Genomic DNA, 144179 nt, shown 5'->3' on the forward strand with positions numbered 1-144179 from the left:
AGACTCACAAGGGAGAAGGAAAAATCAGAGAGGGGGCGTGTGTGTCTAGGTGATGTTGCTCAGCAACAAGGTGGGGTGTTTCTAGGTCAGAAAACTCCGAAAGGCAACAGAGTTTTGGCATCTTTTATAGCTACAGGCTTTGTCTTATCTATGGTGAGCAGATGTTGGGTGCAGTTTCATGGAGTATATAAGTAGGTAGCCTCTGAATGGCTAAAAATATGTTTATTTGGACTATACTTAATGGATGTGAGGGAATTTGAGTGTGCTGTTGGTGGACTTTTGGCTAATGGTTCCAGCCTACTGTGTATTAGCGTAGAATGGTCCCAATGTTACTACTTCCTCACAGGGAAGGGCATACTCCTTCAGATCAATGCCATTTGCTTTGGCTTCAGCTATTGACTTTGCAGTTTTTCATTGATAATGAGAGTCTATGTATGAATTTGTCTATTCAAACCTGGACTAAACCAACTGTTTTTCTTGTGCTGGCCATAGTCAAACCTTGTCTTTTGGTCTGTGGTTAAGGCTGCTCCTTAAAGAAATAACCATCTCGGTCACAGGGCTTTTGCTGAAGAAGTACTTTCATCTCGCATGGTAATTTCTGTCTATTGCTATTGATGATAAATGTGACATGGTGTTCCTCTTCTGGTTTATGCCCTAAACACAGCCTTCATTTTCCAGCTATAAGAAATTCTGCCCTCTGAAATGTTACCTTGGTCACCTTTGGATGATAGGATTATGAGCAGCGAGATTATTTGCTACTTTAACCCACTTTATATTGTCTTTATGCTTTGCTATGTTTCATTTTATAATTAAGAAAAGATTAAGCTATAAATAGAAAATACTCAGATTCAAATGATGTCATCAGTTACTCTCTGGTTTCTCTTTCTTTACTGCTGGAATCTGCTTTATTTATACTGATCTTATTCTAAGACTTACATTCTTTTCACTTATACAAGATGGCTGCCAACTGCCCTTGGGGTTACAGTTTTCCTGGCTCATGCCCAGCTGGAAAATGTGAAAATATTAGTTATAGCATTCTTATTAAAAATCCTGAAATTTACTTTTTTGGACCAGGTTAGGTCATGAGTTTATTTGAACCAATCATTATGGTCATGAAATGTGATGTATTGATTGGCTTAGGCCTGCAACTAACCCCTAGGGCCAGGAGAGAGCCTCACCTCATCCTGACAACAAGAACTGAGCAAGGGGGTGGGATGCAACACTAGTCAGCAATTATTCATGAAGCAAACAGCAAATGTCCATTCTGTGTTTTTGGTCATTAGTCAGAAATTATCTATGAAGCAAAAAACAAATGTCCACTCTGTGTTTCTGGTCTCTAGTCAGAAATTATCCAGAGAAGCAAACAACAAATGTCTACTCTGGGTTTCTGGCCACCTTCATGTGAAGTGACCAAGTGAATAGTTACTAACACTGCAATGTTGGTAGTCATCTTACGACTCTCTCTACACATACCTGAGTTACTTTTTCTGTGTTGGTGGCTATGATTTTTGTCATAAAGAATTTTAAAAGATATTTCATTTTCATTTTTCAGAAGTTCCATATAGTTTCATGTATAGCACCTTGAGTTCCAGTTATTCTGGAACAAAATATATTAGTACACATAAAGTTTTGTAAATTATGTAGACCTGCTAAGTCAACTGTTGATAGATCTGCAGTGGGAGACTGAATATACAAACAGGCAATAGCCAGGGTGTGTTTAAAAATAGAACTCTGGCCCACAGTGTGCAGCAACCAGTCCAGGAAACTAACTCATTATCTGCAATAACCAGCATGAAAGCCAGTCTGCTGTAATTCAGATTTGTAGGAAGTAAGACCACCATCTCTAGCAATTGATCACCGAAGCCAAACAATAACCTTTGCAACAATTGAACCCTTAACTAATCATGCGAAATATCCCACTTTTAGTCTGCCTACAGCTTCCCAATGCTAACAACTTCCAATCAGGGCATATCTAAAGGGTTGCTTTTTTTTTTTTTTTTTTTTTTTTTAAACTTTACTATGAAGCTTTCTTATTCTTCTGTCTGCCTGTGAATATTTGCCAAGTGAATATTTGCTACATTATAGCAAGCCCTGAATAAAGAGCCTTTGTTTGTTCTCTTATCAATGATCTGTATTTATTTCCATAATAGTTACTTGAGAAATCACCTAATCAATTAAAGCATGTACCCTATACTCTTTTGTATGCATGCAAAGAAATCTGTAATTCTCTTCACTAAAATGTTATTTTCCAGTTACATAGTATCAGATATTTAAAAAATATTAATTCTAGCAGGGTCCTCACACTAGTATCTCTGTTTTACAAGTGAAATGACATAAAACCACTAAATTGAGTTACTTATAATGAATAAAAGGCAGAGTTAGAATTTGAATTTGACAGTTTTGTTTCACAACTTATCTTTAAGCAGACAAATAATAGAAAATATAAGAGAAAAATAGGGCTAAAATTAGATTTTTTATATCAATGTCTGAAGAAAGAAAAGATTGAAGTTTAAAAAATAAAGAAATGTATCTATACTATGGATATCCTCTGATATTTGAAAGGCAACGTTAATATAAATGAAATAAATTCCTATTTTATTTGGATGATATAAACCATATTTCTTAGTCGCTGTGTTCTTTGGACTGGTAAAGGATAATAGAAAAGTGGTGTAATTGTGTAGTTAAGCAAAATCCATCTACTTACTTCCCAGGATTGATTATATCCATCTTAGAAATCATGGACAAACCACTTTACCTCTCTGGACCTCAATTTCCTCATCTTCTAAAATGAGGTAATGAGGTTTGTAACCTCTATCTGCCAAACTATTGCAGGGATTAAATGAGATAATATGTGAGAATATCCTCAGTAACTGACATTTCATACATACTAGTTCCTTTTCCCTCTCTGTTCAGGATGTTGTCACTATCAGAATCATAGCTGTACATTGATGGCATAGTATCATTACTGATTTGCCAGTCATTCTCTCTCCAGATTGAATTTCTCCAGAATAAGAATGGAAACTTAGCTATCTCTGTATAATTAGTGTCTGCTAAGACATAAGCACTCTGCAAATGCTCACTAATGTAGATAATCTTGGACTTCAGGAAGCACATACCCCAAAAGAATAACATGTGTGAGGTGATAAAGGAATGACACAAGAGAGCAAAAACTAAAGTGGTAAAATGGGAGGCACTGAATAAATGAAAAAAAAAAAAAAAAAAAAAAAAAAGAGTAGGTGATGTTGGGAAAAACATCACTGGAGATGGATGAGCCTTGAGGTAGACCTTAGCAAGGGAGAGGATTTTGCTACCAGAATAAAAGGTACAAAATGTAGTGCAAGAAGAATGTATAAAGACATAGAGGTAGAAATAGACATGAATGTCTTGGAGGGATGGTGAAAATATAAGCTTAACTAGCAGAAAATTTATCTGGTGATGAAAAAGAAAAAGAAGATTGAATAGCTGTAGTCACTAATGTAGACAATCTTGGAATTCAGGAAGCACGTACTCCACAGAAAAGAATAACACATGTGACGTAATAAAGGAATGACACAAGATAGCAAAAACCAAAGTGATAAAATGTGAAGCCCTGTGTTTATGTCCTGTCAGGCACTAGTGATACAGAGATAACCAAGTTTCCATTCCTATCCTGGATAAATTCAATCTGGAGAGAGAATGACTGGCAAATCAATAATGATGATATTATGCCATCAATGTACAGCTATGATTCTATTTAGTCTGTTAAATGGGGTCTTAAGTTTGTCAACAGGTGTGTCTGAGTACCTAATAAGGCCTATGCTTGCAATAGCCTACATCCTCTGCTAAACAAACAAAAGAAAGTCATTAACATGAAAACAGACCATTCAAAGCCTTGAGTCAAAGTCCTCACAGGGGCTCCCAAAAGCCCTGTTGATCTGATCCTCCATGGTGCTGCCTGGCTGCCTCTCCTTCCACTATCCTCCTGGCCCATCCACTCCACTCACACTGGCCTCCTGTCTCTGGACCATTCGAGGCAACGATCCAGTCTTTGCCTTTGTGGTTTCCTCTGCCTGGAATGCTCTTTCTTTCTGGCATTTCTCTCACATCCTTCAGGTTTGTGCTCCTCTCTCACCTCCAGATCAGCTTGCTCTCTACCTTTAATACAGTGCTCCTCCACCCCAGCCTACTCTCTTAATTCTTTCCTACCCTGCTCCACATGTTCTTCTTCTCAGAGCACCAATCACCTCCTTACCTACCATAGATGTACTTATTTGTTATGCTTATCATTTTATACCACCACCCTAGTCTTCATGAGTGAAAAGTCTTACTTTTGTTCACTGAGGTATACAAAGTACCTGGCACACCGTAGGCTTCAACAAGCAACCATTCAGTGAATACATCAAGGAATAGAAAACATCCACTTTTACCAAAATGAAAATAAGAGTGACGTTCCAGATTCAAGTAAACCCTCTCTCTAGTAGTCAGTGTTAGGATTTTTAGCGTTTTAAGACTCTGACCATTTTGGTAGTACATACTCAAACCTATACAGAATCTGGACTTTTTTCACTCATTTACTCCTCCGAAAGTCACTTGAACTTTATAGAAGTTGGAGAATAAAAGAGAAATTAATAGATGGAGGGCCACAGATTTCACATTGACATTAGCTGAAGCCAAGGAGACAAATGCAGAACAGAAAGCCCTTAATCAATGAACTTGGTTTCAAATGTGTATTAAGAAAGCCTGAAGTCTTAATTCCTTTTCTCAGAAATATAGAAAGGTCAGGAACCTTGGTGACAGAATTTTGTTTGATCTTTCAGCCGACGTGTCCAAGCGTTTTTCAGATATTTAAATGTGGATAAAAGGTCAAACATCTTGAACTAAAAGTAACGACTAGGCTATAAAACTTAGTGCGTTAAACAGTTACACAAACTAAATCATCGTTCATCAGGGAGCAAGAGTAACTTAGAAACAAAAGGTATGGCACTTACACATTGTCAGCACAAATGGTAATTTGGCAATCAGCTTAATTCTGGGCAAGAAAACTTCTTTTCCCAATGGGGATAATGGTTTTAAGTATAATGAGAATGTTGTGCCAAATGGAAGACAGTAATTTAGTCATACACTAAAAATTCAAAGAGAAGTTTCTTATTAGGATGAATAATATTATTACTCATGACACTCCAGTCATGCGCCTTTGGTACTTTAGGCAGGAACTAAAAACTGAAACACAGGCATCATCTTAACTTTTGTTTTTTTATTTCTTAATACACTATATTCTATTAATCAATCATCAGAGTAATAAAGTTTTCTTTTTGAATAGAGTGGGCTGGGTCAAGCAGCTCCCTCTCCACCTCCATGTCATTACCATCTCTGTTCCCGTCCTCAGCTGCCACTGCCAGGGACCATTTGCTGGGTCCCCACAAAGTGACTGGGGAAATCAGACCCTCCCAGATTTTCCTTTTGAAAATTTGCTAGTACTTATACCTGTTTTTTGGCCTGGGCAGTTGGTGGGGTCTGAATACCTGAGATCAGTCATACGTCACTGCATCCATACATGACTTCAATAGACTAAATGTTCTATGTGTAGAAACTTAATTCCTAAGGTGATATTATTTGGAAGTGGGGCCTTTTGAGGTGATTTGGTCATGCTAGTGGAGCCCTCATGAATAGGATTAGTGCCCTTATATAAAAGAAACCCCAGATAACTCCCTTGCCCCTTTCTGCCATTAAGGTTAGAGTGAGAAGGTACTGTCTATGAAGATACTATGAACCAGGAAATGAGCTTTCTCCAGATACTGAATCTACTAGTCCCCTAATCTTGACCTTCCCAACCCCCTGAACTGTGAGAAATAAATTTCTGTTGTTTGTAAGTGCTATGGTTTGGATATGGTTTGTCCCTACCGAAAGACATGTTGAAGTTTAATTGCCAGTGTAGCAGTGTTGGGAGGTAGATTTTAGTGGGAGGTGTTTGGGTCATGGGGGCAGATTCCTCATGAATAGATTATTTTCTATTAATCTTTGAAGTAAGCGAGTGAGTTCTCACTCTTTCAGGAATTGGTTAGTTCTCTCAAGAATGAGTTTTTATCAAGTCACTTGTTTTGTCTCTCTTTGTACATTCCACTTGCCTTTCTGCTTACTCACTACATCTTGATGCAACACATGGCCATCACCAAAAGCTGAGCAGAGGCTGGCACCATGCACTTGAACTTTCCAGCCACCACAATCATGAGCTTAAAAAAAAACTATTTTAAAAAAATTACCTGGCCTTAGATATTCTGTTATAACAACACAAAATGGACTAAGACAATTATCCACTCAGTTTATGGCTACTTGTTATAGCAGCCTAAACAGACTAAGACAATGAATGGCCCCCAGTGAAAACCCTGAACCCAAGACTCAGTTGAGTTGCTTGTTTGACTACACTTCATATATGTTGTCATCCATTGTTGCTGGGAGAATTAAGTGTGTCTCTGTGCAACTCCATTAGGAGGGGACACCTGCAAGCTTGTGCCTAGTGTTTCCTGAACTTTGCCCCGTATCTTTTCTTCCTTTGTTGATCTTTCGCTGTATCTTCTCATTGTAATAAATCATAATTATGAGTATATTAGTTTTTTTGACTCTTGATACAGATGGGTATGCATGCAAACCAAAAAATTATTTTTTAAAAAGTAATCACATAGATTTCCAATATAATCTTTTCAGTCAAATTTATGTTTATTACATTATAAACTATTTTCATCATCTATTATTAGCTTAATTCCATAGTTTTCATCTAATTTAAACGATTGTCAGGAGATCAAAAGTGAAAACATTAGAAAGTGACATGTGCTTTGAGCATTATTCTCAAAACTACAACCAGCTGGGACATATCCAAGTCCTTAGTAGGCTATGCTCTGTTCCATACAGGCAGCCTCTTTAGGCTAATGGGGCAATGTCAGTGGCTCATATCAACCCTATTAATATGAAGTGAGTTTCTTGGTTGGTAAAAATGTTTTGTAGAAGGCAATGAGGGTTATAATGTATTCAATGAGTCAATGAAAAGAGTTAATGGCAAAGGCATCAGGTGTCAAAGGTGGGTAGGGAAAGCAAATCCCAATTCAGAATACTTATCTATTCCCATAAGGACAAACTGCTCTACCCTCTATGATGAAAAGAATCTAAAGTGATCAACTTGTCAGCTGAAAGCTGTCATTTTCCAGCCAGTCTTATGCTCTAGTTACTTTGGGGTCTTTGTGGCTCCCCACATGTATCACACTATTTCACATCTCGGGGTGTTTGTGCATACTCTCCTCTCTGCCTGGAATACCTATCCATTGCTTCTCCACATGGGTAACTGCTACTCTGATGTTTTGTAGTTTTGTTTTTTTTAATTTTCATGCTTAGCAGAGTGGAAACACAGTGAATGTTCATTGGATTGGATGGAAGATGATCTTACCAAAAGAAAACAGAGTGAGAATAAAACCGGAAGAAAGACCTTGGTGAATACTTAAATTTACGCCCTATGATATATAATTTTTTATCCAAGGTCTAAATAGATATATGATTAGATATATATTTATGATATGAATATTATATAGATATATTAATATATTGATATATCATATATTGATATAAATATATATGATGATATATGATATATATCATCATATATATGATATATATATTATGGGGATAATGGGGAGATATATATTATATATTGATATAAATATATATCACTATATACATAAAAATATATCAATATACAATATATATCATATAGTTTATATATTTTGATGTATATAATGATATATATTTATATCAATATGTCATATATAATATATATCATTATACTATTATGTATAATAAAATAGATTATATTATGTATATTATTATATATCATATGTATAACATATTGTTATATATATATCTCCAATACTGTAACTATATTTGGCTATATATATGATGCGAAGTGGAAGAAGAGAAGGTCTCAGGAAGGAGAGTTGATTGACTATCAGTTATTGCAAAGACGTCAAGGGACCTAATTGGATCTCATTCTCCAGACTCCTCATTGGATTTTATTCTCAGACTGACTCTCCATATGGTGGTCACTTTCAATTCAGTGTTTATATCTTCCTGTTTATGAACTCTAGTGAAAAACTTCTGCCACAGGCCTAAGTCTAATGCTCACTGACTCTGATGAACCAGTCACTGGCCAGAGGGACATGGTGCTCTGCTGGGCCAATCGTGATTCAAGTGGCTATTGGGATGGGGTCAGCTCCATTTGAATTTCTTCAGTGGATTTTCCCTAGAGAAAGTGCAGGTGGGTGAGGTGCGGTGGCTCATGCCTGTAATCCCAGTACTCTGGGAGGCTGAGGGAGGAGGATCATTTGAGCCTAGGAATTCAAGACCAGCCTGGGCAACGTAGGGAAACCCTATCACTACAAAGAATAAAAAATAAATTAGTTGAGCATAGTGGTACACACCTATGGTTTCAGATCTTTGGGAAGCTGAAGTGGGAGGATCACTTGGGCCTGGGAGTTTGAGGCTGCAGTGACCCATGAGGGTGCCACTGCACTCCAGCCTGGGTGACAGAACAAGAACCTGTCTCAAAAAAATTTTTTAAATAAATTTAAAGATAGGAAAGTGCAGGTGCTGTCACTAGACAAAGGTGAATGAGTGTTACTCAGGCAAAAACAATAGAAATCTACTCTAGCAGTACTTGAAGTAGCATAATTCTCAGTGTGATTAGTAAAATACTCTACCAACATGTAGTTAGTTCATAAGAGGAACTAAAGAAAGGAAAATTAGTTTTTAAAATTCTGTAAACATTTGAATCTATCCCTCTCTTTCTGTGTGGCATGGCAAAATGAGTAAGTCAGCCCTTTCTGAATTGTAGATGGCAGAGAGCAGACAGTGCCTCTGGAGTGATTGGAGGAGACCTGTGTGAATGCTCACCTAGAGTTCTGGTTTTGAGGCAACAAATTCAGGACATATGTGTCTGTATGTATGAGTGTGTATGTGTTTTACACACTATCCCTTAAAACTGGCTACAATATACATTTCAAAGTAATAGAAATTAAATTCACTATTTTTTCTTTCATTAGTTACATTTTTATTTAAGCTTGAAATGTTGGTTAGAAGAGGGCACAACAAAACCATATTTCTATCTGTGTTATTATTGCCCACATCTGGCTATATCCATGACGCATTATTTCAAATAATAAAATCTAGTCAGAGCACTTCCTGTTAGTAAATCCAGCTCCTCATATCAGCATTACAAAGGCATTCTACTATCAATATAACATGAATTTTAGAGTAGTAAGGGACGACAATTCTGCACTGATCATCTAGCTGAGACTGGTCATTTTACAAATGATAAACTGAAGGCCAGAGAACTGAGTAACTTGCCCAAGATATACTGATGGCAGAGCCAGGTCTAGAGCAGGAAAACTGGGACTAGAATTGTCCTTTTGTTATTATATCCCAATGCTCTCAGATCCTAATGGAAATATTCATAAACATTTAAATACATGTTGCATTTTGATATATGTGGCCCAGTCAAGAATTCTGATCTTTATTTGAGTTTGTCTCAAAATTTGAAGGATGAGATACTTCAAAAGTAAACAGGAACTCATCTTAAATCATCTTCCTCCTCTTCTACTGTTTAGCCTGAAATTCCTAGGAGATTCTCAGTCTTTTATTCAAGATCTCTCTCTCTCTCTGTCTCTCTTTCTCCCTCTGGCTCTCTCACTATCTCTGATCCTGAACCTTCACCATCCATTATCCTAATCTTCCAGTTATCTGTTTATTCCATGCTACCTTTACATGACACATTCTCCTGCCGCTCACAACTATCTAGGGATTATTGTTCTTTCTTCTGCTTTGACTTTTTTTTAATTCATAAAGAGAATCCATGTAGATGTGCCTGTTTTTCTCTAGGAGCAAGGATGAGGTAGAGAAAGTACCAGAAGCTAAAAAGGGGAGTGTGAGGGAAGGTGTACATCTGTGGAAGTGTAGAGTAATGATACTGAAGAGCATAACCTAACAGTTCAAATCTGGGCTTTCTCTGTCAATAAGCAGAACTGCAGCTCACCCTTGCTTAGGACATATTTGTTCTCATAAGAAACGATGGTGTGGATTTGCCACCAGTCAAGAAGGAATGCCCCATTTAAACAGGGTTTGGTTCCACCATTAGGTTGCTTCTGCTTCATGTATCAAGCTCTTCTCCAATCTGCAGTTGCTAAAGTGACAGAGTTGTTTTACTTGAAACTGGAGGCATATCTCATGCCAGCTCTTGAAGGAAGGAGGATAAAACACACTTAATAGACTCTCCCTAAAAAGTGGCTGTATATCCTACAGGCCTTTAGGTCTTCATAGACTTTTGTAACATGACAAGCACACTCCTCCTTCCTTACCCTACAGGTTGTGCAGTGAGCTTAACTATAAATAAATATTCAAAACTACAGTGCATACCCAGTGTGATTCCACGTGTGGCTAAGGTAATGGTTTCTGTCCTGTTCTAGTTGGCTGCTCTTCTTGTATTGAACTAGCTTATTGATTTTTTTTTTTTCTGAGTCCCACACTGTTCAGGTTCTCTATAGTCTCTATGTTATGAGATCACCTCTTCATACCAGAGCTATTATTGTCAGTTCCGGAGCATGGGCAGCCTTTCCATCAGTATTTGCTTTTTGATGAGCTGTATTTCTCCCTGACAACATGTTCAGCAAAATGCCTGCTGTCACTGCTTGTTTTCCTAGGAGTGGAGTTTTTATACCTGTGCACTGTTCTCTGCTCCTTACCTTGTCTCCCTGTACTCTGTACCCTCTCTGCTTCAGGGCAGTGCTGTGGGAAGCACTTTGCAAACCATTCTCCATTTCCGAGATAAAGAAATAGAATTAGACCAAAACAAATTCCTACACTGTATAGAATGTATGGAGTTTATGATGCTTTGTGGAGTCTCAGGGTTTTACAGTTTAACCACTTCATACCCATTTTAAAAGTAGATGATAGTTAAACCAAACATGGAATATGCATGCATTTTCCTAGTTCAAGTTTATCAAAATAAATGTTTTGTTTTTTTTGTATCACAGGATGATTATGTGATTTTTCTCTTTTGATCTATTAATAAATTTTCTACTATCAAATTAACCTTGCATTTCGGAAATTAATTTACAAGGTCATTCTCTAGCATTTAAAAATATTTAAAGTAATTGAGCTTATCTTTTGTTTAGGAGTTTTGAGTCAGTTCTTTTAAGGGTGATTGTTCTGAAGTTTGTGCTTTCTTTGTTAGATGGATGCTGACTTCATATAAAGAATAGAGAGAGTTTCTTTCTTTATCTGTGTTCTGGACCAGTTTATATAGCATAGAAACAATTTGTTCCTGGAAAGTTTGAAATAATTCATCTGTAAAACCATCTGGGTCCTGCACATTTCTGAGGAGTAGTTCTGTGACAACTTTATTTTTTCCATGAAAATTGATTTATTTAGGTTTTCTACCTCTTCAAGGGCCAATTTTGGTAATTTATATTTTCTTAGACTACTGTTCATTTCTTTAAGATTTTATTAATATAGAGTTGTGCAAAGTATTTTCTTGGAGTTCTTTTAATAGTCTCTTGGTTCTCTTTTCATTTCTAACTTTGTGTATAGGGCACTTCTGACAGCATAATTGGTTCTTGTACAATAGTTAGAAGTCAAGTCATGCTTAGGCAAGTTCTTTTATCCTATTTATACAATCTTACAAATTAGAGTTCTGATTCTGTTCATAATACAAAAATACCAATGTTAATCATAGAAGCAAATGCAAGGAAAATACAAAATATACTTGTTAACTAGAAACAAATATTTATAAATACATAAAACAAATATTTGGAATAAAATATAAATTTCAAATATTGCAAATACTACATTTGAAGGATTTTTCTCTGTGGAATTACACTAGGTAAGCTTTTTCAAAATGAATTTAGAAGGTTTGGATTGAGGGTTTTTTTTTAAACTTTTTTTCTTTTGCTTAAAAGATACCTTGAGGCACACAGAGGTACTCTTCATTAATCCAGTGAAGATCTGCCTTGAGAATTTTCACTGTGCAAAGTTATTGAATGGTAAATTCTGGAGGATGGGTTTATTTTTGTAATTCTATATGGCTGATCAGAGGATGACTAGGTAGAGGTGAATCTAGAGACAGAGGCAGGGAGCAGAGAACAATATATCATGCATATTATATACTATACATAGAATTTGGGGCCAGATCTTGTAGATAGTGGGAGGCTATTGAAGAGTTTTAAACATTTGTGTATTAGGTTGGTGCAAAAGGAATTGTGGTTTTGCAATTACTTTTGCACCAACCCATTTTGCATTTTATAAATACAACTCTCACAGCAATGTGAGGCACAGATTAGAAAGGAGAAAGCATGAAGGCAGGGATACCAGTCATAAAAGAAGGGAAATAAGTTAGAGGTCAGAAGAGTCATATCCAAATAATATGGTATAAAGACGAGACTTAGAGACCAATTGCATGTGAGAAGTAAGGGGAGAAGAAACATTTAGATTGGTTTACAGATCACCCATGGCCTGAATAATTGAATGAATTATGGTAATAATTCAATTACTTAAGGTAATTCAGAGAGGCCACTGCATTTTAGGATTATTTTCTAACTTTTTTTTTTAAATCTAAAACTGCCACTCCCTCTGTCTAGTGGGTTTCAAGTGGAGTACAAAGTGATGCCTAGTGCCTGCATGCGCATTCTCAGCTCAGAGACTCTCACCCTAGTGGCCTCTTATGCCTTCCCAGCCATCTTCTCTGTGTACTAAGCTTGTCAGATGGTTACCAGCATAGCATGACCAGATGACTTGCTTTTCCATTTCTTTGGGTACTCTGTAGACTCCCAGTGAATGTTGACAATGTTAGTGAATGCAATCCTTGGTTCTCTTGGGCAGTTTAAAGAAGTAAAATTATTGTGTATGTGCTTCTTAGAAAATCACTTTCTGATTTAGAATTTCTTCACATACCAATCTGTATTCAAAAAGTATTTTCACAATATTGATGAAAGCAGGTGAAATTCTGGATAGAACACTTTGAGGCAAAAGACACTTTACTGTTTTTTCCATAATCCCTCTCTCATCACCAGTCCCAAAATACTTCTAGCCTTTTTCTCCATTTGTCTTAGTCTGTTTATTGCTGCTACAATAGAATATCTAAAACTGGGTAATATATAATGAAAAGAAATTTATTGGCTCACAGCTCTGGAGGCTGAGAAGTCCAATATCAAGGTGCTAGCATCTGGTGAGGACCTTCTTGCTGTGTCATCTTATGATGGAAGGAAGAAGGGACAAGAGAGTGCTGAAGTCATCCTGTGATAATGGTACCAATCGCATCTATAAGGGTCGAGTCCTCATGGTTTAATCACCTCTTAAGAGTCTCACCTCAGGCTGGGCACGGTGGCTCACGCCTGTAATCCTAGCACTTTGAGAGGCCGAGGTGGGTGGATCACCTGAGGTCAGGAGTTCAAGACCAGCCTGGCCATCATGGTGAAACCCCATCTTTAAAAAAAAAAAAAAAGAGTCTCACCTCCTAGTACTAATTACAATAGCAGTTATATTTCAGCATGAGTTTTGCAGGGGACAAAATTCAAACCACAGCACCTCTGCATGCTTTTGTTCATGCTACTGCCTTTGTTGGGAAATCCTAGAAATTGTACCTATTTTTTTTTTTTTTAACTCAGTTCAATATGCCATCTCCTTCAAGGAGCTTGTCCTAGTGGCAATCTTGTCTTATTTTATGCTGCCATAGAATTTTATTCATGATACTTTTAAACCCTCTTCTTGTGGGTTACTTACACACATGGATTATGTCCTTGGCTTAATAGTGAGGTCCTTGTTAGTCTTTATTTCTCCCTCAACATTTAGCGTAGTGCCTTTCACATAATAAATCATCAATACAAATTTGTTGAGTTAAATTTGAGTTAAATTTCTAAATGAAAAGGAATGGTAAAATATTACAATAAGGTTATAATATTATAATAAGGTTTATGTGTTATAAATTATGATAAGCTTTAGGTATTTTAAACCAATGAGAGGCCTTGACTTGAGACTAGGGATGTGTGTTTGTGTATATGTGTGTGTGTACACATATATATTTCATACGATATAAATTGATATCTCATTTCCTTCAGCATTTCTATGAATTATTGTGCCCACTATTTGGACTTAATTTGTGTATAAATTTGAAAAGGGTCTAAAGGCCCATCTGGGACAACCAAGGAATTTGCGTGATCGCAAGTTATGACACACATCTAGTGTTTAATCCGGATAGCAAGTGGAAGTTTATACTAATTATTCAGGTCTGATTACAAATTAATAAACCCTTAGCAGTTGAATGTGAAAATTTGAACATTGAAAGTGATAGCAAATATTATAAGAAAGAGTAAGAAAGAATTTTCAACACTTTAGCTCCTACTTTAATTTTAAAAGTGTATTAGCATTTTGCTATCTCAAAATATTTGCTAGATACCTGGAATAGTGTCTACTTTGGAAGTGAGATAAATCATATAATTATTTAGAACAAGTACACATTGATTAATTATATTTTACTAACAATATAATATACATCTTCCATTCAAAGATATTAATATCAATTATTTGATATTTGAGATTTTTTTTTCAGCTATAGCATTCCAAGTAACAGAACCATCTCTTTCCATAAACAGGGATCTGTGCTAACTTTACACTAATTCCTAAGATGAATAATTGATATATTGGATGCAATGATTTTAAAAAACTGAATCTTGTTTGTTGCTTGAAGTAACAAGTCCCAAGCCATGAGTTAATCAAGAAAACTATATATTGGTCTTCATTAACATATCAAGAATCAGCCCACCAGTAACAGAATCACTGAACATGTACATTTAATGTGGAAAATTCAATTACACTTAACTCAACCTGAAAATATCAGTGTCTTAATAATCTCTTGTGTTGATATAGACTAGAACTTTTCCTGTGGAGAGAGCATAGTTCTTTTGCACATTTTCTTTGATTAACCACGTTTAAGAGCACATACCATTATCCACACTTGACAAAATACCAAAAAGGTGAAGTAATTCAGCCAAGGTCACACTGCCAGAGAGAGACCTAAATCAGCTCTAGACATCTTGGCTGCAATTAGCACTCTCCTGAATCCAGAAATAAGTATGAAAAAATATGTTTTTATGCTTGGACAATTCCAAGTTATTGTAAGGTCCCAGATGATGCTGTCACCAACCTCTGCTTCCCTCCTAATGCTAATAAGGGTGAAAAGTGATGGAGGAGATGCCTAACAAGAGTTTTCCTGGAAAAGGATATAGATGAGAATCTGAGACACAGCTATGTGTCCAACTATTATGAGCTGTAGCTTGGCAACAAACATTTCATAGTATGGTTTAAGTTTGCTGTAACATGGTCATTCATGAGTGTGAAATGAGTCACAAAGCACACAAAGCACCCAAGGGCAATATGTGTCCCTTTGAATATGCTGGGGAACAAAAGTTGCCAAGGATGTGTTCTGGGGAGCCCCTGGTGCTGGTTAATGATAAAACAAGAGGTAGGAGAAGTTTGAAGGTAAGGTGAAGTTGGTAAAGGTGTCCTAGGCTCTTGGTATAATCCTTCCTCAGATTTAATTTTGGTGCCTAGTTGATACTTGTATTTATCAAGTATCTGAACTATGAAGACTGATCATGTTCAGAGGGTGCCAAACAATAGGGAAAAGAAAAAGAAAGGAAAGAAAAGAGAAAAGTAAAGAAGAACATGGTTGGTATTAGATCTGGATTAGAAAATAAAAGGCACATCTACTTACATTTCTCTTTCCTATGACACTGAAAGTGAAACCTATTTGTCACCAAGGACTAGATGCTCTTTAGAAATCCATCTTAGTTGTATCATTATTTTATTGCACTTAAGTATGGAGATTTTGAAAATTATAGAACAATAAAAATTTATTCCCCAAATGCCTTATTCTTATTAATTGCCCTCTGTGAATGCACAGAAGTGTGGTTGTTTTTTTTTTTTTTTAAACAGATAACTTTGGCAAGTAAGGTATTACAAGGTCTTATTGACAGCAAAAGGTAAAAGAGCAAGATGTCCTTTATTTAAATATAAAAACAGCAAAGCTCAAAGAGAATGTGAACTTACTGATTCAACGTGTTTTCAGAAGATGAAGGTCTATTAGAGTCCTGAAGAAAACAAGGCTGAGAAAACTTTGCCCATAAATCAGCAATTACTGGTAGTTAGTCAATATCACAGGTTTGATAAAGTGCCAGAGCCCACTAATGATATGAGAACATTAAGTCTTTGGTCACAAAGTCACAGCAAGCCCTTGCTCAGATTTACTTTGGAGCTGTCTGGACTTGGAGCTGTTGCTATGAATAATAAATCTGATGTTTTTCTTATGCCCTCATTTCTGTAGCATTGTGCTGCACTCAAAGTTGGTGAAAACAAAGGCAGGCTGAAATGCAACAGCAGCTGGAGACGTGATGTTACTAGTTTAGAATTTTTACATATAGAAAGTTAAACTGATCAAGCTCATATATTCTTGGTACATGCCAACACGCTGTCTCCCAAATTCTGCTGATATTGGTTACTGGGCTGCTCAATTACTTGCAAGATGGGCCAGGTATATAGTCTTCTGAAATGAAAGGGATGCCCACTTGTGCCATCACCTCCTAGGTTTTTATGTTGCACCTGCCTTTACAGTAAAATGAAAATAGAATACCTCTCCCCATTCCCAAGGAAATCCAAAAACTGTCTAAAGGAGTCAATTGTTTACTTGCTTTGCTCATGTCTTCAGCTAAAGTTAAGGCATTGCTTTGTAATTTTAGTACCTGTTCATGATCAGTCTTCATAGTTCAGATAAAATATTCTGCAAGTGAAATGGCCTACACTTCCTAAGCAGGGTGTAGTTCTGTGTTCTGAGACATCTATATCACCTGGGAGCTTGTTATTAATTCAGAACTTGGGCCCTGCCCAGAATCCAAATCTGCATTTTAACATGGTCTCCAGAAGATTCATAAGCATTGGCCTATAGGACTTTTACTGCAAATGGTATTTATCAGGCATTTTATGTAAAAGAATGCCTGCTTAGATATGTATCTACAGCAGTTGGAGGCACAGACAAATTGGAATCGAATATAATACCCAACAAATTCTGTGTAACATCTAACTTTTAGTTTAAGTAAACATAAATTCTTATTAGTGAGTGAATAAAATACTAACTCTGTTACTACCAAAAAAATGACCTCTCCTACTATCAAAATGCTGCCTTCATTTGCTCATTTTGAAAGTACCTCAAAACTCTACTCTTCTGAGTTTGAAATATTTGTGTTAGTCCCCTAAAGAGTTTTTTTTTTTTTTAAGTGACTGCATTAGGATTCCCTTCTAGCTGCACTAATGGCTATGGAGGAATATTCATTATTAGGGAAATACAACATACAAATATGAAATTAGCTTAAGACCTCTCATCCTATAAAGTGGTCCAACACTATATGAATAGCAATCTACTTAGTAAATAGTAAATAAAGTGCTTGGTTCCATAATGGATCCATTACAACTGACCATCATTAAATCTTGTCTGATCCATCTCCCAGTTGTTTATACTGTCCTGGCAGCCACAGGCATTCCCAAAGGGAAAGAGGCCAGGAGCCAGGTGGAAGGAAAAATGCTGCCTGTAGCCCCTCCTGGATTATCATTGTCTTCTATTCCTAGTGGCTTGCTTTGTGAGTCATCTGTTTTGGAGGAAAACACCCCTACTCTAAAGCAATTCAATCTCTCACCATTAAAAGATGAATGATAAGCAAGAAAAAAGTAGTAAGAGAATGATGTATTATAAGGAGCTTTAACCTTGGTCACATTTTTGATCAGCACATTAAAGAGGCAAAGGCAGTTGCTCCTCAAAATTCTAGAGATCTTGTACCAATTTATAACCAGAAGAAAAAAAGGGAAAGCCTATTTTAAAAATAATTTTCCTTATTTCTTTTTAAATGACTCTGTAACAGAGGAATTTTTCCCAACAAGGCACCGAAGAATCTGACCAGGAAACCCCATAAAACAGTTACAGTATCACAGAGGATGATATTTAAAGATGCACTTTTAGGGAGCTTCTTGTCAGATTACCTTTGTCTTTCACAAACTATTCAGGAGGGATACAGGGCTGCCAGATGAAGGAAATGCATTATTGACAGGTACTGGGTTTGGAAAAAACTTTATAATAAAGTCTCATTAGTTATTATAATTATTTAATTTTGAAGTACACAAATTATTCTTGAATCATTTGTATTTACTATATAAATTATATTACTTATATTAAGTATAAGGGGAAATAAAAATATGGCTCAATAACAAAAACAGGATATACTTTTGTATGTTTCAAAGGAGATGGGTAATCCAGGAAAGCGTTATCTTTTTTTTTTTTTTAAAATACATAGGTTGTGTTTATATGGGGAAGGAACATTAACATTGTGCAAGGGCATGTATAAATGGGTGAACACAGAGTTTATCTGGATAATCTAGTCCCCTCAAATCTTCCACAGAGGACAAAATGATTGCAACAAGTTGAAGACCTTGAATTATATGGAACATTCATATTGAAAGTCTCAGATAATCAATTGTCACTTTTGAGTTACCTATAGGGCCAGAAAAAGTCTTTTTTTCCTATAGATCACCATGTCACCATATGAATAGACCACAGCAACCTGCCTAATACAGATACACAGGAGCTCTTTTAAAAGGAGGAAATTAGGAAGGAAAGGAATTGTGGCCTCAGTTGAGCTTACCAGGGCCCTAGCCATGAGCTTCATTTTCCTAGCTGTTGGTAGGGGTAAAGTTGCCTCAGGAAGAGGGCTCTTTGGTCCTTTGTCTCTGGGTAGTATTTCCTCTGCATTACTCCCGACCATTGACAATCTTGATTAATGCTAAGTTTTTATGTATATAACCCACCTACAGAAAAAGGGGGACAAGTCAAATCAAAACAGCACAAACAGAACAAGTTAGAGAGGGTTTTATTTTTAAAATGTATTTCAAGATACTGCTTGTAGGCCTCTGTAATTTCAGTTTTAAGTTTTATCATATTATTTTAAATGATCTTGTAATTGGAATTCACTTATTCAGGATATTAGAAATTGTTCATTGGAAGCTGCAAGTTAAGAGACCTACATTCAAGTCTTTGCTTTGGAAGCAACTTGTCACAAATCTTTGGGTAAGTCATCCAGTCTTTCTAGGCTTTTCTGTCTTCTGGTGACAATTAAAAGGATTAGACTACAATGAACTTGAAGGTTCTATTCTGACATTTTGTGTTAGAAAGGTTCAATTACTGATCTTTCACATGATTTAATAAATATTAATAAAATTCACACATTTGCATACTACCTTATAGCTCACAAAGTACTTTCGTATATGTGATCTCTTTCAAGTCTCTCCAGTACCTGTGAGTTAGGAACATTTCATAAAAGTGAGAAAACTCAGAAGTTGCAACTTACCTAGGATCACAGAACTACTAAAATGGCAGAGCTGGATAGCAGGTCTTCCTACTTCCAAGTTCATTTTTTCCTTCTATTATATTCAGCTACTTCAAGGTCATGGTAATATGGGAGCATATTTAGTTAAGTTTATTGAAGTGTGAAGAAATATGCTATCATTTTAAAAACCCAAATTTCTGGATTTAAAGTCGTAGAGCTAGGTTTCATTGACAGCTCTGCCACTCTGATTTGGGGAATTTATTTTGTCTCTCTAAGCTTCAGTTTCCTCATCTATAAAAGAGCATTTGGACTCCATGGATTTGGGCTTCTTATTTAAAATTCTAGTTTTCAGGCCAGGTGTGGTGGCTCACACCTGTAATCCCATCCCTTTGGGAGGCTGAGGCAGGCAGATTACTTGAGGCCAGGAGTTTCAGACCTGCCTGGCCAACATGGTGAAACCCGTCTCTGATGAAAATACAAAACTTAGCAAAGTGTGGTAGTGCACGCCTGTAATCCCAGCTACTTGGGAGGCTGAGGCATGAGAATCGTTTGAACCCAGAAGGCAGAGGCTGCAGTGAACTGAGATCCTGCTACTGCCTCTAGCCTGGGTAACAGAGTGAGACTGTCTCAAAAATAAATAAATAGGCTGGGCAGGGGGGCTCATGCCTGTAATCCCAGCACTTTGGGAGGCTGAGGTGGGTGGGTCACTTGAGGTCAAGAGTTCAAGACCAGCCAGGCCACATGGTGAAACCCCGTCTCTACTAAAAATACAAAAAATTAGCTGGGCATGGTGGTGCATGCCTGTAATCCCAGTTACTTGGGAGGCTCAGACAGGAGAATTGCTTGAACCTGAGAGGCAGAGGCTGCAGTAAGCCAAGATCATGCCATTGCACTCCAGCCTGGGCAACAGAACAAGCTTTTATATCAAAATAAATAAGTAAATAAAATAAAATTCTAGTTTCTTTCTTATTAACTGTGACTGTTTCTAGATTAATATTGTGGCAGGTTAATATTAAGTGAAACCTTTTTATGGAATATAAGAGGTTAAAGAAAAGTAGACTCCAAAATTACTCCTGCTGGCTACTACTCATGCTCTTTGGCCACTGGGATATTGAAAATCTTGAACTAATATTATTGACTGAACTCTACTTTCTAACAAACTAGTTAACCTAAGATTTCACAGGAGGGTAAATTATTTTAGCTGAGTTATGTAGAAAATGTATGGGGTTGCATTTTTTGAGAGGTCTTCATTGGAGAGATGAACTTTCTTAGAAACCAATGATAGAAAACCAAAGGGAACTTATCGTGAAGACATCTTTGGCCCTCTGCAGAGTTCTGATTCTCTACCCTCTGACCTTGTCATGCATACTTATAGTCCTGAAAGTTGATAATTGGTAGACATTTCATTTTAAGATAAAGAAAAATTACTTGAAAATAATAGAGTATGATGGTGAGTGTTTCAAGAGTTAGGGACAAAGAAGAGTTTTGAACCTGCTGCTTTTTTTGCCCGCCTCCCCATCTGAGTAGAACATTGCAACTTTTGAAGCTCACATAGAATAGATCATAACCAGCTTGCTGAGTTGGTGACTTTATGGACAATTAAGCCTTGTTGGGACTTTCTTTATTTGTAATAGTGCTGTTACAGCGTGGGATGCTATTCATTTCCAAACAACATTCCATTTAATAACTAGGCATTAGTTCACCCATTAAATCAGGGCCATCACTAACTGATAACCATCGTCTTTTTTTTTTTTTTTTTGCCTCGCTTGGGTCTCTTGCCCAGGAAACAAAGCATGGCCCTTGATATGTGAAGGCTGGCAGAAGGACAGATTGAGCAATGATTGAGCAATGATGACCAAAATTCCACCTAGTCACAGAAATCAGACATTCTCCTAGGCTTTTATCTTCTTTAAATAAGAACTTATATATTTCTAAGCAGTACTTAAAGTACCATGACAAACAAAGCTAAACAAAAAAACTAAATAAATAATAGCACCAACTTCCACATCTCTTAAACATTGAAGAGATTAAAATGTATGGAGGGAAATGCAACAGATATGCACCCAAAAGATAAGAACAAGAATGTTAATAGCAGCATTGCTTATAATAATCAAAATGAAAAACAGTTCAATGTCTATGAAGAGTAGAATAGATAAATAATTCTTGTATATCTATATAATAGAAACTCAAGAAACTCTCACTACACTTGACAACATGAATAACTCTCACAGAGCTAATGTTGTGAGAAAAAAGCCAGACTCAAAAGAGTGTGTAATATATGATCCCATCTACCTAAAGGTCAAAACTTAGGAAAATTAATCTCTGGTGTTAGAATTCAGGACAATGGCTACCTTTGGGCAGGAGTAAGGGGAAGAGATTTAGGAGAGAATGTGAGAGGTTTCTGAGTACTGGTGATTATCTACTTTTTTATATGAATGGTGAATACAAGGGTATGTGCACTCATCTTTTGTGTTCTTTTCTGAATACATTTTATACTTAAAAACTTATGGGCCGGGCGCGGTGGCTCAAGCCTGTAATCCCAGCACTTTGGGAGGCCGAGGTGGGTGGATCACGAGGTCAAGAGATCCAGACCATCCTGGTCAACATGGTGAAACCCCGTCTCTACCAAAAATAAAAAAAATTATCTGGGCATGGTAGCATGTGCCTGTAATCCCAGCCACTCAGGAGGCTGAGGCAGGAGAATTGCCTGAACCCAGGAGGCAGAGGTTGCGGTGAGCCGAGATCGTGCCATTGCACTCCAGCCTGGGTAACAAGAGCGAAACTCCGTCTTAAAAACAAACAAACAAACAAACAACAACAAAAAAACTTATTTGGAAGTTATCTAGGATTAAGAAACTGCTATTAGACTGAATTTGAGCATTGAGTTGATGCTTATCAACTCAATGAAGTCTCACCAGCAACCATAAACAAATCAGTCTTATTTACGTATTATATTAATTTATTTTTAATCTAGTTTTAATTTTATAATAGATTTACAGAAAAGTTGTAATTAATAGATTGACTAAAAATACAAAAATACAAAATTATTGAAGGGTTGCAATGACAATACAGAGTTCCCATATATCCCTAATTTAGTTTCCCCTTATTGTTAAGAGCTTGTTAGAATAGGACATTTATTACAACTAAGAAAACAGCATTGGTATATTATTATTAAATAAATTCTACTCATCATTCGAATTTCACTAGTTTTTCTACTAATGTCCTTTTTCTGTTCCAGGATCCCATTCAAAATATCATATTAGATTTTTTGAAAAGATAAGCAAAATCAACAAACCTTTAGCTAAACTAAGAAAAAAAGAAATGACTCAAATAAATAAAATCAGAGATTTTAAAAAAGGAGACGTTACAACTGATACTAGAGAAATATAAAGATCATAAGAAACCATTAGGAACAATGATATGCCAACAAATTTGGTAACCCAGATGAAATAGAGAAACTTCTGGACACATACAAACTACCAATACTGAATCATGAAGCTACAGAAAATGTGAACACATCAATGTTATATGTGACAAGATTGAATTAGTAATGAAAGGTCTCCTATTAAAGCAAAGCCCAGGACATATGCCTTTACTTCTACCAAACATTTAAATAACAAATTCTAATTCTTCTTAAACTCTTCCAAAAAATTGAAGGCAGGAAGCACTTCCAAGGTCATTCTATGAGGCCAGCATTTCCCTAATAGCAAAATCAGGCAAGGACACAACAAAAAAAGAAAACTTATAGGCCAATATCCCTGATGAAAATAAACGCAAAAATCTTCAACAAAAGAGATCACTAACCATGGTCAAGTAGGATTCACAGCAGAGATGCAAGAATGATTCAACATAAGGCAAATTAATAAATATGATACATCACTTTAACAGAATGAAGGACAAAAAGCATTTCGATCATTTCAATAGATGCAGAAAAACATTTGACAAAATTCAATATTTTTCTCTGATAAAAGCTCGATGAATTAGGTATAAAAGGAATTTACTTTAATACAATAAAGGCCATATATGACAAACCCACAACAGTTAATATACTGAATAGACAAAAGTTGAATACTTTTCTTCTAAGAGCTGGAACAAGACAAGAATGCCCACTTCCTCACTTCTATTCAACATAGTACTGGCAGTCCTAGCCAGAGTGGTTAGATAAGAAAAAAAAAATAAGGCATCCAAATTGTAGAGAAGTTTGCAGATGACATAATCTTATGTACAGAAAAACCTCAAAGAGGCCGGGTGCGGTGGCTCAAGCCTGTAATCCCAGCACTTTGGGAGGCCGAGGCGGGTGGATCATGAGGTCAAGAGACTGAGACCATCCTGGTCAACATGGTGAAACCCCGTCTCTATTAAAAATACAAAAAATGAGCTGGGCATGGTGGCACGTGGCTGTAATCCCAGCTACTCAGGAGGCTGAGGCAGGAGAATTGTCTGAACCCAGGAGGCGGAGGATGCGGTGAGCTGAGATTGCACCATTGCACTCCAGCCTGGGTAACAAAAGCGAAACTCCATCTCAAAAAAAAAAAAAAAAAAAGAAAAAGAAAGAAAAAGAAAACTCCAAAGACTCTACTAAAAAACTGTTATAACTAATAATTTAGTAAGTTTTCAGGATATAAAATCAACATACAAAAATCAGTAGCATTTCTATTTACAAAAGCAAACTATTTGAAAAAGACATTAAGAAAACAATTCCATTTACAATAGCTACAAAAGAAAAACCCTAAAATAAATACTTAGAAATAAATTTAACCAAGGAGGTGAAAGGTGAGTATACTCAAACTATAAAACCTTGATGAAAGAAATTAAAGAAGACACAAAAAATGGAAAGATATTCTGTGTTTATGGATTGGAGGAATAGTTAAAATGTCCATACCTACCCAAAGCAATCTACATAGTCAATGTAATCCCTAACAATATATTATGTTCTTCACAGAAATAGAAAAAAAATCCTAAAATTGCTATAGAACCACAAAAAATTCTGGATAGACAAAACAATGTTGAGCAAAAGGAACAAAGCTGAAGTCATCACAACACCTCACTTCAAAATATACTACAAAGCTATACTAATTGAAACACCATGGTACCGGCATAAAAACATACACATTAACCAATGGAATAGAATATAGAGGCCAGAAATAAACCCACACAGCTATGGACAATTGCCTTTTTATAAAAGGTTCCAAGAACACAGAATGGAGAAAGGACAGTCTGTCAATAAGTAAGTAGTGTCGGGAAAAACTGTATGTCCATATGCAGAAAAATGAAAGTAGAACCTTATTTTTCACCATATAGAAAAGTCAACTCAAATTGGATTAAAGTCTTAAATTTAAGACCCCAAACTATGAAAGCCTCTAGAGGAAAGCATAGGGAAAAGACTTCATGGCATAAGTCTGGGCAAGATCTTATCTTTTTGGTTAAGATATCAAACACATAGGCAACAAAAGTGAAAATAGACAAATGGGATTACATCAAGCTAAAAAACTTCTGCATAGCAAAGGAAAGCACCAATAAAGTGAAGAGACAACCCAAAGAATGGGAGAAAATATTTGCAAATTATTTATTTAACAAGGGATTAATAATGAGAATATATAAGGAGCTCAAACAACTCAATAGGAAAGCAAAAACAAAAATAATCCAATTAAAAAATGGGCAAAAGATCTGAACAGGCATTTCTCAAAAGAAGACATACAAATGGCCAACAGGTATATGAAAAAATGCTCTGTATCACTAATCATCAGTTAAATGTAAATTAAAACAATGAGATATCTCACTCCAGTGAGTTTTTTTTTTTTCCCCCCAAAAAAACAGGGAACAAGAGATGCTGGTGAGAATGTGGAGAAAGGGGAATCCATGTACACTGTTGGTGGGAATGCATATTACTAGAGCCACTGTGAAAAACTGTGTGAAGATTCTTCAAAAAGCTAAAAATAGAACTACTATGAGATCCCACAATTCCACTACTGGATATAGATCCAACAGAAAGGAAATACATATATTGAAAAAATATCTGCACTTCTATGTTTATTGCAGCACTATTTGCAATAGTCAAGATTTAGAATTGACCTAAGTATCTATGCAACAGATGAATGGATAAAGAAAATGTGGTACATGTACACAATGGAAAACTACTCAGCCATAAAACTCTCCACAAAATCCTGTTACTTGCAGCAACATGGATAGAACTGGAGGTCATTATGAAGAGTGAAATGAGCCAAGCACAGAAAGACAAATAATGCATGTTCTCGCTCATATGTGGGAGCTCAGAAAGTGGATCTCAGAGACTGAGAAGTATTTGGGAGGGGGCATGGGAGAATGAGGGGAGATAAAGAGAGGTTGATTAATGGGCACAAAGAGAAACTTAGAAGAAATAAGACCTGGTGTTCCATAGATCAGTAGGGTGATTATGGTTAACGTTAATCAATAGTATGTGTCAAAATAGCTAGAAGAGAATAATTTGAATATTCCTAGCACAAAGAAAAGATAAATATTTAAGGGGACAAGTAATCCAGTTATGTGGGTTTGGTTACAGAAATGAATCAAATTATCATGTGTACCATGAAAATATGTACAGCTATTATGCATGAATAAAAATAAAATTTTAAAGTTGAAGAAAATAAAAATTTTTCTTTTTGTATACAAGATATATTGCATATTGTATATTGATTCTGTTCATATATAAGTAAATATCTTTACTGTTTTGCCTCATTAGGAACAGACAGCAAATAATATTTTCCATCTTAGTGGATATTTTGTAAGAAGATAAATATGATGCAAACTAAAAAAAGTGCCTTACGGAATCTACCAAAAATAAATCAAAATGAGTGAGAGACTGCCAGACCATCTTCTTCATCAGAGGTAATGGTCAGACGCTTCTGAACGTTGGAAATGGGTCTGTAGGCAGGATTTGTATGCAGGGCAGAAGTTTGTAAACTAGAGGAATAACACCTTCAGAGCGCATATAATGTATATTATACTCTTCCTCTAAGTATGCGTACCATTCCTATTACCTATGCATCACCTGATTTCACCAAGTCTGGACCGAGGAAGTCCTAGCAGGACTATACTACAGAAGGCGAGCCGGTATTTGGAGGGGATTATTCCGCAGAGGATTTGCAGCCACTGCTCGCTGCGGTTACCTCTTTACACGGCCACTAATGGAATGGGGAAGCCAGCAGGAAGCTCCCGCCCCTGGCCTGGGAGGGGGCTGTCCCTATGGCCCAGAGCACCTCCCACGGGAGGAACGCCAGGCTTCCTTCCCGGCTGCACTCCACTTCCCACCAGGCCCCGCCCCACCTCGGCCCCGCCCCGCCTCCCCGGCCCCGCTCCGCCTCCCCGGCCCCGCCCCGCCACCCCGGCCCCGCCCCGCCACCTCGGCCGCGCCCCGCCTCCCCGGCCCTGCCCCGCCTCCCCGGCCCCTTCCGCGTCTTCCTTCCGGGTCGCGCCGGGCGGGCTTGCAGCCGCTGTGCCGCAGCCAGAGAGTCGGGGAGCCGCCCCCACGTCCAGGCCTTTTCGCGCCGCCTGGTCGCGGGTGAAGCCCGCGGCGCGCGCCTCTCCCGGACCCTGCAGGGTACGGCCCTTCCTTTACTTCTCCCTCCCATGGGTCTCTGTCTTTTTCCTTCGGGGCGGGGCCAGGGCCGAGGCGGCGCGCAACTCTGCGCTTTGGGGAATCTGGACGCCTGGCACAGGCCCCCGCTGCCCTCCCCTCCCAGTCCGCGCCCCAGCGCCCCCGCGTCCCCGCTTCGCGCTTGCGGGGCTTGCTAGGGCCCCTGAGAACTGCTGACGTGCCTCTGGCTGTTTCTCCGCCACACTCTGCTCGCAGGCTGTGGGCATCGTCCGGAAGTGTGCTTGGCTCAGGGTTGTTTACACCGCGGAGGACTGCGGGTCGCCCACACCCGCCCTCCGTGCTGCCTCGGCAGCCACGCGTCGGCCACATGCCCGCCTGTGCTTGTGATTCCTGTACCTGCTGCCTTGATTTCCTTCTGACATCCGATGGTTTTTGCCTAACCAGGCCTATGTTTTCTTTCTTCAGGACTGCCACAAGGTGCCCAGCTACAACCTTGTTTCTGTGTTTAGGTTTGGGGTGCCCCTTCAGTGTGAGGTCAACATATTTATAACGGGTGGTTGGATTTCCTTGGTTTCCTAGTGATTGTTGCCACAAAGCTTCGAGATGCATTCACAGATTGAAATACAGTATACAAATAACTGTTATAGAAGATGAGGATGGTATAAGCCTGTGGTCAGGTAGTTGTGTTGGCAGGATGCCCATCTGGCTTTGTGCCCCGGAGGGCTCACTACCACTAGGTGCAGGATCTTTGCTTGCTTTGGTCTGTTCGCAGACAAGTTGCCTTTTCTGCTTCTTGCGTGTACCCCTTGGTTAAGTTCGGGTATAGGTATACATTTTTTTTCTTTCAGGCTAACTTCCTGCCTCCATTATCCTGTACCTCATACTGTACCTATTGGTTGAGTAGAGATTCATCCAGAGTCATCAACGCTCCTATAATCTTTAATCAGATTAAGTACTTGGGGGAAATGTGGATCATGATGTAGTAGGCTCTCTAAAAGTTCCTTCAATTGGATTCTTCTTTCTATACTTCTGTTCTGAGTACTAACTTTTTTTTTAACGTCTGTCCCAAACGTTGACTTTTCTGAACTCTGTATTTTCAAACTCTTCCCTTCTGTTACTGACTTGAAAATCAGAGAAATCAGTTCATTGTAACATGGATAATTTCTTTACTCACACCATGATGAAATAATGCAATTATAGTACTCTGTACAATGGTACATATGGTCAGTTAACAAAAACTGCCCCTTCTTTCTTTACTGTACTAGTCTCATCCTCTTAATTTTGCTGTGGTTAACGTTCTCTATCTTAAGTTTGCAGATCTAACTTCAGTGTCCTTTTAAAAAGGCCTTTATCCACATGAATTGTATATCCACCTCATTTTTTCTAGTATTGTTAATTATCTTATTAATATTTTAGTGTGAAATAGGAAGGCTCCAACTTTGTATTTTGTTAGTGACTCCATTGTCATTTGTTGAATTCTATTTTTTGCTACTGATAAGTACTATAAATACCGTAGATCCTAAATTCCCGTATATTCTTGGGGCTTTCTGAACTGTTGTGCAGTGCTCTTTGGCTTCCTGTGGTGATCCTGGCTTCTGTGATGTTCTTATTGCTCTAGGTTTATAATGTGTTTTAATGCCTAGGGATTTGAACGATGCCTGACATATTGTAGACATCACTAAATATTTTTGAAATGAACACATTTAGTGGAGGCAAGTTGATTCCCTTTCTTTACCTCTTGCCTCCCTCCCCTCTTTAAAAGTTTCTTGCCAGTTATTGAGATTCATTTATTTTAGCTTGCTTTTTCTATGGTCAGTTGAATCATGAACTGTTAATAAATAAATCCCTTGTGTTGCTCACTCAGAACTTAATACTAGAGTTGCTCCTACAGTTACATAGAGAAGCAGCCTGATTAAATATCTGCATGCCTTTTGACTTTGCACTGTATCATATAACTGTAGTGTGTCTCTCCCCATCACCTATGATTTAGGATGTTCTGTACCTGGTTTCTAAAAGAAAATGGTTATCTAAGAGATAAATGGCTGTAGAAGTGTTCCCTTCGGACATCCAAATATCCATTTGTATTTTACCATCCCAGTTGGATATCCCAAATATACATTTTAAGATGTTGTTGTAATGGACACCTAAAAACCTTATTAGATCATGAAATAAATATAGGCATTCTTGAAAAAAGATCAAGCGATACAGAAATACTCAAAGGAGGAAGTGAAAGTGCTGTGTGCCCACCTACCCAGTAACCTTGTTCCATAGAGATTACCACTGCTTGCAGATTTTAAAAATAAATGTGTAAGTCTACTTTTGTTTCATACATGGCATTGTACCGTGTATAATTTTCTGTAGCTTCCACTTAATAATAATTGATGAACATCCTTCTGTGGCAGTGCATATAATAGTGTCTTGTCTTTTTTGTAAGTCTTTTTGGTATTTCATTGTAGGAATAACCCAAAAGTTATTTAGCCAATTCCCTGCTGGCATTTAGGTTATTCCAAATTTATTACAAACAGAACTGTAGGGATCATTTTTGTGTTTATATTCTGTATACTGTCATATTTGCATGTTCATTTATTTTCTTAGATATGAAATTGCTAGGCCACCTAAGTGTTAAATTATGAGAGATTCTATCAAAGTGCTCCTCAAAAGTTGTTGGTAAGAGTAAATTTATACAATTTGTTAAAATGCTGCTTTTGCCATATCACATTGCCAAGAATTGTCAAGGGTCTGAGATCATACCCTATTTGCAAGCTAACAGTTTCATGGAAACTGGCAGAAAATATGAGACTCCTGACTCAGAGTCAAAGCACCACAGTATTGATAGCCAGAGGATCATCTCATGCTGATTTGCTGGAGCCCTGATTTCCACAGGTTGATGTGACAGGAGCCCAGTGACACTAGCATGTGAAGTAGGTTGTGTTACAGGAGAGGAATCCTTAGTTTAGGAAACCTGAGTCTTTCATAGTGGCCTGCAAATAAACCTGTCTGATCTTCACCAGAGAGGGAGACATTATCTTTATTGTCCTGAATGGTAAAAACCTGCCCTCCATACCAGAGGGAGACATGTCTTTATCTGCCGTATAAACACCATTGAAAAGATAAAAAATAAGACCATCAGTGCCTCTTACATGACATGCAGAAACTTGAGAGACCTGCTAAGATGAAATGATTATTTTTTATATTTAGTCATTTCGTGGATGAAAAATGCTATTTTATTATTGTTTTAGTATTGCATTTCTTTGCTTATTGATGGAATTGACTGCATGTTTGTTGGTCATTTGTATTCTTTTGTTACTTACATGATCATATCCTTTGCTTAGGTTTCTGTTGAAATGTTCCTCTTTTCTAATTGATTTGTAATAGCTCTTTACATATTGTGGCTATTAATGATTTGGTTCCCCATTTGCTAGTATTTTCTCATTGTCTATTCTTTAATGTTTCTTGGGGCTTTTGCTGTATAACAATCTTTACTATTTATGTTGCCAGTTCTGCTGTTGTTTTCCTTTATGCCCTTTGGGTTTCTATCCCAAGATTATTAAAATACTCTTTGTATACATTCTATTAGCATAGATTTGGATTTTAAAAATGGTTGCTATGGCCTACTATTATATATTTATTTTTCCAGATTTCTGGACATTTTTCTAAAACATTTATCTTGATAAACTGTCCTTTCCCTGTTATTTGATTTGACACATTTATTTAAGATACTATATCCTCAATTTGTTGTTTTCTCAAAGCTGACAAATCAGTAAGCAAGGTATACTAGATATTTACTGTGATTATGATTTTGGTTAAATTCAGCCTTAAAGATAATATGTGTAATTGTTCTTAGTGGATTTTATCTTAAAAAATTTAAAGTATCTTTTTTGCCCTGTTTAATGACTTTTTGCCTGGGAGTCTACATTGCCTTATAGGACTCTTGCCTGTCTATCAGTTTTGTGTCATTTTACACCATTTTGCTTTACTTGCCTTTCATAAACATCTAAACATTCATATAACTGAGCTGGACTTTTATTTCTCCCTGAAATCTTCCCCCTTCCCAATTTGTTTGGAAGTCTATCTGTCACCCAAACTGGACTGCAGTGGTGTAATTTTGGCTCATTGCAACCTCTATCTCTTGGACTCAAGTGATCCTCCTGCCTCAGCCTCCCAAGCAGCTGGGACTGCAGGTGCACGCCACCATCCCTGGCTAATTTTTGTGTTTTTTGTAGTGATGAGGCTTCACCATGTTGCCCAGGCCAGTCTCAAACTCCTGAGCTCAAAAACCTGCCTTGGCCTCCCAAAGTGCTGGGGTTACACGTATGAGCCACTGTGCCTGGCCTGGAAGTTTGTCCTTTTTTTTGTTTTGTTTTACATTTTTAAAAAGATCATTGTAGATTCATATACAGTTGTAAGAAGTAATGCAGGGAGATCTAGATCCTGTGTACATTCACCCAGTTTCCATCTATGGTAAAACCTTGCAGAATTATAGTACAATATTATACTCAGGAAATTGACATTGATACAATCTATAGGCCTTATTCATACTTCACCAGTTTTACACGCACCCATTCCTGTGCCTGTTTAGTCATAAGTAATTTTATATAGATTGCTGTGAATACCACCAGAGTCAAAATATGTAACAGTCCTATCACAAGGTTACCTTGTACAAAATTGGGTTTATATCTTAATAGGACAATTTAACCTAGTCGTAATAACGTTTTTTTTTTCCTCTCCTGCAGGTTTGGAAATTCTGAAACCATCTATAGCTGACTCTTTTTGTCCTCATTCTTCCCATTAATAAGTTGAGATCTTGATCTCTTGCCTTCTTTACATTCTTGGTTTTATTGATTTGATTTCTTTTCTACAGTTGTGTTAGTGTGTTCTCACATTGCTTAAAGAAATGCCTGAGACTGGGTAATTAATAAAGTAAAGAGGTTTAATTGACTCACAGTTCCAGAGGCTGTATAGGAAGCATGATGCTGGCATCTGCTAGGCTTATGTGGAAGCCTCAGGAAACGGACAGTCATTGTGGCAGCCAAAGCAGGAGCAAGGGTCTTATGTGGCAGGAGCAGGAGGAAGAGAGAGATGGGGGATGCACTATGTACTTTGAAACAACCAGATCTATTCATAACTCTTAGGAGAACAGCACTAGAGGCATGGTGCTGAACATTGGAGACCACCTCCATGATCCAATCACCTCCCACCAGACCCTGCCTCCAGCACTGGGGATTACATTTCAGTGTGAGTGAGATTTGAGTGGAGACAGATCCGAACCATACCAGTAGTTCTTCTGTTTTTATTTTTGTTTTTTTTTTCCTAAGCATTACTTTAAATTTTACCAGTATTATATCTGTAATTACTTAGATTTAACTGTAAGGTCACTGGTTGCTGGAGTAGTATGTCTTCCCCATTTTTGAAGTATTTATTTTGATTCTTTTTTTTTTTTTAACTAGGATACATTTTTAAGTAATACAGGAAGAGTTACGGTAAGTATACTTGCATATCCAGAATATTTTTCATTTTATTTTGTTTTTCTATGTGTATAAGAGGTTGAGCCATTTTTTTGTCCTTTAGAATTTCCTTGAATTTAAGTCAGCTTCAGTCTTCTTCTTATATAGATATTAGGTTTCTTATCTATGTGCTCTATGTCATTTGTTTTCCTCAATTTAATTTTCAATTTATTTCAGTCACACCTTTTAATTTCTAAGAATTTAAGTTAGTTTGTACTTATTTTATTGATCCTGTAACCTATTAATTGACACCAAACAATGATTTTTTAAAAAACTCTTGTCCTAATTTTGGCATTAACTTTTATTGAATGCCATTTGCTGTAATTGCTTAACTTGTTTCCCTGTCTTTAAAATAGTTAATTCTACACAGACATATAAATGCAGATCTGTGTTGACTGTCTTGTTCATGGTCTGAAATATTTTGTAAGTCGTGAAGGTCACTGTTCTCTTTTCTAGACAGGTAGTTTCCTAAGGCAAGATGAGTGGTTGGGGCTGTGTGAGTAGGCTTTGCCCTGGGCAAAATAAATGGGCAGAACATGCCAACTAGTACATATCTTAAAAGAGAACAGACACATAAGCTAGCATGCACATAACCAAGTCAAGACTAGGGTGTCAAATTTAGAGCTTGCTTATTTTGATTGAAAACAAAAACTGAAAACAAAAGCACACAGAACAGTTACATCTTTCTAAAAATTCCTTTGTATGACCCCTTTGTAGTTACTGTAGTCAACTCCTCTTTCTTCCCTTAAGCCTGGGCCATCACTGATCTATTTGCATTTCCTGTTTGCCTTTTCCAAAGTATCACATAAATGAAATCATACAAATGTAGCTTTTGCATCAGACTTTTATCACTTAGCAAAATGCATTTTAAGATTCATCTATATTATTGCCTGGATCAGCAATTGTTTCTTTTACTGAGTAGTAATTCATTGTATGGATGTAACACTGTCCATTCATTCATCTGTCAAGGACATCTTAGATGTTTTCAAGTTGGAACAGTTATGAATAAACTGCTATAAACATTTATGTACAGGTTTTTGGTTGATTATAGATTTTTCAGTACACTTGAGTAAATAACCTTGGAATGAGATTGTTGGATGATTTGGTAAGAGTGGGTGGAACTTTACAGTAAACTGCCAAACTATTTTTCTTTTTTCTTTTTTTTTTTTAATTGCATTTTAGGTTTTGGGGTACATGTGAAGAACATGCAAGATTGTTGCATAGGTACACACATGGCAGTGTGATTTGCTGCCTTCCTCCCCTTCATCTATATCTAGCATTTCTCCCCATGCTATCTCTCCCCACCTCTCCACCCCCTTATCCCTCCCTCATTTCCCCCCAACAGACCCCAGTGTGTAGTGCTCCCCTCCCTGTGTCCATGTGTTCTCATTGTTCAACACCCTCCTATGAGTGAGAACATGCAGTGTTTGATTTTCTGCTCTTGTGTCAGTTTGCTGAGAATGATGGTTTCCAGGTTCATCCATGTCCCTACAAAGGACATGAACTCATCGTTTTTGATGGCTGCATAATATTCCATGGTGTATATGTACCACATTTTCCCTATCCAGTCTATCATCGATGGGCATTTGGGTTGGTTCCAGGTCTTTGCTATTGTAAACAATGCTGCAATGAACATTCGTGTCCATGTGTCCTTATAGTAGAATGATTTATAATCCTTTGGATATATACCCAGTAATGGGATTGCTGGGTCAAATGGAATTTCTATTTCTAGGTCCTTGAGGAATTGCCACACTGTCTTCCACAATGGTTGAACTAATTTACACTCCCACCAACAGTGTAAAAGTGTCCCTATTTCTCCACATCCTCTCCAGCATCTGTTGTCTCCCGATTTTTTAATGATCGCCATTCGAACTGGCGTGAGATGGTATCTCAATGTAGTTTTGATTTGCATTTCTCTAATGACCAGTGATGATCAGCATTTTTTCATATGTTTGTTGGCCTCCTGTATGTCTTCTTTTGTAAAGTGTCTGTTCATATACCTTGCCTACTTTTGAATGGGCTTGCTTGTTTTTTTCTTGTAGATCTGTTTTAGTTCTTTGTAAATTCTGGATATCAGCCCCTTGTCAGATGGGTAGACTGCAAAAACTTTTTCCCATTCTGCTGGTTGCCGATTCACTCTAATGACTGTTTCTTTTGCCGTGCAGAAGCTGTGTAGTTTGATTAGGTCCCATTTGTCTATTTTGGCTTTTGTTGCCAATGCTTTTGGTGTTTTGGTCATGAAGTCCTTGCCTACGCCTATGTCCTAAATGGTTATGCCTAGACTTTCTTCTAGGGTTTTTATGGTGTTAGGTCTTATGTTTAAGTCTTTAATCCATCTGGAGTTAATTTTAGTGTAAGGTGTCAGGAAGGGGTCCAGTTTCTGCTTTCTAAACATGGCTAGCCAGTTTTCCCAACACCATTTATTAAACAGGGAATCCTTTCCCCATTGCTTGTTTTTGTCAGGTTTGTCAAAGATTGGATGGTTGTAGATATGTTGTGTTTCCTCCGAGGCCTCTGTTCTGTTCCATTGGTCTGTATCTCTGTTTTGGTACCAGTACCATGCTGTTTTGATTCCTGTAGCTTTGTAGTATAGTTTGAAGTCCGGTAGCGTGATGCCTCCTGCTTTGTTCTTTTTGCTTAGAATTGACTTGGCTGTGCGGGCTCTCTTTTGGTTCCATATGAAGTTTAAGGTGTTTTTTTCCAGTTCTGTAAAGAAGGTCATCGGTAGCTTGATGGGAATAGCGTAGAATCTGTAAATTACTTTGGGCAGTATGGCCATTTTCACGATATTGATTCTTCCTGACCATGAACATGGAATGTTTCTCCATCTGTTTGAGTCCTCTCTTATTTCGTTGAGCAGTGGTAGTTCGTTTGTAGTTCTCCTTGAAGAGGTCCTATACGTTCCTTGTTAGTTGTATTCCTAGGTATTTTATTCTCTTTGTAGCAATTGTGAATGGCAGTTCATTCTTAATTTGGCTCTCTTTGAGTTTGTTATTGGTATATAGGAATGCTTGTGATTTCTGCACATTGATTTTGTATCCTGAGACTTTGCTGAAGTTGCTTATCAGTTTCAGGAGATTTTGGGCTGAGACGATGGGGTCTTCTAGATACACAATCATGTCGTCTGCAAATAGAGGCAATTTGATTTCCTCCTTTCCTATTTGAATACCCTTTATTTCTTTTTCTTGCCTGATTGCTCTGGCTAGAACTTGCACAAACTATTTTTCAAAGTAGCTATATGATTTTGCATTCCCAGTAGAAGTGTTTGCAGAATCTAATTGGGTATCATCTTAAAATTTGATTAATCTGTAATAACTCTTTACAGGTCTTCCCCTTAGAGTAAATGCTTCCAAGGTCTAAGATTAAATACTTGCTTGGGGTTTACTCTTTTGAAACTATACTTGATATTGCCCTTCAGTAATATGTTTGCTAGAACATGTACAAATATACCATAAGAGAAAAAAATGATAAATTGGACTTAAAAATTCAAAACTTCTCTTTAAAAGATATTATCACGTAGATGAAAAGGCAAGCACACACTGGGAGAAAACATTTGCAAAATGTCTGTCTAACAAAGAATTTGTATCCAGTGTTTATAAAGAACTATTACAACTCCACAATGAGAAAACAACAACAACAAAAAAAATGGATTGCACTAAAGCAGATACAAATGGCAAATAAGAACATGAAAAGATGTTCCATGTCGTTAATCAACTGAGAAATTCAAATTAAAGCCACATGGTATCACTGCCCCACCCTCTGGAATAGATGAAGACTGACAATATTGACTGTGATAAAGATGTGGAGCAACCGGATCCCTCATCTCTTGATGTCAAAATGTAAAATGCTACAGCGACTTTAGAAATAGTTTGGTACTAGAAACAACCCAAATGTTTACGACAACTGAATTTATATACCTATTTGGTTGACTGTTAAACAACATGGGTTTGAGCTGTGAAGGTGTGCTTTTATGCCATTTTTTTTTCAATAAATTAGAAAAATTTTGGAGATTTGCACCAATTTGAAAAAACTTGCAGATTGCATAGCCTAGAAATATTTAAAAAAAGTTATGTCACAAATACATAAAATATATGTAGATAGTAGTCTGTTTTATAATTTAGTGCCATGAATAGTACACAAATATATTATAAAAAGTTAAAGTTTATCAAAAGGTATTCACACACTTACAGAATGTACATGCTGCCATTTGCAGTTGAGAGAAATGTAAACAAATGTAAATTCAGTATTAAATCATAACTGCATAAAATTAGCTGTAGTACATACTGTACTATAATAATTTCATAATTGCCTCCAGTTGCTATTGCAATGAGCTCAAGTATTGCAGGTATCAGCTTGCAGTGCTGTGTGAAGCTAATCATCTATATGTGAGCAGTTTGTCTCTAGTAAATTGTGTATCACAGTAAAAAGTGATCTCTTGTGATTCTCACATATTTTTCATTGTGCTTAGTGTAATACCATAAACTTCGAATAACACCATGGGACCCTTAGAAAGTGCCTCTAGTAATGCTGCAGGTATTTCCAAGAAGCAGAGAGAAATCATGACATTATAAGCACAAGTTGAATTGCTTGTTATGCACCGTCGATTAAAGTTTGCAGCTTTGGTCACCTGTCATTTCAAGATAAATGAATACAGCAAAAGGACCACTGTAAAGAAGGAGAATTTATGAAGCTGTTGCTACAGCTATACCAGCAGGCAACAAAACCTTGCACATTTTGTGAAATACCCTCTTTATCTCATATTGAAAATGCAGCTCTTATGTGGGTACAGGATTACTATAACAAGAAAACCAGGACAATGATCATTATTTTTCTTGATCGATTTCATTAATGTTTTGTCCCTGAAGTCGGGAAGTGTTAATACCTTGCTATAAGGGACTAACTTTTAAAATTCTTTTGATATCAGACAATGTCCCTGGCCACCCAGAACCCACGAGTTTAACACTGAAGATGTTGAAGTATTCCTCTTGTCCCCAGATGCAATGTCCCTAATTCAGTCTCCAGATCAGGAGGTAGTAAGGAACTTTAAGGCTTATTATACATGGTACTGTATCGAAAGAACTGTCAACTGTATGAATGAGAACCTCAACAGAGAGAACCTGTTAAGTTTGGCAGGATTACACCATTGAGTATGCCATTGTTACAGAAAAAACTGTTAAGGCCATCGAGCCTGAAACAATAAATTCCTGCTGAAGAAAACTACATGACTTCACAGTATATATGACAGAAGCAATTAAGGAAATCATGAAAGAGATTGTAGATATGGCAAAAAAAAAGGTGCAGGGGGAGGAGGATGAAGGTTTGATCTTAGAGAAATTCAAGAGCGAATAGACTCCACACCAGATAAGTTAACAGAAAATGACTTGGTAGAGATGGTGTTTCTGAATTAGTGCCAGATGACGAGGAAGAGGGATAAAAGAAGCAATGCCAGGAAACAAATTGAACGTTAGACAATCTGGCAGAAAGGTTCCTATTCTGGATAGTTTTGACTTCTTTTACAACATGGACCCTTCTATGAGATGGACACTGAAACTAAAGCAAATGGTAGACGAAGGATTGGTACTGTACAGAAATATTTTTGGAGAAATGAAATAGCAAAAAGTAAGGTTAAAATTTTAGTATATTTTAGTAAATTTACACTGAATGTGCCTGCCTCCCCTGCCTCTTTTTACACCTCCTCCATCACTTTGACTTCTAGCCTGAAAGGGCAACGTCCACCCCTCTTTTTCCTCCCTCCTCAGTCTACTCAATGTGAAGATCAGATTGAAGACCTTTGTGATGATTCACTTTCACTTAATGAGTAGTCATATTTTCTCTTCCTTATGATTTTCCTAACAATACTTCTTTTTCTCTAGCTTACTTTATTGTAAGAACACATTATATAACTTACAAAATATGTTAATCAACTGTTTATGTTATTGGTAAGCCTTCTGGGCCACGGTAGTCTATTAGTAAAGTTTTGGGTGAGTCAAAAGTTACATTCAGTTTTTTTTGTTTTTGTTTTTTTGTTTGTTTTTTTGAGATGAAGTCTTGCTCTGTCATGCAGGCTGGAGTGCGGTGGCACAATCTCAGCTTACTGCAAACTCTGCCTCCCAGGTTCCAGTGATTCTCCTGCCTTAGCCTCCTGAGTAGCTGGGATTACAGGTGTGTGCCACCATGCCTGGCTAATTTTTGTATTTTTAGGAGAGATGGGGTTTTTCCATGTTGGCCAGGCTGGTCTCAAACTCCTGACTCTGGTGGTCCACCTGCCTCAGCCTCCCAAAGTGCTGGCATTACAGATGTGAGCCATTATGCCAGCCTATATTCAGATGTTTTTATTGCACAGGAGGTCAGTGCCCCAATCCCCCACATTGTTCAAGGGTCAACTGTATAATGGGATTTGATTGAGAATAAAAAGGAACTGAACTACTCATATACCTAGCATCATGGGTAAATCTCAATGATGTGCTGAACAAAATAAGCTAGAAACAAAAGAATACAGTTGATCCTCAAACAGCATGAAGGTGAGGGGTGCCAATCCTCCATGCAGTTGAAAATCCAGCTGTAATTTTTTTACTCCCCGTAAGCTTAACTACCACCTAATAGCCTATAGTTGACTAGAAGCCTTACTGATAACATACACAGTTGGTTAATATATATTTTGTGTGTTGTATGTATTGTATACTATATTCTTACAATGAAGTAGGCTAAAGAAAGAAAATCCTAAGAAAATCATAAGAAAGAGAAATATATTTACCCTTCATTAAGTGGAAATGGGTCATCATAAAGGTCTTTATCCTCATCGTCTTCACGTTGAATAGGATGAGGAGGAAGAGGATGGGTCAGTTTTGCTGTCTCAGAGGTCGCAGAGACAGAAGAAAAGGCACATATAAGTTGACCTGCACAGTTCAAACGTGTGTTGTTCAAACGTCAGCTATACATACCATCTTATTTCACTTTCATATAACTCTGGGTAAAGTACAATATGGTTTGTAATGACAGAAAGCAGATCAGTTATTGCCTGGTATAGGTTGTGCATGAGTGATTGACCAGGGAACCTTTTAGTCTAGTGGTAATATTCTGTATCTTGATTTTGGTGGTGGTTACATTGGTTTCTGTAATTGTCAAAACTCAAACTATATGCTTAAAATGGGGGTACATTTTGTGCTAAAGTTAATTTAACAGTATTACACCATTTTAGTTAGTTGCTTGTTATTTTAGCTATAATGACAAGCTATGACAGGCGTACTGTCCTTGGATTTTTGTTAGGCAGCATGTAAATCCACTGTATTTTTTCTGGTTAAAATGTTCTCTGTTAATATACAAAAATATATGGCTAGTATTTGGCTAAAATGAATTTATATAATTAATATGACTTTAATAGACAAAATACCATTTTTTCTTTCTTCAGTAAGTCCCTTAAAATTATCTCCAACCAGAAAACTCCAATTTTTAATATTTTAGTTAAATATGCATTTCATATCTGCTGAATATTTAGGGTTATTCCAAATTTACGGTTCTTCTCATTCAGATGGCTTTTTACCCATCATTAAACATGGAAGAAAAAGGTAATATATAGGTAATATAACAGTGGAATCTATTTCTAAGTTACGTTGTATCATCATACCTGTGTAATTAGAAACATATCCTTTCTGGTCACTTTGTGAGATAGTATCTTGAGCAGGAAGAGGATTTCCAGATCCATCATAACAGAAAAAGAAATGATTCATTCTATTCATTTTTCTGCTTTTCTTGCTACTGAAGATTGATTATGAAATATTTCAAAAGTTTAGATATGCTTGTTAAAGAAAGTCTAAGAAAGAAAGAACATATTCTACAGAACTACCTTTATCAATTCCCAGTTTAAATTGGTTCTAAATCTTACCTCTTGTTTTCTGATAGATTCTTTCCTAGTCTGACTTTTGGGTGCCTCTTGTTTAGTTCCTGCCATTTATTCATTAACTCAGCAGAGGTTTTTGCAGAGTCTACTGTGTTCCAGACATTTTGCATCATTTCCTTGCATTTTTGAGATCTACATTGATTCCTTGAAGAGAGTGGTATGTTTTACCTCTGGTTTTCAAGATTTTTGCTCTACTTTTAGATTTTTCTTCCTGGGCTGGTTCCCTTACCTTCCCCATTTGCTTGGATTTTGAAGAAGCTTTGAAGCTGAATAGGAATCTGTAGCCTTCCTCATGATCCATATGTTTCAGTTAAGAACTCCACCTATGTATTATACATTGGGGCCTTATTGATTAAAAATACAAGCATAATAAAAATGTTTTAACTGGAGAAGAATTTACTTAGAGGAAGAGAGAGGCACATAAAGCCTTAAGATACCATCCCCAGTAGTTTCCATGCTTAGACTGTTAACATTTTTTCAGTGTTAGTTTTTAAAGTATCTAGTACAATTACATTATCAATAATGATGAAGAAAAGGGGGAGCTTTTTCTAATGCTTGACTTTTGCTCCTTTATATCACATCCAATACCAGAACAATATTAAGCTGTCTTGTTACCTTTCCTCTTATATTATCACCTCTCTTGCCCTGTCTCTTCTCTCAATTCTTAGGTTATGTCTTTATTTTAAGAACTTATTTTTCATCCATAGTTTTTCCAGTTCTCCATAATCAACATACTGTTTTAACATAGATTTGGAATGCAAAAAAAAAAAAAAAAAAAAAAAATCATTGTATTTGAGGAAATAGCTTTCTTTTACTTCTCCAATCATCTCTTTCATGAATCTTTCTTTAATTTCAATCAGAGTTTCTTTGTGACCAGAGTCAGGACTCTTTTATATATTCAGAAGCTGCTTTTGTACTTACAGAAGTTACCACTTTTTTCATTCTCTTTGAACAGTAAAATTTCGATATATGTACTATTCCTTCTTGGATGGCTTCAAAGAAGTTCATACATTTGATTCTTACCTATTGTGTTTTATTTTTTACTACCCATTTCCTCTCTCTCTTTCTCTGTATCAAGATATGGAACATTTTTTTGCATCATTTTTTGGTTTACATGTGCCTTATTAAGAGTCACTGGTTTCATTTCTGTATTTGCTTTAAAGTTATTTATTTTAATTCTCTTATGCCATTTACTCTTCCGATCTTCATAAAACAACACATGTTTATTGAGCATATATTGGCATGTGCTAGGCCTTAAGGGTATAGTTATAATTAAGGCATGTTCTCCAAACTTGGGGAATTCATAGTATATTTGGGTAGAGAAATATTTCAGCATGTAAGAAATAGCAAATAATAGGAACATATAAGAGTAGAGGAAGGTACATGGTAGATGAAGTATGAACCTGACTTTGAAGGGTAAGTGAGAGAGTGCCAAGCAGAGGAAGAGAGGGGGCATTCCAGAGCCATCCAGTTAGGGAGCACTACACACTGGGGTCTGTTGGGGGGAAATGGGGGAGGGACGGGTGGGGTCGGGAGGTGGGAAGAGATAGCATGGGGAGAAATGACAGATACAGGTGAGGGGAAGGAAGGCAGCAAATCACACTGCCATGTGTGTACCTATGCAACAATCTTGCATGTTCTTCACATGTACCCCAAAACCTAAAATGCAATAAAAAAAAAACAACAACAAGATTTCAGGATGCTGAGGCATGAAAGCAGTAGGGCTGCGGAGGGCATGGTGGAGGTTCTGGTGACTCTACAGCAAGGGTGGTGTGTGCGGACATGGAAGGGGAAGGCAGGCTCAAAGTTAGATTGAATTTTCTTGTATATCATGTTATCAAAAAGACAGCCTTCCTTTATTGGTACCTCTGTGTTTATAAGAATTAGGAAGAAGAAAGCCTGGGAGGAGACTGAGAAGTTAGAGGCAAGAGGGGGCATAAGAGCACTAATTGGTGTAAAAGCTAGAGGGGGCCAGCCAGGAAAGAGAGCTGATGAGAATTTCAGGTGCTACATCAAATTCACATATCATTCCCTTCTTTTCTCCATTGATGCTTTCTTTCATTCCCCTGTTTTGATTTCTAGATTCAACCAGAAAAATCCTTCCTCAAAATAGTATGTCTTGATCAGTTTTGGCAGGATTCAGAAATAATAAGCATTTAAGGTTTGGCCTTTTTTCTTGATTTATTACCACATTGAGCATTGTAATTACATTTTGGTACTATGTAGCAAAGCTGTCTAAACTTTTCTTTTTCTATGACTTCATTGATACTTCTCTTTGGGCTCTTTTGAAAGTAAATACTGTGTTACAATTTGCTTTCTATATATGCCTGTGCCTATTGCCCTATCCTTTTTTTTTTTTTTTTTTTTTTATCTTTTTCCATGTTTTTTTAACTTTAGTATAAGTTGATAATCCTCTTTTGAGTTTTAAACTTGTTTTCAGGTTCTTTCACCTCACTATGAAAGTAGCCTTTACACTGTCCTGGCTCTAGTTCATTCTGATTGCTCCCTTTGGTTATTTTATGAAAAGTCCTTTTCCTTCCTCTTTTTCCCTTCGAAGTACAAGCCGCCTTCTCGGCAGCTCCTGCCATCCTGCTTCTCTCCGCCTCATCGATTCCCCATCTCACTTCAAATCTCAGTAGTAAACATATGTTCTCCCTTGTCTGTACTTCTTAATTTCTCTTTTCCACTGTTACTGCTTTCTTTGTAATTGTATTATTTAACTTTGTTAAGCATTTTATAATATGGAAGATGTCGTTGAAAATAAAGTTGTATCATAATAAAATCATGTTGTATAAAAGCAAGTTGTTTCCCAAGGAGTATGAAAATCTCATGACACAAGTTAAAATGGCTGTTGTTTTGGTATTCCTTGATTGTGCTAGTGTAAATGTTGCCTCAGTATAGAGAATTTCTCCCTTCATAGTCATTGTTGATAAGTGATTGAATTAGGCAACAAATGATGTGAAGGCCACCCTAATTCTGACTTATTTTCAATGGAAAATAATATTTTTATATGTTGTGAGTCTTTAAAATCACGTTTTGAATGAACAATATAAGAAAATGTCTCCCAGAAGGTACATTTTATAATCACTCTTTTGGTACATTTTATAATCACACTTCCTGACTAATATTTATTAATTTGCACCAGGTGGGAAAAATCATTTTATCTTTGAATCCTATTCTCTTCATAAAATAGAGTTATTGTATCTTTTACACTTGGTTCATTGCCCATTGGGATATTCACTGGTTACCACAAATTGCCTCCATGCCTTGGCAGAAGTCCAGATAGTGCCTGGACAATTTGGACTTCGGCATTGGTCGTTGCTCCCCACGTGAGTCCTGAGATGACGGCTCCATTCCCTTTTTCAGCTTCATTTCCCAGGGAAAAGTAGAGCGAGCTATCCTTTCTTTTCCATATGTTCTTCCCCATCCCTAAAACACTTTTATGTGTCATTTCAGTGGATTGGAAAGGAGTTTAGAATCAATGAAAGAGGTTAGCAATGGGTTTGTACATTTCTCTTTTTTATTTCTATGCCTTGCTTATTTTCAAAAACAGGTTTTAACTTCTACAACATTTTCTGAATAGCACTGGTGGAAAAAGAATATTTACTTTTTTAGTGTATCATATACTGCTTTTCCTTCCTTTAAAAATTTCTTTTGCCATTTTTAACTTTATTTCATGAAAAAATTAGCATTAAATATTATTTTTATCCATAGCTGGAAAAAACTAAAGTATCCATTTTACATTTCTATATTGAAGAAGTTTGAACATATAACACATATATTTACAGTTTATAACTCACTTTTACATATGTTGCCTCAATGCAAAATTTTGCTTAACTTTAAGATAGCTTAAACATAATATTGCCCATATGACAGTCTTGCTGCCTTTGATATTATCTTATAATCTACAATGGTAAAAGCTGGGAAACAGTTTAAAAGTTTGTGGCTTGGTATGTCAAACAGATTTTGACTTTCACAATTTGTGTCAAATCTTTTTGCCAAGAATGCTTGTGAAAATTCACATGAGTGATGATACCTTATTTTGCAGGTATTTCTTTGGTTTTAAAAAACTTTTGCATTTTGATTAAACACAGTTTTATAAAGAAAGTGGGAGGAGCTTAGTTTAAACAATTTATAGACTGTGGAGTGAGAAGTGATGTCCACAGATTAAGCAGTCAGCTTATTCATCCACTGTGGCAGATGGTTTTCTGTCCTTCCCTTGATGGTTTCCAGGAATAAAACATGCATAGTCTTCCAGATTAGCTGATTTGTCAGTTGATTTGAATGCTTGTTATACATTGTTCTTTATTTCCCAAATTTTATTTTTGCAGTTTAACTTCTTTGTCAATTCTTTTTCTTTTTGAAAAGAGGAGACTCAAATAACTTATTTGGAAAATGATTTTTAATTTACTTGCAGGACTATTTGGAAGTAAAGTGTGTATGGTAAAAGAAAGATCTGTACCATTTCAAATTTTTGTGTTAAGGATTGAGACTTGAGTTGCAGAAAGTTGTTTGTTTGTGTGACAGGGTCTTGCTCTGTGACCCAGACTGGAGTGCAGTGACATGATCATGGCTCACTTCAGCCTTGCACTTCTGGGCTCAAGTGATCCTTCAGCTTCAGACTTAAATATATGTATTTTTAAATTTGACAGATTTACACTGTGGTAGGTGAAATGTTTGAATAAAGAAGTAATATAACAGGTAGTTATTTTTCCCCCAATTATAACTTCGTATTATATGTCCTGAGGTGAATCTTATTCGTTGACTCATGAATACACTCATGAATAAATGTGTGCAACAGAAACACCTTATTTATTTATTTGAGACAAAGTCTGGCTCTGTCACCCAGGTTGGAGTGCAGTGGTGCAGTCTTGGCTCACTGCAGCTTCTGCCCCGCTGGACTGAAGCGGTCCTCCCACTTTGGCCTCCCAAAGTGCTGGGGTTACAGGCATGAGCCACCGTGCTAATATATGCTTTGTTGCCCTTCTTTGGAAAGTCTTATTTTGGTTATCCTGTTATTTCTTATTCTCATGCTGCAAATCCATCCCCATTTGGTGAGTACACTGACTGTTTCTCTCATCATGGTTCATTTTCCATTATGGTCTATAGCTTTTTACCGTGATGTCTCATTAATAAAGATTTCTGTTCTGTGTTTTGGAAGCATCCCTGCAAAGTGTTTTCACATTTGCTCCTACCAGGTCCTAAAGTTTTACCAGTTGAGGACTACTTTTCTTTTTTCATTTTTTGGCACGAGGATAGGGTGGGATTCTAAACTATGAAGGTTGTGTGAATTTAGGCCCATACTCTATGCATGGATCATGCCTAATATGGTTCTGATTTCCTCTGGTGACTGTCCCCTGCCTTGCTTCAGTTGATGTCATGCCTGCTTGGGCTTCCTGGCCAGTGAGCTAAGTTTTTCTAGTCCTGGTTTTATGGATAGGGTGATCCTTTCAGAGTTTTGGTTTTATGAAGGTCCTTTCAACTGTGACCTGTGTCTTGAAATAATGTCTCTGAATGGGTGTTGGGGAGTCCCCTTGTAACATTATGGTTTGTAACTTGTTCCATGAGACATGTTAGCTTCAGCTCCTGACCTCTGCTGGTTGACTTTTCTCTTAGTTTCTTACAACTGTGGATTCTCTGCACTTGTTTCAAGTTTGGTTCTCTAAGTAGTGTTTCAGTGCTTGTATTTTTAAGCATTTCAGTGTGTTTTGATGTGGCTGGGTTTGAGAGGCAAAGGGATTCTGTTATACAATTTAAGATTATTTTAGATTTTTATAATTTGCTCATCACCTTTCTATCACCATGTCAAATATTTTGTGCCTATTTTGTACTGTGTACTTTGAGAAATAAAGATCTTTGGCTGGATTTCCTCCTTCAAGAAACCTATTCCTAATATAAACCTTAGTGGAGCTAAGGTACATATCTCATAAAAATGCAGTTCCAGTAGGTGTCAGAAAGTCAGGCTACTGATGTGGAAAAAAGTGGTTGGAAAAGAAATGATAGAGGAAGTGGTATTTAACGTAAAATATGAAGAGTGGTTAGAACTTGATTGGGTTTACTGTGTTAGACAAGAAGAGATTGGTCCAGCTTGAAGAGAGCCTTCAAACAATAAACCAAAGAATTTATATTATATCTTGTAGATAAGAAAAAGGCATTGGAGGTTTTTGAGTGGTAGGGACATTTAGTGCAAATAATGTTTTATAATATTAGTGCTACAGTTTTGGAAGACTAGTGCATTGCTCAATTAAAGAAAAGGGCCTGGCGTGGTGGCTCATGCCTGTAATCCCAGCACTTTGGGAAGCTGAGATGGGTGGGTCATCTGAGGTCAGGAGTTCGAGACCAGCCTGGCCAGCATGGTGAAACCCCGTCTTTACTAAAAATACAAAAAATTAGCTGGGCATGGTGGCATATGTCTGTGGTCCCAGCTACTCAAGAAGCTGAGTCACAAGAATCACTTGAACCCGGGAGGTGGAGGTTGCAGTGAACCAAGATCACACCACAGCACTCCAGGCTGGGCAACAGAATGAGACTCTGTCTCAAAAAAAAAAAAAAAAAAAAAAAAAAAAGGAAAGAAAAGTTGGTATATCTCCCTTAGAAGTTAAACTCAAGACTTTACAGGTACAAATATAAGTTTGTTTTATAGTTCCTTGTTTTTGTCAACAAAAGTTTATCTGCTCAGTGAGGATGGGCCCCAACCTATGTTGTAAATGAGTGGAACTGTCTGGGAACAAGAGTGGCTACCTGGAGAGCTCATGCCTTTTGGGGTCCTCTTGATTGTTAAATGTTACAAACTAGGTCAAATTTCTAAAAACATTGTTTGGCCTCAGTAAAGTATGTATGCAAGCATAGTTTGAAGCAAAAGCTGTGAGTTTGCAACCTCTCTATAGATAGTATTCATTATTAAATTGTTATTATATTCTATCATAAAATTTTTTTAAAATACATCTTTCAAAATTGTGTACAAAATAGAAAAATGTGGCCTGTTTGATTTGAAAGGTCTAATAAGTAGCTATTTATAGTAATATTTTTGGATATTTTGATTTCCTGACTTGAACATAAAAATATTTTCCAAAATTCTTGTCTTACAGGTAAAAGAATGTCACATGTCAGCATTTGTACCTGAAGTCAGCATGCAAATTTCAGGGTACATGGACGAATGCCAACTTTTGCATTTCCCATGTGTATCCTGTGACCGTTCTATCTGGGGTGAGTAATTTCTAAGAGTCGCTGGCAACAAACCAGATGCCAGCCAGCCATGGACTACCCTAACAAATAATGCTAAGAGTTATAAATTAAACACTGTCTGTGATCTGTGATGTGTAAGGCAGTTAATTTAGTTCATGTGGATTAAATGTCAGCACCAAAAAACTATATTCTCATAATGTGAAATCTGAATTTAGTATTTTTGGAAGACAGTAGTAATACTTAATAGTAGGGAATTATTTGTTAACATGTAAAATTATAGCAATGCCTAATATTCTTTTGAATTTACAGCAGTATTTTAGTGGCTCACCCTATAATTTAAATAATTTTAATTTTCAGATTCAAGGACTTAGTATTTCTTGAATGATGGTTATAATTTTGTATAAAATAGGGCTTTAGGGATTATATATCTTCCATTGCCTTATAATATAGTTTTGCTTCCCATATTGTATGCATAACAATATTTAGGTTTTTTAAAAATACATTAGAACATTTATTTATACCAGACTTCACATTTGTATTTTAAAACTTTTTTTTAAATTTCATTCTGGGAAATTACATTGAGGATAGAGCCGGTTTGTTACCTTATCCATGCATTTTTCTGCTTATTTAAATTATTTTACCTCACCAAGCCATTCATTTTTTTTAGAACATCCTTCAAAGAGTCCGTGCGTCTTACTGAGGACACCTGACCTTTTGAAGCTTCATAATTCACATCTAGATGTCACCAGTCTTTCCCATGTTAACAGTTCTGACTATGTTTTATTATATATGCCTTCGGCGCCGAGCCAGGACAGCTACAAGAGGAGAGATGATGAACAGCCATAGAGCCATAGAATCAAACAGCCGGGCTTCCCCTCTCAATGCAGAGGTGGTCCAGTATGCCAAAGAAGTAGTGGATTTCAGTTCCCATTATGGAAGTGAAAATAGTATGTCCTATACTATGTGGAATTTGGCTGGTGTACCAAATGTATTCCCAAGTTCTGGTGACTTTACTCAGACGGCTGTGTTTCGAACTTATGGGACATGGTGGGATCAGTGTCCTAGTGCTTCCTTGCCATTCAAGAGGACACCACCTAATTTTCAGAGCCAGGACTATGTGGAACTTACTTTTGAACAACAGGTGTATCCTACAGCTGTTTATGTTCTAGAAACCTATCATCCCGGAGCAGTCATTAGAATTCTCGCTTGTTCTGCAAATCCCTATTCCCCAAATCCACCAGCTGAAGTAAGGTAAGACTCATTTTTTAGTGACCTAAGTTATATGGCCAAAAGGTTTTGGTTGTATTAATATTGGAGATCTTTTTATTGGAAGCAATCATTTAAGTAATTTAAATTAATTTGATTTTGAAAATCGTCCTTCATTTCCTGATGAGAAAAAAGATCATTCATATGAAGATTTAATGTAGACTTTATACCTGTAATACTTCACGCTATAATATTCATGGCATATGAATTTGTATCTCATAAAATTTACCAAAATTAAAAAGCACAATTTGAACTAAAAGGGACATGGGTCATTCTGAGAAGTTAGTAAGAAATATGACTTTGAAAATATTTTCAAACAGGCATTGTGTTATCACTTTTACATCTTTTCAACAACTTAACAATAGGCCTATGAGTGATACTTCAGAGGAGGTCCTTAGGGGATTTGGTTTAATGTTAGTTGAATGTTTTTGCAACAAGCATATTCATTTAAAAATCAGTGTTGCTTTAAGTAATTCATGCATTCTCCCTACAAGCCTGTTTTGCATAGCAGCTACTTGGCTGTTGTTTTTGTCATTCAACCTCCTAATTTTTAAAAATGTTAGAATGCAGTCTTCCATGTACCCTGTCCTCCAAGTGCCTAGGACCCATTCCTCCCTCAAAGAAACCAGTTTTATCAGCTTCCTTTGTATCTTTCCAGAATTTCTTCATGCATATACAAGAAAATACAAATATAATTTTTTAATATACACAAAAGTAAGCATACTCATCACCTTGTTCTGTACCTTGTTTCACACAGTAGTATATATTGGGATCTTTTCACGTAAGTACAAAGAGAGCTTCCTTATTCTTTCCTACAGTTGCAAGTAGGGCATAGTGTGTATGAACCCCAACTTAGTAACCAGTCCCCCATTGATGGGCACTTAGTTGTTTCTAGTCTTTTGCTGTTATAGACATTAGTGCAGAGAGTAACCTTATTGTAAGTCACTTCACATGTGTGCAAGTATATCTGTGGGATAAATTTGCAGAAGGGTTTCTCAGTAAAGGATAATTTGATAATTTTATAATGTTTAACATTTTTTTTTGCATTTTAACAATTTATTTTTAATTACATTTAATTTTAATTTTTAACATTCGTAATTTTGATATGTAATGCTAAACTTCTCCCCAAAGGGTCTGTACTATTTATATTCCCACTAGCAGTGCATGTACATGGGTGTTTTGCCAAAGCCTCACCCAAGAGTGTATTAATAAATTTTAATATTTTTGCAATTTAATAGGTGAAAAATGTTATCTCATGTTAATTGCCAAACTTATTTTATTATCTCTGAGGTTGAAATCTTTTAATATGTTTAAAAGCCATTTATATTTCTTTTTTTTAAACTATCTGATCATATTGTCATTTTTTCTATTACTCATGGATCTTAGCAGTTTCTAGGACTTTTATATCACTTTATTAAATCACTCATTCATTAAATATTTTAGTGCCTACTATGTGCTAGGTGTTGTTCTAGGTATTAGAGATGTGTCAGTGAGTAATGAACAAAATAAATAAAAGCCCCTGCTCTTAGGAGCTTATTCTAGCCTGAGAACAGTTAAAGGCACCTGTTAAACTGTAGGACAGCCAGCTGCCAGTGCAGGAGGAGCAGGGCAGGGGTCAGCTGCTACCTCTGTAACATGCTGCTCCTCTGATGTCTCTGTCCCCTCAACTCTAATGGGAGACCTCCAAGGGCCTGCCAGAAAACATGCAGAGTTCAGGCTAACTTGGAGATTGCTGGTATAATCTTTACTTGTTTTTTTTTTTTCAGAACTACCTTAATAATTGAACATAATGTTATTAGTCATTTTTGAAACCCAGAAAGCCAGCATACTTTAATTAAAATAATATTTTTTTTTCTCCCTAAGTGGAATAAAAAGTAATACTGGAGTAGGATCTTTTGTATTGTTTTGTTTTGTTTTGTTTGAGACAGGGTCTCTCTCTGTCACCCAGGCTGAAGCGCAGTGGTATGGTTTCAGCTCATTGTACCCTCTGCCTCCCAGGTTCAAGAGATTCTCCTGCTTCAGCCGCTTGAGTACCTGGTATTACAGGTATGTGCCACCATGCCTGGCTAATTTTTGTATTTTTAGTAGAGACGGGGTTTCATCATGTTGGCCAGGCTGGTCTTGAACGCCTGACCTCAGGTGATCTGCCTGCCTTGGCCAAAGTGCTAGGATTAGCAGGCATGAGCCACCGTGCCCTGCTGGATCTTTTCTTATATGAGAATTGTTTTATTAGGACTCTGCCATTCTTTTCCTCTTTCTTACAAAGTTATCTACTTTTTTCCAAAAATCTGAAAACATTTAGGAATGAGATCTGTGGAATATGTAATGCCTTTTCTCCAGTCTAAAACTTAACCACTGCATAACTAATTTTAAGTACAAACTATGCTCTTGAGGTACTGAGAGTTACTGGTGTGTGATTGTGGTTAAAGTTAAAACTTTATTTATGGCTGTATCCCTAATTTGCTTTACTGATTTTTAGCTTTAGTATACTGAAAATGTCATTACATTTTAAAAGAAAAGAAGGTGACCAATATATTATTAAGATGTAAGAAAAAGCCTTTTTAAATTTTACTGATTATGAAATCAATAGATGTTTTATTGTTTAAAAACAAGCTAGAAAATACAAAAAATAGGAAAATATATATGAAAAAATATCTAGGCTGGGTGCTATGGCTAACACCCGTAATTCCAGCACTTTGGGAGGCCAGGAGCTCAAGACCATCCTGGCTAATGTGGTGAAACTCTGTCTCTGCTAAAAATGCAAAAAAAAAAAAAAAAAAAAAAAAAAATTAGTTGGGCAAGGTGGCACGTGCCTGTAGTCCCAGCTACTCAGGAGGCTGAGGCAGGAGAATCGCTAGAACCCAGGAGGGGGAGCCAAGATCATGCCACTGCACTCCAGCCTGGGTGACAGAGCAAGACTCCATCTCAAAAAAAAGAAAAAGAAAAAAAAAATCTGTAATTCTTCTGCCCAAATTCAGTAACTGTTAAAATTTAGGTGAATTTTTTATACAATCAGAAACATTTATTGAACACCCTCTCTGCCAGTTCACTGCTAGGAACCAAGTAGAGAGACAGAGATGGCTCTTTTTTGAGCTTACAGGCCAGCCTGGAATAGGACCATGAGCTCATAAAGAACATGTATTGCCAGAAGGGAGAAGCTAATCTATGTGGCCCTGAGGAAATGACTTACCTGAGACCTGAAGGTTGAGTGAGACTCCAGTGTGGATAGGTAAGGGTGAGAGACAACAGCACATTTGAAGGTAAGATCATGAGCTAAGATCATGGTGTTTGAGGAAGTGAGAAAAGTCCAAGAATGCAGAGAATAAGCTATTGTCAGCTGCAGACATGGGAGTGACCTTCTTAAGATCTAAACTGGTGGTTTCTAGATTTTGAAATTTCATAGATGTTTTGGATCCAGCTACCCAGAAGAGTATCTTGAGGTAACTATTCCTTGCAATTTAGTATGGAAATACCCTGGGAGAAGCTGATAAGGGAGTAGGGAAAGCACAATGGGAAAAAGTCAAGCAAGGATGCAATTTCATATGACGTCGCAGTCTGCTGGGAGGCAAAGTTGATGGTGGGCTGGGCTCTCACACTCCTGCACTAGCCGGTCTTTGACCATGGGCTGAAAGGCTAGGAAAGGCAGACAGTCGGTCTTCCAGGCACATGTCACTCCCTAGATGAAGCCCAAGGCAGTTCTATGAAGACGATTGTAGTCTAAACCCTTAGGAGCAAAGTAAGCCCATCTGGAGGTGGCACCATAGAACTGATGAGGTGGGGGGTGTGAAGTGAATGGTGTTCAGGTGGGAGGAGTCAGCCACAATAAACTAGTAACATGATAATCATAAAAATTAGGGAACTCATAGACTTGTCAGATTATTTACCTTGCTAAATAAAATTTAACATAAAGTAAAAAGACAAAATACCAATTTTATCTGTCATCACCATGATTTCATAAAAGAAACCTCAGTTTATACCAAGAAATTAGCATGATCAGAATCTTCAATAAAGAGCAGTCGGCAGTTTTATAAGAACATATATGTGTGTTCATTTTTTTGTATGTGCACACATAAATGTGCACACTAAATGTGCATTCTCACATTTAGTGATGGAAAACTCCATCATGCACTACTGTTTAGGAACCACTGGGCTCCACTGCCTATTATTTTAATTTTATATCCCTCCTTAGGAGTTAACAAACAAGAATGTATTGAAGTAGCTCAGGAATTTGTTTGCAGGAAATGGACTTCTCTTAGTCCCAGAACGTTTAAAATTTAAAAAGTCTTTTCCTGTTTCATGTGATTGCATTTCTTTGTTCAGTAAATGAAGTGGAAAAGTTACAGATAGTTCTACCAGATCTTAAAGTCCTTTCACTTCTTGCCTAGTGCCTTATCAAGAGGAAAAGAAAAAGATCCTGAGGATCTTCTTGCCTATTACCTTATTAAGAGGAAAAGAAAAAGTGTCCTGGTCCTGAGAATAACATCTTAATGGATGCTTGTTTGAGACTCAGAAAATAGGGTAGCTCAGGGTTACCATTTGGAAGAGAGAGACAAGGAAAAGTGAAAGAAGATGAAAAACAGAGGTCAGATTAAAGAAGCCAATTGGAATAAAGTTATTTGGGAATGAAATTTAGTGATGTGGATTTTTTTTTGAGTATTCAAAGCATTCCAACTATATAATATTGAAATTAAGAAAGCAGGGAGAAGGCTTTCATAGAATTTGCTACCAAATGGAGTTGCTTAAGTAACGATTTCCCAAATTTGTCATGATCTGGTCCTTTAGACTTTGTTGGCCAAGAAACATGATTTTGTCATTTAACTCAGAATTGACCAAGCTCTTCACTGGTTAATTATTTTTTAAAGCAGATGCTAGTTTATTAGTTTCCAGTTAGAGATGGGCTGGGAGGCAGGGAGTCAATAGATAGGCCTTTCAGAATACTTGCTACTTCTATTTCTCCTTGTTTTCCTATACTGTTCCTTCACTTCCAGCTAGTGAAATGGAACAGAGTTGGCAAGATAACTTTCTTTGCTGGCTACCAGATATACTTAATAGCCAGGATAAATTTTGGTTTCAGGGAAGCTTTTTCTACTAATCTGCCGGTGGCTTCAAGCCTGAATACAGGTTGGAAAACTTAATTTCTTTGGTTTCCATTAATGAAGAATCTCTCTTCCTCTCATCCACTCACTGCTTCTTGGTTGCCCTGGAGAAAGTTTTTCAGTGGTATAACAGCAGGTCAGCAGTCACAGAGAGAGTGGTTTATTGTTTCTGATCATTGGACACATAGTAGTCATCCAGTACAATCAACAGAAAGAACATTAAATGGGCTGTGTTGGTTAGCATCCCAGAGTTGAATGCTCCAGATGCAGACTGCAAGCCCAGTCTCAAAGACATTCCAGGCTGAATTTTGCACATGTGATATTTGAGATTTAAAATACTTAAAAGAGTACATTAGAGTTTGTCAGGTAGATAAATACAGTATAAAAGAATAATACTAAACATGTAAATATACATATTATAAAGGCCATGACTTAAAGGAGTTAATCATATCAACACTGCCCTGGGGCTAGAGAATTAAAAGAGTTTGGCTTTCTCGTGTGTGTGTGTGTGTGTGTGTGTGTGTGTGTGTGTGTGTGTGTGTACCTGTATGTACATGTACATATGTTTGTTTTGTTTTCTTGTTTTCACTAACTAGTTTTTATTCTGGTTTTAGTTTTCCAGAATAAAGAAAAATTTGCATATTCTCTTGTTGGGTAAGATAGATACCTTTCTCTTTTTAACTTTGAAATGATACATTGTAGTTCTCTTGGGGAATTTTAAACAAAAACTCACTTTAATGCAGATAGCAGAAAATCTATTTGTATTGGTCTCATAGTTAATATTAATTCAAATGATCACAGACCTATAAATAATTTTTCTGTCATACGTCTTTCTTGTAATTTTTTTAGGTTATCAAGAAAAAAGTAAAATATAAAATAAACTAATGATTTACTTGGAATTTTTTTATGTTTAGACATATTTTTAAATCTTTCTAAAAACTAATACGATCCTGATATTCTATTTGAAGTATAATTTTTGCAGCTTCTGATGTATGAGTAACTAAATAATCTTCATGCAATATAGAAATCAGAAGCAAGAATGATACTAAAATAACATTGATCGTAATATGTTTAAACATGCTAGAAATGTTAAGGAACTCAGTTTAAAGTATCATCTTAACCTTGTCTATTTTGCATGTTCTGCAAGTTAGCTAGAGAGGACTTCTGTAGATTAATGCATTATTAAAATTGAATATTTATGTTCTAATCAATGTCTTTATGCTTATATATATAATTTTATAATTTGATTTACATTATAATGCATCTCAAATTATACATGAAGAGCCTGTATTGTGTGCATATTTATTTATTGCTAAGAATCTGGTAGAAGTTATTTCTATATTATGTTTTCAGTCTTTTTCTTAAGCCTCACAAAACTCCCTATTGAAACTAAACAACAAAATAGGCTGGCTTAGTTCACATGTGCTGTGAAGCAGCATAGGTGGTTATTTCACAAGGTCTTGAGTGGTCCTTGTTTCTTGGAGATGTTCTTCCAGCATCGTCTTGTGTCAATTTGCAGTAGTGACAAAAGAGTAAGACCAAAATTTGAATTTCCTCATATATTCTACAATTTACTCTGTGATACTTGGAAATAAGCTATCCAATATTAGTCATACATTTTTCACCAATGTTGTTTTAGATGTTTCACGCTTCTGTTCCCCAGCACCTATATGGCTAGCTCTGTTTTACTTTATGTATTTGCATTAGAGTATTCAAATCAATTCGTTTGTTAGGAACCCTTGATTTTAGCAGCTAATCTCTGGGGACACTTCTTTTTTTTTTTCTTTTTTTAATTGTACTTTAAGTTCTGTGGTACATGTGCAGATCATGCAGATTGTTGCATAGGTGCACACATGGCAATGTGGTTTGCTGCCTTCATTCCCCCATCACCTATATCTGGCATTTCTCCCATGTTATCCCTCCCTGACCTCCCCAGCCCCCTGCTGTTCCTCCCTTGGCACCCACCAACAGATCCCAATGTGTGATGCTCCCCTCCCTGTGTCCATGTGTTCTCATTGTTTATCACCTGCTTTTGAGAAAGAACATGTGGCATTTGATTTTCTGCTCTTGTGTCAGTTTGCTGAGGTTTATAGTTTCCAGATTCATCCATGTCCCTACAAAGGAAACAAACTCATCATTTTTTATGGCTGCATAGTATTCCATCATGTGTATGTGCCACATTTTTCTTGTCTAGTCTGTTGTCAGTGGGCATTTGGGTTGGTTCCAGGTCTTTGCTATTGTAAACAGTGCTGCTGTGGACATACGTGTGCATGTGTCTTTATTATAGAATGATTTGTATTCCTTTGGTTATATACCGAGTAGTGGGATTGCAGGATCAAATGGGATTTCTATTTCTGTGTCCTTGAGGAAGAACCACACTGTATTCCACAATGGTTGAACTAGTTTACACTCCCACCAACAATGTAAAAGTGTTCCTATTTCTTCACATCCTCTCCAGCATCTGTTGTCTCTAGATTTTTTAATGATCACCGTTCTAACTGGTATGAGATGGTATCTCAATGTGGTTTTGATTTGCTTTTCTCTATTGACCAGTGATTATGAGCATTTTTTCATATGTTTGTTGGCCTCATATATGTCTTCTTTTGAAAAATGTCTGTTCATATCCTTCGCCCACTTTTGAATGGGTTTGTTCGTTTGTTTCTTGTAAATATGTTTTAGTTCTTTGTAGATTCTGGATATTAGCCCTTTGTCAGATGGGTAGATTGCAAACATTTTTTCTCATTCTGTTGGTTGCCAGTTCACTCTAATGATTGTTTCTTTTGCTGTACAGAAGCTCTGGAGTTTAATTAGGTCCCATTTGTCTATTTTGGCTTTTGTTGCCATTGCTTTTGGTGTTTTAGTTGTGAAGTCCTTGCCTATGCCTATGTCCTGAATGGTTTTGCCTAGGTTTTCTTCTAAGATTTTTATGGTGTTAGGTTTTATGTTTAAGTCTTTAGTCCATCTAGAGTTAATTTTAGTGTAAGGTGTCAGGAAGGTGTCTGCACACTGCTAGTCAGTTTTCCCGACACCATTTATTAAACAGGGAATCCTTTCCTCATTGCTTGTTTTTGTGAGGTTTGTCAAAGATCAGATGGTTGTAAATGTGAAGCATTGCTTCCAAGGCCTCTGTTCTGTTCCATTGGTCTATATCTCTGTTTTGGTACCAGTACCATGCTGTTTTGATTACTGTAGCCTTGTAGTATAGTTTGAAATTAGGTAGTGTGATGCCTCTTGCTTTGTTCTTTTTGCTTAGGGTTGTCTTGGCTATGCAGGTTCTCTTTTGGTTGCATATGAAATTTAAGGTGTTTTTTTCCAGTTCTGTGAATAAGGTCATTGGTAGCTTGATGGGGATAGCATTGAATCTATAAATTATTTTGGGCAGTATGGCCATTTTCATGATACTGATTATTCCTAACCATGAGCATGGAATGTTTCTCCGTCTGTTTGTGTCCTCTGTTATTTCCTTGAGCAGTGGTTTGTAGTTCTCCTTGAAGAGGTCCTTTATATCCTTTGTTAGTTGTATTCCTAGGTATTTTATTCTCTTTGTAGCAGTTGTGAATGGGAGTTTGCTCATGATTTGGCTCTCTGTTAGTCTGTTATTGGTGTATAGGAATGCTTGTGATTTCTGCACATTGATTTTGTATCCTGAGACTTTGCTGAAGTTGCTTACCAGTTTAAGGAGATTTTGGGCTGAATTGATAGGGTCTTCTAAATATACAGTCATATCATCTGCAAATAGAGACAGTTAGACTTCCTCCCTTCCTAATCGAATACCCTTTATTTTTTTTTTCTTGCCTGATTGCTCTGGCTAGAACTTCTAATACTATATTGAATAGGAGTGGTGAGAGAGGGCATCCTTGTCTAGTGCCGGATTTCAATGCTTCTAGTTTTTGCCCATTCAGTGTGATGTTTGCTGTAGGTTTGTTGTAAATAGTTTTTATTGTTTTGAGATGTATTCCTTCGATACCTAGTTTATTGAGAGTTTTTAGCATAAAAGGCTGTTGAATTTTGTCAAAGGCCTTCTCTGCATCTATTGAGATAATCATGTGGTTTTTGTCTTTGGTTCTGTTTATGTGGTGAATTACGTTTATAGACTTGCTTATGTTGAAGCAGGCTTGCATCCCTGGGATGAAGCCTACTTGATTGTGATGGGTAAACTTTTTGCTGTGCTGTTACAATCAGTTTGCCAGTATTTTATTGAAGACTTTTGCCTCTATATTCATTATGGATATTGGCCTGAAGTTTTGTTTTCTTCTTGAGTCTTTGCCGGGTTTTGTTATCAGGATGATGTTGGTCTTATAAAATGATTCGGGAAGGATGCTTTAGAGACACTTCTTAGGTTCAGGTTGACAATCCAGGTTTATTGTTCTGCCTTGTCACTGGAAGAAGGTACCAGCCTGCTTCTCTTTCCTCATTAAACCTGCCACAGCCTGCTCTATCTTTTGGAACTCTTTCTCTGCCTTCCAAGATTGGTTATAGAGTGTAACTAATTTCTCCATTGCTACTTTAATGTTGCCTCTGAATACAAATACTCACAGACTCTATATTTGATGGATTTCATTACTATGTTTCAGAAGAGAATCAGTAAAAATAACAAATATAAGATTTTAAAGGTTCTAGAAACTGTAATAAAAGTCCCTACTGTTAAAGTTCCCTATTCTGTGTTTCCTGATTCCCTTAGTGATATGATCATTAGAATTCCTATGGAGCTTCAGCCTAATGCTTTTATTACTGAAGGTAGAAATTGTACATACTTCCCTCTCCATTCTTCCAAGATTGCGGCTATATGCTTTTTTTGGCCCCTTCTGGGCCTAAAAACATTTGGAGTACCCATATGTTGTTGGCTTCTATAGTTTTGGCTCTGATATCTCCCTTGAATTTCACATTCTTTTGTCTTTCAGTTTCCTGTATGTTTTGCCATTATCAGTTTTTACTTAGATCTCAGTAGGTCATTGGACTAGGAAAATAAATGAACAATTTATTGGTGGAAAAAAATCTCATATAATTAATAAAGATACTAAAAAATTTTAAGTGTTATTAGTAATCAGTGAATTGTGAATTACATCATAAGGAGATATGGCTCACTATGAAACTAGATATTATTTTTAATGCTTTCAGTGATTATTCTTATGTACTATTGGCATAAGCTTATTTGAAAGCCGTTTGTAGTGTGTATTGAGAAACAAAAATATTCTTATTCTTTGATATAAAATCTTTATTAAAAAATTTTACTAGCTAAAGTAAGTAACTAGGAATGGGGAAAGATAATAATTGAAGTATTTTTTAATAGTAGGTTGGGCATTTCATTGGGAGGAAGATCACACAAGCAAAGACACAAAGGTGTAAATTAGTTAGTTGCGTGGAAAATAACGATTAATGTGACTGAGAAGCAGGAGTTCATTTGAAGGGTTAGGGGAATGTTATTCTCCTTTTATGCATTTAGATATTTGCTAGATACTGAGGATACAAGGATGACTTAAAGATGGCAAAAATGGACATTTAGGAGAAGGGCATATGTAAGAAAGTTTCTATAAAAATTTCATGAAACTTATTTGATAAAATAAAGAGAAAAAGATAATATCAAAGTTTTTAGTTTGTATGAGGTTAGTGACAGAAATGGAAAAGCTGAAGCAAAATGATCAGTTGAGTTTCCACAGTTGGTTTAAGCCATGCACACAGGAGAGCTTTTATCTTTGTATGTTTTATTCTTACTTTGGGTTTGCTTACCTTGTAAAATTGAATGTTCTTCTGATACCTCTATCTATATGTTCCAGTTTTTAAACCGATCAATGTGAAATGTACAAAAAAGGACTGGGGACTTATACAAATAAATAATAAGGTCTATGGCATTTGGTTTCTTAAAGTTTTTTATATCTTGGGAACAATAATTATATTGTATTCTATTTATTTTGATGACTTCGTTTCACAATGCGACATATTGGGCATGGGGCTGTAACCTTAAGGGACCAGTAGATCTCATTCTAAACTGTATTATAGGGAAGTTTCTTTTTTTGGCAGATGGGAGATTCTTTGGTCAGAGAGACCTACGAAGGTGAATGCTTCCCAAGCTCGCCAGTTTAAACCTTGTATTAAGCAGATAAATTTTCCCACAAATCTTATACGACTGGAAGTAAATAGTTCTCTTCTGGATTATTACACTGAATTAGATGCGGTTGTGCTACATGGTGTGAAGGACAAGCCAGTGCTTTCTCTCAAGACTTCAATTATTGACATGAATGATATAGAAGATGATGCCTATGAAGAAAAGGATGGTTGTGGAATGGACAATCTTAACAAAAAGTTTAGCAGTGCTGTCCTCAGGGAAGGGCCAAATAATGGGTATTTTGATAAACTACCTTATGAGGTAAGCCAAAAATATTTAGCAGCAGTATTGGATATACAGTATAGATTTTTAATCTTTAATCTTTAGATATTGTTTACTCAGCATTGGTAATTGAGCATTGGAAAGGTATAAATAATTTGATGTGTTGTATATTTTAATTTTGGGAAAAACTAGAAAAAATAGTGTTTTAACTAATTTCACTGCTTTTGTTTTGGATTGACTTTAGTGTTTCTAGATAAACTATTAAGTATATATTTTCATATTGCTAATTAACAATAACCAAGTACAAAAAACAGTAATAAGTAACGCTCCACTTAAATTCATATTACACAGTTTAAATATGGCCAATACATGCTTAAATTTATACTAGTTATGGTAAAGATGATTTGCTATTAAAATAAGAATATTAATAAGACTGAGATGAGTGCTTATTCCATTTAATTCATCATTTCTCTAAGTGTCATTTTTTTTTTTTCTCTACTAACTCTATTCTTTGTTCTCCTAACTGTGATTTTTGGTCTAGGCAGGTAGTACTTTTACCTTGGAATTATTAATACTTTTTTTTGTGTCATAGTTTGCAGTCTTGGTTTCAGTGTGTCCGTACTGGGGTGTTTCCAAGGTATATTTAGCATCCCAGGCTACCAGATGTCAAATGCTAGTAGCATTCCTGGGCCGTGTGACACCAAAATCTCTCCCTACTAGTTTCAAAATATTCCTGGCGGTGTGATTAGCGGCAAGCATTTATTTCTGTCTCCCACTGAAAACTACTGTGTGGTTAAAAATGTATAATCAATTTTCTTTTTAAGAATACTTTATAGACTCAAATTTTAACCATCTTAGATATCCCGCTTCCAAATCGATGGGTATTTTGGATTTCACGATAATAACACAAATAGCTTAACTTTCACGAAACAATAAGACAGCCTCTTGAATGTCTTATAGTAATAGTAACCATAATGCCTCTCCAACATATTACAGTTAAAATGCCATGGTACGTCTTGTGAAGTAGCTAAAGTTGCCACATAAAGATGAATTTAAGTGTCCAAGGTAATTCAGTCTTTAAGCCATGAGACCAGGATCCCACCCAGACCTTATGTGATGGAAAGGAAGCTTCACAGATTGGAGAAGACAATCTGGCCCTTACTGGGAGGAAGGAGGAAAGATGAAGGGAAAGGTGGGTTTGGGGAGAGAGAAGAGCATGAGATACTGACAGTGTTGCACCTCAGGGCTCTGAGGAGGGTCTGTTGTGGCAGCACTGGAGCAATTCATCTGGAGGAGAGTGAATCGCTTCTTTGATTCTTACCCACTTGGAAAAACTGTAAAATAGAAATTTAAACTCAGCAAATACATTTTAAACAGTTGATTGAATTTTATCCAGACCTGATAAAATGTTTGACATATAGAATTTGAATGAAGGGCAGAAGACACTTTAGGCAAAGGGAAGAGAAGGTACAAAGATGAGAAGTGAAACTCTGTGACTTGTTTGGGATCTCCAGCGTTTCAGTGTGGCCAAAACATAGGATTTGATAGGAGAGCTGCAGGAAGTGGAATTGGATGGAGGCTCAGAGCTGCCTCAGTGCACCTACAGCTCCATGCATGTAGGTGACAGTGATTGGGACTCCTTGTCTTTGGCAGTGTGTAGTCTTCTCTGCCGCGCCATAGAGGGCTGTCTGGGTTTCACCAAGAGATGTGCATTTTATCCCTTCAGCCAGTGGTCTTCAGGATACTCCAGTATACAGCCAGATAAGTCGAGAGGAGTCATAGATACTTTAGCCTTTGTAGATAATTTACTTTTGCTAAAAAATTAGAACATGCCTTGAAGTAAGAAAATACAATAAAGTATCAGTTTACCTTAATCGGTGTATTCAATGATGTCTCAATTAAAATGCAAGCAGAATTTTTTTTAAATTGAAAAGTTTACCTAAAAATATGAAAATAGGAAAATTCTGGCAAAGAAGAGTGATAGAGGGGTATTCTCATTTGCATCCAAACAATCCATGGCATTCCAACGCATATATTTAAAAAACTTAGTTATTTTACTTGGAGGACTATTGATATGGGAGAAATAACATACAGATAAATGGAACAGATAGAGTCCAGGAACAGACCAAGAGGAAAGAAGGAAATGTATTGACAACTCCCCTCGGAAACTGTTATATTTCTATAGTTAAGAAGAAAAGAAAAATAAAAGCAGTTTCATACCTTTTCTTCCTTTTTTTTTTTCCAGAATAAAAAAGTTTCGATACCAGTGTTGTCTAGGATATAAACAAAAGGGTACTTTCAGACAATTTTTATGGATATATAAATTGATGTGAACATTCTGAATGGCAATTCTCTACTTGCATCAAAACTTTTAAATGTATGTAATTTACTATAAGAATGTATTTTCAAAGTTTGCCAAGATGAACATATATGCATAATACATACACACAATGATATTGCAGTATTATTTGTAATAGGAAAAAAGCAGGAAATACATCAATGAGAATCTAGTTGAATTATGTCACTTCTATGAAATGGAAGGAAGTGGATTTGTATGTGCAGATATAGAAAGATCTACAAGATACTTCATTAAATGAGACAAGCAAGTTGCTCAATGGTGTATATAGTATCATTCTTTTAGTGCAGATTCAAGAACAGAATTTTATATACATTTATTTGGAAAAGATCAGAAAAACTTTTAACATTGCTTATTTTCGGGGAGAGGGATGGTTAGAACTGAGTGTAGAGAGGAAGAAACTTTTCATATTAGACCTTTCTTCAAGGTTTGGGTTTACTTTTCGTTTGAAATTTTTGTTTTTTGTCTGTAATATTTTACACGTCAACAGGTGTATCTGGATGATGAGATTTGTTAGAGAAAAATTACTCAATCATGCTAGGTATAGGGACCACTGCAATGGGGTTTTGCAGTGTGGGAGAGGGATTGAGCTCAACAGCATGGGCAAGTGGGAATGAATAGCCAAGGAGCAGGTTGGAGAGTCAGTGGGTAGAAAATTACTAAGAAACATCAGGAGTAAGGGATATTCTGCTGCCCTCTTTAAACTTATTTGAAAGGTCAAGTTGTTGTTACTCTGCATTTTGTGATATTGTGGCTTAAAACAGTGAAATTCTGACCTGAAATTAATACTGAGCCTAGAAAATAAAATAAATTGAAGGAAAGCATTTAGGTTAATTACAAAACAAAAAGATTAGCTAGATAAATATGTTGCATTAAGAAAAAAAAAAAAACCTCTCATCTAAATAAGATTTTTGACATTTAGCAAATATTTAATATTTTTTTCTTTATAGTTCTTAGTTCAGATTAGGCTATTTAAGTAGTAGTTCTTTGAAACTAGTTTAGAAGCCCCCAACTGTTAAGAAAAAAACAAATCTTGGACTAGTTGAAGCAGATAATTTTAATTAGAGATAACAATCTCTTTAATTATGCCTTCTTAATAATTCTTGTATCTGTTTGCTGCTCCATCATCACCGCCAGCTGCCTTAAGCAGACCCCTTATTCCCTGTTTCCTAGAATTCTGCATTAGTCCTGTGGCTGGTTTCTCTTCCTGCTTCCTTGCTACCAGTAGCACCCCCTGCAATGATCTTTCTGAAACGCAAATCTGACCGTGTTCCTCTTTAGCTTAAAATCCTTCAGGACTCCTCATTGCTTTCAGGATAAATCCAAGCTTCTCTGTGAGGCTTTTGTAACACAGTCTTTACCACTATATTCTCTTTTCACCTAGTTTGCCCCTGACCCATTAGAGCTGAGTATTCCTGGACAGGTATACTTTCACTTTGGAGCCAGGCTTGTGTCTTGTGTTAGGCTTTCGTAGCATTCTTTGTTTCTTTTTGTCAAAGCTATTAACACATATCATTGTCCTTACCAATCCCCACTGTACTGTAAGCACTCTGAGAATGGACACTCTTTGTTTTCTGTCCCTGGTGTCTGGCACATAGTAGCTGTTCAGTAAATGCTGAGTATGACAAATTGTATTATTCAATAGATTACCAAAATGTATATTTGCACCTAAGAAAATGAGTAGGCAATATGAGCTGAGTATACTTTGAACAATCTTGAAATGAACTATAGTCAAATCATATAGACATATGATTTCTTCTCATTTGGATAATTCTGTTGAATGTTTTATTTACTGTATGAAAATATGGTTATAAAATGTATGACACTTTTATTCTTTATTAGATAGATCACTGCTTTTCACTCTTGACGATCTTGGTTTCCCTGTCTTATTTAGCTTATTCAACTGATTCTGAATCATCTTACGCTACCAGACCTGTGTAGATTAGCACAGACTTGCAAACTACTGAGCCAGCATTGCTGTGATCCTCTACAATACATCCAACTCAATCTGCAACCATACTGGGCAAAACTAAATGACAGCTCTCTGGAATTTCTCCAGGCTCGATGCACTCTGGTCCAGTGGCTTAATTTATCTTGGACTGGCAATAGAGGCTTCATCTCTGTTACAGGATTTAGCAGGTTAGTGCAAAGCCTTGATGAAGTTTTTTGTTTTTGTCCCCCCCCCACCCCCCAGCAGCAGGCTATACTTACTATGTAGTGGTTTTCATAATAAAAATTTGAAATTATATAATATGTACCTTACAGAAATAAAAAGGAAATGCATTTTGTGTGTCATCATATTTAGAATGCTGCTGATTATAAAAAATGAGTGTTTTACCATCCTCTTCAGCTAAATTTGATATTAATATGAAGGAAAACTACACCCTTTACTTCATGTTTTTTAAATCCCAAGTAACTTTAAACAGCTCTCGTTTCTTCTCTCATATTTTCGGCACAGATGATTAACACATTTTAAAAACTATTTCCAAATCAAAATCTACCTCTCTAATGTGATTTGTCAGAAATGGAAAACAATTTATTATAGAACATTTTTAATTAAATCTTAATTACATGTGCAATACATCACCCAGATTTAGAAGCTCATTTAAACTAATTATGTTGAAAATGCAATTGCATGCTAAATAGACGACCACACTTGCAGACCTGCCCAGGTGTTTCTGCTCCTTTCTATTTAAGCATTTAGTTTCCGTACTATTAAATGTCACCTGTTAAGCATTTGAAAGCTTGCACAAGTGCATATTCATTTAGCAATGCCATAGTAATTTTTCTTATGATACAAACAGGTGTTTTTCTCTTAACCTTGATCATGGTTTTTCTCATTGTGTGTTACATATAATCCCTGTGTTTTCATGACATGAAATGATGAAAGCATAGAAACTTTAGAGAAATTTTCTGTTATTTTTAATTAATGAATAATCCTGTATTCTATTTTTAAAAATGAAAAATGAACTATAGCAATCCCTGCATGTATCCCTAGTGAATGTGTTCTCGAACAGTGGTTTATGAATTAGAAATTTGTATGTGGAGCCTTGTTTCCTCTTAACTGAGATTATAAAAATAAAGATGCAGTTCCAGAAATAAAGATTTGATATCATTAGATTTAAATGAAGTCATGATGTTTGAAATAGTAACTATGTGTTCAAAATACTAACCTTGATAGTTTATGCATCAAAGTGAAAAATAAACCAGGGAGTAATGGCTAGTAACAGGTGTTGAAACCATGGATGCACTGAGTTTCTCTTCTGCCAGAAACTGAACCAGGAGAAGGGGTTTGTTGCTAGATATTTGGCAGCTGTCTACTGAAACACGGTTTAGTCCTTTCCACTTCCCCTTGTCCCAAATGCACACATTTCAAATTCGTTTCTTTGCTAATAGGACCGAGAAAGAACTGAAGCTAATGAAGGCTGTGAATATTTAGTGCAGACATTATCATAAACCAAGACTAACTGAATATGAGAGCAGATAGAACAAGTGGTGTCAGTGAGCATTATTTTACATGATATAAACCTTTAGGGTATTTTATTCACCCTCATACCTCTTTCCCAGTGTTTTCCACTAGCAAGAATTTATTAAATGTTTTCACCCTTTGTGTACAAGGCATTGTAGTAGGTGTTGTTGATCACATAAAGAGACATATGATGTATATAATATAGTTCCTGCCTTCAGGCTGCAGAGAAGACAGAGATATTAAGATAAACATATCCGTTATATGTTTTTATAAACAGAATAACAGGGTAGTCACTAATGTGACAGTGGTTAAAGGAAACATTGGCTGTGAATGGCTGAAGTCCAGCTTCGCTGGCAAAGTGCTGCATGTGACCGTGATAATAACGAGTCAAACGCAAAGCTAATATTAAATCAATTTTTAAAACTTTCTTTATATAGCTTCTTCTGGCGCATAAGAAGAAACATCACTTGTAAAAAGGAAATTTAGCTGTGCTATTTAAAAAATTTTTAGACTAGTAATGGATAAAGATTTTTTGAAAAGTTAGAGTTTCTATCTACTTTGTAACCCACAGTTTATCTTCCATTTTCAATTCACCCAGGGTAGTTGCTGTAGAGCTGTTTGAATAATCAGAAAAAGGCATACATAAGTTTAAGTTCTCATATTTTACTGTAGTATTTCAGCCAGTCAAATCATACAACTTGATGGCATTTCTTTAAGTGTAGTCACTATTCCCATTAAGAAAAGAAAAAATTGCAGTAACAGGGAGACAGAACCTTTTCTTGGGTGGGGCATATTGGAGTTTTGCCTACTGATTACTTTTGGGCTTCATGACTTGACTGCTGAATTGATCGTTATTATGGCTTGTAGGCAGCATTCCCAGAATAAACAATAAATATGCATGGCTTGATTATTAATGAATAATCTGTGAATAAGTATGGTCTGTTTATGCTCATTACTATGAAAAAGACTTATTTATAATACTTTAAAGAAGAAAAGCACATTTGAAAACCAGATACCAATGTTGATGAGCTGCTTTTTGAACACATCTTTGGGAAAAAGTTTGATGCAGTTTATTTTTGTTGCTTAAAAGCATTATCTCACAAGTTAGAACTGTTTAAATGGATTTTAAAGAACTTTCTAGTAATTTTTATTATTCAGAATAGCAGAGAAATAGGTTACATTGGAATAAAGAGAACTTAAAACTCTTTATCAGTTATTAAAATCCTGTTCTAGCTACAGATTTGTGATTTGCTACTTTGAGTACTGTCATGCATATCATTACTCATTAAAATCACATCTATTATAATTCCACTTTTCTAATATGGTTCCCTGAAGTCTTAGATGTTCCTTTGCCTCCCTGCCTGTTTGTGCTTTAGAACTTAATGGTATCATTCTGTTCAAAAAGCCTTAGGTTCATTTTTTTTTTCTGCCATTTTCCTTCAAATAGTTGCTGAATCGCCTTGATCTCCCCCTCAGTTGTGTGTGGGTTTTTACCCTAAACTCCTGTTACTGGTTCTCAGTAGTTTATATTCACTCCTTTGGGAAACATCTTGGATGCTTTCTAGATTAAAGAACTTTATTAGCTATTTTGACATAGCACCCTAGTTTTATGGTATAAAGAGCTTATTTCTCACTAATATATTTATTCAGTTGCCTGCCTATATTTTATACCATTGTGACTTAGATTGTCAACTCTAGAAAGTAGAAACCAGTTTAAGATTTCCCTTGTTTCTATCATTGCTTGATAGTACCCATACACAGTTTAAGCTGGAAGTTTTGTTTTTAGTGGTTTTATTTTGGATCAGCTATATTAAAATGATATTCCAAGTTATTTGGATTTAAAATTATCTTAAATATTTTGTTTTAGAAAACTCTGTGAGGGTCAGCTAAAAAACCATGAGATTAGGTATTGGAAGTTATAGATATTTATATCTAATTCTTCTCTTACCTTTTATACTTCAGGCAAGTTGCGAGGATTAGTACCCTTTATTTTGTGATACATAAGCTCAAATTAAATCATTCATTCATGTGATCTTAATTATTTTATGGTGCAAGTTACCATCGAGTAAATTACTTCTGATGTACTTGTATTATTCTGGACAAATTCATTCACCTCATAATGATAAGCAATTTATTTTTCTCTTCAGAGATTTCTTTTCTCATAGCAGGAGACCTAGTTTGGGATTGTTTATCTGACCTTAGGTCCTCTCATAAAACCTTTAGTATAAAAAAATACTTTATGAGCTTTCACAATGTATGAATTGACTGCAGGAAATAAGCAAGCTGAGTTCTCCTTTCATATGATCAGTGGCATAGCTGAGGTGAATAAATATATATATGTAATTATGCATTAAAATAAAACCTACATAAGGAGCATTAAGGAAAGAACCGAGAGCTGTATTCAGCTAATTGAGTCTGTCTCTGCCCTCTTGGGATGTAGATATGAAAAGGTATGTAGTATACCTTTTGAAAATTTAAGTAGCAGTAATATGAGGATATTAAATAAGCTGCTCAGAGTGAAAATATGCAATATGGGATTCTCGAGAGAGAGAGAGAGAAAGTCAGAAAAGTAGTATAGGTATAGTCATTATCTTACTGTGTTTTCAAATACTACCATTCATTAAATCAACTTGGAAAGTTCCTGTTGTTTGTTAACAGTTTGCTTTCTGATATAAAGCCAGTCTTTATAGTGATACATACTACATGAACTGTCCCTCACCTCTCTGATCTACTCATCTCCCCATTATTTTGTGCCTCTTGCATTCCCCATCTCACTGTTCTTCACTGTGTTTGTTATCCTGCCCTGGACTGCCCTTCCCTTTGCACAGAATGCTCAGATATCTGCTTTGCTCACCCTCTCGCTTCCTTCAGGGTTTTACTCAACACCTCTCTGAAGCTTCTCTGACTACTCTGTCCATCTCTGACACTTTCTATTGCTCTTCCCTGCTTTTATTTTCTCCTGGGCACTTTACACACATTTGCTGTTTACTTTTCTCATTTGGTTATCATCCTCTTCTCTCTTCAAAACCAAAGTAAGATTCAGGAGAGCAGGGATTTTGTTTTGTCCACTGCTGTCTCCCCAGTGCCTAGACCATGGCCTGGATGATAGCCAAAGCTCAGTGCATGTTTGCTGAATAAAAGAATGCATGAATGTGCTTCATGCGGACTGCAGTTTAGCTAATACAGCTAGCAAAGGAAGCAGTAGCGAGAGAGGTTGGAGGAGATCCAAGAGGGAGTTACGTGAGGAGTGTCAGAGTTTTAAGGAAGGAGTGTGCAGTTGTATGAAATGTCACAAATCAAATAATTCAAGTTTGGATTTAGAATAAATTGGTGTTCAGGTGTAAATAAGACGTGTGAGCTACTGAGTTATTTACAATATTTAAATTTGCAGCAACTGAATTTTTTTGTTGTTTAAATGTGAATTGGCCAAGATTTAACTTATACTTAATGTTTGTGGGGCGCTTTGACCTTTAAAAACTGCATTTACATAGTATTTCAGTTTCTGACCCATGAGGCAGTGTGGTAAATGTTATTACATACTTCAAGTCTGCATTTAAAGCTGAGGAAATGCTAAGACTTGAGTAAATGCCCTTTCCAAGGTCTCTGCTAGGAACTACTGCAACAATGCAAAAAAACCGTCTTTTGACCAGTGTTACTTTCTTTATTTACACAAGTAATCTAATTTAGTCAATTTTATTTTGTATGTATACTTGTAAGCTCATTAAATCATTTAGAAAAAAAGATGTGACATAAATTGACTTAACAGTATATTACTGATGTGACACCGGTTGGAAGATTATGTCAAGAGACCTGGACAGGCATAATTGGTGCACTCTTAAGAGGGTTAGCTGATAAAGTTTCATGGATTCAAATACTCCTACATTCATGTTTACTTTTAGATTGTTTTCAGAGGATGATCATGGACAGGACTATTTTTCCAACTGTAATATAACTGAGATAAATATTGTGATAACTACTCTGATAAAGCATTTTGTGACCTTCACCTTGGATTATTTTTATATATTTTCTGTGAAGCTGCAATTGAATATTTTGTGATAATTTCAACATCAAGCAGTCCAGCTGCTAAATAGTAACAGCTGCAAGGACCATATCCTAACAGTGTTGTAGTTAAACCCACTTAGATATTTTCTGAGTTGAGAGGAGTCTAGTCTGATTTGTTTTGAGGTTATTTAATTAAAGTTGCCACTTTTGCACTTTTGTGTACAGTGTTCAAAATATATTATCCAGTACTGGATAGGTACTGTTGAGGGGGAAATATCTTCCAGAGTTTAGAGTTTTTTTATGTTTTGCATTTTTTTTTTTTTTTGGCTTTACCAGCTTAGATGTGAATTAAAAGTAAGTAGGAAAAACACATCTACTTTCTTAATTTTCTACAAAATGGAATGGTGTCATATATATTAGTCTACTTTCTTTTTCGTAGTAATATCTCTAGGGCATCTTTCCAGGTCAGTGCATATATTATCTAACTCTTTTACTGTATAGTATATGTTATAACATAATCTATTAAACATTTAACATTATTTAGCTGACTTTTCTCTGGTGTGAATTCATTTTATCCTTTCAAGTTGATTATTTTAGCCTAACCATTCATATTTCAGTATGCAGTGAATAAGAATTTAAGCAAAACAAATTTTTTATTTTCCCTAGTAGAAATCTATTCTTTTAAATGTGTTTTCTTAGAGTTGCTAAAATTCCAAAGTTCTTGCAAAAATATATTTTAGTTTTATAAAATTTACATGGAATGTTATTTTTTGCAGGTTTCTGAAGGTTTGTGGATCTGAATTAGTACGACTTGAATTGTCTTGCAGCCACTTTCTTAATGAAACTTGTTTAGAAGTTATTTCTGAGATGTGTCCAAATCTACAGGCCTTAAATCTCTCCTCCTGTGATAAGCTACCACCTCAAGCTTTCAACCACATTGCCAAGTTATGCAGCCTTAAACGACTTGTTCTCTATCGAACAAAAGTAGAGGTAAGAATAATTCATAATTTTCATCCTTGCTAGTATAATAACCAACTGAATATTTAGTTTTAATTGCTCATAATGTGTTTTTTTATTTTTAAATCAAGTTTATGATGCCATATAACTACTCTAAAATCTTTAGAGCTGATTCAGTCATTGTAAAGTTATTTAGAGCCTAATACGTTTTTAATTTGTAAGGAAATGTTTTTCTCTGTGCTCTTAAAATTTTTTTGATGCTATTCATGTTCCCAGGAAAAGAAATAAGCAGTTGACTGAAGTAAGCCAAAATGCTCTCAGGGAATGAATTAGAGAAAGGTAGGAGCATATAATGAAAGAGGACATTTGCTTGGAGCGGGAGGAAGCAAAGTGGTATTTATCCTGGACCAGACTCAGGGGTTAAACCTTGTAATACAGTAGTTAATAAGTCTCATTTAAAAAAAAAATGGAATCATGTTATATATATTAGTCTACTTGATTTTTCACATAATATCTCTAGGGCATCTTTCCAGGTCAGTGCATATATTCTCTAACTCTTTTACTGTATAGTATATGTTATAACATAATCTATATAACATTCTCCAAATAATCAACATTTAGTTTTTTCAGTTGTTTTACAAACTACCTAGCACTAACATTCATCTGTGCATAGTTTTACACATACTTAAACCATTACTGTTGTTGGATAGAGTCCTAGAAGTGGTGTTGCTAGGTTAAAGAGTATGTGCCTGGGCCCCTGTAGTACACAATCAGTTTGTCATATACTTGTTTTGTCTGCTCCATGCATATTTGCCTTCTTTTCTATTCCTTGAATGTTTTGACCTGGTCCCAGCTCAGGACTTTTGCTCTTTTGTTTTGCCTGTCTGGAATGTTTGTCTAGCTCATTATGGCTGCCCTTTTTTCAGCTCAGTGTTCAACTGGCATATTTTTTTAGAGGTGGCTTCCTGGACACTGACAAAATGTAGTTTCTCTTCTAGTTTGCTTCCTTCATATCACCCAGTTTTATTTCCTTTTTAATATCCTTATCACTCTCTGAAATGATATTTGTTTTCTTGCTTATTTTCTGTCTTCTCACATTAGGATGTAACGGTAGAAGCCTTGTTGGTCTTTTTCATTGCCATGTTTCCAGAATCTAGAATAGTACTTGGTAAAGATTGGCTATTCAATAAATATTTGTTAAGTAAGTGATAAAGATAACCAAATTACTTTTCCAAAATGATGTACCAGTGACTTGGGAGACTGGATTAATTCTGGTGGGAATGGTTTGGTTCCTAAGGTTGATGTAAGGTGAATAGGTTGTTGTAAGGTGAGGATGCCCTTTGTGTTTGGCCTCTTTGAACTGTCTCTTTGTCTTTGACCTTCTGCCATGTTAAGACACAGCAGGAGAAAGCCCATATCAGAAGCCGGGTAGATGACAGTGCCATGCCCCTTGAATTTCCCAGCCTACATACCTGTGAGCTAAATAAACTCTTTTTCTTTATGAGCTACCCAGCCTCAGGTATTTTGTTATAGCAACACCAAATGAACTAAGACGGCATTATTCTCAATTTGGGGCAATATGTTTAGCTAGACTTTAACAGGTGACCTGGCGGGGTGGAAAGAAGACTTTGATTCTAGTTCTAGCCATGTCAGTGATAAGCTTGGTAATCTAGGTTAAGACATTGTCTCAGATTCCCAGATTTTTTATTTATAAAATGAAAGAATTATTGTCCCTGAATGCTAGATGATATTAGCCTGTGTTTTTATTGGTCTGTGGTGAAATAACTCCCCATTTGTGTGGGTTTAAAATTGTTACCTATCTTATTTTGGGTAGACTGTTGATTCTGAAATTATACCATGCCTGCTTTTTATTGTAATATTTACTATTTGATGGGCCTATGTACTATAAACTGAAATCCTCTTGAGTAAGGAGGTTTTAAATGCCTCATTTAAAATTTTCTGATTGTTTAACTTTAGTAAGAAATATAGTATACATAATTATTAAATGAGCCTTTGAGAAGAAAAATAGGGTAAAAGCCAAAAAAAATTAACTTGCCAGGCATCTTATGTCTGTGGTGACTTGTGAAAGTATATCCCATGAGGTGTTTTTGAAATGTTACATAGTAATGTCATCTAAGTGTCAGAGAATTATTAGTCTACAGTTTTCTTAAATTTGTCTCAAGAGACTGATAGATATTATTAAATTTTTAAAGTGTGAATTATGAGAATTAAGAAGATTTCCTATCTCAAGGGTGGAAATTTATACATGTATACCTAAGTCTAGATAGCATAAGCTCTGGTTTCCGTCAGTTACTTAAATTCACATGTAAAATCATTTTATGAATGTATTAAATAAAATTTAGGTTGTGCCCTCTGTTACTCCCTATTAAATTTTTTTATTGGCCCATCTGCTAAAGTACCATAAAAGTCACATAAATACTACACAATTTTTCTGACATTGAATATGCGGAAAAAATTATAAAATTGAGTTTTCATTGATCTATGGTTGGCTTATAATAAAATTAAAGATGCTATTATTTTAGTGATACCACTTGCAAATTTGAAATTGAGAAAATCTTACCCAGGCAGTGTTTACTTTTAATGCTTCCCAACTCATTGCTTTCTACCTATATATACTTCACTCACTTCTGTTATTATCTCTTCATTCTTGGGATCTACATCAGATCCACATGGGCACTAACTAATTCAGAAAAAGGAGAGATGGCAAAATAATCAGCTGGTTTCTTTTAAAACAAACAGAAGCTACAGCACTGGTATTCATATCAGTCTGTAAACACCTCCATTGTCACTTAAGCAAAGCAATATGTTACCTCCTCCTTCCTTTGATACATAAACCCCTTTAATTTTGTACCTAATGATGCTTGTGGACGAGAGCAAACAGAATGAGAAGACAAGATGTAGGAGACTGGTCTCTCTTTAAACTTTCCACATAGTCACTGGCAGTATATTCTCATATTTTAGACTCTGTTTTGAAAAGAAGGAGCAGTAATTGATTTCAAATGCCTCTGCTTGCTCTAAGGAAATATATGAGAAGAAAAAGAAGATAAAAATTTTAGGTTTTCTGGGAGAGGTTATTTTGTTTTAAAAGGGCTACAAATTATCCAGTACCACTTTAACCCTGTTTTTCTGAGTCCTGCAAAATTCCAAAATAAGGAAAAATTTGTATTACAAAATACGGACTGTGTTATAGAATATTAACCTCACAGAGACCAGTTTACATATAGTATATTATAAAATACAGTTACATTTTGTGTGCCTATACATAATTTACATTAATATAGTATATTTATGCTATTTTATGAGACTTAAAGAAGTCTGTATGCATAGTGAATAAAGTTTTTGAGGATTTTGGAGACCTGGAATTTAGTCCCAAAGTTTGGGAAGACTTACTGAATATATTCTGTTGACTGTCCTAGACATTTTGCATTATTATTTAATTCTTTATACCTGTCTGAATAGGGTTGGTCGAATTCTCATTCTTATACATAATTAAATTAAGGTCTCAAAAGATTAATAAATTGCCCACTAGCACAAGCAATAGAGTCAGGATTTGAAGTCAGATCTTGTGGTCTTGGTGTTGTAGTTAAAATCATAAGATATATAAAAGCATAGAATAGTAGTTATTCTAATAGCTTGGCTGTTTGTATCTAAAACAAGGTTTTTCTTTACTACTTATTCTTATTTACAATTTGTAGTTGGTAAGGAAATATAGTAACATATACAACATTATAATCCATGTGAAAATACAAACTATTAAGTTTATAGTTTATAAATATGCAGGAAAATGGAAATTTTTGTCTTTTTACTGGCTTAGTTTGAAGTCTTAGTTGTTCTGAATTTATAAATCACAATTTGTTATTCAAATTACATTTAGAAACATTTAAGTGAAAGTTTATAGAATCAATATATAATTAACTGCTTTAAGTAAATAGTTTATATAGGCATATTCTCAATTTTATACTATAATGGAGAGCAGTATTGAGATAGAAAATCCTCAAAATAATTTTGGCATGTAAAATGATGTGTTGTTGATAGCTAGGTGATATGTTCTTAAGTGGTTAGCCGTAGCCAGGCATGCAGCAGGCCTGATGACTCAGTGAGAATGAGACCTCAGGAGAATGGAACTGGGGCAGGGTCAGAATTGTCTTGTATGCTAGTAGGTAGATTCTGGGATGCTGATGTGGTCCCTCCCTGAATCAGTGGTTGTTTAGAATTTGTAGCCTTATAAGTTGGTAAAATATAGTTCAACTTGGTTTCTTAGTTTATTTCATGACATCTTTTTCTTTCTTTAGATGTGCTTAAGATTACAGTGAAAAATAACTAACTTCATCAGAGAAATAACAAATGTCTTATAAATTCAGCAAAGAAAATTCACAAAGTAAGCTATGTGCAGCATCAGGGGCATATATTTGTTGAATTTCATTGATGCAGAGCATTAAATACATGCCTAGTAAAGAACAAGATGCCATTACATGAATAAAAGACAGAGTGGACGGGTATATAGTAAACCCAATTACATGCTAGCACTGTCACAGGCTTGTGCTTAGTTAGAGGATGATCCGTGTTGGGAAACCTTTTTAGAAGAAATTACCCTTGAGCTGAGATTTATGCCCTGTTTGCTGTGTGATCCCAGAATTCTAGTGAAATGGGTTGGTAAATAGGGTAATTTTTTTTTCCCTCTTGAATTGGTGGATCTTTTAGAGTTCAATGGATAGGATTTTATGCAAAACATGGCAATTGAGACAGGAAAGACACTTTAGTTGTGCTTAGTTTCTTCTACATCCATAGCATGGAAATAATTCACTGTGTTAGGTATTATAATGATTGGAAGGATTCAGATTCAGTCTTTTTGGTTCTTCTCTACTCATAAGATTCTTATTATGTATGATAAATATTGATTGCAAGTACTTCTTTAACCATACATGATGATGTATTTTTGTGAAAGTAGAGCTATAAAAATCTTGCTCATTCAGCTGGGTTCAGGGTCTCATGCCTGAAATCCCAGCACTTTGGGAGGCTGAGGTAGAAGGATCACTTGAGACCAGGAGTTCAAGACCAGCCTGGGCAACATAGCAAGACCTCCATCTCTACAGAAATTAGCTGGACTTGCCCCTGTAGTACCACTCAGGAGACTGAGGTGGAAGGATTGCTTGAGCCCAGGAAGTCGAGGCTGCAGTGAGCTGTGATTATGCCACTGCACTCCAGCCTGAGTGACAGTACAAGACCCTGTCTCAAAATAAAATAAATCTGACTCATTAACTAGACTTCTAAATACTTGGAAAAAAACTTTTATTTTGAAATAATTTCAGACTTACAGAGAAGTTGCAAAAAAAAGTGATTTCTTATGTATTTTCACCCAGGTTCCCCTACTATATGTATAATTGTTTTATAGAACCATTTGAAAATAAGTTGAAAATGTAATAACCCTTTATTCCTGGGGGATTATAAGTGAAAGACATAATTTGTCCTATAAGGGCGTGTATCTGTAATGTATTTTTAAATACTTGTGTTATGGGCTGAATTGTATCTTATTCATATGTTGAAGTCCTACCCCCCAGTGCCTACGAATTTGTCTGTATTTGGGGATGGGTTTTTAAAGGCTTTTAAAGAGGTAATTAAGGTTAAATAAGGTCGTTAAGGTAGAGCCTAATCCACTGTGACTGGTGTCCTTAAGGAAGAGGAGATTAGGACACACACACAGGGAAGACCATGTGAAAACAGTGGAAGAAGATGACCATCTATAAGCCAATAAGAGAAGTCTTAGAAGAAACCAACTCTGCTGACACCTAGATCTCAGATTTCTAGCCTACACAATTGTGAGCAAGTAAATTTCTGATGGTTAAACTACCTAGTCTAGGATACTTTGTTATAGCAGTCTAGAAAACAAATATACCTTATATAGGATAGCATAAGAATAACTTTTTAACATAGGGCATGAGAGTGTCTTTAAGATAAGTCCCACACATGTACTAAAACAATCTGGACTACTGTTAGAAGTTTGAGCCTGTTTACCTTTCCTTTGTTTGTGGGGGGGGAAAAACGTCTGAAATCAGGGGAGAGAGTGGGGCATGACAGGTAGCTCAGTAAGAATGTTACTCTGTTGCTTAGCAGCAGACTGGAAAACCAGGAGTGTTTTTTAAAAGTTGGAGTTATAAATGGAACACCTGCATCCAGTTTTGATAGCCTCACTTCAAGAATGATAGAGCATAAATTGAGAGAATCTGAAGAAGTGAAAAAACTGATTATAGGTATTGTGGGGGACTAGTGTATGACAGTAATCCATAAGTAGGGTTCAGCATCTGTTTACTTGGCCTACTCTGCTGTGTCAACAGTTTCAAGGACCCCTCTGCTTTTATCTTCATGAGCTAGAAGACAACAAAAGAAGTTGATCTTTACTTCTGTAGGATATGAACACTCTCCTATTTTTTTCTTTCTGTGCCAGTTTATTTGGCAGAGCATATATATAAGTAAAATTGCACACCACCCTGCCCGTTGATGAAAGCAGCTGGGCTTTCCTACAAAAGATAACTGTGTTTTGAAAGAGTGTGATTTAATTTAGTGCTATGAATTTGTTTTCTGACATGTGTATAGGGTGGTCTCCTTACTGCATTCTTACTTGACTTAAACAATACATTATCGTATTTTGGTAAGTAGAGCAGGGGTGACCTTTCTTTTAAAAGAGCCATTGTATGTTCTCACTCATAGGCGGGTGTTGAAAAATGAGAACACATGGACACAGGGAGGGGAGCATCACAAACTGGGGTCTGTTGAGGGGTCTAGGGGAGGGACAGCAGGGGGTGGGGCGGTTGGGGAGGGATAGCATGGAGAGAAATGCCAGATATATCACCTACAGGTGATGGGGGAATGGAGGCAAAAACCACCTTGTCAGCTATGTACCTATGCAACGACCCTGCATGATTTTCATATGTATCCCAGAACCTGAAGTACAATTAAAAAAAAAAAAGAAATAAAATTAAAAAAAAAAAGCCATTACAACTAACAAAGTCAGACTAAGACCTGACTGCAACTTTGGAAGACTGAGGCAGGCAGTTAACGAAGTCAAGAGATCGAGACTATCCTGGCCAACATGGTGAAACCTTGTCTCTACTGAAAATACAAAAAAAAAAAAAAAAAAAAAAAAAAAAAATTCACTGGCCATGGTGTTGCATGCCTGTAGTCTCAGCTACTTGGGGGTGCTGAGGCAGGAGAATTGCTTGAACCCAGGTGGCGGAGGTTGCAGTGAGCTAAGATCATGCCACTGCACTCCAGCCTGGTGACAGAGCGACACTCGTTCTCAAAAAAAAAAAAAAAAAAAAAAGAAAGAGAAAAAAAAAACACCTGACTGTATGGCAAATGAAGAGGGTGGCTTCTCACTTAACAGAGCCAGTGCTAATAACTAAGACCAGGGTGAGAAATTGAAATAGAACCAAATGCAAGCTGTCATTAGCTGTCATCTAAAATGCAGTCTATTTTAAACAGAAATGTTAATATAGCTAGATAATATATAAAACAAAGATATTAGTAATTACTTTGTTTTTAAACACAATCAGGAATCAAAAGTTTTAATAGCTGATAATGAGTGTAATTTCTTATCACATTATAAAACTAACAAACTTTCTTAGAGTCCTTGGTATGTGTCTCTAGGCTGTATTTCTATATCCTGATTGGCCTTGTAGAACTTTCAATGGGAATAGGCAACTTGGTGGGGTGAGTATGTGTGACCTGAATGAATGGGTTGTAGATTCAGTTAGAGTCAAGAAGCCTAACTTGTGAGTGCAGCGATGGGGGAGATCATATTTTGGAGAGGGCAGACTCCTTATCAAACACAACCATGACCAATAAACCAGGTATAAGAAATGTACCTGGAAAGGACACCATCCATTAGAGGTAGCTGATTAGCCCATCCTCTCACTGTTGACATGTCTTAAGAAAAGCCAAATTAAAGTTATAGGACCATAATGTGTAAACTGCCATGTCTTTAAAGATTTTTTTTTTTTTTTTTTTTTTTTTTTGGGTGAAGATAGGGTCTCACGTATTGCTTAGGCTGGTCTCAACCTCCTGGGCTCGAGTGATCCTCCTGCCTCAGCCTTCCAAGTACTGGGATTACATGCATGAGCCACCACACCCAGCCCCGAGTCTTTTTGACTGCAAATCTTTGCTACCATCCATTATGGGTTGTTATGAAAATTGATCAGTTGAGTATCTATGAGGAAAGATGTATTTGGCTATATTATTGTATGAAAGAGCCAATACAGTGATAAAAATAGGCTTCAAAATGAGACTACAGGGCAACACAAAGGTGTGTGAACGTTTGGTCTTAGATTTTGTTTCATCACACACAAGGATTATAAGAATTTGACAAATTATTTGAACCTTAAAGTGAAACTTTTATGTTAGAGCTAAGATTCTGAATTCTGACTCTGTGGTCTAGGATAGCTATTAACCATCTACAGTTAGGTTTAGAGAGCTTTGCTCTTTTTCCTCAAAGACAATATAAGGAGTTTCATTACTTTTTGCCGTTTATGCTATTTAGCTTTTTCGTTTTAGAAATCCATCAGAATTCTAACTCCCCACCTCAGTGTTGATATTAAAGTTGTGAAAGACAATATTGTTTTCAAGTTGTGATTATGTATCAGTGTATAATCTATACTATATTGTATATTTGAACTGTATAAAAGAAAATAATTTCTAGTAGATGGTTCATAGCAAATCTGGGTAAAGTAATTGAATTTAAATATTCTAAAATGGGGATTATTTTTATATATCCTTAGTTTCAAGTACTTTAAATAGTTGTCAAAATACTTCAACTTTTTTGGGGGGGATTTTTTTGTTTTTGAGATGGAGTCTCGCTGCGACACCCAAGCTGGAGTACAATGGCATGATCTTGGCTCACTGCAGCCTCTGCCTCCTGGGTTCAAGCAATTCTCCTGATCCAGCCTCCAGAGTAGCTGAGACTACAGGCATGCCAACATGCCCAGCTGATTTCTGTATTTTTAGTAGAGATAGGGTTTCACCATATTGGCCAGGCTGGTCTCCAACTCCTGAGCTCAGGTGATCCACCCGCCTCGGCCTCCCAAAGTGCTGGGATTACAAGCATGAGCCACCACACCCAGACTTCAACTTTTATTCTGTATTCTTCTCACCAAATTTATTAGAATTAGAAGAGTGGAGCAAATAAAATTTTAATTAGAGAAAGATTTACACTTATACATGTATTTTATACTCCAATAATTGAGTGGTTGTGTTCTTAGGATTTCTTATAGAGATATTTGTTATGTAAATTTATGAATTTTTATTTAGTGAATATACTTTTATAAAATTTCACCTTCTTACTCGGAAATAGTGCTCTGATGTGCTTGAAATGTATTAAATGTACAGAAAGTACATTTGTTTCTGATCATCTTATGTAACTAGTCTATATTTTAGCTAGTCTTTATAATATGTACACTTGTTACTTGTCCCATATTTATATGCTTTCTAGGAATCATGTTTTAGAATGGAGAATACTAATTTGGAATCCTGCTGTCCTATATTGAGTGTACAATTAAGGGTTACATTCTTTATTAAAGATAACCAACAGTTAATTTTTAACATTGAGCAAAAAAGTCATAAACTAGTTGTAACAGCTGTAAACCTACATTAATGTAAAATAGCAAACATATTACTGCATACATTGATTATACAGGGTCTCAGTACATTATAAAGTATACAAGTATGCATAAATACAAGTGAGTATAATAAACATCAGTTATCTTAATAAGTTTTTGCTTAGCACTTTAGAAGTCTGGAGGGTGGGAAGTTATGAAGTTTATGGATAGCATTTCTTAAAAAGCTGTCAATGAAAATTTGAATTTGTGCCTTCTTTTATCTATTTTTTTTTTTTTTTTGAAACAGAGTCTCACTCTTCCACCAGGTACCAGGCTGGAGTGCAGTGGTGCAATCTCGGCTCACTGCAACCTCTGCCCTCTGGGTTCATGCAGTTCTCTTGCCTCAGCCTCCCCAGTAGCTGGGACTACAGGTGTGCATGCGCCACCATGCCCAGCTAATTTTTATATTTTAGTAGAGGTGGGGTTTCACTATGTTGGCCAGGATGGTCTCGATCTCTTGACCTTGTGATCCACCTGCCTCGGCCTCCCAAAGTGCTGGGATTACAGGCATGAGCTATTGTGCCTAGCTTTTATCTATTAATAAATTTCTTCATAACAAGTAAAGGCATTAATAATAATTCTTTATAACTGAATTATACTTCATATCTGCATACACCAAACTTCCACATCTGTTATCCATCATTTCACTAACTAAAACTGTTTTTGAAATTGAAATCACTTTTTTTTTTTTTTCGAAACAGGATATTGCTCTGTTGCCCAGGCTAGAGTGCAGTGGTGTGATCTCAGCTCACTGCAACCTCTGCCTGCCAGGTTCAAGTGATCCTTCCAGCTCAGCCTCCCAAGTAGCTGGGACTGTAGGCATGTACCACCACACTGGGCTAATTTTTGTATTTTTTATAGAGATGGGATTTGTCATGTTGCTGAGGCTCGTCTCAAATTCCTGAGCTCAAATGATCTGCCCACCTCAGCCTCCCAAAGTGAAATCATTCTTTTTGGCAATAGTCGTTATAGTAGAGTGAGTATTTGGAGGCTTCACTAAAGGACACTAAGGGGAATAAAATTGCTAAAGAAACAAGAAGGGAATTGTGAAAGTAGGGGGAAACAGTCTTCCTCCTGTTAGAGTATGGTGTTTATGGATTAATTCCTTTACAGTCTTTTTCTGAATTATAGAGGATGGTCAGGAACCCTGATGATATAAGCATGCTTTACAGTTGTTTTTGCCTAATTGCATTAATAAAAACTGTTCACACTGAGCTTGTCTCTTGCTTTTCTCTCCAGTTATAACTTCTAACATTTTGCCGTTTACTTCTTTACTTTTGGCATTTCGCTATCCAAAATGGCTAAGTGTCATGTGATCTTCTTGAATATTTAATTATGTGTTTACTCTTCCAATTTGGTCCCAGGTAGCCCTGCCTGGGTAGCATTTGGTGTTGAAAACCTATTTTGATTATTTTTGATGAATAAAGTGCTGAGACTGGATTAGGAATACAGAGTGGGCCTCCAGTGGTATCTAATTCAACTCCCTCCCTTAGGAAAGGTCAGAATCGTCAAGTGAATACAGACCCCTTATTAGGACTCAATTTTATGTCAGCTGACTTTTTTTTTTTTAACCACTGGTATTCCTACTGGCTTACTAAAAAAATCATGCTTAAGTTTTTTTTTTTGAGATGGAGTTTCACTCTTGTTACCCAGGCTGGAGTGCAATGGCGCAATCTCGGCTCACTGCAACCTCCGCCTCCTGGGTTCAGGCAATTCTCCTGTCTCAGCCTCCTGAGTAGCTGGGATTACAGGCACGCGCCACCATGCCCAGCTAATTTTTTGTATTTTTAGTAGAGATGGGGTTTCACCATGGATAGTCTCGATCTCTTGACCTCGTGATCCTCCCGCCTTGGCCTCCCAAAGTGTTGGGATTACAGGCTTGAGCCACCGCGCCCGGCCAAGTTTCATTTAATACAAAAATATAAAACATCTGAATCATGAAAAACAAAGTATTTATAAATCTGGTTGATATATTTAGAGCTAAGAGAGCCAGAAAAAAAAAAAGTGTAGAGAAAATGAAAAAATTTAATTCAAAGTGTATGGTTTATTAACATTATTAACATTTTATCTGTAAAATATTTCATTGTAGTTGTATTTGTGCTTAGAAGACCTGACTTCTAGATTTAAAAACAGAAAATGGGCATAAATCATATTCTCATAGCTACACTCCTTCCCTTCCTTTGCTAAAAAGAGGGCTTTGAGACAGGGTCTCATTTTGTCACCCAAGCTGGAATGCAGTGGTACGATCACAGCTCACTACAGCCTCTACCTCCTGAGCTCCAATGATCCTCCCACCTCAGCCTGCCAAGTAGCTGTGACTACCACGCCACCTCTCCCGGCTATTTTTCTTTTTTCTAGAGACAGGGTCACCATGTTGCCCAGGCTGGACTCAAACTCCTTGGTTAGAGTGATCTACCCACCTTGGCCTCCCAAAGTAAGAGGCCTTTTGATTTGGGAATTGTAGACATGCAACAGAATATACTGTTCCTTCTCGTCTTGAAGGCTCTAGGAAAAAATTTAAAAATTTAATTTAATTTTTCACTTTTAAAATTTAAGTGAATGGTGGTCATGACTGCATTAATGCCAAAGAACTGTACACTTAAAAATGGTTAAAATGGTAAATTTTATGCATTTGTATATTTTACCACAATAAAAAAAATCAAGTCTTAAAAAAAAAAAAAAAAAAAAAAAAAGAAGTATATCCTTCTTTATCTGGATGTGCGGGGATTGTTGAATTTATTACTTAAAGTTATCCATTGGATTTTGAAGCTGCTGAACAGGGTTATCAGGTAGATTTTAGGGAGAATGTAAAATAAGTCTTTCTTTATGATTTTTGGTAATTCTGTAGAAGAAATGATCATGGACCCAGTTACTTCTTAGTGAATTCCTTGCTATAGTTATTTAAGTAAGGTTACCCTTTGTTTGAAAATTACAAACTCATTTGAAAATGAATCTGCTGCCTTACATTATTAAAGCTGCTATTTTAATTGTATAGAACTACCCTCATACTTCCATTGAATGAGTTTTAGAGACCTAACCAGTAGAATGTGTAGACTTCGGTACTGGAAAGATACTTTATGTCTTAAATAAGAGGTTCATAGAATTTTTCACTTTTTATTTTTGAGTAAATAAAATACTGTACCATTTTCACAGTACACCTAATAATGGAGCTTTGATCCATCCATTTGTGTGTTCTAGATATGTAGCAGTGCTGGATGTACCCATTATAGTAGAATTGTTTTGTTCTCCTGAGTAGTGATCGGCAAACTTTTTATGTGAAGGGCTAGGTAGTAAACACTTTTGGCCTTGCAGGCCAAAAGTGGCTCTGTCACAACTACTCAGTCCTGCTGTTGTAGTGTGAAAACAGTTACAGACAGTACACCAATGAATAGGTATGTCTGTGTTCCAATAAAACTTTATTTACCAAAACAGGCAGGAGGCTGGATTCGGCCTGTGGGCAGTAAGTAGTTTGCCAATTCCTGCTCTAAACTATTGAGTTGGTGGTCTCTACAAAATCAGGTCCTTTTAGATCTGGAAATGAAGAGTTAATTTCTCTGTAGCGTATTCTCTTTGCTTTGACATCAGTAACAACATTTTAATTCTGATTACTAATAGCATGGAGAAGGAATATTCTAAAGATATTTTAGGAGGCAGCAGGTTAACTGGATTGAAAGACATTGTAAACTGATTCCACAGGCATGTTCTCTAAACCTGCGTGCTCCTGCAGTCTCTGGCTTTTCACTGATGAGCTTTGCTGGAGAAAGCCATGAAACCGTGTTAATTTGTGCTTACTCACCTCAGTGCTACCTGTCAGCTCTTTTATTTATCTCTATTTGACTTCTTGTTAATTCCTCACTGTATCTCTTGCAAGGTCATCGTGGTTCTTTCCATTACCATTACCTCCGTCTCGCATTATCTTGGTCTCACATTTGATCTCACATCTCTTATTAAGCAAAGATCAGTTATATCATTCAACATAAATCTCTTTTGTTCTATGTTAGTTCCTTTTTAAGGTGAGGATTTTAAAAAATGATAGTTCTCTCTAATATTAAATGATTTTCTAATTCCCAGTTTAATGTACAGACTGATTTACATTACTGTAAAATATTTGCTGTGAATTCCTCTTCTATGACTTGAAATTCTCCCAGAGAAAATAATGCATCTACCATTTCACATATGTTTTCTAGATATACATAATTAAACTTTAGTTCAAAAGTGAGTTAGGAGGATATGCTGTTAGGTCTGTGCCTTAAAGTTACATTCTTTAAGATACACAATAAACAAAAGTTGTGATTTCTCTAAGGAACAGTCCAGACAAGTTAATATAGTATTCTTGACAATAAATATTTTTTCTTACTATTATCTTACCCCTTTTTGGGGGGTGGGGTGCTCAGTTGCTCAGACTGGAGTACAGTAGAGTGATTACAGCTCATTGCAGCCTCAACCTACTGGTCTCAAGTGATCTTCCCACTTCAACCTCCCAAGTAGCCGGGACCACAGGCATGTGCCACTATGCCTGGCTAGTTATTTTTGTTTTTGTAGAGATTGGGTCACACCATGTTGCCCACATTGTTTTTGAAATCCTGGGCTCAAGCTGTCCTCTCTCCTTGGCCTCCCAGAGTGTTAGGATTATAGGCGTGAACTACTGCAACTGGCCTTACTCTTACTTTTAAGAACTGATTCTATAGGGAATTTATCTCAGACTATATCATGAGAATCTTATTGTCCCAGTCTGGGGATAATTAGCTAGGAGACAGTGTTCCAAGCTACCTAACCCAGGAGTTTGGATGGGAGTCTTAGAGAAAGAAGAGATTTTGTTCTGGGCAGATACACCAAAAAGTATATAGTAACCTGGCATGGCCATGCCTTCTGGTCTGAACTGAGCTAGGCCTTCTACTGGTCCTGCAGTATCTGCAGTGCCGTTGCAAAGCAAGACCTCAGTAACTTTAGCAGAAGTCCTGGTTCCAGAAGGGGGCAATGTGCAAGACTAGAAAAGGAGGCATAGAAAAAGATGGGATCAGGAGATGGCAGTTCAAAGAAGTAAGTGAAAGCATCTTGTGGAAAAGAACTAGAAATTTTGAAACATAGACTAAAACAAGAACACATGGTTGTGGGAAAAAAAGCTAATTAGAAATATGGCAAATAAAGCATAGTCATTAGGAAAAAATAAATAGATGGGATAAATTCTAAATTGGACACAGAGAGAATTGCTAAATTAGAAGAGAAGGCTGAGGATTATATTCAAATTTGTAAAAGAGGTAAGTCAGGAACTGCTGTAAATTTTATATACACCCACACATATTCTCTCTTTCTCTCTCTCTCTCTCTCTCTCTCTCTCTCTCTATCTCTCTCTATTTTGCATTTACTCCCAAGGCAATCCTACTCATTTAATAAATATATATTGTGCCTACTATATGCCATTGGCTCTGTTATTTCTCTGTTGCTGTATATCAATTGCTCCAAAATTAGTGGCTTAAAACAACCTACATGTATTATCTCATGCATTTTCTGTGAGTCAGGAATCTGGGAGTGGTTTAGCTGGGTAGTTTTGGCTCAGGGTCTCTAAGGAGGTTGCAGTCAGTTTGTTATGTGGTGCTCCAGTCATCTCAAGGCTTGACTGTGGCTGGTGGATCAGCCTCCAAACTCATGCAGACGTTGCTACAGTTCCCCTTTAGCTTGTGGCCAGAGGCCTCTGTTCTCTCCACCTAGGTCTCTCCATAGGCTAAATGTCCTTATGACATGGCAGCTGGCTTCTCCCAAGGGAACAAGTTGGGAGGGAGGAAGCCAAGACAGGAGCCACAGTCTTTTTATAACTTCATTATTCAGGAGAGTTCTAAAACAGAACCCATAGGAGATAAAGATATTTATTATAAGAAATTGACATGGTGATAAGGCTGATGAGTCTCAAAATCTACAGGATGAATTGGCAAACTGGAGACCCAGGAGAGCTGATAGTGTAGTTCTAGTCTGACAGGTAGCTGGCTTAAGACCCAGGAAGAACCGATGTTTCAGTTTACATCCAAATTTAGGAAGAAACCAATGTCCCAGTTTGAAGACCATCAGACATTGGTTTCTTCCTGAATTTGGAAGAATTCTTATTTGAGGGAGGGTCAGCCTGTTTGTTCTATTCAGGCCTTTAACTGATTGGATGAGGCCTACCCACATTAGGTAGGGCAATGTGCTTTATTCAGTCTACTGATTTAAGTGTTAATCTCCCAAAAACAACCTCACAGAAACACCCAGAATTATGTTTAACTAAATATCTGGGCACCCCATGACCTAGTAAGGTTGACACATAAAATTAACCATTATAAATGTAATATTGAAAGTGACCTGGCATCACCTCTCTACAATTTTAAAGTGAGTTGCTAAGTTAAGCCCACTCTCTCAAAGGGAGAGGAATTAAGCTCCATCTCTGGAAGGAAAGCATACAGAATACCATGTGGACATATTTTTCAAACCACTGTAAGCACTGGTATTTAGGAGACTCCAGTGTTCACTGACTAGAAGTTACTGAAGAAAAAAGTGGAAGAAATGGTAGAAAAGTAATATTTGAAGAGAGAATTGTTATGAATCTTCATTTTTCATGAAGAAAGATATGAGTCTTCAAATCAAAATGGGCACTTGGGGTTTTAAACAAAATAAATGAAAATAATTTTTAGACAGATTGCAATGAAATTGCAGGATATAAAAAATAAAGGGACAAGAGCTATTAGAAAAGATACATACCTGCAGAGGAAAACAATTAGATTGACAATAGACTTCTTGTCAAGTAAGAAACTGATAAGCAATGGGGTAATGTTTTCAAAGTGTTGAAAGAAGGTAACTGTGATCTTAAGATTCTAAGTATAGCTAAAGTTTCAAGATTGTGAGCAGATCTCAAATATGTACAATAAAATTTATTTTTAAAAAAGATTGAAGGTAAATATTAAACTAAGTTATTTAACTTCCTGTCACTGAGATTCCCCATTTATGATGATAGGACAGGTAAATAATGATATTTACCTTACAGGTTGTTAACTGTTCCGTTCACTGTTATGTCCTAAGTGCCTAAACAGTGCCTAACACAGAGTAGGCATGCAATAACTGTTCATTAAATGAATGGATGAGTCAATAGGATTGTTGTGAGGATTTATGTATATAAAGACTTTATAGCAATGCCTGACATGTTAATAAGTACTCAATAAATGTTGTTAAGATTTTATCACCCACAGACACTCACTAAAAGAACGATTAAAAATATTTCTCGGCCGGGCGCGGTGGCTCAAGCCTGTAATCCCAGCACTTTGGGAGGCTGAGGTAGGTGGATCACAAGGTCGAGAGATCGAGACCATCCTGGTCAACATGGTGAAACCCCGTCTCTACTAAAAATACAAAAAGTTAGCTGGGCGTGGTGGTGCATGCCTGTAATCCCAGCTACTCAGGAGGCTGAGGCAGGAGAATTGCCTGAACCCAGGAGGCGGAGGTTGCGGTGAGCCGAGATCGTGCCATTGCACTCCAGGCTGGGTAACAAGAGCGAAACTCCGTCTCAAAAAAAAAAAAAAAAAAAAAAAAATATTTCTCAACAGAAGGAAAAATTCTTTAAGGAAGTATCAGATATAAAAAACAATTATGACACAGAAATTGATAAAATGCTGTGGATACAAAAATGTAGTGAGATAAGCAAAAAAGACAAACATTAAGAGTTGATAAATTGAGTGGTGGCTACATGATTATGGGTGTTATTTTGGAACCCTATACTTGTTTGTATATTTGAAATTATTCATAGTAAATAAAAATAAATTACCAAACAAGTTCCATTAAAAATTAGTGGACTAGAACTATATGTATCAATATGGACAGATCCTTCACACAGAAAAAGAAGATACAGAAGTATATGCACATTGTAAAAACGTTTATATAAAAGCCATGTAGAACAATATTATGTGCTACTTATGGATACATAATGTATTGTAAAATTATGTATTTCCAAGCATGTTTTAAACACCAAGTCATGATAAATGTTACCTCTGAGGAAGTATGTGAATGGATGGAGGCGTACAAGAATGTAGCCAGATAAGCAAAGAAGGTCAAAATGTTAAGAGTTGATAAGACTGACTGGTGGTTACATGTGTGTTATATGAGAACCTATACTTATTTGTGTATTTGTGATTCTTCATAGTAATTTAAAAATAAATTACCAAACAATTTCTGTGAATTATATATATGTGTGTATCTGTATGTATGTGTATGTTTTTCTAATTTAAATTTTCTTACAATAAGAAAGAGGTTCTTTCTAAAAATTCTAATATTCTGTGGCTCTTACTTATGGAAAAATCTTATAAAACAACCTTTTAATATGGATATGGTCCTGTAAAAAACAAAAAACAAACAAACAAAAAAAACAAATGTCATGTTCATATCTGCTAATAAGTTAAAATAGCTAAGTATTGTGAATAACCTGAAAATTAATTTATTTTTATATACCCTTTCTGATGTTAACATTCTGAGAGCTACTTGGGATTGTCTTTTAAATGTTACATTGAAACTTAAGTATAAAATCAATATAAACTTTTTTGTTTAAATTCAAAGAAATACTCAACAATGAAATAATTAGACTTAAGTATAATAGCCCTCTATGGCCTATTATAACTATTATTATTTTTACTTTAAGTAAGCTTATTTCATGTGAAATATGTTATTACTTTACTTTCTCAGTGAGAATTTTATCTGGGATTTGGCCAAATGTTTTGCATTTTCATTGACACATTCTTCACCTCTCCGTCAACTGATATTTTTTAGTTTCTGAACACGTGGAACAGATTTTTACAGAAGTTGTATAATATCTTAATTTTTAAATATGTTAAAATATATATTTTTCCATATAAGTTTGAGTAGTTTTCTCCTTAATTTATAAAAGAAAAATTAGAAATTTGAATGTTTTTGTATTATTTTGTTTTTCACAATTTTTCATGTAAGACATGTCATGAAATTATAACTTTAAAAAAATATTTTAGGGGCCACAATCCATGATTATGCATCAGTCTTTGGGTTTCTTTAGTGGTGAGACCGCTTTCATTGCACAGGACAGATGGGCTTAAATGGCACGAACATGACTAGAAAGTGCATGTTATGTATGTTTCAGTCAGCATGTTGCTACTGACAGGTGCTCAATGGTTGTTGGTATCCTTGTCAGCAAAGAGAATCCTTTGACATTAAAGTCACCAGCTCCTTCCTGATTTGTGGTGACTCTATTGGCAGTTCCATCAGGCTGCAGCTGATGAGTGAATGTCAGAGCTGCAGCTGTTCTTCAGGAGTGTCACCAGCCTGCTGTGGGTTTTTTGTCCTTTTTTTTGTTTTGTTTTGTTTTTTGTTTTTGGAGGGAGGAGTGGTTTAGCTTGTCTTGTTCAGTCTTAGCCAGACTTTCAAACTGCTTACCTTTGGTAAATGAACCAAGAGGCCATAGGGAATATAGGTATCTTTAGAGCATGCAAAACCATATACAAAGTGAAGACTTACATGGAGACTGGTAATGATTACCTTGACTCCAAGCCAATCAATGGTGGAGCCTCTGGGGACTCATTAAATGGCATTTGTGGACTCTGTAACCTAGCATTTGAGCTGCATTTCAGGAAAAGCAGTGACAGCCTTTAATGTCTAATTGACCTCTTCTCTTTGTTTCACTTTCATTCACTTTCCATATTTGCCTCTGATGTGGTCCCTAATGGCAGCAAACAGCACTGCTCAGCATTTTGAACTTCTGTTCAGAGCTTCAGCACCTCAGTTTGGGCAGTTGTGTCATGGTAAGTATTTGAGAATTCTTTATACTACTCAATTACTTGTTCTCTTTTCTTCCTGTGGGTGAAATTTATCCTGACTCACCCTACCCCACACACATCCAGTTTTTCAGATTTATGGTTCTCTTCTTTGTCCCTTGCTTTCAAACATGTTTCTTAAATTGGAAAGTATGTCTTTGAAACACTGACATTATTTATCCAGGAGAGCAAGGAAAGAAGTATAGTGTGGTGGAATATAGTATAGTTCTGCCCCAAACCAGATGTTATCTCCAACAAACTATTCACCTCTCTAGGTTTCTTCACAAACTAAGATGTCAGTCATACCCAAATGCCAATAGTTTAGTAAGTTTTTCACTGACCTAATTTATCTTTTAAATTCTGAGATAATTTTCTTGAAATTTTAATGATAATAGATAGGTTTATTTAATCCGTTTGTTTTTGTGTTTGTTTTACTGTCCTTACTGGTCAAAACAGAAAGATTAGCACCCTTTGTTGGAACTCTTTTTGTGTGTGTGTGTGGAAATTTGACTGGTCTGTGAAATCTAAAAGCCCAGGGACTCTTGGACTAGATAAGCTTTAAAGTCTTTTCAGATTTGAAGTATGATTTTATGTGCCCTTGAAAGAGCTCATGGGAAGAGTTAAATCTTTTAATCTAAACCACATAATTACATAGCTTTTAAATAATACCGAGAAGTGAAGGACAATAGAAATCTTGTGTGGAGAAGGTATGCATGTGCATGTGTGTGTTTGTGTTCACACATACTGTTAAGCGAATCTTCTAGTATAACTGACTGGAAGAATTCATTCCTCCTCACTTCCTCCCCTGCTCTCTAGAACAATGTAGGTTTAGGAGATCCCCAGAGCATTCCAGTTTTGCCTTGCATTCACTTAGTAGGAAGACTTGAATAAGCAAAATGATTGCAAGATTCTAGAAAAGTTCTGGTATGCTAGATTTAGAATCAATAGACAGGGTCCCGGACCTAAAATAAGTCCCATTTGAACATCTCTTAGAGCTCGCCATGGCTTCGGGAATATCCCAGGATTTGGCAGTGTAGACTAAGTAGGCCTTTTATGATGACATGTTTATCTCCATGTCCCGATGGTCTTTGAAACCTTGTGGTTTGCTTTTATTAAACCCCAAATATGGGATCAGGCCATCCCAGTCTCTAGAAACAGTCTTGGGAGCCCACTAGATTTTCCTCACTTCTAGTCAAGTTCTTACCATAGTAAGCCATTTGATAGGCTTCTGTGGGTCTCTCTAGTGACTCTTCTAGATGGGCCCAGTGACATTTGATGGCAGTTTCTGTCACAACACACTAGCCAGCTACTGCCACTTGGATTTTCCTTATTGCTAGCCTGCCCTCTTTAGGTTGACTTTGCTGTTTAACTTTGCTTGGATGTACCGTATTGTGCTTGTTACTTACCTCCCCTTAAACTGGAGCAACATTCCTTAGAAAATCAAGCCTCTGACCGTAGACACTCTATTACTGGAATTATATATATGCTTACAGTTGGAATCGTATTAAGTTAGCATTTTCCAGAGTTGACCCATGGAAAATTAGTCCTAAAGGATAATCAATTTTAAAGGCTGTGTATTTGGGAGTGGAGTGGAGATTTCTAGTGAAATTAGGAAGACAAGTATGGTTGCTCACACCTGTAGTTCCAAATACTCTGGAGGCTGATGTAGGAGGATTTCTTGTGCCCAGGAGTTCAGGGCTGCAGTCAGATATGGTTACACTGCTGCACTGCAGCCTGGTCTTAGAGTTTTACAATGGTGTATTCTACAGCAAAGAAACTGTTTACCTTTGCTAAAACCAATGTTTTCCAACCTTGCCTGACTACTGAACTCATTTTACTATATTATATTTTATTGTTGACTGTCAATATAATGGCAGTTATTAGATTTGTGGTATTTATGAAGCAGTTGTTCACAGAATACATAGGTCACTGTGTTGACTTTGCCATGGTGATTGTGATCTATTATATACCTTCGCTGAGTATTCTCCTCATGGCATACTTTCTCTGTAGTAAGTTTAATGTAGATACTAAATTAGTTATACCACTTTTTTTCTGAAACTAAACTTTGTGCTACAAGTGCCAGTTAGATTTGCAGTGACAAGAACTTCTGAGAAATAGTGTCTCACCTGTAATAAACCTAAGTAGTCTAGTCAGTGCTATAAATATTCTTGTAGGACTCCTTAGAAACACTTATTTTTTCCTCTTGATTGGGAAATAAACAAATTTTATCTATTTCTTTTTACTTTTGAAAATGGGCCGGGCACAGTGGCTCATGTCTGTAATCCCAGCACTTTGGGAGGCCTAGGTGGGCGGATCACGAGGTCAAGAGATTGAGACCATCCTGGCCAACATGGTGAAACCCTGTCTCTACTAAAAATACAAAAATTAGCTGGGCTTGGTGGCACATGCTTGTAATCCCAGATACTCAGGAGGCTGAGGCAGGAGAATTGCTTGAACCAGGGAGTTGGAGGTTGCAGTTAGCCGAGATGGTGCCACTGCACTCCACCCTGGTGACAGAGCAAGACTCCATCTCAAAAAACAAAAATAAAAGTGACTAAAAAAAGTTTAAATTCCACTATTTTTTTTGTATAGTGCTGCTTGAAGTAATTTAAAATTGCCCAAATTAAAGAATCATAGGACTTACCTGGCATTTTCTTAAGTTTCCTACTAATTGTATAATCCTGTTCAGGTCACTTAAATTCTTGCTGATAGTTCCTCTGTGACACTTGTCCTATTTTTAAAATTAGATAATGAATAAGAAAATAAATACGTCTAATCTTTTGGGGGAAAAGAGAGTCCTGTGTAATAACTAAAATTTAGAAGGGATTTTAGTTAATAAAGGAAAGATAGGTTACTTTTGTTCCAGTAAAAAGTATTAAGTTTCATTCTTACTTTCCCAGCCCTGAATTTGGCATGTTGAATAGTGCTGTGAAAATTTCACAACAACGAAAAACTCTTGAAGGAATTTATCATTGTATTCTATTGCTGTTAGAGAATTTGTCCAAATGCCACTGAGATTGCCCAGGCACAAATTGAGCATAATCAGAATCATGGGTTTCAGAAAATTTTTAATTGTTTCTTTCTAAATAAGATAATTGGTTGCCCTACTTATCAAACCTACAGTTTTGTGTTGTTCAGGTATACTCACTTAAGGAGATGGTTTTGTTCCCCCGAATCTGTTTCTCATAGACTTCTGCATGATTCCACCATACATGCAATGACATCCAGAACCTTAGAAATCATTAACCCTATATCTAATCTGTCAGCTTTTGGTTCCAACTCAAAAATACAGCCCCACATCTATCAGATTTCCCCAATTCCATCATTGCCACCTTAATCCAAGCCCCTGTCATCTGTCCTTTACACTGTTGCAGGCTTCTTCAATGAGCTCCCTCCTCTGTTCTTCCCCACCATAGGCCCATCCTCCAGACAGAAGCTTGAGGTAGTTTTGCTTTGGTTTTAATGTAAATAATAATATGTCACTCCTTTGCTTAGAACCCTCCATTGACTTCCTTAGTACTTGAAAGAAAAATCTAACTCCTTCCTGGCCTAAATGGCCTGGGCACTGTATGACTCTACTCTCCATAGCCTGTTTCTTCCCTCACCACCCTTGCACCACATGGATCTCATTTTTGTTTCTCAAATGCGACAGACTCATTCCTGGAGATTTCAGCAATTACCACCCCTTCTCTCAACTCCTGACACTCTGATCACTGTCACATTACCCTGTCTTATTATTTTCCCACCATATGTTACTCTTTGAATTTATTTTCCTTACTTATTAGTCTGTTTGTCTTTCCCAAAAATGTGGACAATGTCTGCTTTTTTCAGTTTACTGCTGGTCCTAGCATATGGAGTGGTGCATAAATATTTGCTGAAAATACAATTAAACAAAAGAACAAAAGGAGATAATCATTGTAATTGTTTACTATTTTGTTTCCTTTTGATTTCTTATGATTATTTTAATATCTGATTTTAACAAAATCAAATGAACCTCTTAAAAGTACCTATTTAAAGAAACATTATTAAAGCATATAAAGCCCAAGAACTGAAATGTTTAGTCCTTGATTAGTAGAGTCTTACCCTGGAATTATGAGGTAAGCACTGGATACCTCCAATAACTGACAGTTCATTAAAATACTGTAGTCTAAATTATTTTCATGTTGTATATGCACTCCCCAAATGCCTCATTTACCAAAACTAGTATCCTTATTAGGACTATCAGCATTTCCACATAGTATTTTAGAGCCTACCAGATGCCACATCAGGAAGATCTTATATACCTGCCAAAGTATATTAGCCATATATAAAATGGAAGAAAGTAAGTCCTGTCACGAGTAGCAGCAGCAAGGTTGAAATGGTGGGCATAAAAGAATAACACATAACTCTTTAATTTTTCATGAGAGACTGAAAACGTCAAACTGCTTTGGGATTTAATTCATTAACATCTTCTGTCTGGAGTTCTCTTAAACAGATTTTTAAATAAATGATTCCTCTTGGCTGTTTTATGAAACAGTGGTAGATCTGTGAGATGAGTGGGCAGTTCTGTGTTAACAAAGATGTGTATTTGTTGACATGGAAGCAAAACAATGGGAGATAATTAAGAATCTGACTTATTCTAAATAGTTTGCATGTCTGAGCATAACACATATTGGAATTGTTTGATTTTCAGATTGAAGACTATGATGTGATAGCTAGCATGATAGGAGCCAAATGTAAAAAACTCCGGACCCTGGATCTGTGGAGATGTAAGAATATCACTGAGAGTGGAATAGCAGAACTGGCTTCCGGGTGTCCGCTTCTGGAGGAGCTGGACCTCGGCTGGTGCCCAGCTCTGCAGAGCAGCGCCGGGTGCTTCACCAGACTGGCGCGCCAGCTCCCAAACCTGCAGAAACTCTTCCTTACAGCTAACAGATCTGTGTGCGACACAGACATTGAAGAATTGGCATGTAATTGTACCAGGTTACAGCAGCTGGACATATTAGGTAAGGATACAATATATAAGTTTGTTTTAAATGCCTGTTTCCTTGACTGATCTCAGACTTTTTGTAAGGAGAAAGAAAAATTTTGGATACAATAAAAATTTTGTCCTGTGAGACTGCTTGGTTTGATAGAAAATGCAAGATAGATCTGTTAATATAGGGAATAATTATACATGTACTTTAATAAAATAGGACAATAACAGAATTTTATAGTTGAACCTATCAAAAACTCTAAATAACCATTAATTCTTGGTCTAGTTGGAAGAGTGAAAATTTACATGAGCTGTGCTCTCTATTTTTATTAAGGAGAGAAAAGAAAGAAATTTGATAATGAATGCTAGCTAGTTTTTTTTAAGTTTTTAATTATTGATTAAGAAATATCATGAAATCTTTATCCCTGATAATGCTAGCATTTAGGAATAGTTCTACCCCAGGCAGATCTATTTAAAATCTTTTCCAACTCTGGTATTTCTTATATCCTTACCGCCTTCATCAGAAAGGAACCTTATGTAATTTTGTTACTTCTTACTTTAAGCCAGGGGTGCTAGCAGTGTCACAGTAGTTATCATTGTCCACACAATTGGTACTTTGTGAACTCACATCACACTTGCACATTTTACATCAAATGCGTGGTGAAAATAATTTTGAACTGGGGTGACAGAAATAGGAAAGTCTGGAGGAGCTGATTTGAAGGGGTAGGAGGTAGGAATGAAGATAGTGGGTAGGATATTGGCAAGATTCAGGTCCTAGATGCTAAATTGTCTGGGAAAATTCAGTTTTTACTTTTTTAACAGAATGATTTCAATATGAAGTCTTGTTTGAAAAACAAGTGATTTTAATTTGAAAAGCATTATTTATTTTAAGTTCATTGCAAATAATAAATCATGAATAGATTCATTGTTAGCACATTATATAAATGTTATACTTAAAGTTTTTTTTGTTTTTTTTTTCCCCCCCCTTAAATAGGAACAAGAATGGTAAGTCCGGCATCCTTAAGAAAACTCCTGGAATCTTGTAAAGATCTTTCCTTACTTGATGTGTCCTTCTGTTCACAGATTGATAACAGAGCTGTGCTAGAACTGAATGCAAGTTTTCCAAAAGTGTTCATAAAAAAGAGCTTTACTCAGTGACTTAATATATGTTCTGTAATAATGTGCTTTGGTGGGGTTTTATTTTAGGATTGGTTTTGGGTTTTGTTTTTAGTTGTTTTAATGGTCAGAATTAAGACATTTGTAGATTTTAAAGAAAAATATGAAATTGTTCATTAAATCAAGTAAAAATGTGCACAAATGTTTTCATATAATATTGCAAGCACTTTTCTTCAAGAATATGTGAGTGGATGATATTATTTTTACCTTACGTTAATCAGTGATACTGTGCTTTAGTCAGTAATTAATGTGATTGATAAAAGAATAACATGGAGACATGCTAACTTATTTTTGAAGGAACACTGAGCAATAAAGTATCATGGTATTTATGCAAAAAAAAAAAAAAGTTAATTTTTTACACCTCCATGTAAAGATGTCTTATTAAGCCTGTGACCTGGCAAGTGTTTTTGTTTGGTATGTACAGAACGGTCAGAGCTAGTTGGAGAAAGAGACACGCTTTTCCAGCTGTTTGGTTATTTCTCTGGATTAAGTGTTCAACTGGAAAATGTGTAGGTTTTCTAGCCAGGTGTGGTGGCACACACCTGTAGTCCTACCTGCACAGGAGGCGGAGGCAGGAGGATCACTTGAGATGGGATTTTGAGAAGCTAGTGTGCTTATGATTGCACCTGTGAACAGCCACTGTACTTCAACCTGGGCAATGTAGCAGGTCCCTTTCTCTTAAAAAGATCAAATTGTAGTGTTTCCGCTTTTCTTCTGATATATTTGTCTATTTCACTACTGGATAATGCCAATATAAAAATATGGGTATAATCAAGAATAAGAGGTAAACTACTGAGTAAAAAAGCTTTCCAACTTTTAGAAGCAGATGCCTTAATATTTTGCCAGAGGTAAAGTTTTGAGGTTTCTGAATTATATGTGGATTTTCCTTATATATTAAAAAATCATAAATGTGGGGAGATGCATGGATATATATAAATTATACACATAAATGATATTTCCTGTGCTCTGTCACCTTAAATATTAGAAATCAACTCTGTGTGGGAGAAGCAGGGGGGACAAAAAATTAAAAACATATTGTTTTGTTAAAAAATGAATTCTGCTACTGAGCAAGATAGATATTATTTTGTGTCATGAAAAGACACAGCTGTTTTGAACAGAAACTAATATTAACTGTGTAGTATAACAAAATTCATTGCCCTGCTCAGTGCAAAATGGTTATATTCCAACATCCACACACCCTAGAGTGATCCTGTAGAACTGTGCCAGTACAGTAACCACGAATCTTATGTGACTATTTTATTAATTTTAACTGAATTCAAGTAAAAATTTACTTTTTTAGTTGCACCAGCTACATGTCAAGTGTTGAGTAGTCACATGCTTCCTTCGTGTCTGGCACTGTTTCTTGGGCTTTGTACTAAGTCAGTTCTCACATCAACCCTATGAGGTAAATGTCATTACTTACCCCCATTTACCGATGAGGAAACTGAGGCAAAGATAGAAGAATTTGAAGAATTTACTCATGATCATATAACTGCTAGGGGCAAAGCCAATATATAGATCCAGGCCATCTGGCTTCTGAAGCAGTGCATTCAACCTGTGCTTTTAAGTGTCCAGGGTAGCTTCTGGCTCTATCTAGGGTAGAGGTCAGGAAACTTTTTCTATAAAGGGACAGATAGTAAATATTTTAGGCTTTGTGGGCTAGGAGGTAAAACTGAGATTGTTATGTAGGTACTTAAATAACTAGAGAGAAATAAAATTTGCACAAAAATTTTATTGACAAAATTCAAAACAATAATTGAGGACAATTTATTTTTGGAATGTGGATTTACTAATGAAAATAATTAAATATTTGGAGGGGGAAGGATCACGTTTCACTTAACTGAGGCTCAGAGTGAATGTTTCCTGTCATCAAAGTTGATTGTAAATACTCATTTGTTAATGCTGATCTTTAATAAGATTTTATGTATTTTACTTTTGAAAACTTCTTACAGATTGGTGTTGTCAAATACTTATATTAATCCATGAGAATATGATTTTTGTTGAGCATATTCATCATTTGGAAGGTTACTTTTTGATATTTTCCTTTTAGCATGTTATTACATTGAGCCTTAATCACTTCCAAAGATTAGGTGGAAGCTCTTCAATTGTACTGTTAGATCAGTTTTTTAAAAATGGAAAGTTCCTTTGCACTTGCAAACTCCAAAAAACACTGTGAGAACTATAGTGTGAGCTACAAATTTGCGTGAGAATGGAGATCCTGCTTCTTTGTCTTACCTTTTGATAGCACAGGAAATGTGTAAAGCAGCTTGCAGTTGTAATTCAAACAATGTTGTCATCAAAATGACTTAAATATGTTTCACATGTAAACACTTGTTTTGCCTTGTAATTTTGCTTGAATTCATTTCAAAATGTTATTACGTCTTGAGCAAAAGCTAAATTCCAAAGGAATTCAATGTTCCTTAACAGTGGTTGAGGATATGTCTTCTTTTTCAGAAAAATGTCAGTATCAGCCTTGAACTCAAAAGCTCACAATAGAACTAACACTATTATGCCAATGTGGTTGGGCAAATCAGAATTTTCATCTTCTGTATCTGACAAAAGATAACTGAACCATTAATGTTTAATCTGTCAGAAACTGTGGGAGCAAATGAAGTTCACCATTGATGCCGCTAGTTTAATAATACAAAATGGAGTCAACTGTATCCCACAAAGTACCTGCTGATGAATAATATAGTAAATAATATTCTTACCTTATCACAGGCTTTATAAATTTGGCAAGCTTAATCTTTCTGCATCACACATTTTTAAAACCACCAGTTGTAACACATCTTAACAGATTCTCCTTCAAGTTGCATGAAATTTGTGTTTTCTTCTTAGAAAATATTTATGCTTGTAATTGTTCCACACAGATAATTTATAGACACTAATTTCAATCACTTCAGCATTAGCATAGACTTATCAAATAAGCAGTAAAGGCAGTATCAATAATATCTGTTTACTCATAAAGAGCTAAGGAAAACCACTAAGGGTCATTTGCCTTGTTTTTTATTGACTGGTGATGTTGTTCCCAGTGTTCTCAATTTAAGCAACCATTCTTGCCAAAGGCTAATTTAGTAGTCTTTATCAAGTTTGCTTTGGACACATTTCTTCAGCTGATGCAATCAAACACAATTTAGTCATTATTAGTTGAATGTTTTCCTTGCTTGGTTAACAACTGAGTCACTTTGGCTACAGCTTTATTTTCATTTTTGATTTTTATAAATTTTGTAATAAGATCTTATTTTAAATGTTCTAGTTTTTCTAACAATTACATTGATGAGTGTTTAGTCTGGTAATTCCAGCATATATAGTATTTTTTTTTTTTTGAGACAGAGTCTCATTCTGTTGCTCAGGCTGGAGTGCAGTGGCATGATCTCAGCACACAGCATCCTCCGCGCTCCAGGTTCAAGTGATTCTCCCACCTCAGCCTCCCAAGTAGCTGAGATTACAGGCACATGCATCAATGCCTAATTTTTGTGTTTTTAGTAGAGATGGGGTTTCACCGTGTTGTCCAGGCTGGTATTGAACTCCTGACCTCAAGTGATCTACCCACCACAGCCTCCCAAAGTGCTAGGGTTACAGGCATGAGCCACTGCAGCTGGGCACCCTGTAGTATTCTTTAAGAACAGCTATGATGACATTGCGTATTAAACATCATACTCTGACATCTAATTTGATCTTTAAAAAATCCATATACTACTGTGCCTTTAAAATGTCACTTCAAGTCTACTTTTCTTTTTTTTCTTTTGTTTTGATGTCATGGATAAACACTAGTAATAAAAAGTTTAAAAATATTGTGGTATGACAATATGTGTGGCACTCAAAATGCTGGTAACTGTATTACTGCAATTTGTAGTGTGCCAAGTAGCAGTGCAAAATGATGACAGCACCACATAAGTCTCTGTTGCAAGTATTCAGCTCTGCTATTGTAATGTAAAAGCAATCATAGACAATACCTAAGTGAATGAGTGTGGCCATGTTCCAGTAAAATTTTATTTATGAGCACTGAAAGTTGAATTTCACATAATTTTCATGTGTTACAAAATACTACTCTGTTAGCCATTAGACTTTTTCAGCAATTAGAAAACGTAAAACTATACTTAGGAGCTGGCTGGATTTGGCTTGTGGACCAAATTTGTGACCCCTACTCCAGAGTATTCTCAAGTCCGTTAGTCCATGTGTGCCCATTCTTAATTTTATAAGCCACATTCAAACCTGTTCTCAGCTGTTATCTCTCTTATTTTGCCATTTAGATTTTAAAATGAAGAACAGTGTTTTGTTAGAAAAAACAAAGTGTTTACTATCACAAGATAGATATGTAGACAAGAAAGATATTTATGTAGACTCTCTGTTCATTAAATTTTGAAGGCAGATGACTCATTGTTAGCTTTGACAACTGACTTAAATTTTTGTGTAATTATTTTCTTCGCATTTTGCTCAGGTAAATTATCTTCCCAGAATCTAGAAATAAAGATATCCCTGATCCTGTTTGAGAGCAGAGTTAAGTGATCCTCTCAGTGTAAATTGGTTTAAAATAAGATCTTCAAAATACAAAATGCAGACAATTAATATTCAGATGCTTAGTTTTGAACCAATACATAGCAAAGAAAAACTAATTTTTCTGTGTCAGTGTTTTTATTTTTTGGCATTTCCCAGGAATTAACTGAAGACTAAAAACTCATGTGCAAGTGTAATGACACTAACCAAAGAGTCAGTAAAAATTACATTTGCCTACTATGTGTGTGTGTATCACTTATTTGAGACAGGGTCTCACTGTTGCCCCAGGCTGGAGTACAATGGCATGATCACAGCTTATTGCAGCCTCAGTCTTTCAGGCTCAAGCGATCCTTCCACCTCAGTCTCCCAAGTACCTGTACCTGGGACTACAGGTACCACCACTTCTGGCTAATTTTTCATTTTTCATGGAGATACAGTTTTGCCATGTTGCCTATGTTGGTCTTGAACTCCTGGGCTCAAGTGATCCTCCCACCTTCGCCTTCTGAAGTGTGGGATTACAGGTGTAAGCCACTACGTCTGGCCCATGTATGTTAGTAGTGAATGTTCGGATTTTCATCTGTTACTTTCAGCTATTAAAGGATACCTATTACAGACACAGTAATTTTCATTTTTAAAGTCATTTATGACACATTTATCAGTGTTGCATCTGCTTTTCTCCCTTTAGCACATTTGATATTGATACTTCAGAGAAACTTTTTAACTACCCTTGAAAGCTTGTCAATGACCATTAACTGCCAATCACCTCATTTGCTTATTGAAAACATATTACTAGAAACCTAGGCTGTGAGTATAAATCCATAGCTGTCTGAATAATTTTTTGGCAATAGCTCACATTCTCTTAAGAGTCATTTGCTTTAATCAGAGATCTGATTTATCTTTTTTTTTTTATAAGTAGGGATGGGGCCAAGATTATTCCTTTGGCACAGTAGTAAGTGTACTCAAGATCTTTGCTTGTAAGCTTGAATATTTGGCTTAAATTTTATACATATAAATAGTGTTAAAGGTATATTTGACTACATTTTGAAAGGGAAAAGGAAGTCCTGTCAAAATTGACATTTAGGGATATTTTAGTCTATGTATTTTGTAAAGTAACAGTGTATTATAAAAATTTTAAGGAAAAAATTTAAAAGCAAAACAGTCATATGATCAGATAAATAGAATACACCAAAGATAAAACAAGTCTCTGTTGTAAATGAAGTCTGTACAGACAACTGAGATACTTTAATTTTATTTACATAAAAATGCTGTTCAATGTCTAATGATTTCTGTTGTTTGTATTCTGTATTTTAGAGGAATAAAAATAAGTTTTAGTATCTCATTAGTTCACTTTCAAAACGTATCATTTCAGGACACCACTGAATATAATGAAACGTTTGGGTAAATAGGTTTGTGTCACAGCCCCTATGAAATTATCAGCCTAGATGAGGAGCCACTTAACAATCCATCCACATGCTATGAAATGACATCAACTTGGGTGCATTTTAAACCCTCAAATTATAGGAGTTTGCAGCTAAACTCCAAACTGAGTTCACACTGTTATCTATTTCTACATTCTCAATCATTCCTCCAAATTAAGATTTACTTAAAAGTTTGAATTGCTACTTAAACCAAAATTTGATACAGTGTTTTCCTCCTTTTGCTTACAAAGTATCATGTATTTGCCTTTTGTAGAAACCAATCCCTTCATTACTATATTTCTTCAGTTGTTTCACAGTTCTTGGGCCCAAACTACTTTTGGTGAGCTAGGACGGAATGAATGATGTGCTGTAAAACATTCATCCATCTGTTTAGTCAATATATATTGACAACAAAAATATGTTCATAGCTTTGTGCTAGGCACACATTGAGGTAAGGGTGCTGGATATAGAAAAGGCATATAAGCAACCTCAGAACAATTTCCCAAAATGGTTATGTATCAAGACAAAAAGGTTTCTTTACTGCTGAACTTCAGGGACTTTAAAATGTTAATGGACAATGTGAAGGTGGTATAAGATTTGTACTGTTTCCCAGACTTCTGTGAATACCTGTTAACTTACTTAAAAACTAGTTTTTCAGAACACAGTTTGGAAAATGCCACTGACAGCATTATAGGATGTGTTATGAAAAGTATTCACTAAGGTCACTTTTAACCTACTTGCTGAAGATTAGGTTATGCATTGTAATTTTGTTTCTTTTAAAAGTATTTTTTATTTATGAAGAAGAATCTTTGGAAGTTACTAATACTTTGGTGATGTGATTTGAACAATATTTTTGAGCATGATTACTTTTTATTTTGACCTATAATTTCTAAGTCCAATTTTTAATTAATGTATTAAATTTTTAGAATATTCATTTAGTATCCTAAAATTCTGTGATATACACATCATAGTTGTAACTGGGAATACCTTAAAGGACTGTTGTTCCATCTGATGATTTTAATATTAATGTTTGTATCTAGGATTTCACTGTCAAGTTGCTTTAATGTATGTTGCATTAGTCCATCAACTGTTTTAACCATCCTTTGTATAGTAATAGAAAAAAGTAGAAATTTTAGATTAACTTCTGATAAGTGACTATTTAAAAAATGTTTAATATGTAACCTTTTAAAAAAAGTATAGTAAAAATTGACTACTAGCATCTGTTTTGGTAAATTCTGAGAATGAAGGAAAGGGGTAGTTTATCATGAGAATCATTTCTTTACAATAAATATTTTAAATGTAAACCCTATTATATGTAGTCATACATATATATACATACATACATATACTTATTTCAGCTTCTCCAGTAAATATGTGTTAATTTTGTTAAACTTTTTTTTTAGTGGGAAGTTATATTTCTGCAATGCTTTCTATAGAATATTTATAAATTACTGCTAAGATTACACCAATCAAGGCAATAGAGTTGTTAATACTAAGACCAATTCTGACACACCATTGTTCTTACTTGATACGTTTTTGCTGACAGATAAGCCAAATAAAGAATCAATATTGTTAAAGCCCTAGTAACTTCGTTGGAAAGTCCCAGAAATAACTCCATTCGTTAAAACCTAAAATAACTGTTCTCAAGTCCTAATAATTGGAAATATTTGTCAAATTGAAAGAATTTACAATGTGTGTCCCTAGCATGTGTTATCCTCACTGTCAGCAGGATATGTCTGGACATGTGCACAGAAAAGAGAAACACTTAGATTGAGGACTGTTTTGCCTCTGTCTTTCAAAATGCCTTCCGCTTTACCATCTATATACACTCCTTGCAAAATCAAGAGTCGTAGTCATTTCCTGCCCTAGATCCATCTATTTTACCAGGGCCTAGAGTATGAATGGAAAGTGCTCCTGGAGCATCATAAGTCCACACTCTTCAGTGCCTTCAGTCCTTCTGAACCTGTGCAGCAAGCCACTAGCTTCAGTTCTCTGTAGCCTTAAATCTCCCCTCATAAACCATCTGGGCTATTTTAAAAAAATATTTTAAACATTAATAAAGAAGGCAAATTTCTTAAGCCTAGTGGTATGCTGATAAGTGGTTAGTGACCAATTGTAGGGAGGAAAAGGAAAGCCCCAATTTGTAATGGTTCCCAATTTTTATCATGTAATACTCCCATCTGGCTGATTTCAAGCTATCAACATGAAGTCACTTAATGCTGAGTTGGAATGAGACGCACATATTTTGCTCTTTTGAGATGATATGAACTGACTCCACATCCCGCTGCCAGATAAAGTTATTAAACATTGATCCCATAATTTCTGAAAAATAGGCATAATAAACTATAGCTAGCATTCCCCCAGAGGTGGTATTATGTATAGTTAAATAGTCCTTCAAAATCTATGAAATTCCTATTTCCCATCGAATACATTACAAGAATAAAATTAAAAACTTATTCTAAATGAACATTTCAATAATCATGTAGGAAAATTAAGTATATTAAGAAGAAAAGCTTTGAAAAACTTTACAAGAAGCAAATTATTTTGCTGATGTAAATCTGGCATAAATCATATAAATGGATGAGCATTGTGTGTTTATGGGATTATAATTTTTTTAGAGTTCCCCGTATTTCCATGACTTTGAAAATTATATCCCCAGATAAATTGTGGCATTTTCTTTCTGCATGTTAGTGCAATTTTACATTATAAAATTGTCATGTAGATTCATTACACCTGTTTTCAAAACACAAATGACCATAATTCAAATATGTACGTATCACCAAGTTCTAAACTATACGAAAACATTCTATCACTAATGTATTTGTAGGCACAGTAATAAGATATTTACCCATTTTTGTAACAAAGCTTCTTGGTCTGAAAACCTCAGAATTTTTACTTGTGATATCTTTCTGCTTCAGGTACCAGATTTTTGATCCAGATTTGGGTGTATGTATATATTAGCTTTTACTAGAGTACAATGGGTACGAACCACATCAACCATTTCAGTAGCTTTCAACAACAAGTATTTTTCACTAGTGTGGCTTGCTGGCTACTGTGGCTACTGTTAATTGCTGTGGCTGCACGTCATGATGTGATTGAGGTTCAGGTTTATTCTATTCAGGCCTCATGCTGGGATATGCCTTTCTAGTGGCAGAGGGTACTGAAGTAAGAGAACTGGCAGCATTGTGAAATGCGTGGAAAAGCTCATCAAGTCTGTTTGCATTGTGTTGACCAAGCAAGTCATGTGGCTAAACCCAGTCATTGGTCAGCAAAGCTATTCTTCCTGTAGGGAGCCATTGTAAGACACATCCAAAAGTTTTGGGAACGAATAATTCTGAATAATAATATCTGAGGTATCACAATGTACTACAAATACCATAAGTAGCCAAAATATCTCAAAATAATGTAAAAGGAAATAACATCTAAATTTTTAAAAAGAGGCATAATATAGAATACATTGGTTTAGGTACAGAATTTTTAAAAAGATCCTCACTCTTTGTAATATTTTCCCAAATAATCACCTAATTCCATGGGAAATTAAAAAATAGGATAAACTAATAGAAATGTTTCTGAAATAAGAGTCATGAAGAATTCATAATCAACTGCACTACCTACTGACTATTTAACTTTGGGTCTCAACTTCCACATCTGTAAACTAAGAAAGTTTTTCCAAAAGCTTTCTAAATTATAAAGGTCTCATTCTAATTTTTTTTTATTGTCAGCTAATTAAAAAAACATATCCTTCTGCAATTTCTATTATAGTTTAACTCAGTTTTTCTTAGAATTATGACAGAGCCCTAAAACTTTAATTTTCTTTTATTTGTATCCCTCTTTATTAAAAAATGGATTTGAGGTAAACTAATAGGAAAAGATCTTCCTTGTTTTTTCCTTAGTATTCAAAGTATTCAAATGGTACAACCTAGCTTTTTTTTTTTTTTTTTTTTTTTTTTTTTTTTTTTTTTTTAATTTAAGAACCAACCATATTTTTCTCTTGGCTTCTTGTTGTACTTTTAGTTCTGGGATACATGTGCAGAAGGTGCAGGTTTGTTACATAGGTATACACATGCCATGGTGGTTTGTTGCACCCATCAACCCATCATCAACATTAGGTATTTCTTTTAATGTTATTCATCCCCTAGCCCTCCACCCGGCGACAGGCCCCAGTGTGTGATGTTACCTTCTCTGTGTCCATGTGTTCTCATTGTTCAACTCCCACTTATAAGTGAGAACATGCAGTGTTTGGTTGTCTGTTCTTGTGTTAGTTTGCTGAGAATGATGGTTTCTAGCTTCATCCCTGTACCTGCAAAGGACATGAACTCATCCATTTTTATGGCTGCATAGTATTCCATGCTGTATATGTGCCACATTTTTTTTTATCCAGTCTATCCTTGATGGGCATTTAGGTTGGTTCCAAGTCTTTGCTATTGTGAATAGTGCTGCAGTAAACATATATGTGCATGTGTCTTTATAGTAGAATGATTTATAATCCTTTGGGTGTATACCCAGTAATGGGATTGCTGGGTCAAATCCTATTACTGGTATTTCTGGTTCTACATCCTTGAGGAGTCGCCACACTGTCTTCCACAGTGGTTGAACTAATTTACACTCACACCAACAGTGTAAAGTGTTCATATTTCTCCACATTCTCTCCAGCATCTGTTGTTTCCTCACTTTTTAATGACCGCCATTCTAACTGGTATGAGGTGATATCTCAATGTGGTTTTGATATGTATTTCTCTAATGACCAGTGATGATGAACATTTTTTCATAGGTTTGTTGGCTGCATAAATGTCTTCTTTTGAGAAGTGCCTGTTCATATCCTTTGCCCACTTTTTCATGTTTTTTTTTCTTGTAAATTTATTGAAGCTCTTTGTAGATTCTGGGTATTAGCCCTTTGGCAGGGAGATAGATTGCAAAATTTTTCTCTCATTCTGTAGGTTGCCTGTTCACTCTGATGATAGTGTCTTTTGCTGTGCAGAAGCTCTTTAGTTTAATTAGATCCCATTTGTCTATTTTAGCTTTTGTTGCCATTGCTTTTGGTGTTTTAGTCATGAAGTCTTTGCCCATGCCTATGTCCTGAATGGTATTGCCTAGGTTTTCTTCTAGGGTTTTTTTTTTATGGTTTTAGGGCTTACATTTAAGTCTTTAACCCATTTTTAACTTTTGTATAAGGTATAAGGAAGGGGTCCAGTTTCAACTTTCTGCATATGGCTAGCCAGTTTTCCCAATACCATTTATTAAGTAGGGAATCCTTTTCCTATTGCTTGTTTTTGTCAGGCTTGTCAAAGATCAGATGATTGTAGATGTGTGGTGTTATTTCTGAGGTGTGTGGTGGTGTTCTGTTCCATTGGTCTTTATCTATGTTTTGGTATCAGCACCATGCTGTTTTGGTTACTGTGGCCTCCTAGTATAGTTTGAAGTCAGGTAGAATGATGCCTCCACCTTTATTCTATTTGCTTAGGATTGTCTTGACTATATGGGCTCTTTTTTGGTTCCATATGAAATTTAAAGTAGTTTTTTCCAATTCTGTGAAGAAAGTCTATGGTAACTTGATGGGAATAGCATTGAATCTATAAATTACTTGGGCATTATGGTCATTTTCACGATGTTGATTCTTCCTATACATGAGCGTGGAATGTTTTTCTATTTTTTTGTGTCCTTTCTTATTTCCTTGAGCAGTGGTTTGTAGTTCTCCTTGAAGAAATCCTTCACATCCCTTGTAAGTTGTATTTGTAAGTATTTTATTCTCTTTGTAGCAATTGTGAATGGGAGTTCACTCATGATTTGGCTCCTGTTTGTCTCTTCCTATTTGAATACCCTTTATTTCTTTCTCTTGCCTGATTGCCCTGGCCAGAATTTCTAATGCTATGTTGAATAGGAATGGTGAGAAAGGGCATCCTTGTCTTGTGCTTGTTTTCAAAGGGAATGCTTCCAGCTTTTGTCCAGTATGATATTGGCTGTGATAAATATTTGTCATAAATAGCTCTTATTATTTTGAGACACATTCCATCAGTACCTAGTTTATTGAGAGTTTTTAGCATGAAGGGTGTTGAATTTTTATCGAAGGCCTTTTCTGCGTCTATTGAGATAATCATGTGGTTTTTGTCATTGATTCTGTTTATGTGATGGATTACGTTTACTGATTTGCATATGTTGAACCAGCCTTCAACAGCAACAAAAAGGACATCTACACAGAAACCCCGTTTGAAGGCACCCTAGCTTTAAAATAATCAAGTCACTAAAATACTCTGTCTTTACTGTGAGAGTCACTAATTTAAACATGTATGTGTAGGAATCATCTGGAAGCTTGTTTCAAATGTAAATTTCCAATCCACAAACCCCTAGAGAGTCTAATACTACAAATAACCCAGAAAACTACATTTCTAACAATTACCTCAGGTTTCCAAAGTAACCTAAGTAGTGCAAACTATAAATTATGTTGGTAATAATGGAGAAAAAAACCTTTCATATGCTGGGATACTACATACTTAGGATATTAATTTAAAGTTAGTTGTTAATACCATGTGTCTCATTCTTTATTTGGTGTTTGTATTTTATCTTCATGAATTAATTTTTGTCACTACACTTAGTGTATTGAACTGCACACTAGTCTGATGCTATAAATTATCACTATAAGTGATGGCATTATGTTTATATATAAATTTTAGAAATACAGAAACCAAAATACCTTAGTATTTATTTGACATGAAAAGAAATTAGTATTAGCATTCCCCAGATACGTATAGGGTAGGCTAATCTCAGGATGAAATACAATGAAATGAGAACTACCGTTGAATTATTACATCCAATCTCTTTGCTTCTTCCTTGTTTCCTACAATCTAATCTCTATAGTTATAATACTTTTTTAAAAACATAGTCAGATTATGTCATTTCTGTGCCTAAAACCCTTCAGAATAAAAGCCAAAGTCCTTATCTTTGCTACCTGTAAAACCTTATCTCCTCAGCTTCTTCCCCTATCCACATCCCAACCCCAGCTCTCTGCACCATGCTTCTTACTGAAATCCTCTGCTTAAAGTGCTCTTCCCCATATATCCTCACCACTCCAGGTCTCACTTTCTTCAGTTCTTTGCTCAAACATTGCCCATGCACAGAGGTTTTTATTGACTATCCAAAATAAAACAGCATATTCCCCACTCCTCATCAATCACTAGCCCTTATAAGTTGTTATATTTTTATTTACAGCACTTATGACTATTTGACATGTATTCATTTGTATCCACTCCTCTATAAGTTTAAGCTCTTCAAGCACAAGGACTTTGTTTTGGCACTGCTATATTGCCGGGACTTAGAATAGTATCTGGAACATAGTAGGTACTCAATAAATATTTATTTCACAAATACTGGTGATTATCCACAGCTTGGCCTGTCTCCAGTATAAGGCAAGACTATTAAAATCCAAGTTTTATAAAGTAGGCAATGTTTTTAAAGGCAATTTTATTTTTTCTTAATTTCCCATCTATTTTGAAAGTCATTTTAATTTATTGCTTTCAGATTTATCATCCTTTTTGCAAACTCTATTCTTTCCATCTTTTTTCTTGTCTATTTTTCAGATATATGAGATAATTTATTTTGAATTATGGCAATTGAAAGTTGATATTTAATTTCAACAGGTTTTAATTACTTAATTGATATATGAAACTCCAACTATGAATTCAATGTTGGTGAAAGGCACCAGATTTACATTCCCATAAAACTGAGCAGTTGACTTTCATGGGATACTTATATGGGAAAAGTATATGGATGGCTAATAACATTCAGGATTTCCTCTGAAAACTAGAAATCTTCTTGATTGAAAAACTGACTAAAAGAATAATTTGACCAGATGCGGTGGCTCATAACTGTAATCCCAGCACTTTGGGAGGCTGAGTGGGGCAGATCGCTTGAGCCCAGGAGTTTGAGACCAGGCTGGGCAACATGATGAAACCCTGTCTCTACAAAAACTACAAAAATTAGCTGGGTGTGGTGGCACACACCTGTGATCCCAGCTGTTCAGGAGGCTAAGGTGGGAGGATGGCTTGAGCTGGGAGGCGAAGGTTGCAGTGAGATCACACCACTGCACTCCAGCCTGGGTGACAGAGTGAAACCCTGTCTCAAAACAAACAAAAACAAACAAAACAAAACAAAAAAAAATGTTTTTCAGCATTCTCTGATACATGCACTCTGACACCAACATATGTACTGGTAGAGGTTACTATGCCATCAAGATATTCCTGTCTGTAATAAAACCAATGTTATTTAGACAAAAGATTCAAAGCACTTTGAAAATTGAAGGCAGAAAAAAAGTAGCTGTTGTATAAAATATTTTTAGTAAAATAAGATTGAACCACATTAAAGGTGTCCACTTTTAAGGACATTTACACCTGCTGTTGTATCTGGAAATGCCCCATGTCGCTGTACACTGTTAAATGACCTATGGTTCTGCTTGGACTAATGCTCAAGGAACACCTGTCTTAAGAACTTAATTAAGCTCAATGCCAAACAGTTGAATAGTGGGCGCAGAAGTTTCTTCAAATTACATATAGTTTTAGAGTCAAATGAGGCCCAGCTATGGAATCTCCTATGCTTAGCACACAGAAAAGTCAATTCCCTCAAAATATGATTGGGTGTCATTTTATTACCAGTAGACATACCCTAAATTATCATGTAAGATTCCAGCTTTTATGTAATCGTATCTAGTGGCAGGTTCATTACATTGGACAACTTCCATCATAGATGGGGGAGCATTTTGTTTTTTCTAGAATAAACACTTACTCTGGATATGGATTTGCCTTCCCTGCACACAATGCTTCTGCCAAAACTACCATCTGTGGACTTATGAAATGCCTTATCTGCCATCATAGTATTCCATAAAGCATTACTTCTAATCAAACAAGCCTCATGAAATACACTGGTCTTAACATGTTTAATACTATCCTGAAGTAGCAGGCTTGACAGAGTGGTGGAATGGTCTTTTGAAGGTCAGTTGCAGTGCCAGCTAGGTGACAATACTTTGCAGGACAGGGGCAGGGTTCTCTGGGAGTCTGTGTGTGCTCTGAATCAGCATCAATATATGGTCCTGTTTCTCCCATAGCTGGGATACACAGGTCCAGGAATCAAGGGATGGAAATGGAAGTAGCACGGCTCACTTTTACCCCTGGTGACCGATGAGCAAAATTTTTGCTTTCTATTCCTATGACCTTATACTCTGCTGGCCTGGTGGTCTTATTTTTAAAAGGAGGAAGGCTTCTGCCAGGAGAAACAACAATGATTCCATTGAACTGGAAATCAAAATTGCCACCTGGCCCCTTGAGGGTCTTCATGCCTTTGAGTCAACAGACAAAAAAGGTAGTTATAATGTTGGCTGGGGTGATTGATCCTGACTACCAAGGGGCAATTTGACTACTAATGGAGGTAAGGAAACATATGTCTGGAATACAGAGGATCCCTTAGGGTTGGCTCTTAGTATTATCATGCTCTGTGATTATGGTCAATGGAAATACAAAACAACCCAATCTATCAGTGCTGCTAATATCCCAGACTCTTCAGGAATAAAGATTTGGGCCACCCAAGCAGGTAAAGAACTATAACCAGCTGAGTTGCTTGCCGAAGCCAATGGGAATATAGAATGGGTAGTGGAATAAGGTAGTTATGAATATTAGCTATGACCACATGACCAGTTACAGAAATGAGGACTGTAACTGTCATGCATATTTCCTCCTTATGTTGTTTTGAGTATGTGTATGTGTAGAAAACATCTGTGTTTTCTTTCCCCTGTTATCTCCTTATCATGTAATATAAGATGTATTGACTTTGTATCATAGTATTTAACTAGTGTTAACTTTACATTATAGCATTTAAGTTATGGGATATGGAGGAGAAGAGAAAACATCATCCAAGGACTTTGCATCCTCTTCTGAGGAAAGGCTGTATTTTTGGTTGTACATAGAAGAGTTGTATCATTTTAGATGGAAGTATGATGATATAGTTTGGATGTCTGTCTCTACCTAAATCTCATGTTGAATTGTAATCCTCAGTGCTGGAGATGGGGCTTGGTGGGAGGTGTTTCGGTCATGGAGGCAGATCCCTCATGGCTTGGTGCTGTCTTCGAGATAGTGAGTGAGTTCTCATGAGATCTGCCTCTCTCCCACCCCAAAGTCTGTGGCATCTCTCCCACCCCAAGTCTCTCTCTCTCCTGCTTTTGACATGTGAAATGCTTACTCTTGCTTTGCCTTCTGTTATGAGTAAAAGCTCCCTGAGGCCTCCCTAGAAGCTGAGTGATGTTAGTGCCATGCTTGCACAGCCTGCAGAACTGTGAGCCAATTAAACTTCTTTTCTTTAGAAATTACCCAGTCTCCGGTATTTCTTTATAGCAACACAAGATACACATAATACATATGACTTTATTATTGTCTTTATTTGATGATTAAGTATGGTTTAAGGAGATGCATATGGGTTTCAACTTGGCAAGGAGTGGACTTATGATGGTTAATTTCATCTGTCAACTTGGCTGGACCATAGGATGCCCAGATATTTAGTCAAACATTATTCTGGGTGTTTCTGTGAGGGTATTTTGGAGGAGAGTAACATTTAAATTGGTAGACTTTGAGTAAAGCAGATTGCCCTCCATAATGTGGGTGGGCCTCATTTAATCATTTGAAGGCCTATAAAAAACAAAAAGACTGGACTCCTGATGCAAGCCAGAATTTCTCCATCAGCCTGTCTTTGGATTTCACTGCAACCTTGACTCTTCCTGGTTCTATCACAGACTGCCTTCACACTCAAATTGGAATACTGGCTCTCCAGTCTGACTGGAAGTTCAGAGCATCAGCTTTCCTGGGTCTCCAGCCCCACCAGTCTTCCCTGAAGATTTTGTACTTCGCAGCCTTCATAATCACAGGATCCAATTCCTATAATAAATCTCTTTCTCTGTACATACACTATCAGTTCTGATTACCTAATATTCTTCCCAACAAAGCTAAAAATACTAGTTACCTACAAATTATATACAGGAAAATAGAGATATTTTATTAACTGGATTAAAAATATTTTATAGGTACTAAAGTTCATGACAGACAATTACTTAAGAGTTAACAAAAGTTTGCATTATACACACTTTATCTGAGAGATCTAGTCGTTCAATGGATGTTAAGTATGTAGACTTTTCTATTACCATGCTGTTGCCTACCTTATAAACATCTACTTAATTCTTTTAATAAACACCATTTTTGTAGGACTTTGACTTAAGAATACTTAAGAATACTGTATCACTGCATTTTCAAAAAATCCGTAAGCTAACATAACACTGATACACAATGAAATCTACTTTCAACTTTCATTTATTACCAATAATGGTAATTTAGTTTCTTTCTTTATAAAATGTTTTTGATGTATCCAGCCCTACCTAATATATGTAAGCCGAATACAAGCTAGGAAGCAAAATAAAAATCAGATTAATATCTTGCTATTACATTCATTAAATCAATTATATACAAAACTGGGCTACAGAAAAAAAAATACAAAATTACAGAATATATTTTGAAAATAATCAAACTTTTGTGAGATATTGAGGCTCTATAGAACAGTTTACAAAACAAAATGCAAGACCTTGTCTATAGCATTTGTAGGCTTCTTACAAGAAGAAAAAGCAATTTTTGAAGTTCCTTCAAGGATGAAAGATAATGGATGTTTTCATAGTTTGCATCTGGACTAACCCTATTAGCCTCATTAGTGGTAATGTATTCCAGAAGCCATTTAATGTAATTATGCAGATAATATTTTTTTCATTAAGAATGTTGTGGGGCCGGGCGCGGTGGCTCAAGCCTGTAATCCCAGCACTTTGGGAGGCCGAGGCGGGTGGATCACGAGGTCAAGAGATCGAGACCATCCTGGTCAACATGGTGAAACCCCGTCTCTACTAAAAATACAAAAATTAGCTGGGCGTGGTGGCGCGTGCCTGTAATCCCAGCTACTCAGGAGGCTGAGACAGGAGAATTGCCTGAACCCAGGAGGCGGAGGTTGCGGTGAGCCGAGATCGTGCCATTGCACTCCAGCCTGGGTAACAAGAGCGAAACTACGTCTCAAAAAAAAAAAAAAAAAAAAAAAAAGAATGTTGTAGGATTTCAAATAAGAACATTTTTAAGATTAAGTCTTTTAATCTATTAAGAGCAGTTTTCTCAAAAGATCTATTACTTATATAGAAAGAAATCGGAAAACTGTAGGTTAAGAGACTACTAAGAATCTTCACTTTTGTAACACCTACATATTGGTACAACCAACAAGTTGCTAAATCAAGATAGAAAGGAAAAACTTCCTTTACTTTTATGTCTTAGCCTAGAGAGATTTAAATTATAAACATTATTATATTAGAAGTACATTAATTATCATGGACATGATTTTTCATTCCTTTTTTTTCCTTCTATTCAGCCACCTTTAACCTTTCTTGAACCACTATCCTGACTTTCTTTGGAAAAACATCACTCTCAAACTCTCTGGACATGTGGTTTGAGTGGGGCTGTTTCCTTGGTTTTAGAGATTGACATGTGTCATGAAAACCAGCCAATTAAAGCACCTCCCCACTAACACACTCCATGCCCACGTGCTTCCACATGCGCGCACACGCGCAAACACACACACACACACACACACACACACGCACAGAGTCAAAGTTATTTCTGGACCTCGGGTGGAGCTCTTAGATCTGGGACTCCTCGTAGTACGGAATAGATGCCTAATACACACCAAGCTTTCTAGACACCAGAATGAGCTCACATGCCAGGAAAGGAAGAGAGCCAGACTCAGTGCTGATAATCTAATTTGTCCTCATGGATAGAGCCACTGTAGAAGTTTGCTTGATCCAATACATCTCTGTTTGTTTGAGTTTTTTGTTTGTTAAGCCTATTTAATTTAGTTTCAGTTGCTTGCAAATGAAAGTCTTAATAACCATACACTACTATTTTAAAAAAATATTCTTTTGTTATTATTATTATACTTTAAGTCCTAGCGTACATGTGCAGATCTTGCAGGATTGTTACATAGGTATACACATGCCATGGTGGTTTTCTGCCTCCCTCCCTGCCACCCCATCACCTACATTAGGTAATTTCTCCTAATGTTAGCCCTCCCGAACCTCCCCACTCCCTGCTATCCCTCTCCTAGCCCCTCACCTCCCAACTGACACCAGTGTGTAATATTTCCCTCCGTGTGTCCATGTGTTCTCATTGTTCAACACCCACTTATGAGTAAGAACATGTGGTGTTTGGTTTTCTGTTCTTGTGTCAGTTTGCTGAGAATGATGATTTCCAGATTAATCCATGTCCCTGCAAAGGACATGAACTCATCCTTTTTTATGGCTGCATATAAGCAACTCTTTCTCCTACCCATTTCTTATAAAGGACAATTATCCCTTTGTCATTTCCAGTTGTTCCCCATGGAAAGTATCATCATAGTTCTTCCTGCTAAATATCACTTTCTCATATTAATAAACACTGCAAAACCATTTTCTTATATTACCCCTCCTAGGTTTGAATTCTTTTCCAACTAAGAATTAAAATTGAATCAGCTTGCACCTAATATTCACATGCTTCTGTTTTTCTAGAGGTTGGTATGAATTTATGGTTTTGGATTATAAATTTCTCATGGCAATTACAAGTAATATTGGTATTTGAGTAGTTCAGGGTTTCCCACACACTTAGCAGTAAGTGTCCCACAGTATCATTTGGACTGATTAGTTTAAAATTGTATCTAGTGTAAAGTCCTTCACTCACATTTGACATACCTCAGAGGATTGTAAGTTGTACAGGAATGGCACCTCAAAAACCTTTAAATATTGAGTTTTTCTACGATGCAGAACAGGTACGATTTTTTTTCCTTGTGGAAATTTTCCTATAACTTGATCTCACAGTGCAAATATGCTAAACTTACAACACAAACCCATTCGTATATCACTCTTTCAGTTATTTATTGCTGCATTGCAACCCTTCAAAATGTATGACTTAAGGTAATAATGATTAATTATTTCTCATGATTCTGTGGATTGTTTGGGCAATTCTTCTGTTCCCTGGAAGCGGGTATGTGTTTGTGTTGTGTTTGTGTCTGAGCTCACTTGTGACTTCGTTCAGCTGGCTGATTGGCTGGGTTTGGGTTCAGCTGGGTTGTTTGCTGAGCACTTCTTTTCTCTCTTCTCTCAGCACTTCCAAGACTGCAAAAATAGAAGTTACAACGCCTCTTAAAGCTTAGCTTTGTAACTAAGGGGAAAGCCATCTAGGGTCATTTCTAAAACTGCATTTTATTGATCAAGACAAAAACCAGCCCACCTTAGGTACGGTTGGTGATGGTGGGAATACCTTTACCACTTGATGAGAGATGTGGCAAAATCTCATTGTAGAAAGTGTGTAGGATGGAGGCTACTGTGACCACCATTGGAAACAATCTACCACACTTTTGTTTTTATTTATAACTGGAAAAAGAACTATTATACCTTTTTTATTTCTGAATCTTCTTGATACATGCAGGAGAATCTTCCCAAATTGATATTCATAAAAGTACTCAAAATGAAAAATAATGATTTTTTTCAGAAGTAATATCTCTAAAGTGGAAATTATTAGAACATGCAGTTATGTAGAAGTCACACATATGCTTGGATATTGTCTTTGGCTTACATACGCAACTGAGCTGGTAATATGTAAAATATGTAGGCTTTGCTCTTATTTAAAAAGGCCAAACATAAATATTGTTATGACTATCCATTCTGTCTTTTACTTTTCTCTCTAGTGTTTCAATTTTTTGATAACATAAAAGGTTTGGAAATGCCATACAGGCCTTTGAACCAAAATATTGCATTATGTAAGTCTAAAAATTGCAGCAGTATATGCAAAATGCTTGTCTTTTGCCTTTGAGATATTTTTAAATGTTCTATGAAGTGTGATTTATTCAAAAGTTTTATATAATTTATATAGTTTTAAAACATGAAAATGCTCAAGAATACAAATATGTGTGTAAAAATATAAATAAATTCATAGAAATGGTAAGTACCGAATTCCGCGTGGTGGATACCTTGGGTGAGGAAGAGAGGAAAAGGCGATTGAGCCAGCTGTAACTAAGGGGAAATAATATGTTGGCAATGCTTTATTTCTTAACTGTGTGGTAGGTGTGCAAGTAATTGTTATCTTTTTCTTTATATCTTTCCATGGAAATTACTGCAAAATTATAAAGAGATTTTATATTTTATATTTATCATTTAATTAAGATGCCATTCAGATCTATGCTACATGAAGATCTTACAGAGATAAACTTTTATTGGTTTCTAAAATTTTGCCTCACTATAGAGATAACTCTGAAAATTCAACACCCCATGCAATACCATTTCATAATAGTTTTTTCTTTTCTTTCCAATTTGAGAGACTATGCCTAATAACAGCAGAGAGGCAGGGCATCCTGCACCTTTTTCCACTGCTTACATACACCTTCTATTTCAAGGCCAATAGCCTCTCCAGTCCACTTAGTTGCATCTGAGGGGTTATGATACATTTTGTGAAATATACAAGAGGTATATGTGGGAGTAGTATGTCTACCTCTGAAAAAATGCTAGCAAAATAACTCTGAAAACTTTAATTCCCTTAACATATTAGAGTGAAACCTTATTCTGACAAATGTTACAGAAAATAATTTCTCATTTTTTCTCAGTAGCCTAAAAAAATTAATTTCTAACAACATTTTCAGCTGAAAAGTTTTTAACAAAGTATCTGAATACTATGTGGGGAGCTTCCAAGAAAAAGAAATTAATGACCTCTGGTTAGCTTTATTTTACCTAAGAAGTGGAAAATAGAACTAACTTAGGTTGACTATCTATGGCATAGAGAAGAAGAAAAGAAATATGGAAGTCAGTTCACGCTCTGTTTTTATTTTTCCCTAGCTTTATTAAGGTATAATTAACAAATAAAAACTATGTATATTTATGGTATATAACATATTTTGATATATGTATATATTATGAAATGATTACATCAAGCTAATTGACATATCATCCATCACTTCATATACTTTTTTTTGTGGTGAGAATATTGAAGATCTAATCTCTTAGAAATTTTCAAGAATACAATACATTGTGATTAACTATATTTGTCATGATAAACAATAGATCTACAAAACTTAGTCACCCTGTCTAACTGAAACTCTGTACCCTTTAACCAATACTTCCCCACCCCCACCTCCAACCCCTGGCAACTACCATTTTACTCTCTGTTCTATGTGTTCAATTTTTTATATATACCCCATGTATGTGAGGTCATGCAGTATTGTCTTTTGCTGCTTTACTTATTCCACTTAATATAATGTTCTCTAGGTTCATCCATGTTGTCACAAATGACAGGATTTTCCTCTTTTTTAAGGCTTCATAGTATTCCTCTCTCTCTCTCTCTCTCTCTCTCTCTCTTTGTGTGTGTGTGTGTGTGTGTGTGTGTGTGTGTGTGTGTGTGTAATTCTTTTATCCATTCATCCATCCATTGATGGACACTTAGATTGATTCCATGTCTTGGCTATTGTAAATAATGCAGCAATGAACATAGGAGTGCAGTTGTCTCTTTGACATAATGATTTTATTTCCTTTGAATGTGTACCTAGAATATTTTATTTCCTTTGAATGTATACCTAGATTTTATTTCCTTTGAATATATACCTATTAGAAGTGGAATTGCTGGATCACAGGGTAGTTGTATTTCTTCAAGTTTTTGAAGAGACTCTATATTGTTTCCCATAAAGCTGTAGTAATTTAATTTCCCACCAATAATGGACAAGGGTTCTCTTTTCCCCACAACACTTATTTTTTTCTCTTTTTTGTAATAACCATTCTAGCAGGTGTGAGGTGATATCTCATTGTAGCTTTAGTTTGCATTTCTCTAATGGTTAGTGATCTTGAGCTTTTTTTCATACACCTGTTGACCATTTGTATGTCTTCTTTTGAGAAATGTCTATTCAGATCCTCTGACTATTAAAAACAATAGGCTATTTGTTTTCTTGCTACTGAATTGCATTTCTTATATAATTTCAATGTTAACCCTTTATCAGATGTATGGTTTGCCAATAGTGTCTGTTCACTCTGTTGATTGGTTGCTTTGCTGTGGAAAGGTTTTTAAATTTGATGCAATCCCATATGTCTGTTTTTTGCTTTTCTGCCTGTGTTCTATGTCAAATTAAAAAAAATCATTCTCCAGACCCATGTCAAGGAGTTTTTACCCTACATGTTCTTCTAGTAGTTTTACAGTTTCAGGCCTTACAATTAATTATTTAATCTATTTTGAGTTGATTTTTGTATATAGTGTGAGATACAGGTTCAATTTCATTTTTCTATGTGTGGATATACAGTTGCCCTAACATCATTTATTGAAGAGTCTATCCTTTTCCCACTGTGTGTTCTTGGCACCTTAGTCAAAGATCAATTAACTGTAAATGCATGGATTTATGTCTGGGCTCTATGTGTCTGTTTTCATGCCAGTACTATACTGTTTTGATTACTTAAGCTTTGCACCTACTTTGAAATCAGGTAGTGTGATAACTCTAGCTTTGTTGTTTTTGCTCAAGATTACTTTAGCTATTCAGGCTTTTTTGTGATTCCATACAAATTTTAGAATTGATGTTTTCTATTTCTTTGAAAAATATTTGAATTTTGATAGGGATTGCATTGAATCCGTCAATCATTTTGGGTCATATGAACACCTTAACAATATCAATTCTTCCAATCAATGAACACAGGGCATATTACCATTTATTTGTGTCTTCTTCAATTTCTTTCATCAATGTTTTATAGTTTTCTCTGTACATCTTTCACCTCCTTTGTTAAATTTATTCCTAAATATTTTATGTTTTGGTTGCTATTATAAATGGGATTATTGTCTTCATTTCTTTCTCAGATTTTTTTGCTGGTGTATAGAAATGCTACTGATTTTTGTATGTTGGTTTTCTATTTTATAACTTTATTGAATTCATGTATTAGTTCTAATATTTTTTTGATGTAGTCTTTGGGGTTTTCTCTATGTAAGATCATGTTACATGCAAACAGAGACAATTTTATTTCTTCCTTTCTAATTTGAATGAGTTTTACTTCTTTTTCTTGCTTAATGGCTCCGCTAAAACTTATAGTACTATATTGAATGAAAGTGGTGAGAGTGAGCACCTTAATCTTGTTCTTGATCTAAGAGGAAAAGCTTTCCACTTTTTGTATGCTCTGTATTTACAACCAGGCAGTATCAGTTACTTTACACTATATTCAAGGAATATTGACATATTTGTATTCCACTGGCCTCTATTCAAATTGCCTTCCTTTTTCCTAACTCAAAGCAATACAGTATACCACTCCTATCTTTTGAAGTCTAGGAAGCCTTTGAAAGGGGTTTTTGTGCTTTAGGAAGTGACATGAAATATAAACAAATGTCTTCTCCCCAAATGTGACCTCTCATAGTTTTAGTTGACTGAATGTATTAAACAAGGAAAGTTTAATGTATGTCTAAATGTCTTTAAAATAGATTCCTTTCTTTATCAGTCTTAGAAACCAATAAACATTTGGATGAAAATATGTGGCAGAAGATATGTGAAAAAGGAAGTGATAGGTCTCAAACAGGTTTCCTTCTTCTGAAGCCTGGTTGCTGTCCTTCCATAAAAATTTCTCTACACCATGGATAGCACCTACTACAAATGAAAAACGCGAGACATCTGAGTCATGTACATTTTGTCTTCCTTTACATTCTCTCATTTACAGAGGTACCATTTAGGACAGGACCTAGGATGTATTAGGTTCTTAATGAAACTTCCTGAATTGAAATTAAGTTGTTTTTAGTAGGGTCAGCATTAGAAGTAGTTTCGGTAAATAGTTAAATGTTGCAGAAAAATCTGCTATCCTGATGGCTTAGTGATATTCCTGGGAGAGGATGGAAAAGATGAAAGAAGGAAAAGAGAAATAAACTAGTAAAACTAGCACATCTAAAACTGAACACAATTTCTACAATTCTCTTTTGTTCTCATCTCTCTATCCTTGTCCATTTGCTTCTCCCCAAACATGGTCTCACTATTCTCTTCTCTCTCTCTCTTCTCTTTTCTCTTCTCTCTCTCTCTTCTCTCTTCTCTCTCTCTCTCTCTCTCTCTCTCTCTCTCTCTCTCTCTCTCTCTCTCTCCCCTCTTCAGCCATTCAGGCACCAATCATCTGCCTTTCCAAACTTCCCTGACTGACCACTTTGAGTCAGATCTGCAGCAGCAACCTCCTACCTCGTTAACCTCCCTGCTTTCATCCTTATCACTTTCCAACCTATCAGATGCACGGTGCCAACTCTCTCCCTTCCGGGAGCATTATTTCCATCGGATCTCCCCTCTACGACGGCTCTTAATTGCCTTTTGAGTCTAATTAAAACTTCTTCCAGACCCTCTACCAATTAACTCCATGCACTGTTTCCCTTAGCAGCCCTCTCATGCCAGGTGCCAGCTCCTGCTCGCCCTCTGCCTTTTCCTGCTTCCAGCCTCACACTGTGCCAGTTGCCTCCTACCTAGAGTGCCTACTCCACTTCTCTCTTCTTGCTGCCAAAGCATTCTTCCTTTTTTTTTTTTTTTTTTTTTTTTTTTTTTTTTTTTTTTTTGAGATTGCTAAATCACCTCCTAGCTTTGATTAAGGACCCCAAAGTTCTGCACGTAGGTCTGTTCTTTTGGAAATGCGTGTGTCTTCATGTACCTGCATTATCAACACCTTACAGGGACCAGTGCCCACACATCCTGGTTCAGGGGCTCTGGCGCTTGGCAGGGATTCCTGCCGTCTTTGAGACTAGTGGCTTGGTCTTTTCCACAACCTGGTGAAAGTGCTTCTACTGCTAAGTCCTTGGCTCATGTCGGATCTGCATTCTCCCTGAATGTCCCGGTTCCTGTCTCGACCTGCCTTTCTCCCGAATTGTGCGCTGCCCTCGAGGTCTCAGGCAGACAGCTGCCCCTCAGCCCCCGCCCCTATTGCGATCGAACACGGGAAGCGGCAGGGGCCTCCAGGTGCTTGGAAGGCAACTATCTGGGAGACAGCGGCCTGACGCGGGGGGTGGGGTGGAGGTGCTGCCTGGGGACAAGACCATAGGCCGCAGGTGGCTTCCCCGCAGAGGCCGCTTCCCGGTCTTCGTAAGGCAGCTTGGCCCGGGTCCTGAAAGGTGGTGGGCGGCGCGGCGCACGTGGAGGCCCCGCTGCTCCCTGAGTCCCCGCTGCTCCCGAGGCCCCGCTTCTCCCCGCTGCTGCCCTGTGTCGCGGCTTCAGACCCAGACCGCCTCTCGCCACCCAGGTGAGTTCCTGAGGATACGAAATATTCTTAACTCTTGACCCCAGCACAGCCCGGGCGGCCCCGCTGCGCTGCCCACGCTGCAGGAGGGAGGCTAGGCTGGCCGAGGCGCAGCCCTCGAGCTTCCCGCCGCGAAGTCTTTCTTCCGCCCATGGTCGGGCCACCGGAGCCCGCCCAACACGGACAGGAGCCCCTGCGGTCCCGACGCCAGGCCGGGCTGGGCTCGCCAGGGGTCCTGCTCGCGCACCCAAAGGGGTACCTGGCGTGGTCCTCTCCTTTGCTCCAGTGGCAGAGGGACCCCCACCTTGCGCTGGCGGAAGGGCCCTTGGGGAGTGGAGAGGACTTTCCTGGTGGAATGGGACCCCTAAGCCCACTCCAGGCACCGGGTTTCTCCGCAGCGCCACTCCCGGCGACTCCAGGGTGTCGCCGGGCGCCTGCGGGATCCATAGCGTCCTGATTTCCAACTCCAGGGACTGGATGTGGCCCTGGGCCTCTGGAGATCTTCAGACGGGAGGGCTGAGTGGATTCATGATAAGTTGCGGGTGTAGTGCTGCTGCTGCTTGGTGTGTGCTTGGTTTTAACTCCACGAACCTGATATTCTCCTCCTAATTCAGTCTGCTATAAATGACACCACAGATAGGCACTATAAACGTCAAAAGTTTGGAAGATGTTGAAGAAAACGGAGTGTTTTGCAAGAGTACGGGGTTAGTCATTGCATCGCTACGATCACTGGTGTGTGGCGCCGGTGGCGGGAATGATCGGTTCAGCTACAAGTCAGGACCTGAATATGCTAAACACAAAAAGTCTCCTGAGTGGCAGCCCCAATTTAAAGCTAACCAGAATCGGTGGTGCCTTTCCTGGTTAATGCAATTGAGATGACTCTTTCTGCATTTCTCTTTCCCCACACAAATAGACATAAGGATATACGGTTATTTTTAAGTTAGAAAACATTTCTTAGGCCCGGCACAGTGGCTCACGCCTATAATCCCAGCACTTTGGGAGGCTGAGGTTGGAGAATTGCTTGATCTTAGGAGTTCCAGACTAGACTCTGCAACAAAGTGAGACATGGTGGCCTATAGTCCCAGCTACTGGGGAGGCTGAGATGGGAAGATCCCTTGAGCTCAGGAGTTCGAGGCTGCAGTTAGCTATGACTGCACCACTGCAATCCCATCTGGGAGATGGAGAGAGACCCTGTCTCAAAACAAAACAAAACAACAAACATTTCTTATTAGTCATAGCAGAGACCTCCATTGGAGTAAGCAACAGTAATGCTTCAGGTTGAATTTGCACTTTATACAATGCTTTCATGTACATTATTTCATCTGAGCCTTGCTTCAACCCTGTTGCAAAATTTAAAAAGGGTTATTATCCATATTCTGCACATGAGAAAACTGACATCTGAAGATGTCAACTGCCTTTCCCCAGTTGCTGGTTAGGAAGCATAGAAGGGTAGACAAGCACGTGATTTCTGACTGCAAGTCCACTGCCCAGCTCCATTAATACTGTTGGGAGCTGCCTGAAGTCCATGTCCTCTCTCTTCTCCTCTTCGTCTTGTTACTTGGGATAAAGGCGGAGGGAGAACACAGCATTCATGGTGTAAATGGCCTATAGTATGGTAGGAGGACAAATGCACTGGGCTCTGAGGAAAGAAAAGTTCAGCTGAACAGATAGCTTTGGTGGGAGTTTCTGGGGGAATGTTTTCCCTAGTCTGGAAAATTCTTACATGGATGGGTTTCTGTTCAAGTGATCCACTTTTTAAAAAATTCACTTTTGAGTGGTAAAACTGAACAAACCTACTATAGAGCAAGAGGTGTGGGATGAAACCTGGGCTGGGTTAAAATAGCATTGGCTGGACTCCATTTTTGCTGATGGAAGCATTCTACTTGTTATTAACCATGGTATCTAACCTTGTATTCTGGTCTTAACGGCTGCCAAAAGCTGAGGCTTCTCCGAGAGACTGAAGACTTATCTGCTACAGGAGTGAAGGAATTGGGGAAGAGATTCTTCCTATCTTTGGGAACTTTTCTGGTATAGAACGTAGTGTCTTTTCTGGCAAAACTTTTCAAATCTCTACTTAGGAATTACGTAGAATTAGATGTTTAGAAACCCTTGTCGGTCATATGCGTAGTCACCTTTATAAGTGTTTTTCTAGAGGGGTTGAGGGAAAGAATGTAGAGTGAGGAAAGAGAGGAGGAGTGAGGGGAAGGAGAACTGGATCTGAAAACGTGTGCTGACTCGGAGGCTGTAAAATCAAGGGTAGTTCCGAGCCGATGCCACTGTGGGGCGCCAAAGTTCTACTGGGCTAAGGCCCGCCGCCTTCTTGGGTGCGAGGACAGAAGTCCTGGAGAACAGATGCACTGGGGGAAGAGAGCGGGGAGGAAGGAGGGAAGGGAAAGGAAAGGAGGGGTGGGGCCCGGGTGTCCTTTATTCTCCAGTTAAACTCGCCTGGGAGACTTTGTTACATAACAAGTCTGTGCGTGGGGGAAAGAAGACTTTGTTAGAGCGAAAGAAGGAGGGTGTGGGGAGGGGGTGAAGCTCTTAGAAAAGAAGAAAATCTCGGAATACCGAGTTGACTTGGGAGCACAAACGGTCCTCGTGGCTTCAGAGATGTTGGGGCTTATTCTTAAACTGGGGTCAAGACCTTTTTTAAAGGGAGCTAGCGAGGAGTGGGGATAGGGTTGGAAAGGGTCCGTTCCCCGACCCCCTACCCAAAAGACACAAACCAAAGACCCTGCCCAGCCTCCTGGCCCCTAGCCCCACTCCTGCCCCCTCCCTTGCCTGGAGGCTGCTGCCTCCAGGAAGCCGGGCTCTTTCTCCTCCGGGGCGCCGAGGCTCCATCTGCAGCCCCCGAGGACTCCTCAGCCGGGATAAAGGGCTGCCTCCCCCGCCTGCCAGCTCCCGGGATGCTCAGCCGTCAGCTGCCGGGAGGCGCTTATTTCTTTCCGACGCTGCTTTCGCTGCGGGCGGCGAGGGGCGGAGGGGCCGGGGCCCGCGGGGCGGGGCGGGACGTGGGCGGGGGGCGGTGGCCGCGACCTGAGGAGGCCGAGCGCCCCGGCCCCGCCAGGATTTATTACATCCCAGCCACTGGCAAAGGTTAGGAACGCGCATTTAGAGACGGGATAATCCGAGTTTAAATATTAAAAGTAAAAGCAGAATCGGTCGAATATTTACCTAGAGACTGAGCAGATCTCCCTTCGCGAGGGGAGAGGACTGCGGAGGAGCCTGGCTCCGAGGCCAGCGGCTCTAGCGCTGCGCTTCCCCAGTGACACCGCCTGGGACGGCCGGGACCCACCTCTGAAGCTTCCTCAGACTGTGGTTAAGGGGGCGGAACGCGGACCCCCTGGCTCTCTCAAGTCGATCGGAGTCTGCGGCGCTCGGTCCAGATCTTCTGCTTTGTCATAGTCCTTTTTAAGGGCCTCCCGGACCAACACAAAAGGTGGCAGAAAGTACGTTGGATCAATAGCAAAGATTGTTATTTAGATAACGAATTAATCTCCCTGTTATAATACTTTTTATAGTGAACTTTGCACCCCTTCCATAAGAAAAAGGAATTTAAAGGGAGAAGAAAGTCTCAAACAGGATTAAGGTTTTAATTACAATTCCCTATCGAAATAGTATGTTTGATGAGCTGATCTTATCAATTAATAGTAACATTAAAAAGCACAAGAAACAGATTCACGGAAATATGCTTAAAGGAGCCTTTTAAAAGTAATCGCACTCGGGGAACTAGCGGGGCAGGCGGCCAGCGATGCTGCGTCCGAGCAGGTTTCGGATCCCCTCTGCTCAGACTAGTCCAGAGCGGGGCGCGCATCTGGGGCGCAGGATGGGGTGGGGGCGGCGGGCCTGGCGCTGGGAGACCAGACTACGCGGGTGGGAGGGAAATAATAAATAACAGACGCCTCTTCCAAGCCGAGACCCACATCAAAGTTGTGGCCCCACAAGGGCCGTGTAGTTCACTGCGTTTGGGTCAGCGTTATATTCCAGGGGCAAATAAAGTAATTTGAACATGCACCAACAGTTTTCCATAAAATACGAGTTAAAAGAAGTAATAGAACTAATCACTGTCTCCTCAAATCAAGTAGAAAACATTTCAATGCACTAATTAGAGTAATTAGAATAATAAGCCTCTGCCTATATGTGGTAAGACAATGTGTACAAACAACTTTATTTAATGTATACTGGTAATCAGCGATGCGTGCCTGCTTGAATGCTTAGCGCAATAAAACTACCCTCCGTCCGCCCAAACAATCAAATACAAATTAGTTTAATGATTGTGCCTGCTGAATGTCTTAGAAATCCACAGGCAGAGGCGAGTAAATAGAAGCATCCTTGTTTGCTTCTACGACCCCGCTCGGGTTGGCCGCGGGGCCGGGTAAGTGGCCGCGGGCGGGTGCGGCGGGAGCCACCGGGAGGCTCCGCCGCACAGGCGGAGGCCAGGCCCGGCGCCGGCACAGACCTGCGCCCCCGCGGGAGCCCCTGCTGCTGCCCTTGGTCGCCTTCCCACTCCTCTCCCGCCAGCTTCCCGCCTCTGCGGCCCTGAGGTGCAGTGCTGGGTCCCAAACCCCCACGTCCCCCGCTTGGCCTCACCTCCTCCGACAGGCGAAAGGCCGCTTTAGAACTCTCCCACCGCCTGTTTGCGACGTTTTTCAGAGCTGAGTGATTTCCTCTTACAGGGCGACTCCTCCCCCGAGCCTCAGAGGACTAAGGGGGACTTGTGCGGGCCCTGAGAGCCCTCAGTTAGCGAAGATGGATGCTAGGCCTCCAGTACTGAGGCGCGGCCCCTCACTTTTGCGGCCCTCAGCTCTGGCTTGTGATGCCGAGGTGCCCAGAGGGGCTCCCGGGCCCCCTTCTCTAGGGAACTGACTTTCTTCTGCTGGGAACTGACTTCAAACCCAGCAGGAGAGTGGTTTCCAGGGGGTCTAAGAATTCGTTTTCCTCCGTGCTTCAGCGCCTGGAGAGTAGGTCTGTTCACTGGAGGCAGGGAGTTGAGGTCAGAAACACCCAGAAGTTTGCTGGGTGGGAGCTGAAGGGAACCTGCCTCAGAACTTTGCTCCCTAGCTCTCAGCTGTCCCCCACCATTTTCGTCAATACCGCCGCCCCCGCACAAAAGCAGGGAAAGCCCAGATTACTGTACTTCCCAGGGTAGCGCTCACCTTTTCCTCTCCAGTATTCCTGCACTCATCTCATCTTTCTCTTTCTCCAGTGTCACCGTCTTCTACAATTGCCTCTCCTATGCAGGTGCAATGTCCTGGGCCTGACTTTGCAGAGTCAAGTGGAAAAGCCGGGCAGGCAGAAAGCTAGGAGACTCTCCTCTGGGCCTCGACCCCTTGTCACCCCTAGACCCCCCGAACTTCTGCCCCAGCCACACGCGCCCCCAGAGAGGTCCAGCCAACTCCTGCGTCTAGATCCCACTTTCCCGGGGCGACAGCCATACCCAAGACATCTGGACTCCTCCTAACCGCCACCTCTAGCCTCTGCTGGGGTGGGCAAACCCACCAACCGTCCCCCTTACCCCACCCCGCTTTCCTGGGAAGCGAGAGAGTGGAACAGCTCGACCACCGAGCTGTTGACACTTCCCCTGGGGGTCCGGGCTTCGGAGCCCGGGAGCCGCAGAGAATCCCAGCTCTCCAGGAAGGGACTCAGGGGCTGCTGGCAGCGTCCCGAGTGAAGGCCGGGGCTGGGAGTCCTGGGAGTGCCCGGCTCCTCTCCCTCTCTTTCCTCCCTGCAAGGCCGAGCCGGCTGTAAGGACCTTCAGACAGCGGCCCGGGTCCCTGAGGTGGGGGGTGCTCGGAGAGGCCAAGGCACCTCTTTTGCAACTGGGCAGGGAGCAGATGCTGGCCGGCAGCACCACTCACCCGACTCGTCCAGGCGCGGCACCCACTTTGAAGGAATATTTGTTAGGGGAACAACATCAACAAAAAGTTATTAATGTCAAATAATTGTCTCCAGAATCACGTGCCGTGGAACACGAAAATTTCTCTGGCAAAATGAGATTTCTTAACAGGAGGAGGAAAAGAACTCCCAACACTTTCCACATAGATGTGCCTTGACGCCCAGTGATTTACAATGGCTAATTTGTGTTACAAACCCACAAGAAACTTTCTTTTCCCATCCTCCTGCCAAACTCTCTGTGGCCATATTTTTTGGTGCGTGGCTTTTTTTCTTTTTAAACAACAAACCCAGAGGAAACACTGGTGGGAAGAAAAATATATGACCCAAATTAAAAAAGAACGCAAATTCAAATTTACTCCACAGTGAGGTTTCCTACTGCCGTTGCTTCACACACAAAGTTAATCGTATACATTTCATAACAATCAAAATCCTTTCTATATCCCTCAGATGGAGTTCCAGGGCTCCCCTGTCTTCCTAAAATTGGTGACAACTACGTCTTGGTGGGGGATTTATTTCCTTCTTTTTTCTAGATGACAGCTCCCCGTTCTGAGAGCAGAGAGCTGTTTGCCGCCAACTAGAGACCACTGGAGCCTAGGCTCTTCAGGCACAAACCGCATGTGAAAGTCGCCCTCCCCAACTCCCAGACAAAGAGCTATGAAAACTCAGAAAGACGTGGAAGGAATAAACTTTAGGATATAGATGCACTTTTACTGGCATATTAAATAACATTTTAGACTTAAGAAAGAAGAAATACAACTTAATGTTACGAACAATCAATTCTAGGAACAATAAAAAAGGCTAGGATTGTTTTGATGGGATATGAAATCATTTCTAAAACCTCTAAGTCAAGCAGAGGTGTCATTAAGATAAAGGAAGGTACTATATGATGAAGTTTGTTAACTTTTCTTCTTTTAAAGGAGGGAACAAATTTCCTAGTTTCCCACCAAACACCAAAAAAAAAAAAAAAAAAAAAAAAAAGTGAAAATATTCGTTGTTTCCTTATCTCATTATCAGCCAAGCAAGGCCTTAGGAAAACTAAAAAAAGCCATTTTCTGGTACCCTCATACCTGCCTGATCTGATAAGGAGGCATTAAAATAACACTGGCCCACTTTCCGAAAACCTGGGCCAGTTAATTCCATAACTGGTTAGCTGGTGGCAGACCCCTTGCCACTTTTGCCTAGTTTCCCATCCTGAATTGAATGGTGGGAATAGGTATCAGAAGCCCGGATTCTCTCTTACTGCCATCTGCCCCCTATTAAAAGACTATGCATCATTGAAAAGTAAACTTTCCTAAACAGTGAAACTGTTTATATAAAACTTAGTTGTACATTCCATTTATTTATAATATCAAGATTCGAAGTACTTCAAGATGCATCTTCTTCTTTCATTTTAAATAAACACTGTCCTTTGCCTTACTCACTGAAATATACAAGCAGACCCAAAGAATCACTTTTACCTTTGACCCTCACTTCACCAGCCTTCTTTCTTTTCCTGTACAAGTTCCATTCTTTACCTCATTTTTAAACCTGTGTAGAAATTCAGTAGAATCTAGAACAGAGTTCTATAAACTGATTGAAAAATCAACAAAGACAAATCACAGAGACTAGTGATAAAAAGATAATTTAACCCACTTTCCAGCACTACCCAAGCTGCCTCCAAAGTAAGGCAAGTGAAAGGCAAATGAATGCAGCATATAGACATATGTGCAGGTACTATTGCACCCAAATGCCACCCACCTCCCCCACTGTTGCTGTTGCATCTCTTTATGAGTTGCTCTTGAAAAAATAAGAAGGTAGATGAGTGTCTTTACCAAAGCCATTTCACTAGAAAATTTTGCCAACCAGCATGTGGCCTCCACTGGTAGGAGCAGTAGGGAAAGGGGAAGAGAAGAATGCTTTTGTTGCTACCATCTGAAATATAAAGGCAGTTACTTCGTGGGAACCGAGAATGTTTAGGACTGCCAAGCATAATATTATTTGTGGCTATTTCCTCCATCTGACCTTCACATAAGTCGTTTTCACATGCTTGTTTCTCCCCCATATTATTACATAAATATTAAAAGTAACATATTTTGAGGAAACACGAGAGGTCTTTGGAATAGCTGTATTCTGCATTGTCTTAGGAGAAAGAAAGGGTTTGTTGTTGTGGCTAGCCAACATCTTAGGGGCAACTGTCCCACAAATTTCTCCCAGTGGCAGTGATGGGAGTTTTCCACCTTAATGTGTAATATATCCTCAAACCAGTGTGGAAACTACCCGAATAGCCTTAGGATTTGAACAGCAAGCATGGGTCAAAACCATGGTGCGCACATTTAACATGTGATGGTTTCCAGTCAGCAGCCCCTGTGGCTAAGAACAAAAGTGCCGTCTCAAGGTCCACTCAAATGCCCTGCAGAGGGCAGATGCTGCTTGTTTTCTGCCTGCAGTGGGGAAGAATATTGACCCAGAACTCAAATCTATACCCAGCTTAAACATTTTACCCATCAGCATGTCTGCGGTCACAAAACACTTCTTCTTTCTGTCACTTCTCGTTCAGACTATTGATAAGATCATTTGGCTGAATCTGTTTGAGACCCATGTAATATTGACTAGGAGTTAGAAAAGATGATCAGATGTAATAAGCCCAGAAACTACCTTTCAAAATGGACATTTATACTTAAACCAATGTTCCAAGAAGGGCTTTAAATACACCAGCAAACTTGTAAACTGATTCAACACTGCTTGAAATTCTCACTAACCTTAAAACGGATTCTGGTAAGTGTACTGTTTTATCTAAGATTGTCTGAAAAAATCTGTTATTAGCATCATGGCTTGAATCTCTCCCATATGTTCTTTTTTTTAAAATTTTTTACTTGCATTAAAGTCTGTTATGCCTAATGAAAAAGAGACACAATTGTATAAACCATTGTAAAATTCATCTTTTTACGCAAACTAAACAGGAATAATGTATAGGATCTACCTCTAATCATTTGGTAAACATACAACAGCATACTATCAAGGTTATTCTTTGTTGAGAGATATTCATAAATTATTAAAAATAATAATCTCCTAAATCCTGCTGTTCTGTAGATACCAAATTATGTGAGAACCTGTGAGTGGAGATTAAAATCCACCTAGTTCCACTGATGATCTCCAAAACAGCACAATTGAATAAGGTACAGATAACCTGAAAAGAAGATGCAGGCATATCTGCATATATTTAAAGGGGACAAACATCTCTTTGTAGGACCATGAAATGGCAAACAAATTGAAGCTCAAACCCAATGACCATTTCAATTTAATGCTACAGGCATAGTGGCTGAAAGATTTGGGACTGATAGTTTTTGCAAAGAAAAGTGAATTAGACCAGTAGTCTCCATTACAAAAAAAAAAAAAAAAAAAAAAAAAAAAAAAGCCTCTGAAAGTTATGAACATGAAATCTGGCGGTATATGCATAAAATTTATTCCAAAACTTTATGAAGTATAAAGGAAGGGAAGTGTTTTACACACAACTCAACTCAGTCAATTTAAGGTCTAGGGTTTTTCCCCCTTAAAACTTGGCACTATCTTTAAAAATAAAATAAAGATATTTCAATAATTAGAACAAACTATGAAGGTATTGTGCATTTCTGTTTTATGTAGATAATAAAATATTACTTTAACATAAATATATAAGGATCTCTGCGTTTTTATTTTTCCCCACAAGCACAACCAAATGTACCAAAACAAAGTATTTTTTAAGAGACTGAACAAAAAAATTACATCCCATATAGATTTTGCTCACCTATTCATTTAAAGCTACAGAAAAACAGTTTCCAGAACCTTTTTGCTTCAAAAGAAATAAATATACATTGAGGCAGGCCACTTAAAAATGATATGAAAATATTTCCCTGGGTAGCATTAAAAAAAAAGAAAAATAGACAAAGAAACATTTAAACTATTTCTGCATTTCAAAAGACAGATATTAAACATATATACATAGTGGTAAGGTTCAGTGGTAACTTTCATCTTAATAAACCTATAAGAGTCAGAGAAGCTGTAGACACATCCTCTGAACTCCAGCTTCTGACCTTACCTACTTGGTAATAAGTATCTGAAAATTCATTTCCTCCCTTTACCAGTAGCTATTTGCCCTGCTCTGGATTGCTTCACTAAAGGCCAGTCCCCAAACCTCAGGAACGAGCAGCGTGACGCACCAGAAGCAGCTCCGTGCCCATCTCCTTGTGACATTCATTGGGGGAAATGAAATACAGGCAAATAAATATGCCCATTATAAGTCACCATTTATCTTGCAAAAACATTGAAAATGAAACAATCACAGGTGTTTGAAAAGACAATATAAAGCATATTTCTTAAAACCTTAAAGACTACTGAGTGCAATGCTAATCTGATGCTGAACCATAATTTTATGGTAGTGAGAATTTCATTTTTTAAAATAAAAATTTATCTAATACCTAACTGGAAAAAAACCCCCAAACTTTTAAGATTAATAAAAAGTGTTTTCCCTTTTAGCGCCCTTTTGTGCTGATTTTTCTTTTAAATTTTAACTGATCACAGTTTAATGGTATTTATTTTCAATACAGTTACAAGTTTTTTCACCTACACTTTCCAGTAGAGTCTTTTGTGTTTGAGTTAACCATTTTCCATCAAGATAAGGTCAAAAATGCACTTAAAACTATTAACAAAGGGGAGAAAGGAAGGATTGAAAATGGCATTTTTTTCCCCACTTCATTTGCCTTCCTTAGTGAAAGAGGGGGCAGAAAGCTGTCCGAGTCAAAGTGGTATATTCTGCAATAAATTACAGGAAAAGAGGGTGTGGGACCCTAAATATGACTTGATAAACAAATGAGCTAGTGAAGACAAAACCTGTTTACTTTGTGGAGATCATCTGTGTATGCTGTGGGTATTTGTGTGTTAAAAAACACAGTTTTGTGCATACACTATTAAGTTCCTGGATCATTTTTTAATGTAAAAAAATATTAGAGAAACAAAGTTTACTGCTGCTGTCAGCACAAATAATTCTTCGTAATTGTTATTAAAACTGAAGGTAGAGAACTATATAGGGATATCTGAAGCTATATATTTCCCTAGTTCTCTTCAAAGTGCCACTTTCTTTCTGCTGGACAACTCTGGGAATATATTTAACCTCCACATTTCCTCTGAGCTCTTTCACAATGGGCCCGCCTGATAAAATGAAGCAATCAGTCACTCACTATCGATTTTTCTTTTTTCTTCCCTCCATAACCTCCCCCAGAAACACTGCCTGAAAATGAAGTTTACTTTGTGGCTGATAACAACAACCAATGCTTGACTCTTATTTTTATATTCCAAACTGGATCCTTGCCTTGGACAAAGCAGGTAGACCATGCACATTTCCTGAAAGCAGAGAATTATCTATTTTGTATGAAGCCAATCATTTTGCTTTGGTAAGAGGAACAAATAGATGTTACACCCACATAAGGGGAATCTGAAGGTAACCAAAGTTCACAAACAGTAAGAACAAGGGGCAACACAAGAACATTAGAAAGGGAGAGTGGCCAAGAGCTGGCTTCAACTCTCTCAGATGAATAAAGCAAAACAAAACAAAATCCCCCAAAACGGCAATTCCCAAATTAACGGTAGGGTGAAGAGAAAATATGTTCATGAATTTGTTCATGTAAACTTCGATTTTCTTGCAGTGCAAATTTATGTGGTTAAATTTTGCCTATATCAGAGAAAGTGTGTATTTTTTCCTCTTTCCTGATGGGAATCCACATCAAATAAACACAGCAGCATGTGCCAACTCCAAGCATCAGGAAGCTGCGTTTTGTGTTTATCATGGTTTGGTGGACATTTTTTTCCTTTTTGGTAATTTATTTAGTTATGCCAGGTATTTATCTCAGTGCTTGCCATCTCTCTATCTCTCTCTCTCTCTCTTTCTATCTATCACACACTCTCCTCACTCTCTCTAGGAGACACTCCACTCCATTGCCTGGTTACTCGCCTGCAAAGGTCAAAACACATCATTACACCTGCTACCTTTAAAGGATAGTCCAGTGTCTTAGTTGCTTTCCTTTTTCCTTAATTTTTTTTTTCTTTTTCAGGGACGGGGAAATAATAATTAAAAATAAAAGAACAATCAGAAGTTAGAGAGGGAACAAGAGGGCCGGGAAAGGGCCAAGGACCGAAGGGGAGGGGGAGCCCCGCGCTCTGCCCCTCCCCCCAGCTCGAGTTCACTGGACGGGCGTCTGCACCCCGTGGTGTGGTGGCGTGTCCCTACTCCCCCCGTACACATCCTCGGCGCCCGGCAGAGTCCCTCCGGGAGGGGTCATCCTTTTCTCTTTCTGTCTCCTGTTACAAAACCAAACTCTCACCACCTCCTTCTCCAGCTGTAAGCTGTCCGCGAGGGAGGTGATCTCCTGGGCCGAGGGCTTGGGGCATTTGAGGAAATGGCTCTCCAGAGCCCCCTTGACGCTCACCTCGATGGAGGTCCGCTTTTTCCGCTTGCGCCCTTGCGCTGCGATCTTGTCTATGCTCGTGGGGCTGCCCGAGGACGAGTCCGCCTCCTCCAACCACTTGTTCAACAAAGGCTTCAGCTTGCACATGTTCTTGAAGCTCAGCTGCAGGGCCTCAAACCTGCAGATGGTGGTCTGCGAGAACACGTTGCCATACAGGGTACCCAGCGCCAGCCCCACGTCCGCTTGGGTAAATCCCAGTTTGATCCGCCGCTGCTTGAACTGCTTGGCGAACTGCTCCAGGTCGTCCGAGGTCGGGGTGTCCTCGTCCGAGTGCGGGTCGTGGTGCGCGCCTGGGTGGCCAGGCGGACCCTGTGGGGGCGGCGGGGGCGGCGGCTGCTGGTGCGGGTGCGAGTGCGGGTGCGGGTGGTGGTCGGCATGGTGCGGCTCTTCGTGCGCGTCCCGCAGGCCGTGGTGGTGCAGCCCGGCCGGCTGCCCGCCGGCGCCCAGCATGCCGTTCACGGTGAAGCTGGGCTGCGAGTAGAGCAAGCCGCCGTTGGACGCTCCCATAGAGGGTGGGAGGTGCGCTGCAGCCGCCGCGCTCCGCCATGCCCCGGGCCCCGGGTGGTGGTTAGCGGCGTGGTGCACCAGATGCGGCGGCCGCTGTTGCTGCTGCTGCTGCTGCTGTTGCTGCTGTTGCTGCTGCTGTTGCTGCTGCTGCTGCTGGTGCTGCTGCTGCAGGGCGCCCGGCCCGTGCAGCTCGTCGCCGCGGCCGCCCTGCTGCACCACCACCGAGGGCTTGATGTCCGGCTGGCCCAGGGGGCTGGTGGACCACGGGGAGCCGTCGCCGCCTCCCCCGCCGCCGCCCCCGCCCCCCCCGCCGCCGCCGCCGCCGCCCCCGCCGCCGCCGTGGGACAGCGCGGTGATCCACTGGTGAGCGTGGCTGAGCGGGTGTCCGTTGCTCTGCAGCGCGCCGTAGTCGCCCTGCACCAGGCTCTGCGCTTCGCGGTAGCCCCCCGCGCCCTGCTGCATGCCGCCGGGCGGCTCGGCGTGAACGATGGAGGCGCTGGAGGTGAGCAGGCTGTAGTGGTTAGACGCTGCGGTCGCCATGACTCTCGGAGCCGGACTGAGCGCTCCGGTTAAAGGAGCCGCGCATTTGACAGTTACTTTTTCGCCTCGGGCTCCCTCTCGTCGCTCGCTCTTTCTCTCTCCTCTCTCTCCCCCAGCGGGCAGCTCCGACGCCCGCTCCGACGCCTTCTGTTGCTGCTCCTGCTATTACTGCCGCTGCCGCCGCCGCCGCCGCCTCCCGCCCGCCCGCGCGCCCTCGCTCTCTTTCTCCTCCTCTCCCTCCTTCTCGCTCTCGCTCACTCTCTGACTAGCTCGGCGCTCCCCCCTCTCCCTGCTCTCTCCAGCTCTCTCCCGCTCTCTTGGCAGCGCCGGCTCGCAGCGGCACGCGCCTGGGCCCCGCCCCCTCCGCCCCCTCCCATTGGCTCCGCGCCCTTTGATTTACGTGGATACCGCTAGCAACCTCCCAGGCCGGCACCACTGATTGGCGCAGGGCTACTCCCTCCTCCTCCCCCGGGCTCCGAGTCCTCCTAGACCTCCTCCCAGTCCCCTTCGCCTCGCGATTCAGATTCTCTCAGTTCTCACCCCCCTTCCTCCTCACCCAGGGCCTCCTCCGCCCTCTCTGGGATGGGCCCCGCCCCCCATCTGTCTCCCAGGCCGAAAAGCCGGGCAGGGGGGCGGTCCCGGTGTTCTTATCGACCTCAGACACTTGGAAGACTTGGATTGGGGCGGGACGGTGGGAGAAGGTGGTGTCCACTTTCTCTTCCCAATAGGGCTTTGAGAGGAGGGGAACAGAGGGGGTCAGAGAAAAGCTGGGTCACCCCGAGCCAGCAGGAGTCGGATTTTTATTCACCTAGGGATACACACAGTTTCTCCTAAACCTAGAGTCAAGAGCCAGACTTGTTCCCCTATTGAAGTCTCCTTGCATCCCACGGTTAGAATTTCAGTGCTCAAGGGTCTCTTGCTCCAGGGTGTGCGGACACTTCTGCCCCAATAAAGCTCTTCTCCTTCCCCTCTACCCCGTGGCTAGCACAGGCTCTCTTCCTTTTAGGTTCCAAGCCCAACGGTCTCCCAGTCCCTTTGCGAAAAATCTCCGAGAGAGGCAGGCTCAGCCGGCGCCGCGGCAAGTCACTCCAGTCAAGGCTCGGAGTTGCTTGTTCTGACAGCGCAGCGGTCTGAATCGAAAACAAAACAAAACTCTGAAGTCTTTCCGTCAGATTCACACGCGCGCAGTTTTTGGTTTAGAAAAGTAGAAGCCTGCGTGGGCTCCGCCTCGTGCGAGGCTGCAGGAGTGCTGGCGAGGGGTGTGCGGCCTCGTGGGGCGGCGCAGTCGCCAAAGGCCGCTCCGGGAAGCCGCGCCGAAGGGCTGCGTGCGCGATTCCCCGCGCTCCTACCGCTGATCTGTGCAACTTTTCAGCTAGCCGCTTCGGAAGGGAAGAAGAGTGTGTGAAACAAATGGGCTGATGCCAGGGAAACCTTCCTAATCAGTAACTTCTGTGGGCGCCAGCGGATGGGGTTAGTCCGTCTTTGGCGCTCCCTGGCCAAGCTCCTAGCTCAGTTTTCAGCGGTGAACTCCTGAACAAGATTACTACGGGACCGTGCACCAGCAGCGCCGCTCTACGGAGCGCGGGCGCCTCGCGCCATCAGTTCCTTAGCCGCCCCGAGCAGTTTCAGAGCCTGCAAGCTCCGTAGCTAGAACCCAGGCGGGGACCCAGGCTGAAGCGGTGTGACCGCTACCTAGGGCGAGGAGTATACTTGGGCGCTGTAAAGCGAATCAAAAGTTACTGCCAGGAAGGGAATGACAGACCTCAGGGAACATGGATCGCGTCCCCACCTCTCACCATCCCTGACTGTATCGCTGGTTCTGCCGGCGGTCGTGGGCAAGAAAGGGGCAGCCAAATCAACGCTTAGAGGGAGCATTTTGGGGCCTCTGAGCATCTCAGTCTAGACAGCGGACTGGAGAGGGCCAGAAAATTCATCATGACTAACGAGGAGCCATGCTCTTTGGAGAGTGGCTGAGCTGTTTATAAATCACCATGCTGAGCAACCGCCCGGGCAAGACGCTTTGGCTGAGAATTTCCACGTGTCCTGTGTTTATGAGCGTGTGTGTGGGAGAGAAATGGATAGGGGAGGGGCCAGCCCACAGTCCGCCAGCAGGACGGACCTGCACCCCCCTCCACGCGCGCACCCGCGCGGCGAGGCGAGGACACACACAGCGTGTCGCTCCGTCCCAGCGCAAGCGCGGGGCCACTCTGGCCCCGAGCCTGGGGGCTGCTAGGAATCCCACAACTTTGCTTAGCTAGGAAAAAATGAAAAAGTCCGAGCCTCAGCGCGCAGACTCGCGGCTGGTGCCTGCAGCTTCTCAACCGCGGAGCGAAGGGGCTGGGTGGAGGGCAGAACCGCCTTCTCCCAGCTTCGGCCCTGCATCCCCTGGGCGAGGCGCGTGGCTTTCCCTGGGCCTCGGGGAGCGCACAGGCAGCCCGCCAGCCGCATCTTTTCCTGACCCTCCGCGCCTATCTTTTCCCAGACCTGGGAGCTCAGAGCTCCCACGGACAGAAGAATCCAGTCCTGGGGAAGGGCCGCGTCCGAATGCCAAGCAGCTCGTACTTTTCTCACACCTTTCTGGGGCAGGTGTCTGCCTTTCTCTGGATTTAATTTCACATTTCTCGAGGGACAAGGCCTTCTCCAGCCCATAGCATAATACTCGAGGGAAGAACGAAGTTTCCAAACACATCTCCTAGGGAACTGAGGGGGCCTGGCTCTGAATCAATTTAAAACTTCCTCCTCCTCTTATCTTTCTCTTCACACCCCAACCCACCCCCCGCCCTCCTCCAGGCAAAGGGCGCTAGTGTGAGGGGACAAGAATAGGCTGCACGTGTACATCAAAACTTCCTGTCTGCGGTGGGACATCACTGGCGATTAATGCTGAGATCCTTCCCACGTTGACGTCTCAGGTCTCCACTCTCCACCCTCCACCCCCGTCTCATTTCGCCGGTGGTCGAGGAGCCAAAATGTTCCCAACAGGGTTTAATATACCCAATAAATCCCTGGGGGTACACAAAGCGATAGCCTACCCCGGGCCTCAGTCTCTGCACCCCACCCCCACCCCGAGCTCGGCCAATCGCCGGGCGGGCGGGGCTGGGCGCGCACCGCGGCTCTGAGCACCACCTCCCCACCGAGCTACCGCCGCCTCCCCTCCAGACGCCTGGGGCCCGGTTGGCGCGAACGCCGGGTTCTGAGCAGCCTGGGCTTCCTCTGCCTCCCGACGCGGCACCTCTTTCGGGCTCGAGAAACCTGAGCTCTCGCAGGCTTTAGGTCCAGATGGGGGCCTCTTCACCGGTTCCTCCTCCGTTCTGCGCTCGAGGGGCTCATTCTTTGGGCTGACTCTGTCAGGGCAGAGTCCGTTCGTCTGCCTGCCGTTCTCCTCCCGCATAAAAGCACGTTGAAGGTGTCTCGGGCAGACACCTCCAGGTTTTGATTCAGCTCATTCCCTTTCACTGTTCAAAGCAGCTGTTCAAATACAGAGACTGCTTACGTTGACGTGGAGAGGATTTCAAACAACGCCAAAATGCTTTGAACTGACAAGGTGTCTTGATATCTCCCTCACTCCAGCGCAGCTCCTCGCGATCACTCGCTAGGACAATGACTGAGCAGGCGGTTCCTGCGGGCCTCGAAGCCTTGGGGCGCGGACTGCCGAGTGTCCTAAGCCCCTTCCGCAAGGTCAGGATGAAGGCACCTGTGAGGAGATGCTGGCGCCAGCCCAGTTTCTTCTCCCAGGTCCGGAGGAACCTCTACTCAGTCGGTACCCTGAGCTGGACTTGTCTGAAGAAACGGAGCCTACTCCTTTTTGCCCGGGTGCGCTGGGTGGAGGAGAAACATCCTAGAATAACCGAACTACACCAAAGAGATACACTATTATGTCTCACACTTTCACCCTCCTCGAGATAGTGAGCCGGACCTGGGTCTCTTTAGCACCCAGCACCTTGACACAATCCCACCAAATTTCCACCTGAGTAACAGTTATCGGTCAGATCACACACTGTAACTTGAACTCTAATTTATTAACTCCTTCATCTAGTAAACACACTCACACCATATGTAAAATAGTATTTTTTTATTTCTATATACCAGAAGTTGGCAGAAAACCCAGCATGACCACTCCCATACATTGAGCTGGAGGCACGCAGTTACTAAAATAGAGGTGAAATGGTATTCATTTGATCTTAATTTTTTTCTTATTTGTGTAGTCCGAGGATAACAAAAATGAGGAAACAAAACAAAACAGAAAGAATTTTCTTAGGAGATGGCCATTGAGGGAGTGGAGGTAACAGCTGGTTTAAACCTAGGTAAAACTAGAAAAATAAACTGCTGTTTCTTTTTTCACATATCAGCCTTGGAGGCGCATGTTTGAATGTCCCCCCCCCCTTTTTAAAAAGCTTTCTCTCAGTCATTTTTTCCTGTGCTTTCTGCTCTTCTGCTAGCCCCCAAAAGCTGTTTGATTTGGTAAGATCCCCCTCCAACCCTGAGTGGAACTTCTTTGCTAAGGGCCTGCAGAATGTCAAAACTGAGGCTCCAGCTTCAGAGCTAGAGCTTTGAACAGCCAATCCACATGAAAAGGCAGTTGGCGGCTTTAATGAAAACTGCCTTAAAGCTTCAAGAACTTCATCCTTGGGGGATGCATTTATAAGGAACATGGAAAATGCATTTCCAAGTTGCTGGTTCTTGTAGAAACATAATAAACATTTACCAAAACAAAAACAAAAACAAAGACAAAAACAAAAAAAGAACTTAATATCTTTAATTATGCAGCAGTACATTTTCTCCTAAAGAAATAAAGCTTCCATATAAATTTGTATGTTACTAGCTATACCTACATTTTGCAAATCCCTAAATGTGCATCTGTCCCCATGTCATGAAAGGTCTTGAAGAATTAAAGTTTCTGAAAGTTGAAACTCCCCTACATCATATGCTTGGCAACTCTGTCCATACCTCACAAACAAACAATTCTATTTTCCTTTCACTAGTGTGTAAACCAGTGAAATGTAATGTTCTTAATTCAGTATTAGATATAAAATTATCTGTATTTATGGATACTAATCTCTTTCCCTTTTTCTTCAAGTTATGAATTTCATCATTAAAAACAGTCCCCCCTTTGTAGTCTGCAAGTGAATATATTATAGACAGGGATGGCTTGAGGACATCTAACACCACGTCACCCAGATAGTCTAGCTGTTTCAAGGATTACTTTGAGTAATTTATCAAAGGAAGTCTGCAAAATCCTGAGCGGTGAATATGAGGCCTTAGGAGGGAGAGAACATAAAGGCAGCATTCCATCACTGTGTAAGATAAATTCTGTTTGGAGGAGTTAATATAGCTTGTTTATACAAAATCTAAGAAGCAGAACCAAAGTCTCAGAAAAAGAACAGGAGACAATTGGCTTCTAGTTCGCTTTCTGCATTTTCATTTTCAAAGGACTAACGGTTAAATGACCTCTTAACAATGAAGCCTAAAGGTGTCTGTGTGTGTGCGCGCGCGCACGCACACACAGGCACGCTCGCTCGCATTTTCTCCTCCTAGCCTTAAAGCAGGTGGATGGCTGGACACCAGCAGGGCATGACAACTCTTTGATAAATTAAAGTGATTTCAACACAAACCTCCTTAGTTCTAAAGCATTTTGAAATGTACTGACATGGAGCTCTTGCTGGAGCTCCTGGCTTCTCATCCTCTGGAGCAATTTGTGAAGAGGAAGGCGAGCAAGGGATGACTGCACTTACATACACCTGTGCACAGGCGCGGACTAGGGAAGTGGGAGGAGGGTGTACTCAGTTATTTCACTGAAGCCATTTCCAAGGGCTAGGGCAGTTGCTCCGTCCCTAACTGTATTTGGTTGAAGTTTGACTTCAGTTTTCTTATTCTGCCTTCACGCAGCACGAATGCAAATCCTTCTGAAGTGTACGAATGCACTTAACAATTGTGTCCTCAGTGCCCAGGAGGACGGCGGGGGCGAGGAGGGCGGGGGAGATCGGTGGGAGAGCACGGGCGGGAGAGATGCTTTTCTGGAGAGCAGTTAACCACAGCGGTAATAACTGTGGGCCAGGATCTTCTGCTAGTTCTCAGAGTTTCGAATCTATCATTCTAGACAGCTTTGAACCTCATAAAGTTAGGGATAACTGTATTTTTAAAGACAGGTTTCCAGAATTTGGGTCCTGGGAACATAGGGGCAGACATTGACCAGAAGAGGAGGCAGGAAGAGGAAGCCTTAGGCAGATTGGAGCAGGGAGACCCCCTGGCTCCTCTTGTCTTTTCTGAGAGTTTTCCATGGTAATCTAGGGCAGCCAGGTCCCAGCATTAAATGCAAAATAGGAAAACAGAACACGGCCGAGTCATAGGCCTGATCATATTAACGCCCTAGGTCAGACGGAGAGAATAATGAATAGGCGCGGAGCTCAGTTCGTGGAAGGGAACTTAATTAACCTTGGGAGAGTGAAAGAAAGTCAGAGATCATGTCTAGTACTTCGGTCTGGGGTGCTTATATTAATGTGTGTGTGTGTGTGTGTGTGTGTGTGTGTGTGTGTTTGTGTTGGGCGGAGGAGAGGTGTAGTCTGCTCTATGCAATTTTTCTAATTTTTTTTTAACCCTGGAAAAAGCTGGAGATTGTACTCCTGAGGGTCATCCAATCACCCACACAATCCCTGCAGGGAACTCCCCTGTGGGAGCCCCAGAACTCGGTAGTGAGGTCCTGTGTCCTAGCCTTGGCCGGCATAGGGGAATCAGTGGGGGTAAGAGAGCAAGAGCTGAGGCTTCCCAGCGCCCTGGCCTGACCTCGGGAGGGACTGCTATGGAAAGGATGGAGGTGGGGGTGGCGGGTAGGGTTGTTTCACGGCCGAAGAGCGCCCAGGCAGGTCCTGGCTGCGATCCGGGGGAGGAAGACGAGGGCGAGAAGCAGGAGGCCGGGCCATTGTCCAGGGAGGGCGCATTTTTGTCCGGATGCTGCTGGTTGCTATAGCGAGGAGGGAAATCCAAACAGAAAGGCTCAGTTCGTCTCCCTCGGGCCTGGGAGCAGCCCTCCCTCCTGTCAACCAAAATAAAAGTGCCGCCTGGGGCCTGGCACCCTTTCCCTGAGAGCCGACTGCGGTCTCGAGGAGAAGGGCCCAGAGGACCCGGGCACTGAGCAAGGAAAGGGGGGCTCCGCCCCGCAGGGAACGGCCAGGCGGCTCACTGCTTGAAGGGCAGAGAGCCCCAGCCACCCTCCCCCTTTCGTCCCGGGCCCAACTGTTTTCTTGCCCCTATTTTGTTTAGGAAAAAACCCCATAACTTTCTCCAACTCATGCCTTCCCAGCGGTTGAAACTCCTCCGCCTGGGCTGATGGCAGCGATTCCGCGTTGAAGGCGCGGTCTGAGGAGAGGGACCCGCGCGCGGCGCCGACAGTGTACAGAGGAGCGACAATACCAGTGGCAGAATGGCCTGTTAGGAGAGTTTTAAAATCACTCAAAGGAAACCTTACTAGAAAGAAGTGTAGATGCAAATTTCTCACGTTTAAAAGAGACTTTTATTTTGCAGTAGGTTTTTTTTTTCTTTTTTAATGTCTTGCTATTCAACTTTGAAAACAGTGTGTGAAGGGAAGGTTACAATGAAGCCTTTTTTTTTTTTTTACCACTTATAATTTCTCCGATAGTGTAGCTCAGAAGAATAAAGGGAGAAGCAGTAATATTTAATTAATAAGCTGTTTGCTTCAGAAAATTTTGAGCTTGTTCTTTTAAAAGGGGATATAGTCTACTATATCCCAGGTAATGAGTTAAGATTTTATTTGCAGGGACAACTTATCTATACCAGAAGGAGGTGGATAGTTGGAACTTGAAAAATTGATTCTCTCTTACTCTCCTGTGACTTTGAAAGTCAGCCCTACCGCCCATCTCTCTTTGTTTGTTTCTTTCTGTCTGCCTTTTGCC

At 38.2% G+C, this 144179-nt stretch overlaps 2 protein-coding genes across 2 annotated transcripts; one reads left to right on the forward strand and one right to left on the reverse strand.

Annotated features, from left to right (window-relative positions):
- The first annotated feature begins 26887 nt into the window (after positions 1–26887).
- Positions 26888–112915, forward strand: FBXL4 (F-box and leucine rich repeat protein 4). The gene is made up of 9 exons (XM_003922916.4): positions 26888–27009; positions 47496–47613; positions 48260–48843; positions 59973–60318; positions 64530–64774; positions 70883–71096; positions 90442–90513; positions 95198–95510; positions 96474–112915. The coding sequence occupies exons 3-9, from the start codon at positions 48332–48334 to the stop codon at positions 96635–96637; spliced, it is 1866 nt and encodes a 621-aa protein (XP_003922965.1). The 5' UTR covers positions 26888–27009; positions 47496–47613; positions 48260–48331; the 3' UTR covers positions 96638–112915.
- A 19433-nt stretch (positions 112916–132348) lies between these two features.
- On the reverse strand, positions 132349–136583 carry POU3F2 (POU class 3 homeobox 2). Its single transcript, XM_039467600.2, has one exon. It carries the CDS (start codon positions 136273–136275, stop codon positions 134944–134946), a length of 1332 nt encoding a protein of 443 aa, XP_039323534.1. The 5' UTR covers positions 136276–136583; the 3' UTR covers positions 132349–134943.
- Positions 136584–144179: the final 7596 nt, after the last annotated feature.

This window comes from Saimiri boliviensis, chromosome 4 (genome assembly GCF_048565385.1).
Source record: "Saimiri boliviensis isolate mSaiBol1 chromosome 4, mSaiBol1.pri, whole genome shotgun sequence".
NCBI classification, from domain to species: Eukaryota; Metazoa; Chordata; class Mammalia; order Primates; family Cebidae; genus Saimiri; species Saimiri boliviensis.

Bases quoted from the DNA above. Each gene is read 5' to 3' on its own strand.
- FBXL4 (XM_003922916.4), top strand. From the start codon at position 48,332: ATGTCACCAGTCTTTCCCATGTTAACAGTTCTGACTATGTTTTATTAT. The intron at 48,844-59,972 runs GTAAGACTCATT...TTTTTTTGGCAG, and splicing joins AATCCACCAGCTGAAGTAAG to ATGGGAGATTCTTTGGTCAG. The intron at 60,319-64,529 runs GTAAGCCAAAAA...TGTCTTATTTAG, and splicing joins TTGATAAACTACCTTATGAG to CTTATTCAACTGATTCTGAA.
- POU3F2 (XM_039467600.2), bottom strand. From the start codon at position 136,275: ATGGCGACCGCAGCGTCTAACCACTACAGCCTGCTCACCTCCAGCGCC.